This window comes from Antedon mediterranea, chromosome 10 (assembly GCF_964355755.1).
Source record: "Antedon mediterranea chromosome 10, ecAntMedi1.1, whole genome shotgun sequence".
In the NCBI taxonomy this organism is placed as follows: domain Eukaryota; kingdom Metazoa; phylum Echinodermata; class Crinoidea; order Comatulida; family Antedonidae; genus Antedon; species Antedon mediterranea.
In genome coordinates this window covers 23,677,118-23,821,296 of record NC_092679.1, presented here as the reverse complement: position 1 = coordinate 23,821,296, position 144,179 = coordinate 23,677,118, and the positions used below count along the sequence as shown (strand labels likewise).

The 144,179-nt window shown below is 33.7% G+C and overlaps 10 protein-coding genes across 18 annotated transcripts in view; 8 read left to right on the top strand and 2 right to left on the bottom strand.

The window, feature by feature from the left end:
- LOC140060016 (dimethyladenosine transferase 2, mitochondrial-like) overlaps positions 1-12,960 on the top strand; it is a 19,629-nt gene extending 6,669 nt beyond the window's left edge. For both annotated transcript variants that reach the window (XM_072106049.1, XM_072106048.1), the window contains exons 8-9: positions 1-67; positions 10,696-12,960. The exon at positions 1-67 is cut by the window's left edge and continues 156 nt beyond it. In XM_072106049.1, the coding sequence (XP_071962150.1) occupies positions 1-58 (58 nt within the window). In that variant the 3' untranslated portion in view covers positions 59-67; positions 10,696-12,960. The remainder of the gene's footprint in view (positions 68-10,695) is intronic.
- LOC140060015 (uncharacterized) lies at positions 587-12,116 on the bottom strand. Of its 3 annotated transcripts, XM_072106047.1 has the most exons (13): positions 12,039-12,116; positions 11,343-11,492; positions 9,821-10,089; positions 9,208-9,397; positions 8,634-8,861; positions 7,737-7,961; positions 7,304-7,488; positions 6,755-6,951; positions 6,322-6,502; positions 5,670-5,787; positions 3,977-5,059; positions 3,594-3,636; positions 2,155-2,306 (listed from the first exon to the last, which is right to left on the bottom strand). In XM_072106047.1, exons 2-13 carry the CDS (start codon positions 11,407-11,409, stop codon positions 2,246-2,248), a joined length of 2,847 nt encoding a protein of 948 aa, XP_071962148.1. In that variant the 5' UTR covers positions 11,410-11,492; positions 12,039-12,116; the 3' UTR covers positions 2,155-2,245. The 3 variants fall into 3 exon arrangements, with proteins under 3 accessions (XP_071962145.1, XP_071962148.1, XP_071962147.1); XM_072106044.1 differs by lacking the exon at positions 3,594-3,636 and having other exon boundaries at positions 587-2,306; positions 3,755-5,059; XM_072106046.1 differs by lacking the exon at positions 3,594-3,636 and having other exon boundaries at positions 2,163-2,306; positions 3,798-5,059.
- A 13,183-nt stretch (positions 12,961-26,143) lies between the features above and the next one.
- On the top strand, positions 26,144-42,965 carry LOC140059869 (mediator of RNA polymerase II transcription subunit 6-like). Its single transcript, XM_072105827.1, has 6 exons — positions 26,144-26,235; positions 33,146-33,305; positions 33,760-33,934; positions 39,173-39,287; positions 40,568-40,674; positions 42,600-42,965. The coding sequence occupies exons 1-6, from the start codon at positions 26,187-26,189 to the stop codon at positions 42,774-42,776; spliced, it is 783 nt and encodes a 260-aa protein (XP_071961928.1). The 5' UTR covers positions 26,144-26,186; the 3' UTR covers positions 42,777-42,965.
- A 5,287-nt stretch (positions 42,966-48,252) lies between these two features.
- LOC140060083 (ATP-binding cassette sub-family C member 10-like) lies at positions 48,253-60,013 on the bottom strand. Its single transcript, XM_072106151.1, has 17 exons — positions 59,963-60,013; positions 57,790-59,408; positions 56,972-57,199; positions 56,503-56,659; positions 56,184-56,359; positions 55,683-55,934; positions 55,413-55,514; positions 54,823-55,012; positions 54,360-54,626; positions 53,838-53,919; positions 53,109-53,571; positions 52,626-52,753; positions 52,210-52,379; positions 51,645-51,805; positions 50,658-50,911; positions 50,026-50,269; positions 48,253-49,252 (listed from the first exon to the last, which is right to left on the bottom strand). The coding sequence occupies exons 2-17, from the start codon at positions 59,380-59,382 to the stop codon at positions 49,010-49,012; spliced, it is 4,710 nt and encodes a 1,569-aa protein (XP_071962252.1). The 5' UTR covers positions 59,383-59,408; positions 59,963-60,013; the 3' UTR covers positions 48,253-49,009.
- A 2,291-nt stretch (positions 60,014-62,304) lies between these two features.
- LOC140061333 (calpain-1 catalytic subunit-like) lies at positions 62,305-73,970 on the top strand. The gene is made up of 18 exons (XM_072107843.1): positions 62,305-62,502; positions 63,414-63,498; positions 63,844-64,093; positions 64,337-64,571; positions 65,260-65,354; positions 65,639-65,716; positions 66,049-66,209; positions 67,011-67,147; positions 67,734-67,939; positions 68,191-68,233; positions 68,841-68,906; positions 69,193-69,250; positions 69,425-69,483; positions 69,865-69,933; positions 70,423-70,501; positions 70,794-70,910; positions 71,434-71,492; positions 72,004-73,970. Exons 1-18 carry the CDS (start codon positions 62,305-62,307, stop codon positions 72,028-72,030), a joined length of 2,022 nt encoding a protein of 673 aa, XP_071963944.1. The 3' UTR covers positions 72,031-73,970.
- A 1,372-nt stretch (positions 73,971-75,342) lies between these two features.
- LOC140060193 (calpain-1 catalytic subunit-like) lies at positions 75,343-88,545 on the top strand. Of its 4 annotated transcripts, XM_072106299.1 has the most exons (18): positions 75,343-75,604; positions 75,880-75,967; positions 76,095-76,344; positions 77,014-77,257; positions 77,922-78,016; positions 78,255-78,332; positions 78,641-78,801; positions 79,178-79,314; positions 79,948-80,153; positions 80,365-80,407; positions 81,034-81,099; positions 83,776-83,833; positions 84,008-84,066; positions 84,448-84,516; positions 85,023-85,101; positions 85,392-85,508; positions 86,025-86,083; positions 86,585-88,545. In XM_072106299.1, exons 1-18 carry the CDS (start codon positions 75,407-75,409, stop codon positions 86,609-86,611), a joined length of 2,034 nt encoding a protein of 677 aa, XP_071962400.1. In that variant the 5' UTR covers positions 75,343-75,406; the 3' UTR covers positions 86,612-88,545. The 4 variants fall into 4 exon arrangements, with proteins under 4 accessions (XP_071962400.1, XP_071962401.1, XP_071962403.1 ...); XM_072106302.1 differs by lacking the exon at positions 75,880-75,967 and having other exon boundaries at positions 75,525-75,604; XM_072106301.1 differs by lacking the exon at positions 75,880-75,967 and having other exon boundaries at positions 75,555-75,604; positions 76,027-76,344.
- Positions 88,546-89,923: 1,378 nt separating this feature from the next.
- LOC140061332 (calpain-5-like) lies at positions 89,924-90,929 on the top strand. Its single transcript, XM_072107842.1, has 3 exons — positions 89,924-90,185; positions 90,461-90,548; positions 90,676-90,929. The coding sequence occupies exons 1-3, from the start codon at positions 89,988-89,990 to the stop codon at positions 90,927-90,929; spliced, it is 540 nt and encodes a 179-aa protein (XP_071963943.1). The 5' UTR covers positions 89,924-89,987.
- Positions 90,930-91,519: 590 nt separating this feature from the next.
- LOC140060333 (calpain-1 catalytic subunit-like) lies at positions 91,520-103,040 on the top strand. Of its 2 annotated transcripts, XM_072106492.1 has the most exons (15): positions 91,520-91,838; positions 92,503-92,597; positions 92,836-92,913; positions 93,222-93,382; positions 93,759-93,895; positions 94,529-94,734; positions 94,946-94,988; positions 95,615-95,680; positions 98,357-98,414; positions 98,589-98,647; positions 99,029-99,097; positions 99,604-99,682; positions 99,973-100,089; positions 100,606-100,664; positions 101,166-103,040. In XM_072106492.1, the coding sequence occupies exons 1-15, from the start codon at positions 91,617-91,619 to the stop codon at positions 101,190-101,192; spliced, it is 1,476 nt and encodes a 491-aa protein (XP_071962593.1). In that variant the 5' UTR covers positions 91,520-91,616; the 3' UTR covers positions 101,193-103,040. The 2 variants fall into 2 exon arrangements, with proteins under 2 accessions (XP_071962593.1, XP_071962594.1); XM_072106493.1 differs by lacking the exons at positions 99,973-100,089; positions 100,606-100,664; positions 101,166-103,040 and having other exon boundaries at positions 99,272-99,653.
- A 1,464-nt stretch (positions 103,041-104,504) lies between these two features.
- LOC140061331 (calpain-5-like) lies at positions 104,505-105,510 on the top strand. The gene is made up of 3 exons (XM_072107841.1): positions 104,505-104,766; positions 105,042-105,129; positions 105,257-105,510. The coding sequence occupies exons 1-3, from the start codon at positions 104,569-104,571 to the stop codon at positions 105,508-105,510; spliced, it is 540 nt and encodes a 179-aa protein (XP_071963942.1). The 5' UTR covers positions 104,505-104,568.
- Positions 105,511-106,100: 590 nt separating this feature from the next.
- Positions 106,101-137,958, top strand: LOC140060630 (calpain-1 catalytic subunit-like). 2 transcript variants are annotated; one of them, XR_011847348.1, is made up of 16 exons: positions 106,101-106,419; positions 107,084-107,178; positions 107,417-107,494; positions 107,803-107,963; positions 108,340-108,476; positions 109,110-109,315; positions 109,527-109,569; positions 110,194-110,259; positions 110,580-110,637; positions 110,842-110,900; positions 111,271-111,339; positions 114,218-114,296; positions 114,575-114,691; positions 119,003-119,061; positions 119,562-120,102; positions 137,921-137,958. XR_011847348.1 is itself a non-coding variant. In XM_072106921.1 (15 exons), the coding sequence occupies exons 1-15, from the start codon at positions 106,198-106,200 to the stop codon at positions 119,586-119,588; spliced, it is 1,476 nt and encodes a 491-aa protein (XP_071963022.1). In that variant the 5' UTR covers positions 106,101-106,197; the 3' UTR covers positions 119,589-120,616. The 2 variants fall into 2 exon arrangements, 1 of the variants encoding a protein (XP_071963022.1); XM_072106921.1 differs by lacking the exon at positions 137,921-137,958 and having other exon boundaries at positions 119,562-120,616.
- Positions 137,959-144,179: the final 6,221 nt, after the last annotated feature.

Sequence of the window (144,179 nt, the reverse complement as noted above, 5' to 3'; positions counted from 1 at the left end):
GGACCACTGGGGGATGACCGATGACATTGAGAATAGTGTGCTGCAAGATATGTATTGATGTGTACAGGTCAGTCAATGCCTCTTATTCTAGATCGATCCGATATATTACATATGTGAACATGATTGGTCAAAAAGGCATCACATGACTACCGATCTGAGGATGCCCATTGGGCAATATAACTTGTTTTTGCATACAACACACATTTATATTTTATATAATTGCGCTGAAGGAGGGTTAGTGTTATTGGGGTTTTTCAGTAATTTGCCTTTTGATTTTTACATAATACTGTTTGATTTTACCAAATATGCAAATTAAATGGCCAGTTTTATAATACACTTGAGTGTATGCTTGCATTTTGATTGGTTAATTAAGTATCACATGCCATTCGCAGTTCTTGTATATATTTTCTGACGTAGTAGAGATAAATGCAATTGTGAAATCAGTCTATAAATTATTTTCTCGTTTGCAAGAAAATGTGATTTTCATCTTTGTTAACTATAATGGATAAAAATAAAAAGAAAATCCAAAAATGATGCTTAAATAATATATTTAAAATAACTTTAGACAAATATTTCAAGTAAAAAAGTATAAATAGATGTTTACTCTTTGTATATTAGTACACCTAAACATAATCCTTTATTAATCAATTTAACTATTATTTTAAAGACGTAAATCGGAAAAATGTTAGCAATAATGATAAATCTAAATTGCTTACTGCTATCAACTTTCAACAAGGACACAACCCAAAACAGTATCTCACAGTTCCAATTTCTGACCTTTAACCCTGACTATGTATATATTGATATAATGAATTCAAACATTTATTAAACCCATAAAACTTTAGAAAACTTAATTAAATCAGGGGCAGATTCAAAAATTAGAAAAGAGTGTCCAAAAACACAATTTACACACAAATTTTCAAAAAAAAAAATATTGAAACCCACCTAAAAATAGTGTGGGTGATGATCCTCTTTCATCCACACCCCCTTTCCCCTCTTGAATCTGCCCCTGTATACATATAGGCTTACATATATAGCAATATGCTTTTACTTTACAAACAAATATTAAAGATGCACGGTCACTTCTTAAAAAAATAAAATTATAAAGCTTAAAAAAAAACTTTTGGTGGATTTAAAATACATTTATAAACGTTTTCAGCTAGACATTTCAGTATGGGACTTCTTGATGGTTAGTTAATGTTTTTTAATTTTTTAATTTATCATTAATAACTTTTATTCAGTCAACTAAAGTAGTGACGGTGAACCTTTATATTTCTTTGGTTTTTCCAAACACAGTTTGTTTTTGTTGTTTTCTTTTTGTATATACCCTGGTCTTTTAAATCTATAATTTATTTTTTAAATACTGTACATAAACAGAAGATACAGAAGGAATGTACAAAGCATTGCACAGTTATTTAAAATCCGGTATCAGAGAATTGTTTGCTAGATGAACTACCGTATTGTCTCTAATAAACGCCCCGGGTCGTTGCATTTTTTTCAAAAAGGGGTGGGGGCATTTATTGGAGGTACATTTTAACACCCAAAAATACCTAAACAGGCTGCTTTAAAACAGTTAAAAAGTTTTTTATTTGTTGAAAAACAAGTTAATGTGCAAGCTATATCTAGGCCTTATCCCGTTTGCTAGTTATTTGACCAGCAATAAGTCCATCGCTAGTGGGTGAAATAAATATATTTTCCATTTAATACCAATCTAAGGATACACAGGCAATTCTATTTGAGCACTCATTACAATACGGAGAAATCTCAGAGGGGGCGTTTATTAGAAACAATAGGGTAATTTAATTGGATTCAAGTTGATCATTTGGCATTTTCTTTAATACTGTATATCAATCAGATGTTATATATTTTTATTTCAATATAATATATTATTTAAATAACCTATTCTACATAAATTTATCATCAATAAGTCCTTTGTATTCTGTTAGAATCTTTTCTTCTCATATATTTTTTTATACGTTCTTCAAGATTTATTTGTGTCTTCACAATTTTGTCTGTTCCACGAAGACGAAATTCGCTACCCTTAATTTCTGTATTAACCATTGCTATATAACGTATATTTGTTTCGAAATTACAACACATGCATTTAGAGGGCATTAAGATTGTGTCTAGTTTCTGGTGGTTAGTTACGTTGTTGGGTTGTATTTGTCGAACATCTGCGACTTTGATCATCAAATGTTTGTGCGATGTTTTCCACGATACGACTTCAAAGCTGAATAAAACGTTTTTACTGTTCATTGCTCGTTTCCACTTGCCATCTAGGGGACAATTGGAGCACTGTGTGCAGGCTACGGAAAAAAGAAAAAATAAGTTTATTAATTTTATCTACAGCATAGTTAATAGTATTGTGAAAATGTTGTGTTGTGTGCTGTTTTCTTGTGTACCACCAGAGGGTGTATTTATTTGCATAACATGCACAAGCCTGTCGTTGAGCAAGTTTGTATTGTTGTTGTTTGACCAGGGGTCATACTGGGGTTGGTGTTGATAACAGTAAAAGTACCCCTCTTTTTCGACATTCTATAAGGGGATACTTTCCCGTGGAAGAAATAAGTAGGAATACATCCTCTTTAAGGGGCCACTTTGTCTACTTATTAAAGGTGTTTTAATTTACTGTGGTTGTGGATGGTAGTATACTGTGGAATTTTTACTATATGGAAAATAAACCATATTACATACAAGAAAATTATAAAGTAAAAGTATGTTTAGGAAGAAGTAGAGAAAGAAAATAAAATGTTTAAAATAAATTTTCTGCATGCAAAGGGTAGGAAAGTAAGGGATCATGTATAAATTGCTCTACTGACTGCAGGTACTGTATTAACTAATATACATGATATATTTACTGTGTGATATACATAGTGAGGCAATCACAGCAATAAACAGTGATATTAACCCAAAAAAAACTTTCTATTGCATATCAACAGAGCAAACAATGTAGCACCTAGTAGTAGAATAATCTCGACATGGTCCCTTAAACTCAGTTCTCACTGGGCCTCAACGTAAGAACATACAGTAAGTACATTTGACCAATCACAAATGACGAATTAATTCGTCATTGGTCAACTCACTTGTGATGCGTTCATGTCCTTGCGTTGTGTTCTAGTGTAAGCCAAGCTTATTAGATGAGTTAAAACAGATAAAGGAAAATTATATTAAACAAAAAATCAAATTAAATAAGCAGAAATTAGTATGCAAAAGAAAACAAAAACAAGCTAATAATAAGTTTATGAAATATTGCATAGAGAATAAAAGTAGAATAGTTAGTGGTAAATAGTCACATACTATATGCAAAGTAAAATTAATTTGTTTGTAAAGTTGCAAAAAACGTGGGAAAGCTATACAAAGTGGCATATACCAGGAAAATTAGTAATTAATAGGTGTATTTTTTATGGTAAATATATAATTTAAAATCTTGTTTTAATTTTTATATTATTTTAAAGTATTATGTACAAAAATAATTATAGGAACGGTCGTTATAAATGTTTCCAATTAATGCCAAACATAGTAAGTAATTCCATGCATTTTATTTGTATTTTTTAATCTGTTACAGCATTTAGTTCCATGAGTGCTGACCTCACCTGATATTGTCACTACCTAAATTTGTTTCTGTAGTAAGATCATCTGTTAACATGGAAGAAATAATATTTCTTAGACCTAATTTTTGATTTTATATTATAAAATTGCAGAAAGGAATTTTAGGAGAGTCCCCAGAAGTATAGAAAGAATAAGAAAGCATTACATGGCAGGATGACATCCATTAAGACAGCATGATTACTGTTCACCTCTTTACATGTCCTTGTCAAATTACTGATAGCTTGACCCGCTGGACAGCAGTGTTCTGACCATTTTGGTGTCAGTTTGTTTAAAGGTATCGGTACACCTTTGCAACAGAATTGGCTTGTATAGTTGAACGTCCTGCTTCTACAGCATGCCGTATGTTTTTTGTTTTTTCGTAGCTTACCGAGGCAGCAGATCTGTTCATCCGGGTTGTAGTTTCTTTCTTCGCAGCATTCTGTTCCTTTGGACAGGTCGCAGACACTTGACCCGCAACAGGTTGACTCGGTTGTCAGATATATTGTTCCGTCACAGCATCCTCGCTCAGACTTGTTAAATGGCAATCCAGAACAGCATCCGTGAGTTTCGTTAGACGCACAAGGTTGTACAATAATTGCAATGTCATTTGAAAGTTCAGAAGTTTGGCTGGTTTCTGCGTTATTGATTTCTGGTACATCAGTTGTTTCGGTAGCGACAATAGTTGATGTTTCAACAACGCAAGTGGCATTGGATAGATTTATTATCGAGTTATCGCAACAGGCGTCCAATCTGGAGTTGTAAGGTCGATCATTACAGCATTGTTCATTTCCATGCGCTAAATTCTGTATAGTACCACCGCAGCACCTCTGTCGTTCTTTGATCATGAGTTCACCATTACAGCAGCTGGTCTGACTACTATCTATCACGTTGCCCTCGCAGCATATACTGTGATCACCATGCTGTGCGTATTTCATTACACCACTGCAGCATATCTGTGGAAAATTATAAAGAATGTCTCTTGTGTGAATTCGTCCCCCACAGCATGTTTCCTCAGAAGGATTTCTGATAATTCTCGGTCCACAACATTCACCAGCGAGTACATCTGTGTACCAGATACCTCCACAACAGGTACCCTTTGTGTTGTCATAGTTTTCAACATCACAACACATCGATGGCTGACTCTTTTTGTAGATGAATTCCGAGGATGTTTTACAACAGCTGTCTTCAGTCGAATTAAAGAGAATAGTACCACAGCACTCCATGTCTTTTTCTTTTGGGTATCGGTTATTCTCACAGCACACCTCTTGTTCTGTGTTCAGGATGTATTCGCCGCAACAGACACCATCATGCACAGGGTATCGTATACCTTCGCACACAGTTTCTGTGGAATTGTGGGATACTTGTCCAGTACAAAGTGTTCTGTTGTGCTCAGTAGATAGTAACTTTCCGTCACAGCAGACCGTCATGTCATCATTCATGTTCTTGAGATGCTCACCACAACATATCAGATCTATAAAACAAAATCAAATTATTTAAAACCTGGTTTCTAAGCATTTTATCTGTTAAGCTCTCATATATTGCTACCATATTTGGGCATATCATACTTTTTTTTACTAGTTTGATAGAGTGTAGACAGAGCTTTAGATGGATGATTGTGTTTTACAATACCTAATTTTAGGGCTACATTTTTTTTTCCATTTTTAGGTGGTTTATTTATTTTTTTTTTTTTGCAGTAATCAAATTTGTTAAAAAATTTTTCAATGATCAACTACCAATATGTTTATGGACTTTCTGTGAAATCTTTTTCAAATCATCAAAAACTCTGGACCTCATTTGAATGTAGCAGATTTCCCAGCTTAACCCGACTCCCAACCATACTACTGAGTAGTAGTAGAAGTATGCTTAAAACACAACTAGGGAATCAATTCAAACACACCAACACTAACAGCTCAAAAAGAGAGAGACATTTGAATATGGCTGTATAAAACTGTATGGTATTTTTTTTTAAAACATGGATTCTGATTTAGATGAGGGAGCCATTTTGTGGAGTCTCTGCCCTATTCCTATCATTTCGCTCTAACTTTCTAGTTGTATAGTACCTCTATGGTCTTTGATCGTACCTGTTGAGTTTTTAGCATACAGTTTTGAACCACCACAGCAGATTTCAGTTTCAGCATTATAGCCAACAGAATTGCAACAATCTTTGGAACCCAATGGAGTACCTGGTGTTTGGTATACCTACAAGTGACAACATAGCACAAATTGAGTATCAATACATGAATGGCGATGTAAAGCTCTGTCTACACTATCAAACAAAAACAAGTGTGATGTTCCCAAATATGGTAGTGATATGCTTAAATATGGTAGTAATATGACATCATTATGTCTATATATGGACACATATTTTTAATGTCACATAAAGTTTGATAGTGTAGACAGAGGTTAAATGCAAAACATATGAAGGCCTACATTTTTAGAGTGGGAAATGAGCTTCAGTAGGGGTGTCACAAAGTAGTTCTACTACCAGTGTATGCTGGTGTATTAAGATATGTTTTTTATAGTGTTGTATGTTTTCATAGATGTATTCTGTATATAAAGGGATATAAGTTCAAATTTGTTTAGGACCCTCAACACAGATAAGGTTTTCCTGCATTTGAAACTTGGTTTGAGGAGGGTCTTCCTGCTTTAATCTTTTCTATAACTTATTATTATTATTATTATTATTTATTAAAAAATTATAGTTTAAAGAACGTTATAGAATACTAGTCTTACCCCATTCTTACAACATGTTTGCCCAGGCCCAATGAGTTCTCCAAAACAACAAGATTGATGATTTGGATTGTAACAGTGTCCACCACAGGATTTTGGTATCGTCTGATTATCAATCTTATCGCACACTTGACTACCAGCACAGATTTGAGTGCGGTTATCGTAGGCAGTTGTACCACAGCATCTGTTGTTAGGGAGGTTACAAATGAATTATTGAATAAATATTACTACCGTATTTATTTGAATAAATGCCCCTCGCGACTAAATGACATGGGGACTTTATTTTCTGCCACATGCAGTATTCTATGTCTTTGCACATTTCTATTTGTAGTGGAATTTATTGACTTCCAAAATCTACAATTGACAGAGCATTTTGATTTTATTGTATTTTATCACTTCTTGATATTAATTGATTCTCCATTTTAAAAATACTAACTTGCTATATACAAGTGGTATTGGAAACACACTTCCTCCACAACACGATTGAATGTCTGGAAAGTATGCTTGAGTTGATCCACCCTCACAGCAATGACGTTCCTGATTATACTCGTTAAAGTGGTCATATATTTCTCCTGCACATACAAGGCGATTGTTGTCATGCCGAATTAAGGTAACTGCTCCATCAGTGCATTTCTATAAGAAACAGTTGAATATAAATATATTCTATTGATAGGGGAGAGAAAGAGTGGTATAGCATAATAGTAAAGGATATCAGACTGGAATATGAGAGGCATTGTTTCGAGACGCAATGCGGGTGAGTTAAAAAAGTTCAAATAGTGCATCAATTTTGCTCGACATAATTTGATCGATAAACAAGCGAAAATAACTTTAAAACAACACAGAGAAGAAGTCAACCTGCAATTAGAGGGATACAGACGATGTAAATATCCAAGGACAATGAAGGAATTGTTGATGTGAAAAACCTCTGAACAAAGTGTACTGTATGGGCACCCCAACGCAACACAACAAAAGCTCAATTCTTTACCTTTTCATTGGAGTCATAGGTCATCACTGTTCTTTCAACATTATACTGGTGGCAGACACTATCATCATTTGAATGATTCTTTTTATAAATGTTGTCATTGTCGCAGATAGACAGAGAATCATTATATATCTGATAGCCGCAACATTTTCCAATTTGATTCGGATAAATGTTTGTTTGAAAAATACCTGGAAAAAAAATGCCTTGTTTATAGGAAGCTAAAAACGCCTTTGGATAAGTGTTGGATATAAAAAGCGTTTACACAGAAATGTGAAACTGTAAATAGAGAAACTTTTTGAAATAATGAGGATGCAACTCAAATGAGTTGACCAATCACAAGCGACAGTTTGAATGACCTATCGCGGCCTGGTTGGTAAAATTGCTTCAGAAACCAAGCTTTAGACTACAGTACATCAGCTTCGCACTCTTTGCTCACCTTGATTTCCATAACCATAACCCATGCAGCAAGTGTCTGTTGCCAACCAGTATAGACTGTCACCACAGCACTGATCTCCATTCACGCGTGAGATAACCATATTGTTATCACAGCAGATATGGGTACTTGAGTTGTAAGTATTCTCACCACAGCACTCTGTGTCGTTTGCCCACTTCACATGGCGTTTACCACTACAGCAAAGATCAGTTACTGTATTGTATATTTCTGTGATAAAATAGATAGAATACCTAGTTGAAAAACTGGAATACAATATGTGTTAATAATTGAATTCTTTCCTAAACCTTTTGATTTAACCATATCGGATTTACATTAACACAATCGGCAAGTGTTCCAATATAAAAACTACACAGATGAGTGCCCTTTTTAGAACATGGTCTCATAATCAGCCATAACTCATTAACAAAAGCTTTTTAATTATGTTGTATGAATAAAAAAAATGTCTTCTGGATTCAAACTGCTCACATATCGGGCAAGTACCCTCTAAAACAAATGGGAAAACCCCCACAGTAAAATTATTCCGTAAAATTAATTTATTGTTTAGTTAGGTACAGTATTAGTGGTTAGTGGTACTGGGTGGTAATTGTTCTGGTCATAGCATCATATTAAAGTTGGTCATATTGTTGCTATTTATATCAAAACTGTGTATCCATTTTTTACTTAAAAATTTAATTTATTGTGAAGGGGACTGTGCAAATAATGGCAACATTTTTAGAGCAACAGCCAATAAAAAAGCAGAGAATAAATTGTGTGTTTTGGTCGGAACATGATGTTTTAGTAAGTCATCCAGGTTTTTGAATGGTACATACTATACAAGGTTTTGATACCAAACTGGTAAACCAGCAGCAGAATGTGAATCTTCTGATAACTACAATATACCTTCTCCATGATCACAGCACCTCACATCAGGTGAAGACCTCTCATAAAGGTGATCATTACAGCATATGTGTGTGTTATCCAAGTAGCTATCAAGTCCACAGCATTTTTTTACAGCATTCTTCTCTGGTATGCCTTGAGCAATTCTTCCATATCTTTTCTTTTCTATGTCTACGATGCAGCAACCGTCTTTGTACGAATTGTAAGCAGTATTATAACAAATTGCAACATCTGTAAGATTAAAGTACCTCAAATAAATAAATGAAATATGTAATTTTGATACAGCACTTCATGCACAAATCTTCTTAAAAGCACATTATTACCTGAGCCATTGTTTGATTGAAACATACACCGATAATGTCGGCGCTGTTTTCTTTTGACCTCTATATAGCCAGCAAGGTTATTGTAAATTTATCAGGTCACATAGTTTTTAAATTGTTGAAAAAGTAGTAGTACTAGTAGTGGTTTGGTAGAAAAACACTCTCTGTTGTCACAAGACTATCTAAAAACAATGTTATTCCTGGTCCTAGGAATGGTTTTTATTTAAAGGAAGGATGTATATTCAGGCAATACTTACGTTTATCATATACTCCTTGTGGTGTAGATGTAAAGCATTGATGTGTTTCACGATTGTAACTAATATTACGACAACAGTCTGTCATGCCATTTTCTTTGCTCAGTCGTTTGTTATCACAGCATAATTCAGTGTCTGGACTGTATGCGACAATACCACAACATTCTTGGCCAGCTTCATATGCTACTACCTCCTTCATAGAAATAAATGATCATAATTCTACTGCAGTTACTGCAGTAAAATACATTTTTCACTGCAATATTGTTTTTTTTTTTTCTCAATAAGTTATATGAAAGTAATGAAAAAGATTGTCTTCACCCTCATCTACCATCCAATATTTCTTAAACAGAGGAACGCTGACATAATGTTTAATAATTTAATATTTGTAAAATATAGATATAAAATGTAGTTAAATATCTGAGACCCCTTTTAGTGCAAACATCTCCTCTCCTTATCTTTAACCCCCTTCCCACCCTTATCCCCTTCCATCCTCCTCTTCCACATCCACCCCCCCCCCCTCAAATTTTTATTTCATTCCTATGTCAGTTTATTGTGCACTGTCATTTATTGTGTCCCCTTAGACTTTAGTTAAATTCATTTCAAAGCATGAGTATACCTTATTACAGCACATTTCATTGTCATTATTGTAAGTTTTCAAACCGCAGCATGTTTTCTCGTTTAATCCATCGTATCTGGACTGCACAACACCCTGATCACCATCGCCACAACATACTTGGGTGTCGGGGTCATATACGTCTGTTAGTTTACAGCATTCACCCCGCCCTGCCACTACCTTATGTTTCACAAAGGAGGGCAAGTAGCTGTAGTCTGCGCAGCATGTTTGAATACTTGGTTTGTAAACTTCTAATCCTTCACAGCAGCTTTCTGAATTATAGATTAATATAATATTTAAGATGTAAACATTTTGTATAATAAAGATCCACACCACAAAGAAAATCAAGAATAAGATTAATAAAATATCAAATAAAGCTATGTCTACACTGTCATTCAAACTTTATGTGACAAAAAATGTGATGTGCCAATATATGAAAATGATGATGTCATATCACTACCATATTTGGGCACATCACACTTTTCTCAAAATAGTTTGATAGTGTATACAGAGCTTTAGCCGTTTTGTAGTTTCAGATTTTCCGTAATTGACCCAAGCGGCTCAACTTGCCTCAGTTTGCGACACTGATGCATCTACGACACATGCTTATTTGTTGTCGGTTCCCGCTTTATATATGCAATGTCATTTTCCTATGGCACATTGCATCGATGTACATCGTTGTATTGTGCCACTAGGATGCAACGCAAGGGTATTGACCAATCAAAAGCAATGAATTATTCAAACTGTCGCTTGTGATTGGTCAATTGCACTGCGGCTTGCATCCTTGCGCTATGTGCTAGTGGGAACCAAGCTTAAGTGGGAGCCATGATTCAGCCTACATACTGTAGTGTAATTTGTTTTTATCTGATTTATTACAGGGGACATAATGGTTCATATTAAATCTATGCAGAGTTTGAATTACATGCTACTTTCTTTCTACTACTGCTTTTTGAATACCATGGTACAGACGATTGAAGAAACTGTCTTACTCTATTATTGTAGCATAGCTAGAACTGTTGCAGAATCAATTGGCTGAGGGAAACTGAGTGTAGCAAGTGGTTTAAGCTAATCCACTTCGGTCGTTCAGACAGTAAAACTCCTTTCACACCGGGGTCTCAACGTTGGTGCACTGGTACTGCCGTATTGAATGGTTTGCACCCCAGTGTGGGTAGATTGCTTAGGCAATGTGATAGAAACTTTATTAACCATAATGATGGCACCACCTGCTTGCAAACAGTCTGCCTAGTTGAGATCATAACACCTGTCTCATATACAGCAATACCAAGGTTAAACACTGGTTCTTATCAGATCACCATATTTAAGCAACTTGGGCCAAGTAGATAACTTGGAGAACGTCGAGGCATTGGTAGGTATCTTGGTAGTCGCTGTGGGAGGGTTCTAAAGGGCCTAATCTGATGATTTTTTCAGTTTCCTGTTAAGCTTGAGGACGATAATAATTACGTTACTTTTATTTTTGTCTAAAGATACACTTTACGAGAAAAAATAAAGATTAATTCTGACCCACCTGTTGCTTTATCATACGTTCTGTTAAAACAGCATTCACGTGTATGAGTGTCAATCCATTCGCCCATGCAGCATTCTTTGTGTGATGATTTCAGTATGGCATTGCCACCACAACACTTGTGTGTTTGTGTGTTAATTAGGTCATTACCGCCTAATTAAAAAAAATTTGAAATCTGTCACAAATTTTGTTTAAGAACCACAGTACTCAATAGACCCCTCAATGTTCTTTACATTTTTGTTTTTAATCATGAATGAAACACTTTTATCAAAACTATACTCTTTAATAATATATAATTAATTATAGTTTATGGTCCTCCATGATATAACACATAAGTATATTCTTGTCATTTGATTGGTTGATTTTGTATCACATGGTGTTGGTTATTCCATTTTAAACCAACACACCTAAGTATATTCTTGTTATTTGATTGGTTGATTTTGTGTCGCATGCTGTTGGTTAATCCATTTTAAACCAACACAACTATAAAGTATATTCTTGTTATTTGATTGGTTGATTTTGTGTCACATGCTGTTTGTTATTTCTTCTATTCAAATATTAATATTCAAAGTAATATTCAATGGTACTAATGAGGTTTTTTTGTGAACCAAAACCAGACATGTATATAATAGTATTAAGTTTATTATTTTAGTATGGATTTAAATTTGTTAATACAAAAGTACTGTATACTGTACTTACAGCATTTGCTTGATATCGTAAAGTCGATTTCGTATAAGTTACCGCCACAGCATCTTTGTAGCTGGTCATCGTAACTTGTGCCACCACATGGTAATTCAGCTACAATACATTTAAAAAATAAAATTACAAGTTAGTACCTGTACACGTATTTATAAATATCGGTTATACTTTCCTTGACACCTAGGGACACCTAGATTGATATATTTAATTGTTTTTGTTCTATCCCATATGCATCCAAATTGATACCTAGACACACAACACAGTGTATAAACTCTAACCTGATTTTAGCAATGGCATTTGAGAATAAAATGGATTGACGAGGTTCCTAAATCTAAAAATTTACTTGTTAGTAGACTTACTGTATTTTAATTAATTTCTATTCATGCAATAAGAATAAAATCTGTGAAATACAGATTAAATACTACTTTGCCGTTTGTCGTTTAACTTAATATTATTAAAACGATAAATATTTTGACACATGTGGCGTTTCATACGTATACTACTTGGGCTCGTAAACTCTAGTTTTCAGACAAAACTCAAAACGCCGACTAGTGGACTAACATAAAAAAAAATAACTACAGACTTGAAGCAAGTCTACTTTTGTCGTTGCGTAAATTTTGATATAACAATAAAAAAACACCTTTTTTTGTAGAAAGAAAATATAAGTACATTATCTATTTACATGGGGTAAAGCCAAGTACCGCAAGTGAAATCATATTATTAATATGATTTCAAAATCAGATGATCGGCAGATAAATAAATATTTTTTTGTAATGAAAAACCCCGGGTTATGATGCGATTACTGCGTTTGCGGGAAGCAGGTGGATAGCCTACATTTATAAACACTTAATACAAAATTACTATTTCTATTTAAATATTTTCGCGAATAATTTCTGCTGGAGTAAATTTCTACCATCAAAATCGCACTGAAATGATTACGAAATAAATAATTTAGGATTACGTTTATTATTTATGAAATAAATAAATAATATTTACGTCATCATCTGCAAACAATTTAAATATTAATTTTTGTTTTTCTAAATAAACATGTTTAAAGTCTGTGGACATTACAGCAATTATCTTTACTATGAGCACTTTCCTGTGCTGTAAGCCTATTAAATTATTACCTGCGGTATATTGTTCTCTGATAACGAAATAAAAACCCACAAATTGTGATCGTATCCTGTTCCAATCCGCGTACGTTACACGCGGCGTAGGCCTTGATTCACTTTTTTAATTTAGCGGTGTTAACGAAATAAAATCGCGTCTGTCTATCTAAAGCTCACACGACTACACAGCCATGTAATCCTTGGATGGAGAGCATCCAGTAAGCATACCCTTCTCCGAAAAGAGAAAAGTTTACGTTTAGACATAGAATTTGGATAAAGTAGGTTTAACGTTGAATAGCAGATGCATACTGGTCATAACGGACACGTACACAACATTCCCGGTCCGAAAATACAAATTGTTTATAAACTTTTCTGATTTCATATCCAAAATTATAAGAAAAGACAAAAATGAAATAAGCTTAAGCTTACCCGTAACGTTATCCCTGCCCGTAATATTATTCTAATCGCAGGCGTTAATAATATGCATATTCCCCTACATTTAAACAAAGTTAAATTAGGCTAAGCACCCACTCGTCGAACCCATAAGCCCGATTAGAAAATTATTCGCGTAATAAATTACTACTGTATAACTTACTTCTTGATTGTACTGATAAAATTAACTTCCCCACAAATAATATCCTATAAACTAACAATTGAAACATTGTTTAAAGTTCGTTTGTGTATCTCCTTTCTGTTTGAAATAATGAATATTGAGCTTTTTATTTATGTAGATTTACTAATTATTTTTACACCAGTTGGAAATTTGTAAATTAATCATTTATGGAAAAACCATCGAGGTTTGTATCGAAAGTAATAGATTTGTAACACTGTTACTAAAGGTGCATTTGAATGGGATATTTTAGCCGTCTTTATGACGACGTAAACCTATTGACATCATTTTATATTTATTGTATAATTATTATATTGGACATTCCCAGTGTGTTAGTTAATTATCTTATTGGAAATTCCAAACAGATACCGCTCTATACTACTCTATACACGCCAATAAGCAGGAAGTTTGACGTCATCGAAGACTCAACGCAAAGAACAACCAAGCGTATGACGTCATCCGAACTTTGAATTGAAAATAACGCGCGAAATAATAAATAATTTCTTTTACCGGTGGTCTATCTACAGGATTTCATTAATTTAGTAATTATAGGCCTTACAGCGTAGGCTATACTGTTGTTCCGCTGGCCTACTATTTTAACTGAATGAATTTTCAGAATTGGAAAAGAAGTTATCAAAATACATAGTTATAAAACAAAATAAAAATCGTATTATTTATGTTGTTATTGTTTAAAATGAAGTTTTACTACTACTCGGCCCTTGTTCTTTCGACCTAAAAACAGAAACATTGTGTAACCAGTTATCATATCTGAAAATAGATATGCATCTGTCGAAAAACAACACTAATTAATTGCTTCCGATGCAGTGACGTTTTAACTTGAGCATTTAAAGTTACAGGTCTGCGGTCTGCGGAAGGAAGTAGTGACGGCGGTGTCTCACCCCTCCCCCAGCCCCAGCCATATAATTAAGTCTTTATCACGTTTTCATATTTAATTTGATATCCCATACAACCGACATTCTCTTTCAAGTTTTGAAGTACATCAATGTAATATAATGAGGAGATATTGCACTTTTGTGGTCTAATGTCAGTTTCAAATTATTATATTTCCGTGAATTTTATGAGGCGAGAGGCATAAACAATACTGTCATATTTACTATGGTGTTAGCCTACCAATTACGTAGGCTAATCTTTTCAAACTCGAGTTCACATAAATATTTTAAAACATTAGCATAGTGTGGGAGTAATAATTACATTCATAAATAATAAAAACAGTTATATAAGAGTATACATAATTGTTCGCTTAAATTTACCAATATTTCTAAATAATCTAGAAAGAGTGAATTTCACTCTTCCCTGATTATATTATTACAATTCTCGTTAATAATTTAATTATCACCAATAGTGCTGGCGGAAGTGCACAAACAGTAACCACATTACGTCATAACTGCATTACGTCATTTCTAAACTTATTTTTGTAGATGCATCAGAAGCTTAATTATTAGTAGATCGAAAATGATGTTGTCTTTATTTGAAGTTATAGTGTCAAGTTTATACATGATCAAGTTTACAGTCCGTAAGGCCTATACTCGTCCAGAAAATGTCTAGGCCTACAAATATAATATGACTGCAGCATTTGTAATGAAAAAACACCCGTCTTCATTTTTTCAATATCAAAATCTTGTCTAGACATTTTTCTATCCCGGAAAAACAAAATAGCGTCCGGTATTGCGAAGCGCCAAATTGTATATCGATTGAATTAAAAAGCAATATCCACGTTTGTTGTCCGACTTCACCAAAGTATCATCGCCGTGTTAAACATAGGCTTAAACATTTGAAGACCCCCTCCCCCCCCCCCCGAAAATCGCCAAAGACCCCCTCCCCTCCCCACATGATCCCGCTGTTTAGCGCCGACAACAGGCGGATGGGATTGGTTTACCGCTGTGTAAACTAAAGTTGTGTTGTTTGCACATAATAGTCATGTAGTTTACACATAATATTAATCATAATGTGTTGTTTTTTATGTGCAGTACTGACAAAGTAAATATATTTTATTATTTGAACTTAACACCTAGAATTGTGTCCTTTTGACGGAGGCCTAGTACGTACGTTCAACGATAATAATATCACTCCGCATGGTTCGAACAGCCGTGACATCCATACAATACATTGGCTCTATTATAATTGTCATGACAACATAGGCCTCTAACTCAATAAGTCTCAGTAGCTTTTGCCCACAGGGCCTGTACGGATTTCTGTACACAATGTACCTTACCATTGTAAACGTCAGCCTATTGTTATATATATAATTGTTCTTAAAAGGTCAATTTTTACTGATGTTTTTTTAAATAAAAACATTGCTAAACGACATGCATTTAATTATTAATTATTCATTCATGTATTTTGTCAAAATCAATTTCAATAACAATATACAAAAAAGTACAGAACAAGATTACAAGCAAACACTTAAAAAAGGTGTTGAAAATGATTTAAAAATTCATTAAAAGCAGACAAACATGAGATGCAAGATTATGAGATTATATTTTTATTTATTATTAATTATTTTTGCGTTGCAATTTAATTTGTATGTCTAGAATTGATTTGTATAATTAGCTATTGTTTATGTGTTCTTTTATAACACAACAATCCCTGATCATAATCATAAACTTTTAAAACTTAAAACATTTTCTTAACATTAAACATCTCTTAGCCTAAAAATTATTTATTAATTTGCTTATTTCCATTGAGTCTTAAAATGTAACTTAAAGTAGGCCTACTCGCTGACGACACTAACTTTATTCCGGAATAGCCGCTCCATAGTCTCTTTGCTTTTTCTTCTTTATTTCTATACATTTTTTATAATTTTAGGCCTAATTATTATTTTTATACTAACATATCACTGTTTATTTTTTTATCTAATCTATGTACATGATGATCATCTCTCAATTAAAAAAAAATAGGTGGCGGCCGTGAATAATGGATGCACCGGCCGACCAGTCAGTATTTTATACTGTTATGGGTCCGGAGGCTAAACCACGGAAGACATCCATGGCTCAACTAGTTTCTTTTATCATTAAACAATAGTAACAACAAATCAAGATAAAGAATTTTTTTTATTTATCATGAATAAAAAACCACGGTTTATGGTTCTCGATATCGCGTTGAAAAACAATTTGTATACGTCTACTAAAGACCTAGCGTACACAAAAACAAAAGGCAAATGTAATAAATACAACTTACCCGCTGCTTCCGACGACCGAGAGTAATACACGAGCATGAACAGAGACAGCACTATAGATGTAGAACGAAGCAGCATCATTGGTTGTTGAGTTGAGTCTCAATCAGATATATTTAATGCCAACCTTTGTGTTCGAGTTAAATATCGTAAGTGAAGAAGGGCTACCCTCTCATCGGCTATTTATAATTTCCTCGTTGTGGGGAAATCCATGTTTCGCGCGCTGTACAGACTTACGTAATACGTTACGTTACCTGGTTTCGGTTACAGTATGTCAGTATATCCATAGGATCCGGTTAAGTAATGAACGGCTGATTGAACTAGACATTGTAATAGGCAGCGTTATAAAGGAGCTGGGAATCTAGAATTATTATATTGTTACTCAATGAACCATACAATATATCAATTGTATTGGCGATTGATTAACCCACCCTACCTGGAAAGCTACAGCCTACAATAACAGTGTTTTTAATTAACATTCTTCAGGATTTAGAAATAGGCGATGGGGAATGGGGTGTCATGTAGGGAGCTTGCGGGGGTAGGGCTTGAAATGTGTAAAATGAAGCAAGTTCTAAAGTTACAGCTCGTCTGTGTAAATTGGCCTTAATATCATGAACTTATATAGGTCCACTGTTAGTATATTTTGCTCTGAACCCCACACCCCTATCACCCCACCCCACAGTTATCCTGTATGATAGGGAAGGGGGGTGAAGGCAAAGTCAATGTCATCATTCAAATTGTTCTTTTACTAGATTGGTTTTTCAGATGGATGTCACGGGAGTATTATAGATTAATTAAGAATGGCAAATAAACATTGTTTTGACAACATTATCTGTCCATTACCACCCCACAACACAATTATCCTATCCTGTATGACATTATCTGTCCATTACCACCCCACAACACAATTATCCTATCCTGTATGACATTATCTGTCCATTACCACCCCACAACACAATTATCCTATCCTGTATGACATTATCTGTCCATTACCACCCCACAACACAATTATCCTATCCTGTATGACATTATCTGTCCATTACCACCCCACAACACAATTATCCTATCCTGTATGACATTATCTGTCCATTACCACCCCACAACACAATTATCCTATCCTGTGTAGGACATTATCTGTCCATTACCACCCTACAACACAATTATCCTATCCTGTATGACATTATCTGTCCATTACCACCCCACAACACAATGATCCTATCCTGTATGCCATTATCTGTCCATTACCACCCCACAACACAATTATCCTATCCTGTATGACATTATCTGTTCATTACCACCCCACAACACAATTATCCTATCCTGTGTAGGACATTATCTGTCCATTACCACCCCACAACACAATTATCCTATCCTGTATGACATTATCTGTCCATTACCACCCCACAACACAATGATCCTATCCTGTATGCCATTATCTGTCCATTACCACCCCACAACACAATTATCCTATCCTGTATGACATTATCTGTCCATTACCACCCCACAACACAATTATCCTATCCTGTGTAGGACATTATCTGTCCATTACCACCCCACAACACAATTATCCTATCCTGTATGACATTATCTGTCCATTACCACCCCACAACACAATGATCCTATCCTGTATGCCATTATCTGTCCATTACCACCCCACAACACAATTATCCTATCCTGTATGACATTATCTGTCCATTACCACCCCACAACACAATTATCCTATCCTGTATGACATTATCTGTCCATTACCACCCCACAACACAATTATCCTATCCTGTATGACATTATCTGTCCATTACCACCCCACAACACAATTATCCTATCCTGTATGACATTATCTGTCCATTACCACCCCACAACACAATTATCCTATCCTGTATGACATTATCTGTCCATTACCACCCTACAACACAATTATCCTATCCTGTATGACATTATCTGTCCATTACCACCCCACAACACAATTATCCTATCCTGTGTATGACATTATCTGTCCATTACCACCCCACAACACAATTATCCTATCCTGTGTAGGACATTATCTGTCCATTACCACCCCACAACACAATTATCCTATCCTGTATGACATTATCTGTCCATTACCACCCCACAACACAATTATCCTATCCTGTATGACATTATCTGTCCATTACCACCCCACAACACAATTATCCTATCCTGTATGACATTATCTGTCCATTGCCACCCCACAACACAATTATCCTATCCTGTATGACATTATCTGTCCATTGCCACCCCACAACACAATTATCCTATCCTGTATGACATTATCTGTCCATTACCACCCCACAACACAATTATCCTATCCTGTATGACATTATCTGTCCATTACCACCCCACAACACAATTATCCTATCCTGTATGACATTATCTGTCCATTACCACCCCACAACACAATTATCCTATCCTGTATGACATTATCTGTCCATTACCACCCCACAACACAATTATCCTATCCTGTATGCCATTATCTGTCCATTACCACCCCACAACACAATTATCCTATCCTGTATGACATTATCTGTCCATTACCACCCCACAACACAATTATCCTATCCTGTATGACATTATCTGTCCATTACCACCCCACAACACAATTATCCTATCCTGTATGACATTATCTGTCCATTACCACCCCACAACACAATTATCCTATCCTATGATGGGGGAGGGAGTAAGTCAATGCCATCATTCTAATTGGGTTTTTGTTTTACTATGGTAGTGTTTATGGTTGTTTATTGATACATTATCTGTTCATGGGGCCTATGAATACATTTCATAAAGTCAATATTGCGATTATATGATATCATTCCATTTATCTAGTTCTATTGATAGACTGTAATAGTAAATTATGTCAGGAAATTAAGTTAAGTTTGTGAATGCTGTAATAACATAGCCATTTTAGTGACAGCATAAGTCAGGACTGTGCGTTCGGCGGACCTGTGAAAACATTTCACAAAATCAACATTTTAGTTGGATGAGATCATTCCATTTATTGGTTTATTTTTGTGTTTGGATATTCTATAGACAATTGTATGTAGTTATCCATACATCGGTAAATATAAGATGATAATGTGGGTTACAGTACAGTATAATATGCATCTGCGGAAGTTATATTGTTAGATGTATTCATATTTTGTTTACATTCTTTCGCGTCGGACGTGCAGCTATTGTCATTTTGTTGTTGTTGTTTATTAGTAGGCCTAAGTCACGTTTAACAACAACAAAACAACAAAAAAGAGTCAAATAATTTCACATTAGACGCATACTTTTATTAATAACAAAAACAATATTGTTATCATATGAGAGCATTCCTGTTGTATATTTGAATTGTTTTTAGTTAGTAACACGCGATTGATTAATTATCACAAAACAATCAGAAATATGGCGTAAGTCTAAAGGAGAGGGAGGTGGTGCACACTTTTCAAATGAGAAACCACAAAACTCGGAGAAATAAAGGGACCGCTTTCTTGTGATGTGGTTCCAAGTTTCTTCCCCTTCCAGGATTTGCACCTTCCATGTCCAAACCTTATTACAAACTTTAAAGTTGTTGATAATATATTGTGGTTAAAAATAAATCACACTAATAACCTAGCATTATACTTTATAATAATTATTTATCATCATTATTAACATTACTATTATTTTGGATGTAAGTTAACAGACCTATGGTAAAACATGTAAAATATTTAAATATTCAATTAATTGTCACATTTACTTCACATGAAATTTATTTTCCGGAGAATAATACGATTATAAAACACTCAAAATACATTAAAGATAACGTATAAAAACAGTATGCTACTAACAGTATAGAACAGTATAGAACAGTATAGCTAACAGTATAGCTAACCACCATACATGGTTCCCAATAGAGATGCAGCGCAAGGAAGTTTGCGTAGACGCAACGCAAATAAGTTGGGATCATCCATCGCCTGTGATAGGTCATAAAGCTTTGTTCTCAATGGAGACAACGCAAGGCCGTAAACGCAACGCAAGCGTGTTGAAGCTTGGTTCCCACTAGAACGTAACGCAAGCTTTTTAACCAATAACAAGCGAAGTTATAGACAGTTAGCAATCACAAGCGAATAAGCCATCGCTTGTGATTGGTCAATTCACTTGCGTTGCGTTACGTCCTTGTGTTGCGTCGCTAGTGGGAACCACCACTGCAAGCGACAGTTCGAATAATTCATCTTTTGTGATTGGTCAATTTACATACGTTGCATTACGTCTTGTGTCGCAGCTTTAAGCGTGGTTCCTACTAGCCACGCAACGCAATGACGTAACGCAACGCAAGTTAATTGACCAATCACAAGCGATGGCTTATTCGCTTGTGATTGCTATATACTGTCTATAACTTCGCTTGTCATTGGTTAAAACGCTTGCGTTGCGTTACGTCCTTGCGTTGCGTCGCTAGTGGGAACCACGCTTAAGTGAAAACCAAGCATTAGACTTGCGTTGCGTTTACGTCCTTGCGTTGCGTCCTGTGGGAACCAATTTTTTCTTTTTTTTCTTTTAAGAAGTAAAAAGGTCGGGGCCTTTCTACCCCGTCCACTTCTTCTTTGAAATTGAATGTTGTATGTTTTTAGAATGTACTGCATAAAACATGAGGAAGAATTTCCCTATTTTGTCGAAATATTCTTCTTAGAACTCCTGCTGGAGACATGCGACTCGTTTGTACTGATACGTTCACTGGCGTTTAGTCTCTAAGGTACAAGTAGGCTTGGAATCAGTGAATTCCTCAATTCCTAAAAGTATTTCATGATTTCTTCGAAATTCAGGGGTTTCACCTTTTGCGTCCTAAAATACAACATTAATTATTGTATGATTAAATCAAGTAGGTAACTATTTTTATTCCTCCATGATTCAATTGATTATTATTAATTATAAATAGAAACGAGGTTTTATTGTATTGTTTGACGTCAAACAATTTTTTTGTGGCTTGGCCTATAATAAGTCCATTACTGCTGCATTAAGAATCGCTATTCTATTGTAGGCCTACTGATAGAATGCAGGGAGTGGTTAATTGTTAATTAACAACTCGTTGTAGGATGTAGGCGCAGTGCATTGATTTAAATGTGAGAGTATATGAAATTCTGTAATTTACTATTGCTGATTATATATAAATTATAATTATTATTATTTTATCTCGTGTGTAGTGATGTGTGCATGTATTATGTACTCGACACTCAATAGCGGATCCATGATTTTGAAATAGGAAACAATTGTAAAATGAATTGAACATAGCTATGATCTTGCATTTTATTTATCACAATTTAGGTGGGCCGGTTCCAACAAGTCCCCCCCCCCCCCCCCCCGCTTCGTTTGTTTCACGCTCATTCATCTCCAATAGGCCCCGAATTAAAAACAAACATTATATATGTTAATTACAATTTAAAAGCAAATAGCAAGACAATGGCGGTTATTTAAGAAGAAGGAAAAGATGAAAATAATAACAAGATTGACAGTAGTACATTCATTAGGGTCTCGTTCGTTGACTGACTGAATGCGTAACGATTTATGATTAAATGTGCAATTAATAGTGTATTGTAAACAATTCGTAATATTAAATACATTGTAAACAACCATTTAATCTCATCGATATTCACTAAATCTATATTTTCACGGAATTACGAGGTTCGACATTTCCATGAATTACGCAGTCTTATGAACAAACATCGATTGTTGCTTGATAGAGTCTTAATTGATTGGATAACCTGCTTGAATGATGAATAAATATTCTCTTTACGACTTCTTGCATTTGTGGAATTTCCGGTTAAGAAAATACGAATAATAAAATAATTAAATTGATTTCTTATTGCATGTAGCAATTAAATACCATTCAATCATTGCAATCACATAGCATTATAATATCCCGTGCTAAACATTGAGCAATGGGTGAAAGGGATGTTGTAATTACATCTAAATTAAGGCAGAGGTTTGGCGTTATTGACGACGGAGGGAGGGAGTTCCAAGATCCACATAATATAAAAATAGATCATAGGTTAGCAATTGATTTCACTTTTACAATGTTTAGACCCCTTGCCTCTATTTAACATTCTGGATCAGCTTACTGCAAAATCATGTTTGGGTGTTGGGGTTGCGGTATTCTTTTTATATCGGGATTGCGCATCTAGAACCTCACATGCTCGGTGATGTGGGAGCCATGTCTACCCTATGTTTTAAGGGGATTATACATCCGGGCCGCTCCCTATCCCGTTCGATGGCTCGGCCCGCTTGGAGAGGAAAGGATCAGGGTGTAGTAGTGGTGGTGCACTCAAATAGAGCCATGTTCCTTCGGGAACACCCCGCAGCTTTCAGAGTGCCTTCCATGACATCTACTAGATATTTGAACCTGAGCTGTTTCGTCTTTCCTTCGGGGTGGGTGATGATGCCATGACAAGGGAAGACATCTGTTAGTTGCCACAGTCATGTGACCCATTAAACGTATTGAATGTTTCAAGATATAAAAACGAGGCACATACATGTTCAGATTTGATAATTTAATATTAGTCGGTTTTTTCTTTTGTTTTGTGATTGTTTGATTGATTTTGACTAATTAGTATTATTATGACAGCAAGTCAAAGTTGATGAAACAACAACACGTTGATTGAATATCTTATGATTATGTGTAAATCGCTGAACGGCAGACGACAGATGAACTGTTTATCGTACTCTTATAGATTTTAAAAATAAAAATACAATAATATTTATTTTGCAATTAATAATACATTTAATTTAAATAATTTTATAATAATAAACATGATGCACATGAAAAGTCACAAAATCGTGATAAAAAAAAATACAAGAAAACAGAAATGTAAAGATAATGCTGTTGTAGTGTCTGACTTCCGTGTACGTGTTAGGCTATATTTTCCTGATCGTGTGGGTGGCGAATCGCCATTATCATTATTATTATTAGTTTTTATTTAGCGTATACGGAAACCCATCCTTCAGTAGGCCTAGTTGTTTTATTTATTGATAATCCTCTAATATCAGGAATTTTGTTTTTTAGAAATTGTGGTTTTATTCAATGATGTGTGTCATTTTGAAACAGAATTGTTCTGACCCATTAGTTCAGTGCTGCAATAGGTCTCAAGTTAGCTTTGGTCACCAATCCTTTATCGGACCACTATTGTTATAAATCCTTTATCGGACCACTATTGTTATAAATCCTTTATCGGACCACTATTGTTATAAATCCTTTATCGGACCACATTGTTATCAATCCTTTATCGGACCACTATTGTTATCAATCCTGTATCGGACCACTATTGTCATCAATCCTTAATCGGACCACTATTGTTATCAATCCTTTATCGGACCACTATTGTTATCAATCCTTTATCGGACCACATTGTTATCAATCCTTAATCGGACCACTATTGTTATCAATCCTTTATCGGACCACATTGTTATCAATCCTTTATCGGACCACTATTGTTATCAATCCTTTATCGGACCACTATTGTTTTATTTATTATTTATTGGTCATCATTTTTTTTATCAGTGGCACACACACTGTCGTTAGTGGTGCAACCAAAATAAAACAATTATTATAACAATTGAGCAAAATAATGAATGGAAACACAACAAAATCAACATCAATATTATAGTCATATAATCATCAACAACATCATCATCATTATAATTATCAGAAATGTCATGCATCGCAACAATCCCGTGCCCTAGTAATCCTAAAAAAGACAAAATGTAAAAAAAAAATAAATAAAAAAATCCTACCTAAATTCAGGTCAAGTGAAATGTCAAAGTATTTTAAAAGGTGTATATTGCTATTTGTGAATACAGCAGATTATGATGAGATCCATGGGGTTGCAGAGCTAGTGGCTTTTATGATGAGATCCATGGGGTTGCAGAGCTAGTGGCTTTTATGATGAGATCCATGGGGTTGCAGAGCTAGTGGCTTTTATGATGAGATCCATGGGGTTGCAGAGCTAGTGGCTTTTTATTAGTAGTCACGTGTCATTTCAAAATTAAAATTGTTATTATATTAGTGTGTGATTTCAATGCAATATGTTTGAAGCCTTTTGAGCACAAATACAGTGCTTTATAGTGCAATCATCACTCATCAATTATGTGTCTCTAGCCCCTTACATGCCAACACCGCTGTTTTATAGTGTATTGTTGTTAGTGTGTCATTTTGTGCAATTTTGAAGCCCTTTGAGCACAGTTACAGTGCTTTATAGTGCAATCACATAGACCTAGTTTTGAGCACAGTTACTGCTTTATAATTATATAGTGTAACTTGTCACAGTTACTAGGTTATATAGTATCGTCTATTATCTCTATACCCCTTACATACGAACACCGCTGTTTATTATCATTTAACCTGTGAAAATTATACATTTGCAGTAGTATTGTATTAATAGGCCAGATTACAAAAGTTCAAATCGCTGTCATTTGTAGGCCTGTGTTATATGCTACAAACATGACGTAAGAACTCCGAACCGAAACTCAAATAGTCCTTGACCATTTATTGTTTAAAATGAAATGCTTTATCGAATAATACCTCTTAAATTTACCCAATGCACGTTTGTTGCAATCCACCCCTCCCTTCCCCTTGTCCCTCCAATACTGGGTCCACCATGAACGTATATACAGTAACATATGCCTAAGTTCTACATAAGTTCTGAGCTTTGATCACTCTGCAGATACATCTCTCAATCGTTGAAGGCCTGGTTTTTCCAAGATCCCCAAATCCACGTTTGGAAAAAAAATTGATTTGGTTTGACAGAGTGGTCCAATTACTGATACTGATACTAATATGTAATGTTTCCACTGTATTCACACACTTCTCCGAAAAAAAAAAACATTCCAAGAAACACATATTTAAATATGAAGTTACCCATGGGATCATTTTAACATTAAATTCAATATCTTGAGAAGTTGGCTACGTTTCGTGTTAAATATCGGGATTTCCCATAAGAAGACTCCGAAATAAAGATTGTATGGACAGTTTGTGTAGACCTATGTCTTTTCATTTTAATTTTTTTCATGTAAAATTTGTGAGTGGGTGTATCTCCTATTTACTCTCCGTTACTGTACTTGAAATTCTGTGAATCGTGATTGCACGATGACGAAACTCACAAAATTTGCATTACGACATCGGGGAAATCCCAAATATCAAGCTCGCTCCTTTTCTGAGGATATAGAGGGCGGTATCAGGAGGGGAATTTTCTACAAAAATAGAAAGGATGAGTGGTAATAACCGAAATCAAAATCAGGGGAATGACCTTAATGAAGGTGATTTGAATCATATTTATTATTAGATTATGTAGATATACAATTATTGATTGTGAATGACTTAATAATTATTTTTAGATACAATTATTAAAATAATGGTCGGGTCTTTTAGCTAGGCCTCTACTATCTAGAGAGTGGGCAAGAGCTCGTTATGTTTCCTCCTCTCTCCCTGGTTTACGATGAAATCGGTCGCGTCTGAAATCGGTCGCGTTTGAAATCGGTCGCGATAAAATCAACTTCCGGTATGTTGTATGGCGCGCCGCTAGAGCTATACGTTTGAAATCGGTCGCGCTATTTTGTATGGAGCGAGATGCATGCTAGCGGGATTTACATTTTCTTCGTTTATATATAGTCTAGATTTAATTGATATTTTTTAGGAACCAGATTATTTATGTGGATATTTTTTATTTTGGTTAATAAACCCCGAAATAGGCCATATCGTGGATGTGCCTTCTATGATCGTGCAGACGACGTTACTACTGCACGTTATTTTGCTGACGGGGATTCCCTTTAAAAGAAACACGCACTTAGTGTGTCAAATCATGGACAAAACACTTACGATCATTGTCCATGGCCATGTAAAGATGACGTAGGCCTTTTACTAATAACCATACGTTTGAAACATCTATAGGCCTGCACGTGTTTTTGTGAAACATAGTTCCATGGTGAAACGATGTATATAATTTACGTATATATACGTCGGCGATACTATAGTTTTTAATTTGAATATTTCTTCATTTATAAGCACTAAATGTAAATAATTAAGTACCACTCAGTGTCTCACATTCGTACGCCGTTCGTACATCTAAATGTTTAAATATCAGTGCAAGATTACCTCTTTGAGAATCGTGCCCACCTTTTAATATCCATCCATTATTATTCTCACATCTAGGCCTATCATTGTACAGCATACTGCATAGTCCTACTGTATAGGCCCGGTAGATTGATTTATAACGGCCTATTATTTTATTAGTATTATCCTAAAACCATGCTCACGTAAGAGTGGCGGATATCGAACGTAAAAATCATCAACATACATCATCTTCCTTTATTGCATAAACCTCATTGAGCTGGTATCCACTTGCATGTATAGAACAAGTTTCGTAATTAACTGCGATTAAAAAATACGCAATAGGCGCGTCTACTTGTTTAATATTAAATTATTTCAACATTATTAAAACTTTAAACAGTGGCATGCTAATCTTTTCAAAAACTTAAACAATATTCAATAACACTTTGAAAACGATTTTCTAAACGAACACATTACAATTATTCATTGACACCTGTAAGATAAAATGAAAACACAAATTTATAAATAATGAGATAAATATTTATATTTACTAAAAAAATAATAACGATCGAGGTAAAAAAATTGTTAATAGTATTAGAAATTCTATATTCAAAATTAACTAAAAACATAATTAGCGTTTTCATTAAAAATGAATCTAGTGAATCCCATGCAAAATAGCGCGACCGATTTCAAACGCAACCGATATCATTAAACGTATAGCTCTAGCGGCGCGCCATACAAAATACCGGAAGTTGATTTTATCGCGACCGATTTCAAACGCGACCGATTTCAGACGCGACCGATTTCATCTGACACCCTCTCCCTACCTCCTGGCAGGCGATGCCTACTTTGTCCAGCGTGTAGTGATGCGGAGAATTAAGCCCTACCCCTCGACAATCTATTTTATATTTTCCTATTCAAACTAGGTTTCCTGCGTTACTACTAAGCTTAGTTTTCTAGATTATTAAATACTAGCTTCTGTCAATAATGTTTATTGTTTATTAAATTATTAATTATGAATATCATTTTCAATATAATATATGGCGATGGCTGCTTATTTTATGGTTTGTCTTAAAAAAAGGTTTAATTTTTTTTTATTATGTAGGCCTAGAGGCTCTAAATAAATAGGGTAGCCTACTGTAGATCGTAGAATTCACACAATTTACATCATTAATTTCAAAGCTCCCCTAATATCTTTAGTTTGCCATGCATGTAATCTTAATAAGAAGCCATCTCGAAAAGAAGCCAACTCGGAAGTGTTAAAAAAGAAGACCATTGATTGATATCGTTTTGTTTGCGATGCACTTGCTGTGATATTGTGATCGGAAAGCAATGGAAGAACCTTAACTTTTTAGCGAAAATACCAAGTATTCCCCAATATGTATAAACAGATTATGCCCAAAAAAGGGCAGATAATTAATTCAACAAGAAGACAACACCAGTCTACAGTAGGCCCATAGCTACAGTAGGCCCATAGCTACAGTAGGCCCATGTAGCTACTGTACAGTAGGCCCATGTAGCTACAGTAGGCCCATGTAGCTACAGTAGGCCCATAGCTACAGTAGGCCCATAGCTACAGTAGGCCCATAGCTACAGTAGGCCCATGTAGCTACAGTAGGCCCATGTAGCTACAGTAGGCCCATAGCTACTGTACAGTAGTGTATGATGTTCGTATGTTAGTTACCACTGTTTAAACCCAAAAAACTAAGCCTACTGTAGGTAGATAGACTAGGTCCTTGCGTACATTTGACATGAGCTACTAAGAAAGGTAGTACAGTACATTGATTTCCTCTTTTTCAGGCCTTGTCTTTTAAGGCGAGCGAGTGCGATCACTCACCTAACACACTCCTAAAATGCACTTGAGGAGTGCGATTTACAACACGATTACATTTGGTAAACTTCTACTCACCAAAATACAAACAATTTGTAGCACACCTATCATTTTATAATTATTATTTTTATTATTTTCAAAAGACAAGGCCTGCTTTTATCATATAAACCATAACATTTACATTTAAGACAAGGAATGACCTGGTTTAATGTCTTTTTTTAAGTACCTGTAAGTGTAATATGCATTATTTTACAAAACATCAAACGTTGTAGGGAAATTTCTTTGAAGTACAGTACATAAAGTCATGCAGCTGCAACATTTTTTTATTTGGCCAATAGGAAGAGCAAACAAGTTGTGAGTGTCAATTGGGAAGTTTCAACTATTGAAAATAAAATGTTTTTAAAGTCGATGATGGTACTACCATGTTATTGATTTTTAAAATGAAATTCAAATTCAAAGTGTATATCCTGTTGTGGAAATAAACTTAAAGATTGAATACAGTATCCTGTTTGAAAACAAGGTATTGTACGGCAAACCGCATTGTATTGTGCAAATTAAGATTTAAAATGGCAGAAGGGCTATGGGAAAGGAAGTGGGTGGACGAGGAAAAACATTTAGTTTTGAAAACAAACAAAGCCATTCTGGTTTACCCTTCATAGCAACCATGTTAATAATTTAATTGCTTTATTAGCATTGAAGTAAGGAAAGCAGGTCTTTTATTTATTTAAACTTGACATTTACCTAGTAATACTTAAAAAGATCAAAATAACCAGGTACTTTTTAACATTATTTAAAAAGTTATTACTCATCAAGCTTTGTTTACACAATTTTTTTTTTATATAATAAATAATATTTTGTAATATTTTAATTTTTTATAAACTTATGTCATAACATTTGGTGTGGTGAAAAAATTGTGAAAGCTTTCTCAAAGTAATTGGTATTAAAAACACAAATTTTATAGAAATTCATCATTCTCTAGCTTACTTTTCGCTTACAAAAACATTTTGGAGTTGACTATAGTTACACTTTGGAGTGAATATTTACACTTTTTGACTATTTACACTTTGGAATGACTATTAGTATTGTTGCAATATTTTAGGAGGAGACAGTTTAATAAAGTATTGGTTTTGTAGTAAGTCTGAATAAATGTACAGTAGGGCTTGAATCGAAGATGTGTCCATGTTTCTCTGTTACAATGTTAACTCCATACTACTGTACATCATAAACATGTTTAATTGTAGTTTAAATAAGTGTTTCCCTTATTATTGACTTTGATAGATTTTTAAATGTCTTTATATATTTAAACTACAACCAGGATAGACCAATTGCGATGTTATTAATAACTTCAATGACTTGCGTTTTATTTTTTTTTTATTGTTTGGAACTGAAACAAAATGAGTCTATTACATTTATTTTAGCAATAATATTTTTCCTTATTTTGATAGTTTAATAATTATAGCTTCCTTAATTGTCACTAAACTATAGAAGTAGTTTTCTTAGTGGTTGTGATACTTAGTAGTACTATTAGAAGTAAGTAGGCGTAAAGTGTTTCTCTTTTATTTTTAAATTTAAATAGAAAATATGGTTACACAGTATTGCAAATAGTGACAGGAAAACTAAATTTATACTGTCCTTTGATTTAGAAACAAAGTTTCTAAATCCAAAGAACAGTACCACCCAACCAGTTTTGGTAGTTTGTTTATAAAGGGATTTAATGTCAAAATTATTCTACTGCAGTTACTGCAGCAACTACATTTTTACTGCAATGATGTATGATTTTAGTTTGTTATAAAAGAGACATCATTCACACTCTAATACAATTTCCCGAAAGAAGCTTGCAAACTAATTATCAAACAGGTTAAATATTAATCGTTAAAATCAGTGGATAATTGTCTACGGGAAAAACATGACTCAAGGTCAAAATGGTCAATAGTTGGATTTTTTTGTGCTTAAAAGTTGCACAGTGATAACTTGTATGAAATATTACAATTTACATTCAATTCAATTGTTTACTCTTTTTTTTTAGAATGCTAATTTTATACAGTAATCAGACAAGACATTTGAACTTTTTTTTTTTTAAAGTGGTTAGTGAGGCATTATTTTCACAGCAGAAATAGACCTACAGAAATCTAAGCCATACATTTCTCATGTTTCTAGCAATGATTTAATACTATAACGAATAAAGGGAATTGGAATTTAAACTATACAGTTCATGAGCTAATTGGTTATTATAATCTTTGTTGTTTGGCCATTTGAACAATACACCAGGTTTTTTAGAATACTTGAATACCTTTTCATTATTAAACAATTATTGATCACCCACATTTTGTATTGTATTCATTGATTGAAATGATTCGGAATTTGGTAGATGAGTCATCTCAAAGTACCTTGCTTGGAACAACATGTTGTTTAGTATTGGGTGGCTGGTACTAAGTTTAACTATTTGCTCAATTATGAATTGTCTGTCGAAATTATTCAATCAACTGGAAAGTCCACTTTATTATTCATCAACTATTAAACTAAAGTTGTTGAGTAACACAGATTATATTGATTTTATTAAGGCTAAATAAATTAATATTGATTATAAAATTATAATAAGTGAATTAAAAACATGTTTACAAGAAATTAAACAACCAAAGTTTTATTTTTCAAAGCACTCAATCTTACTTATTGAAACATTTCTTAATTAAAATTAATCGATTTAAACAAAGACAATTATTTATTAAATTGTGTATGAGAACTCTTGATTAATGATATTAAAGTTTAAAAGGTAGATGAGAAAATAATTATAAGTAAGTACGAATAAAATATTTAATTATCATAAATAAATAGTGAAATTTGTTACCATAGTACATTCTGCTTTGAATAAACACAACATTCCACCCTACGTACATTTTACATTGTCATTGTACACCCAAAAACACCTGAATTGAAAAAACCATGCACCTATTAAAGGTCCTTGAATAATCACTTCCCTCGATTAAACTTATTAGTATTATTGTGTTTTTTTTCCAAAGGTGCATGAATTGAAAAGTAAGTAAATGGTACCAAAGAACTTATAACACAAGAATCTCCTGTTCGTCCGAAGCGCTTAACAATTTCGAAAGGCATTGTGGGATAGAATAGAGCTAATGGGTGGCGCCATTGTGAGCCATGGAGTAGGGCGCCCGCATCAAATTAGAAAGTCAAAATCATAGAGGGGATCTGCTCTAATACTCTAGGGGGGATAGAGTAATTGACTGAGGAGTAGGGCGCCCGCATCAAATTAGAAAGTCAAAATCATAGAGGGGATCTGCTAATGCTCTAGGACATATAATACTCTATAAGTTCTTTGATGGTACATGGTCATTTTTAGCAGTATCAGATTTTTATTTTTTTTTTTGTAGTTAAACAAATATTTCACCTTTAATACAGTAGTAGCGAGAGATGCAAGATCAATCGAACAATTGGGAATCTTCCATGATTATAAGGAAACTTAAATTTGCGTAGAACTGTATAGTATTACTTAGTACCAAACAATTAAAATCGTCTGTACTTCCAATATTATAACACTAACATAGGAAGTACTTAAGTGTCTAATTTTGGATAGTGTCTGTCCCAAGTCTAGTGCTCTATTTAGACTCTTCTTTCTCATGTGATGCAGTACATCCGCTATGCCATGAAACCTGTTTGTGTTCTGTACAGGCGGGAATAACCATATTTTTTTTGTTATTTCATTTGTTTTCATTTATTTTATTACATTAAATAATTTAATACAATGCTACAGTATTGAATCAACAATTTAGTTTGACAAAATATTTACCTGATTCAAACTAAAAAAAAATAAACATGTTAGGAGCCGCTGCATTATGCCACTGGTACCAAACTAGTGTGGAAAAGCATTGATAACATGCCAACACCCATTTTAACAAGAAGAAACGTTAAGATTTCCTACCAACATTCCTCCACCATAATTCTTGATTGGGGCCAACAAAAATAAGGATTTCACTAAATAAAAGGACAAAATAAATTGTGAAATTTTACCAAACCCTACTGTAGTGTCTGACAGACATTATGGCCTTCCGGTTGAAGACTATATTTTTTGTTTTAAATTACAGTTTTCTTTAATAGGTAAATATGTTGATTGTTTAGATCCTTTTTTGATCAAATAAAGTGATTATTATGATGGCATATTCAACAAAGATGGTTGTAAAAGATTATGTTTTCAGGCCCGCAGAGACAATACAGTATCTATAAAAATAATCCATAGATAATACTGTATTAATCAAACTTTCTTTTTTTTATCATAGATCATTCACTGCATATGACATGGCACGATAGTGCTTGGATACCCATGCTGGATCCATCAAACGTCATGAACTATTTCAGCGAACGCAGCAATCCATTTTACGATCGTACATGCAACAACGAAATTGTAAAGATGCAGCGTTTGAATCCTGAACAACTTGTGTAAGTAAAAAATACCATACTGATCCAGGTATAGGCCCATCTTCAGGTACTGAATAAGCCCACCCTTTTGATTTCTTGCTTGATAATGTATGCCCTCCATTCATTTTAATATCAGAAATTCCATTTCAAAACTAAATTTTTTGCTTGTAGGCCTAGGTTATTTTTTAATATGTGATGTAAATTATTGTTGATATTTATCATCTTATGTGGTTAGTAAAGATGTTTAAAATAACAAAATTTTAAATAGACAATTTTATAAGGGGAATCCAGTCAGTATAATCCAACTGGATGTGATTTTGTTCAAGTGGGTTGGGATTACCATACCATGACACAAATTCAGAATGATAACTTAAAAATTGTAGGTGCTATCCTGCTAACGACGGCAAGTACTTGGAAAAATTCTATTTAAAAAAAGAAAAAATGATTACATTAATTGCTTTTCATTTTTCTTCAGTAATATGACGGGTATTGAATATCATCTACTTCACGTTCATGACCCAATTCTTTATGTGATACGAAAACAATACAGAAACTCACCGATTAACGTGAAAGCACTAGCAAACTATTACATAATAAATGGTGTTATCTACCAAGCTCCGGATCTTTGTTCAGTCCTCAATGCTAGAATGGTGAGTATATATAAACATTATGACTAATGTAGATGATTTGGCATTTGGGGGTCTTTTTTTGTAATTCCTTAATTCTCAGTGTTGATACAAGATGACTATAAAATATGAACAGCATTTTTTTGATTATTTCCCAATGTAAAGCTCAGTCTACACTATCAAACTTTATATGACAAACAAATGTGGACACAAAATACAATGGTGGTTTTTAAAATGCATCACATATTTACTGTATATAATATAAAATCACCCTGTATTTCAAATAAATGTAACAAACATCGTAGGTCACCAAGCATATACAGGGTAAAACAAAACAATACACTGCACATTATAATAGAACCATTCAATAGAACTTTTACAATGCAATAAAACGTATATGAATGGCACATGATATGAGTTAACCAATCAAAAGGCAAGGATACATTTGGGTGTGTTATAAATAATCTTAATTAAGTATTCTAAGATTTGACTATATAGAATATTATCACTATTATTAGAATAGAAACAAACAATAAATAAGTTTTGTACTGCTTGATAAAATCTCGTCTGGCCGGATTTCAACCTGTAACAACTATTAGGGGAAGTCCCACTAGACCACAAGAGGGTCTTGATCATAGCAATATAAACATCTTAATAATTTCAAATAAACAGATTTTTTTTATTTCTCAAGAAAAGTTTGGTTTCTTTGAAACATGTTTTAATTAACTACATTTTTTTCTTGCGTGCTTGGCCTAAATTAAATATCACAAGTGCAAAACCTAGCAAAAAAATTTAAGAATTGAATATAGAATAATAATTACACTACTATAGTTTTTAGAAAAATTACTTAAATTACTATATTTTATATAAAAATTATTATATTATTTTAAAATGTAATAATAAAATTATTGTAAAATATTAAAAATTTAACAATTATTCAAAGTATAATTAAACCTTGTCATCTTGTGGTTATATTATTCCTTTAAACCTCCAAGAAATCAAAATTAAAACATTCTAAAAAAAAACCTTTCGGAAAATCTGGACAAGGGCGAGTTTCTCAATAATGTTTTAAAACTCATCAAAGTATTCAGAAATAGATTCTTACTATGATCTTATTCTTAGTAATTATTTGTTTCAATTTCTGTCTGACTTTATTTCATAGAAGCATATTATTATTAAGGAAGTTATAGGAATGGTATCTTGAAATAACTAACAGCAATTGCAACACCTTGTTCAAACTGACAGTTTAGATGACGTTTTGATTGAAGCTCTGTCTACACTATCAAACTAGTTTGACATAAAAAGTGTGATGTGCCCAAATATGGTAGTGATGCCCACATGGTAGTGATATGACATCATCATGTCCATATATGGACAAATCACATAAAGTTTGATAGTGTAGACAGAGCTTTAGCCTACTATCTTACCTGTATCTAACATAATGGTAGCCAAACATTTTTTTTTTGTTTTAGAAAAATCATGGAGGAAAAATAATATTATTTTTTCCTCTATGGAAAAATCTATAATAAGTAAGAGAGATACAGTAATTTGTATGTTTATACAATATCACTGTAGGGTAGTCTTGGCAAACACTCCCAAACATTGAGGGTGCTATTACTATTCAATTTCATACTCAACATACTGTACAGCACTAATAATAATTGATGTTTATGTGTTGTATGCAGACATTTGCTGTCAAAGCTATGGGATACAATACAATACAACATTACATTCAGTATCTTATGTGATTTTAATTTTTTTTAATTATATGAAGTGTTTAAATTCATTATTTTTATTACATATTTTGACATACAGTTATTGAAAATAAGTAAATCTATCTATCTTTTATTAACAATTAAAGGTTAAATTTTTGTTTTTAAAGAACCTGTTTCACTTTTGAGTATTGTACTGTTGTTATAATTTGTAATACAAATGTTTATATTTACTTAAAGGGGGATTCTGGGTTTAAAATTGCTTTTAAATATCGTTTATTTATTAAATAAAAAATATTATAACAATATAGACATGTCAGAATGAAGAAGTAATAACGAGAAATTAAAAAAATTAAATTTCATATACATTTTAGGGTAAATTCATGGAAAGTCTGTTTTTCAGCAGCTTAGGGAAGCTCATTAATATTCATGAGATATTCACAAAATCACGTCATCAGTGGATTCCAAACTGGCGACGTCAAGCTTGTGCGTTGTGTTCTCTCTCCTCTGTCAAACGACGACCACCCGATCATTGTGAAATACATTTTTTGTAGATTTGCTAAGCTAGGCCTAAAGTGTAATAATAACAGTAGTAGCATATATTTATTTGACATTTAATGAAATACAAAATTTAGTACAGATTACGGAGTCATAAATTATACTATTTTTATACCTCGAATTAATAGTACAGATCGTATATCGGCTTCACGTACTAGGCTAGGCCTAGCCTAAATCATTTTATTCATGCCGGGGTGAGAGCCATTTCTGACTAGGGATTCCATGCCACGATGGCCATCATTCATGGGCCTAGCTAGCCCATTACTAAACGATTGGCCCATAAATAACAAAACTCAGTGGATTCCAAACCCATCCTATCAACCAAACTCCTAAACAATCTAAACCTAAAACGTTCTACAAAAATCGGCTGTAAATATTGAGGCAAAACAAGGTCCGATCGCCGTCCGCACGTATGGTGTCCCGATCGTCTAATAAGTAGGCCTAGTTTACTCTCCAAAAAAGCGGATACTGCATCAAGCAAGTAGACCGGTAGTAGGAAGGAGACCTAGCCTAGCCTAGCCTAGCCGATCCGGCCCAGTTAAAAATTGAGCTAGCTAGTGTAGTAGACCCTATGCGAATTGATACTACCAGGCCTTTTACTATAGGCTACACTTGTTAAAATTAGCAATACTGTACTTATGTTTACAAATATTCCAACTCTCTCATTCGAGCTATATTATCTATACCATTCCGGTAGGTTGAGTCGACCTTCAATCAAATACTGTACATCGTTCATGTTGTGATATAGACGGGGTATACTCGACCCGACCAGTTTGGTATTGTATACTGTATCTGCTTATCACGTGACGATGCCAGGCATGGGCAGAGAGAGCACGTGTATCGTCGTCTCGCTCTCCTCGCTCAGCAGGAATGTATACGTTACGCTTCATTGATTTTGAAGGCTTTCCCTAAGTCAGTGCGAAAATCGGCAAACGTAAAGTGCAAACTTATCTAATTTTTCACTGTTTTGATGGATTTTCATAGAAAATTGATTTTATAAATGGGAAGACCGACTAAAATTACATCAGATAAGTATAATTTTACAAAAGTAATTGATATGGTTAATGATAACGAGTCGTCGGAAGATTGACCATTTCACGAATTTCGTATTCTGTAACCACAGTGTGATTTTGCCGTAGCTGCACTTGTAATCTGGCGTCATTTCACAGCCTTCGTTCTGCTTCACTGGGCGCTTATATAAATTGAAACTTTTACCGTTCAAGAGACAAACAAATATATTTTACATTTTTTACTATTCATTTTAAACCCGGAACCCCCCTTTAAACATGGAATTCCCAATCTTTATCTAATCTTTACAACTATTGTTTTGCTCTTCTTCATTCTTGGAAGAAGAAAGTTTATATTTATTAGGCAACGCCAATCGCAACACTTACGTTGAATTCCAAAATCCCAATACAATCAATTCCAAACTTTTTTCGTTCTTTTTTCTATTGTTTTTCTTTTCCAAATGGCTATGAAGTGCTAAAGTTCACGCCATGTTCTATCTTGTGCACTGGCTATGAAGTGCTAAAGTTCACGCCATGTTCTATCTTGTGCACTGGCTATGAAGTGCTAAAGTTCACCCCATGTTCTATCTTGTGCACTGGCTATGAAGTGCTAAAGTTCACGCCATGTTCTATCTTGTGCACTGGCTATGAAGTGCTAAAGTTCACGCCATGTTCTATCTTGTGCACTGGCTATGAAGTGCTAAAGTTCACGCCATGTTCTATCTTGTGCACTGGCTATGAAGTGCTAAAGTTCACGCCATGTTCTATCTTGTGCACTGGCTATGAAGTGCTAAAGTTCACGCCATGTTCTATCTTGTGCACTGGCTATGAAGTGCTAAAGTTCACCCCATGTTCTATCTTGTGCACTGGCTATGAAGTGCTAAAGTTCACCCCATGTTCTATCTTGTGCACTGGCTATGAAGTGCTAAAGTTCACGCCATGTTCTATCTTGTGCACTGGCTATGAAGTGCTAAAGTTCACCCCATGTTCTATCTTGTGCACTGGCTATGAAGTGCTAAAGTTCACGCCATGTTCTATCTTGTGCACTGGCTATGAAGTGCTAAAGTTCACGCCATGTTCTATCTTGTGCACTGGCTATGAAGTGCTAAAGTTCACGCCATGTTCTATCTTGTGCACTGGCTATGAAGTGCTAAAGTTCACGCCATGTTCTATCTTGTGCACTGGCTATGAAGTGCTAAAGTTCACGCCATGTTCTATCTTGTGCACTGGCTATGAAGTGCTAAAGTTCACGCCATGTTCTATCTTGTGCACTGGCTATGAAGTGCTAAAGTTCACGCCATGTTCTATCTTGTGCACTTTATGTATGTTCATCATGATGTAGTGTATCAAAAAAACAAAACCCCATTTTATTTAGGGGCCATGTAAAAATGATTCTACTGTAGAGTTTTTGTTCAACCTGTTTTTGCTTATGTTTTTTTATATTTTTTTTTGGAGGGGGAGTGGATGGGGTGAATAATACACATACACATTGTTTATTGCAGTGATATGTCTCAAACTTCTATATTGAAACAAAATAAAATGATGTTATATGCTATTGCAGTAAATATATATATTTACTGCAGTAACTGCAGTAAAAATATATATTTACTGCACTAACTGCAGTAGAATAATTTTGATCTGGTCCTTTACCTTTAGTTTTAATGTCATGTCAATAAAATGAATTTTTCACACCTAATCCCAATTTGATTTACTTTAATTTCTGTCTACACTATCAATTATCATGTGATAAAAACAATGTGATGTGCCCATATATGGACACAATCGCATCATATTACTACCATATTTGGGCATATCACTTTTTTTTGTCGTCAAACTAGTTTGATAGTGTAGACAGAGCAACACCATCATTTTGTATAGTGTGTGTCCCGGTGTCTGTATTGAAAGTAAATGTGAAAGGGGTATTAAAACAGAGCTTTAGTGGAAATATTAAACTCAAATGTATGTAACTTTTTGTTTGTTTCTAGTTGACAGCAACTTACAACATCCAGTCAGCTTTTGAGGAGACATTGTCATACTCTAGGTACCAATCATCCTGTGGATACTGGTGGGAATTTAAAGATAAAGAGAAAAAAGAAAAAGGTAACAATCTCATAGAAACAAAATCTACTGTATTGGGATAGGGATAGATGTTATATTGACTTTTGCATATTATTATTTATACAAATATAAATTTAAGGTTGAGTTCACACATACAGTAAGTATATACATAGAGTACTGTATCAGACTGTAATAAGGTTGAGTTCACACATACAGTAAGTATATACATAGAGTACTGTATCTGACTGTAATAAGGTTGAGTTCACACATACAGTAAGTATATACATAGAGTACTGTATCAGACTGTAATAAGGTTGAGTTCACACATACAGTAAGTATATACATAGAGTACTGTATCAGACTGTAATAAGGTTGAGTTCACACATACAGTAAGTATATACATAGAGTACTGTATCTGACTGTAATAAGGTTGAGTTCACACATACAGTAAGTATATACATAGAGTACTGTATCAGACTGTAATAAGGTTGAGTTCACACATACAGTAAGTATATACATAGAGTACTGTATCTGACTGTAATAAGGTTGAGTTCACACATACAGTAAGTAGATACATAGAGTACTGTATCTGACTGTAATAAGGTTGAGTTCACACATACAGTAAGTATATACATAGAGTACTGTATCAGACTGTAATAAGGTTGAGTTCACACATACAGTAAGTATATACATAGAGTACTGTATCTGACTGTAATAAGGTTGAGTTCACACATACAGTAAGTATATACATAGAGTACTGTATCAGACTGTAATAAGGTTGAGTTCACACATACAGTAAGTATATACATAGAGTACTGTATCAGACTGTAATAAGGTTGAGTTCACACATACAGTAAGTATATACATAGAGTACTGTATCTGACTGTAATAAGGTTGAGTTCACACATACAGTAAGTAGATACATAGAGTACTGTATCTGACTGTAATACACATACTATAAACAATACCTATATATATATATCATTTTAACTTATTTTGTTGAATCAGAAGCGACCTCTTGTGTTTTGAGTCAACGCCACTCTGTCATTTAGCAAACAAGATACAGAATGAAAATGTTTTTTTCAATTTTATCCTGTGATTCTGACATTGAAGGAATAATAAAAAAATAAAAATTAAATGCTACTGAAGCAGAGGTCAAATCAGAGGTCAAATCGCTAGTCGGTGCTGACACAGAAATTACATTTTTTAATTACTTACCTATATCACAGAACTTTGCTGATAAGATACTAAACAAAGCAGTATACACCACTGTGAATTAAATTGACTGACACAGTTACATAATATTTAATTATTTGTTTTAGATAAAAAGAAACCAAAGAAAGAAGAGCCAGCATCGTTGTTTCAACGTCAGAAAGTAGATGTGTTACTAAGCAAGCTAGCTGACAAATTCCCACCTAAAGTTGTACAGGTTTGTCCAATTTACTACCATTACAGTTGAACCCCTTCAGGACCCAACAAAGTGTCCCCTAAATACGGGCTGGATGCACCCAACAAAGTGTCCCTAAATACGGGCTGGATGCACCCAACAAAGTGTCCCTAAATACGGGCTGGATGCACCCAACAAAGTGTCCCTAAATACGGGCTGGATGCACCCAACAAAGTGTCCCTAAATACGGGCTGGATGCACCCAACAAAGTGCCCCTAAATACGGGCTGGATGCACCCAACAAAGTGTCCCCTAAATACGGGCTGGATGCACCCAACAAAGTGTCCCTAAATACGGGCTGGATGCACCCAACAAAGTGTCCCTAAATACGGGCTGGATGCACCCAACAAAGTGTCCCTAAATACGGGCTGGATGCACCCAACAAAGTGGCCCTAAATACGGGCTGGATGCATCCAACAAAGTGGCCCTAAATACGGGCTGGATGCACCCAACAAAGTGTCCCCTAAATACGGGCTGGATGCACCCAACAAAGTGGCCCTAAATACGGGCTGGATGCACCCAACAAAGTGTCCCCTAAATACGGGCTGGATGCACCCAACAAAGTGTCCCTAAATACGGGCTGGATGCACCCAACAAAGTGTCCCTAAATACAGGCTGGATGCACCCAACAAAGTGTCCCTAAATACGGGCTGGATGCACCCAACAAAGTGTCCCTAAATACGGGCTGGATGCACCCAACAAAGTGTCCCCTAAATACGGGCTGGATGCACCCAACAAAGTGTCCCCTAAATACGGGCTGGATGCACCCAACAAAGTGTCCCTAAATACGGGCTGGATGCACCCAACAAAGTGTCCCTAAATATAGGCTGGATGCACCCAACAAAGTGTCCCCTAAATACGGGCTGGATGCACCCAACAAAGTGTCCCCTAAATACGGGCTGGATGCACCCAACAAAGTGGCCCTAAATACGGGCCGGATGCACCCAACAAAGTGTCCCCTAAATACGGGCTGGATGCACCCAACAAAGTGTCCCCTAAATACGGGCTGGATGCACCCAACAAAGTGTCCCTAAATACGGGTGGATGCACCCAACAAAGTGTCCCTAAATACAGGTGGATGCACCCAACAAAGTGTGCCCTAAATACGGGCTGGATGCACCCAACAAAGTGTGCCCTAAATACGGGTGGATGCACCCAACAAAGTGTCCCTAAATACGGGCCGGATGCACCCAACAAAGTGTCCCCTAAATACGGGCTGGATGCACCCAACAAAGTGTCCCCTAAATACGGGCTAGATGCACCCAACAAAGTGTCCCCTAAATACGGGCTGGATGCACCCAATAAAGTGTGCCCTAAATACGGGTGGATGCACCCAACAAAGTGTGCCCTAAATACGGGTGGATGCACCCAACAAAGTGTGCCCTAAATACGGCTAGATGCACCCAACAAAGTGTCCCCTAAATACGGGTGGATGCACCCAACAAAGTGTCCCCTAAATACGGGTGGATGCACCCAACAAAGTGTCCCCTAAATACGGGTGGATGCAGTATAAAACATATACTTCTCCTTGTTGGTTTCACAGGAAAGTGTCAATAGGGGTGTTCAAATGAAGGTTCTACTGTATAATACTACAACACCAATTTAATACCCCTTCACATTGCCTAGCAAGACTTTGAAGTTTACAGACACCGAGGCACACACTACACAAAATGATGGTGTTGACACCCTGGTGTGTGTGAATACAGAGTTTGAACTACTGTATCCTTCTACAGTCAGCTCTTCTTTTACCAAGCCCTAAATGTCAGTTTCCATAAAGTTCTAGTTTTCGGAATTAAAATTTCTTAGTGAATTTGAATATTGAATGTGAATATTTAAATAAACAGTCACTATTTAAATTTTTAAATAAAATATAAATATTGTTTATTTGTTTTTTATTTTGTATTCTAGCATAAACCAGGTGATAAACCTATAGTAATGGACCATAAGAACAACCCTGACTTTATAGACCCTAGCAACATCAAAGAAGAGAAGGTAGACAATCACTCAGGCAGTGGGGATGGCTTTGTCTCCCCAGGCTCAAACATGAAGCCTCCACTAGCTAAGAAACGCAAGCTAAGTAAATGAAGAAACAATCACTCTGGCAGGGAGATGGCTTTTTTCTCCGGGCCGGACTCAAACATAAAGCCTCCACTTGCTAAGAAACTTAAGCTAAGTGAAGAAACAATCACTCTGGCAGGGCGATGGCTTTTTCTCTCCAACCTCAAACATGAAGCCTCCACTAGCTAAGAAACGCAAGCTAAGTAAATGAACCAAGAGAATCACTCTGGCAGGGAGATGGCTTTGTCTCCCCAGGCTCAAACATGAAGCCTCCACTAGCTAAGAAACGCAAGCTAAGTAAAGTGAACCAAGAGAATCACTCTGTCAGTGATATGGCTTTGTCTCTCCAGGCTCAAACATGAAGCCTCCACTAGCTAAGAAATGCAAGCTAAGTAACGTGAACCAAATCACTCTGGCAGTGAGATGGCTTTGTCTCCCCAGGCTCAAACATGAAGCCTCCACTAGCTAAGAAACGCAAGCTAAGTAAAGTGAACCAAGAGAATCACTCTGGCAGTGAGATGGCTTTGTCTCCCCAGGCTCAAACATGAAGCCTCCACTAGCTAAGAAATGCAAGCTAAGTAATGTGAACCAAGAGAATCACTCTGGCAGTGAGATGGCTTTGTCTCCCCAGGCTCAAACATGAAGCCTCCACTAGCTAAGAAACGCAAGCTAAGTAAAGTGAACCAAGAGAATCACTCTGGCAGTGAGATGGCTTTGTCTCCCCAGGCTCAAACATGAAGCCTCCACTAGCTAAGAAACGCAAGCTAAGTAATGTGAACCAAGAGAATCACTCTGGCAGTGAGATGGCTTTGTCTCCGGGCCAGACTCAAACATGAAGCCTATTGGGAATTTTATACAGTCTGTTGAACGATATTTATTGATCAGTTTCGGACCACCTTTATAAAATGGTGTTATAATGAATGAATAAATGACAAAATAGAAAATAATGTAAGGAAACTGAAACCATAATTGTTTCAATGACACCGAGAAGTACATAGGTATTTATTACAATCATACAAATTAAATATCTACCTCTGAAATCTGCTCAACAATGAATATTATATAACGAATATATAATATGTACATAGCAATATAAAAGTCCATATTTTTTGGGGGGAAAACTGTGTGGTTTGGCTCGGTTGCAAGAGTACAGAATGCAGAACAGAACAGTCAATATTAGGTAATTTTTCGAAAATTGTACTGTACTATTATTATATATAGTACAGTAATGTTTTTCACAAAACTGCCAAATATCAACTGTTTAAAATAATGTATTGAGTTAACGTACAAGAACACACTATGTGTGCGCAAGTCTTTATTTCAAAATACAAAATGGTCGAAATTTGGCAATTTTTCAAAGAATATTCAATATTTTAGACCCTTTTATTTTTCGACATAAATGGTTTCTATGGCACTATAAGATGTTGTATGATCATATACAGCAATATTATCGCATAAAAATTGAATTTTAAAAACTTGATAATTTGGTCATTTTTTGAAAAAATCCCTTACTATAGTACAGGGATTTTTTTCAAAAATGGGTACTTTTCAACCTTTTTATTTTTCGACATAAATGGTTTCTATGGCACTATAAGATGTTGTATGATCATATACAGCAATATTATCGCATAAAAATTGAATTTTAAAAACTTGATAATTTGCCAATTTTTCGAAAAAATCCCTTACTATAGTACAGGGATTTTTTACAAAATTGCCCAATTTTCGACCCTTTTATTTTTCGACATAAATGGTTTCTATGGAACTACAAGATGTTGTATGATCATATACAGCAATATTATCGCATAAAAATTGAATTTTAAAAACTTGATATTTTGAGTCATTTTAAAAAAAAATCCCTTACTATAGTACAGGGATTTTTTTTAAAACTGCCCAATTTTCGACCCTTTTATTTTTTGACATAAATGGTTTCTATGGCACTTTAAGATGTTGTATGATCATATACAGCAATATTATCACATAAAAATTGAATTTTAAAAACTTGATAATTTGCCTATTTTTCGAAAAAATCCCTTACTATATAGTACAGGGATTTTTTACAAAATTGCCCAATTTTCGACCCTTTTATTTTTCGACATAAATGGTTTCTATGGAACTACAAGATGTTGTATGATCATATACAGCAATATTATCGCATACAAATTGAATTTTAAAAACTTGATATTTTGAGTCATTTTAAAAAAAAATCCCTTACTATAGTACAGGGATTTTTTACAAAATTGCCCAATTTTCGACCCTTTTATTTTTCGACATAAATGGTTTCTATGGCACTATAAGATGTTGTATGATCATATACAGCAATATTATCGCATAAAAATTGAATTTTAAAAACTTGATATTTTGGCCATTTTTCGAAAAAGGGATTTTTTTCAAAAATGGGTACTTTTCAACCTTTTTATTTTTCGACATAAATGGTTTCTATGGCACTATAAGATGTTGTATGATCATATACAGCAATATTATCGCATAAAAATTGAATTTTAAAAACTTGATAATTTGCCTATTTTTCGAAAAAATCCCTTACTATAGTACAGGGATTTTTTACAAAATTGCCCAATTTTCGACCCTTTTATTTTTCGACATAAATGGTTTCTATGGAGCTACAAGATGTTGTATGATCATATACAGCAATATTATCGCATAAAAATTGAATTTTAAAAACTTGATATTTTGAGTCATTTTTAAAAAAAATCCCTTACTATAGTACAGGGATTTTTTTTAAAACTGCCCAATTTTCAACCCTTTTATTTTTTGACATAAATGGTTTCTATGGCACTTTAAGATGTTGTATGATCATATACAGCAATATTATCACATAAAAATTGAATTTTAAAAACTTGATAATTTGCCTATTTTTCGAAAAAATCCCTTACTATAGTACAGGGATTTTTTACAAAATTGCCCAATTTTCGACCCTTTTATTTTTCGACATAAATGGTTTCTATGGAACTACAAGATGTTGTATGATCATATACAGCAATATTATCGCATACAAATTGAATTTTAAAAACTTGATATTTTGAGTCATTTTAAAAAAAAATCCCTTACTATAGTACAGGGATTTTTTTCAAAATTGCCCAATTTTCGACCCTTTTATTTTTCGACATAAATGGTTTCTATGGAACTACAAGATGTTGTATGATCATATACAGCAATATTATCGCATAAAAATTGAATTTTAAAAACTTGATATTTTGTGTCATTTTTAAAAAAAATCCCTTACTATAGTACAGGGATTTTTTTTTAAATTGCCCAATTTTCGACCCTTTTATTTTTTGACATAAATGGTTTCTATGGCACTTTAAGATGTTGTATGATCATATACAGCAATATTATCACATAAAAATTGAATTTTAAAAACTTGATAATTTGCCTATTTTTCGAAAAAATCCCTTACTATAGTACAGGGATTTTTTACAAAATTGCCCAATTTTCGACCCTTTTATTTTTCGACATAAATGGTTTCTATGGAACTACAAGATGTTGTATGATCATATACAGCAATATTATCGCATAAAAATTGAATTTTAAAAACTTGATATTTTGAGTCATTTTAAAAAAAAATCCCTTACTATAGTACAGGGATTTTTTTCAAAAATGACCAATTTTCGACCTTTTTATTTTTTGACATAAATGGTTTCTATGGCACTATAAGATGTTGTATGATCTATATACAGCAATATTATCGCATAAAAATTGAATTTTAAAAACTTGATAATTTGCCTATTTTTCGAAAAAATCCCTTACTATAGTACAGGGATTTTTTCCAAAAATGGCCAATTTTCGACCCTTTTATTTTTCAACATAAATGGTTTCTATGGCACTACAAGATGTTGTATGATCATATACAGCAATATTATCGCATAAAAATTGAATTTTAAAAATTTGATATTTTGGCCATTTTTCGAAAAAATCCCTTACTATAGTACAGGGATTTTTTCCAAAAATGGCCAATTTTCGACCCTTTTATTTTTCGACATAAATGGTTTCTATGGCACTATAAGATGTTGTATGATCATATACAGCAATATTATCGCATAAAAATTGAATTTTAAAAACTTGATATTTTGGCCATTTTTCGAAAAAATCCCTTACTATAGTACAGGGATTTTTTTCAAAAATGGGTACTTTTCAACCTTTTTATTTTTCGACATAAATGGTTTCTATGGCACTATAAGATGTTGTATGATCATATACAGCAATATTATCGCATAAAAATTGAATTTTAAAAACTTGATATTTTGGCCATTTTTCGAAAAAATCCCTTACTATAGTACAGGGATTTTTTTCAAAAATGGGTACTTTTCAACCTTTTTATTTTTCGACATAAATGGTTTCTATGGCACTATAAGATGTTGTATGATTATATACAGCAATATTATCGCATAAAAATTGAATTTTAAAAACTTGATAATTTGCCTATTTTTTGAAAAAATCCCTTACTATAGTACAGGGATTTTTGCCAAAAATGGCCAATTTTCGACCCTTTTATTTTTCAACATAAATGGTTTCTATGGCACTATAAGATGTTGTATGATCATATACAGCAATATTATCGCATAAAAATTGAATTTTAAAAACTTGATATTTTGGCCATTTTTCGAAAAAATCCCTTACTATAATACAGGGATTTTTTCCAAAAATGGCCAATTTTCGACCCTTTTATTTTTCGACATAAATGGTTTCTATGGCACTATAAGATGTTGTATGCTCATATACAGCAATATTATCGCATAAAAATTGAATTTTAAAAACTTGATAATTTGCCTATTTTTTGAAAAAATCCCTTACTATAGTACAGGGATTTTTGCCAAAAATGGCCAATTTTCGACCCTTTTATTTTTCAACATAAATGGTTTCTATGGCACTATAAGATGTTGTATGATCATATACAGCAATATTATCGCATAAAAATTGAATTTTAAAAACTTGATATTTTGGCCATTTTTCGAAAAAATCCCTTACTATAGTACAGGGATTTTTTCCAAAAATGGCCAATTTTCGACCCTTTTATTTTTCAACATAAATAGTTTCTATGGCACTATAAGATGTTGTATGATCATATACAGCAATATTATCGCATAAAAATTGAATTTTAAAAACTTGATAATTTGGCCATTTTTCAAAAAAATCCCTTACTATAGTACAGGGATTTTTTACAAAATTGCCCAATTTTCGACCCTTTTATTTTTCGACATAAATGGTTTCTATGGCTCTATAAGATGCTGTATGATCATATACAGCAATATTATCGCATAAAAATTGAATTTTAAAAACTTGATATTTTGAGTCATTTTTTAAAAAAATCCCTTACTATAGTACAGGGATTTTTTTCAAAAATGACCAATTTTCGACCTTTTTATTTTTCGACATAAATGGTTTCTATGGCACTATAAGATGTTGTATGATCATATACAGCCATATTATCGCATAACAATTTAATTTTAAAAACTTGATATTTTGGCCATTTTTCGAAAAAATCCCTTACTATATAATAGTACAGGGATTTTTTCCAAAAATGGCCAATTTTCGACCCTTTTATTTTTCGACATAAATGGTTTCTATGGCACTATAAGATGCTGTATGATCATATACAGCAATATTATCGCATACAAATTGAATTTTAAAAACTTGACATTTTGGCCATTTTTCGAAAAAATCCCTTACTATAGCACAGGAATTTTTTTTCAAAAATGGGTACTTTTCGACCTTTTTATTTTTCGACATAAATGGTTTCTATGGCACTATAAGATGTTGTATGATCATATACAGCAATATTATCGCATAAAAATTGAATTTTAAAAACTTGATAATTTGACTATTTTTTTTTATAGTATAGTAAGGGTACAGCTCAATCTTCTCACTCGGAAAGGTAAAGAACGCAAAAAGAAATGGACAAGAAATGGACAGAGCCATGTGGGGTCATTAAAACTGAATTGGACTGGGTCATTAGATAATGAGGAAACTGTACAATTGGCCAATGGGGCCCAAGAATCTAGGAGGTTGTTTTGAATACCATTTTCGACCATTTTATTGTTCGACTTAACTGCTTTCTATGGTACTATAATATAAATTTACTACAATGTTTCCAAAAATGTTTTTTTTCTAATATAGCATTATTTTATTTTACATATAAAAACTTTAACCATAAACAAACCGATTACATAATTCTAATTTACCTTCAGCTGCATAAACTTTCACTGGTTTTCTACATTTCTTAATACATTTTATAACCGAAGGGTTTAATTTGAATGAACAAGTCCATAAAATAAAGAGTTGGTGTCAGATAGTAGGTCATCCGGGGCGTCAAACTCGGCAATCATTCCCGATTCCATTACAATAACACGGTCGCTATCCACAATTGTATTGATACGGTGGGCAATAGTTAACACCGTGTTTTCCCGGAATTCTGTACGAATGGTTTCCTGTAGAAGTTTGTCAGTGTCGTAGTCGATGCTTGCCGTCGCTTCATCTATACATAAAACCTTTTGGTAGAAAGAGAGAATAATGAGTTTAAAATTACATTAAAACCTCTATTAAGAGGACACCTTTGGGACAGAACAAGTTGTTCCCTTAATAGGAGTGTCTCCTGAAGGGGACACCTTTGGGACAGAACAAGTTGTCCCCGTAATAGGAGTGTCTCCTGAAGGGGACACCTTTGGGACAGAACAAGTTGTCCCCTTAATAGGAGTGTCTCCTGAAGGGACACCTTTGGGACAGAACAAGTTGTCCCCTTAATAGGAGTGTCTCCTGAAGGGACACCTTTGGGACCTAACAAGTTGTCCCCTTAATAGGAGTGTCTCCTGAAGGGACACCTTTGGGACAGAACAAGTTGTCCCCTTAATAGGAGTGTCTCCTGAAGGGACACCTTTGGGACAGAACAAGTTGTCCCCTTAATAGGAGTGTCTCCTGAATAGTGGTTGTCCATAGTGTTCGCCTTATTTATATAATGGAAAGTGTCCCCTTAATGGGATGTGGAGCATCTCTAGCTAGAATAGGGTTGTGAAAAAGGCGGAGTTCTACTAAAGGCTTAAATAATAAAATATGCTCCAAGCAAAACATACATAACCATTCTGCTGTTAATGTTGATATGTTAATAAATACAGGATAACACCTATTAAGGGACCCAAAAAGTGTCCCCTTAATAGCAGTGTTAAAACATGTATTATTGATCGTAAATTTCATGGGAAAGTGTTTCTGTACAGGGGTGTCAAAAGGAGGGGGTTCTACTGTAATGCAAAAACAAACAATATCTGACCTTTGCCCTTGTCAGCATAGCTCTTGCTAAGCAGACAAGCTGTCGTTGCCCGGATGAAAAGTGACGACCTTTCTCTGCTGCTTCGCCTTCAAGTCCTCCTAAAGCTTGAACCACTTCTTTTAGATGGCACTTTTCCAGAATGCACCATAACTCATCATCTGAGTGCTCTCCTTTTGGGTCAAGATTTTCTCTGATGGAGCCACTGAATAAGAATGGATCCTGAGGAATGACAGCCAATCTTGACCTATGGAGATTTGGTAGATATTGGTATTTGAAAGGATCCGATTCAATATTTTTAAATTATTAAAGTCCAAATGCCACATACACATTATAAAATAAGTACAGTGATAAAATATTAAGATTTATTGTTTTTAATATGCCATTTTAATGTCACATAGTTATTCACTTTAAATAAAAATTAATTAATAACAACAAAAAAACCAGAAGCCAATTTCCAGACAACATGCTTTTGTTTAAATTAAACCCACCATCATTTTTATAAGCGACATTCATTTTTTTATAGGTTTTAATTCTATTAAAACTAAAATAACCTCTATTCTAGTTTGATTATACTAATCCTTATTTTTCCTTGTTTTTGGAAGAAATCTTTAAAAACAACATTGTGTATATACCTTAGATCTTGCACTTGGACATGTGAAATATTTGTACCATCAATGGTAATAGAGCCATCTTGAAGTTCAACCATGCGGAACAATGCTAAAAACAGGCTGGATTTTCCAGACCCTGTTCTACCCACAATACCAATCTTTTCACCGGGTGCTGTTGTAAACGTAACAGAATTCAGCGCATTTGGTAAATGTCTATGATAAGAGAAACTAACCCTGGTGAAACAAACACGTCCAAGAGACGGCCACTGAGCAGGTGTCTGAAAGCACAAGACGCAAAATTGAATGCATTTATTGTTGTTTTTATTTTTCAATTACAACATTTTAAGATTTTCTATTCATCTTCCATAACTGGACAAAATGTAATGGATTGTTTAACAAAAGAAAGTTATTTAAAACTTTTATGTAATAGTTTCACATGGAACTTATACCCAAGGTACATGCTTCTCAAAATATTGTGCTCTACAGTAAGTGATGAATTGAAATATATAAAATGATAAAAATGATCACCTATAATTCGTCAAAGTGACGAATTAAATTCTAGTTTGCTTTGTTTTTTTATTATTTTTCATCACCCACTTTATTCTTTTTTGTGCCCAAAAAAAAAAAAAAAAGCAAATTGAAATGATAATTAAAATAATTGTTTATTGTTCTGGTTTTTTTAATTATTTTCTTTAATAATGGATGTAGGCGTTTTTACTTTTTCACATTATTAAGCTAGTGTTCACAAAATGCAAAAGTCTACAATGGAATATAAGGCAACCTTGGTGTAAACAACTCTTAATTTAGTAATAAATAATATTAGTATTGCTGGTTGAAGCTCACCTTTGACTAGGGTAGCTAAAGCTCTGTCTACACTATCAAACTTTGTGACAAAAAAATGTGATGTGCTCATATATGGACATGATAATGTCATATCACTTCCATATCAGAGCTGAACAGTAAAGAAAGATTCATAAATAACAGTTACAGTAAAATACAATCCCATCTTACATATAACAAAGATTGTTGGCTTTCTTGCGGCACCTCTTTGACATAATGCATGATGCGTTCCACACTGACCATCTGCTTTTCAGTCTCGGTGAAGGATGTGATGACTCCCATTAGTTGGCCAGTGATGCCAAGGATGTAAGAGATAGCTAGACCAACAAGACCTACAGAAAAGGAATTTCAGAGAAAGAGGTGGTTATAACAAAGCAAGGTCCAGTACACATCTGACTTTTGTATCTTTTGAAAGGAGTACTCTTGTGTTCTCAACAATAACACAAGACTACTAAATTTAGTCCCAAGATAATCACAAGAGCTTTCCAATATTTGTTCTTCAGTGACAGTGACATATGCCACACTTCTCATACAGATATAGTATATGGATGCCAGAGATTTTTTAATAGCACCCTCTATGTTTGGATGTATTCTAAAAAAATGTAGCACCCTCTATGATTTGGCCATGCTTTTATAAAGTCTCCCAATATTTAGTTTTTCAAAGTTGGGACGTCTGAAAGTCAATGTATTTTCCAGAAGCAGAAAGACAATTATACACAATGTCTCAAAAGCTTACCAGGGTTTATACCACCATTGTGATGCTCCCAAACAGACAACAAGGCAACCGCTCCCACCATGACCACACCTAGTAACTGGAGCCAAAGACCAAGCCACATTGTTACAGCCAAACTGCAGAAGTTAGCACGTTGGTTTTGCTCTAGTCGGGTCAGATTTTCTTCTTCAAATCTATGAATAACAAAACTCTACTTTAGTAAATTTTCTTATGTCTTAATGCAGTATTTTATATACTTTAGCCCTAAAAAAATAACTTGGCAAGCAGCCTGTCTGCGTCTAAATTTGACACCATTATCTTTCATCTTACAGATATTAATGATGAAAAATGTAACTCTCTTCTGTTATTATATTTGCTAAAGATTAAACACAGTAAATTTGGTTAAATATATTTTAAATAATAAAGGTAAAAAACCATACCGTTCCGTTGCTCTTAATGCACGTATTGTCATCACACCAGAAAGGGTTTCGGAAAAATGAGCATAAATCGGTGAGCGTGTCACACTCGTTATTCGTTTTAATTCTCTCGATGTTTTGCGATAATATTTCTGAGAAAGTAATAGAAAATATGTTTTATTTTTACAATAATCTTATACAGTAGAATACCTCCTTTGGAACACAAATTCAGGAGACATACACCTCTATTAAGGGGATACTTTCCTATGAACTGAACGAAGGGCAATATATGGTTTAACACTATGGCCAATCCCTATTCAGGAACACCTATTATGGTGACATTTTGTTGCATCCTAAAAGTGCCCCTTTAATATAGGTTCTACTGTAAGAATCAATGGCATGCATTGCCACGCATTAAATGCAGAGCAGCGCATACCAAAAGGCATACAGGTGACAACGGTGCTTACCAGAGTACAAGAATATTTTAAGCTCTTAAAAGCTACAAACCTGAATAAGATAATAGACAATCAAAATAGGAACCAGTACGAGAATGAACCAAGGCAACGTGTAACATGTGATGACCACCGTACCAAGAACGCCATAAAGTTGCGCCAAGAAAATATTCAGCATAAACGGTAAATCTTTATCAACGCTATACACATCGGACGAAAACCGATTGATAAGCCGACCAATCGGCGTTTCCTCAAAAAAGACGATGGGTGCATGCAAGATGCGGTCAAGAAGGCGATTGTGAACAAGCTTTGTTGCACATAGACCACCGTACGCAAATAAAAATGCACGAAGAAGCGTGAAGATCGAGTTTCCAGCAGCTAAACCACTGTAAATTCCAAGGTAGAATTTTAAATTGTCCGAGGCGGTTGTTAGGTTTGCTGGAAGCATCGTGGCCTGTGTAAGATTGCTGGGAATGTTTGAAGAATTTGAAGCGGACGGTAGTAGCACAGCATTAAACCTAAAATATGAAAAGAAAATGTTACATTTGTGGTTCTTAAAAAAATATTCTTTATATACACATTTCAGAATTATTACAACCATGCTGCCAAAAACATACTACTTTTTTCTTATACAAGGATAACAATAAAAACAAAGTTACATCAACAACATTTGTAGCAGAAACAGAAAAATAAAAACGATTTCAGTATACTAATTCTTGTCTTAATAAGTGTTACGCTAAATCAGTAACAATTCTTATAACTATTAACTCTTGTTTAAGAGTACCTTTGGTAGGCCCCCAACACCTCCTCATCAGTTGAATGGGTCACCCAGTATGCCAACCACCAGTCATTAATATTTCTTGAAGCTGAAACAAACAAAAAAATAGTAGAATCATTTCTGGAATATATTATTTTTACATCTGTCTTAGGATATTTGCAAAATTGGCCAATAATAATTTATTTTTCAAAACAAATACAATCCTTTGTGCCAACATTTATAATAATTCCGATTCCAATATTATTTTAAGTTTTTTCCTGAAATCATTAATGATGGAAGTCCATTCAATTAAATAAAAAGACAACAGACAACAGATATTTACTTTATTATGTATCTTCATATTTTTTTATACCGAATCTGATTCAATTAATAATTTGTCATGTTTTTTTTTAGGGTGGGGGAGGTGCCATTGCATCATACAGATTAAATGGCCTTACTGTAGTATGAGCAACTAAACGTGAACTAAAGACACCTGTTAGAACGTTTTTTTTGCATAAAACAAAATTAAAAATAAATCTGTATGTTTACCTTGCATAAGTGTCAACGCTATGAAAGTAGAAATTGCTAATAAATGCCCCACAGCTCTCCAGTAAGACTTGTATACATCTAACTTCACTACTCCTTTGTCTTGGTCTTCTTCCTTTATCAGTTTATCCTCCACTTTCTTATCCTTTCCTTCATCGCAATTAGCCTCCTTGTTCTCCACGTCATTCAACGCATCTCCCTTTTCACTCGCCGATGTTGTAAGACCATTTTCAGTTGTCTCCAGTTTGTTTAGAATAACAGATGGATGTCCTAAATTGAAAAATAAAAATGATTCTGAGAGATCGACTACTGAGTCAAATTCATATGGCAGTAACACATTCAGCCAAATCAAATATATGTAGTAGAGGCAGATTGTTATAAATGGGTAAAATTAAATCCTTGATCAGTCAGTAATCAGTTCCATGCCCCTTAACCTTATTTTGATTTGTAAACACTCTTCACTTACCATATGAAGCTATAGTACCATTTTCCATTACTATGACAACGTCAGCCTGCCACAAATATTTGGTGTGGTGGGTGCAAAGGATTCTGGTCTTTTCTTTCAAAATACCCATAATGCATTTGTTAAACAGGTGTTCCCCAACATGAGCATCAACAGCTGATAATGGATCATCTAATAGGTAGACATTTTTATCCTATTTAAAGAACAATTTTGACATCTGTATAATATACAAATAATGAATGTTTACGAGTGCAATGGTACAAATAATGTTTTTTATTCGAAAAGGCAGTACTCAAATTTTGGAAGTAGAGTAGAACAATTATAGACGGTGCACACTACAGGTTGATCACACATGATCAGTCAACAACAGCTTTGCCTCATGTTGTGCGGGTGTAAGATTGCTCACTGTGTAATAAACAAAATTGCTGTACTCACATATGACATTGCACTCTTGATGATGTAATTAAGAGTTCAATATAATATTTATTGAACATTATGTGACTGACAATCAATCCAATCAAATGACAAGAATCTACTCAGGTATGACTAAGACTATAGAGAATGTTGTATATTTCTATGTACTTGACATTCACCTTTTGATAAACAGCTCTAGCTAGTGCAACCCTAGCCTTCTGACCTCCACTTAGATTCACTCCATTCTCGCCAATCTCTGTGTTATCTCCTGCAGGAAGAATCTGCAAAAAACAATAATAATTTCAGACAATCCGTAAAATATCGTAAATGCACTGGCATGGCATTATCCATAGTACCCAGTAAATTAACATCCCCATTTCAAATTATTGAATTATGATTGATAAGGTATGGAATTTTCTCACAAAATAAACTGTTAACAAAATACGTACCTTTAAATCCTCAGTCAAAGCACAGGCCTGGAGAACAGCCTGGTACCTGGAATTATAAAATGGCTCAGAAAATAGTATGTTTTCTTTGAGTGTTGCATGTTGTATCCAAGGCTCTTGGCAAGCTAGGCCGAATCCTTCATCAAGGCAGGACACCCATGTCATTCCCTCGTCCTGATGCATTTCAGCCATAAATGCTGCCATCAAAGAACTCTTACCACAACCTACAGTTCCAATCACTCCTACAAGTTGACCCTGTAATAGGGAGTAGAAGAAACACAAGGATTTACAGAAAATCTAAAAAGTATCCAAAATTAGAATCCTAATAATTAAAAACCAAACAGAGATTTGTTTAATTATAGAATAACACTACTAAAAACACATTTGATTTTTAAATAGCACCCTCTATGAGTGAATGTAAATATAGCGCCCTCTATGATTTTTCCCCTCTTTTTTAAGTTGGGACTACCCAACAAAATGTTGACAAATATTTGGAAACCAAACCTTAAACACTGATAGATTGAGGTCCTTCAAAGCTAGTGTCCCTGGTGGTTTTGCCAACACATCATTCTCATCAGAACCTTCTGCTTTACTTGCTTCATTGTTAATTATTTTTCCCCAATTATAGCAGCCATTTTTTATCTGGATATCAAGTATAGATTGGTCTCCATCCACTGGGACTAAATAAATAATAATGTTGATAATATGTACCTTTATTTATGTAGCTTATATCTCAATCTGAATTTATATCTCAGTACGAACAAACAAGATCGTTGAAGAATAAATATCATAGAAAGTAACAACTTTAAAAGAATGATCTCACCTTGCGTGTAATATTTTTCTAAATCGTTATCTTCCAACTCCAGAAAAGACTGTACTCGGTGTACTGACACCCATGCCTCAATGACCCCATTGATGACCCATGGAAATGCGTTCAATGGACCAATCAGCATGTTGAACAGGGCTACGCTTGTGAATACCTTTATTAAGTAATTAATGAATTAATAGGATTCACAACATACAGTATTTTGATTCACATTTTATACCTTATAGCTTAAACATTTTTACTTGCACTAAAGTCATGGTATACCACCGCCACTCTGCTGGTAGTGATAATTTTCAATCTTGTATATTTTGTTGTTTTTAAAATTGTTACATTATAAAATATTGCTGGTCACTTTAAATTGTCTTTCCTTGCCTTTTAAAAAAAATGTATTTTTTTCATATGAATCAAATATTTATATGCAACAAACTGAACAACTGTATTATTACCAGTAAGAAAGTTTGTTTACCTTTGCAGCTGTTAAGTTGTAACCCATGCTAGCATATGTAGTGAAGGTTAAGATGGAGATAAGTACAGGGGTAGTGGCCCAGAAATACACACACCAAGCATCCAAGTACTTGATTCCCTTCAAGCTTCTTAGCTCCAACAATCGCAGTCGGTTTATCTTTTCCTGGAAACTTAATTCCCACGCATAAAACTTGATGACACGTATGCCATTTAGGATTTCACTCATCAGCTAAAAAAAATATAGAAAATTAAATGAGTACCTAATCTAATAAAATTAATATTTTTAGAAGCCAAAAATTAATGAACTTATTTGCTGATCTGATATTATAAAACGAAATTAAGTGACAAATTAACAGCGATTAAAGTGTAGAAAATACACATACATGTACTTCTATGGATGAAGGAAACTTTTACTTTTTAAACACTTCAATTAAATAGGAGAAATAATGCTTTACTTCTATGAACAAACTAAAATTACACTTCTATAGAACGGAGGAAGTAAACCCTTTACTCCTGAAGTGGATGGAAGTTAACAATTTATTTCCATGGAGATTTAACATTCTGATCTGGTTCCCATAAACATATTACTTGAGGAAAAGACTACTACAGTAGTTCACAATTCTGGATACTGTTTGTGTACAGTTATAATTCAGATTCAGATTTACTTGGTTCTTGCGGAAATTCATGACAGGCACAATCGCTTACATAACATTACAATAACATACAATATATATAAAGTAAAATAAATATAAACAAGTAAAGAGTTGTAAAAAAAGATACACTATACAAAATAAACTACAAGTTTAAATGATTACCCACCTTTACTCGGTCATCTTTGCGTTTCATCATATCTTCATTGTAGCCTTGAATTTTGACCGTCAACCACTTGTTAACTGGAATGAGTAGAAGTACAAAGGCAAGCCCTGTGAGGAATGCAAGTCCAACTTGTTGATGCAATAAATACAGCGACACAGCAATTTGAAACGGAAGACTCCAAAACTGATGAAAACTTGAACAGAAATTAACCACTCTGTCCGCGTCTGTACTCATAAAATTCACGATCTCACCTGTCGTAAATTTTGATATGGTTGCCAAGTTAACACGGACAGACTTGCGGTAAATTGTACTGACCAATGCACCACGTACTTGCACTTTGACTTTGTTAACTTGATAGTTAAAATGCAGGCCTAAGAACGATCCAAGCAAAGATGAAACAAATAGGCCTAAGGCATAATAATATCCGTGGGATGTAGGTTCATTGCTGTTTTCTATGTACGAGACTAGTTCGTGTAGAAATATGGGTCCTGCAAATCCAATACAATCCTGAATAAATTTAATGATACCCAAGGGGTAGAATCTGAGTCCAAATCCTTTGTTTAAACAATTAATTAATCTATGTTTCCTCTGCTTTTGATATGAGGTAGAGTATACAACATGTGGATCATTAGGTAAGCCGTTTGGTTGTTGAGAGTGATTGTTACAAGTACGTGTATCATCTTTGAAAATATTAGAACTAATTCTTTGGAACTTTCTGGCAACAGTTTGAGGTCTCAATTCAGGTGGCAATTCAAAAACATCATCAGGTTTATGGATTTTTCCTTTAGACCCCTTTACCATTAATGGTTGAATCCAAAAGAAAATTAACTTTGATAAAATATTAGCCCCATCTTCTGCGATGCCTAGTTCTTGTTGATCGTTAAAAGGTAGGTTAGTACCATATCCTTGCGCTCTTGAGTTAGTAATTAGGCCAGCTGATTCATCTTCCTCATCACTTTCACCTTCATTAATACAAGGCACTCGATTGATTGCCTCGGGTGGTTTATGAAACGCCCTTACATGCCTGGACCCTGGAATAAGCGTACTTAAGTACAAAATCTGAAGCAAAACTGTTGTTGAAAGACAAACTAAAGGTATTAAATTATCTTCATCATAAATATATTGCAAGACAGTTGTTGTTAATTGAACACAGTCCGATACAACGGTAAGGGCCCATGCAACAATAATAGGAATGAAGCCCCGAACATGTTTAACGTTCATACTACGTATACGCCATACAAGGCCACTGTGAATCAACCAGGAAACGGTTCTAAACCCAACGCCGCATGTATGAGCGATGCTAACAGTCGTCTCAAGGTACACGTAAGTTAAAATCACATTTAAAACTGGAGGTACAACACTTGCTATTGATATAAAAAATCGAACAAATAAAACACGACATTTCTGGAGGATTGGATTTGTTTGCAGAGTGTGTAGTTCCTTGTCAATGTACAAACAGTTTACTAGTCCAAATATTATGTAAATTGGTAAGACGCCTATAAGTTGTTCGTAGCAAGCACCATAAGCAGTGCCTTCCCAGAACGTGTAATTCTTTGCTGAGTTGCCATCGTGGCATAAGTCATCTAGTATTGCCATAGCAACAAATGCATCAAATTTAGCAACTGAAATGAAACAAAACTGGCAATTTATATGTGTTGTTAAAAATGATTGATATTGACTAAAAAAATGTTTAGACTGGCATGTCTGTATATAAATAATAGGCCTACTGTAGGACAATTAATATTCTTTACAAATTTAAATATGCTTAGCCTTTGTTGAAACTTCTTTCTACTTGCAGTTAACATATGTACATCATAGGCATGCCCTGAGACAATTTAATACATTCATAGTATAGACCATAGACCACCTAGTCCTAGTAGGGCTAGGCCTCTAGCCGTACGGTGTACGTAAAGTGACTCAACTGGACCTACTGTACTGTATGCCTAGCTAAGCTAGTAGCCATTCTAACTAGGCCTACTAGGGCCTAGCTGTAAATCATGAAATGGGGAAAACCCCCACCAGACCACTCTTGTTCAGTTCGGTGCTGCTTGGCCGGCTAAACAGTGTTACGTAACGGGTGCCTAGGCCTACCTAAATGCCTAAACCTAGGCCTGGTTTTGGTTCTTAATTTTAAAGTATGCAAGTACGGAAAAATGACAAAGTAATAAAGATTTACCTTAAGTACCTAGCTACTTAAGGCATTTTTCTACTTCCTCTTTCCCTAATAATCAAACAACAACAATTAACAATGCTTTCAAAACATATCCCTCTCGAAACTTACATGCGCAGTTGTTGTTGTGTACGTCACGGTGTAAATAAGCCGAGTTACGTTTACGGAAGCTTATAATGCCCACCTGAAATATGCAATATTATAATAATACTCTGTTTCTGTTACAAATAAAGTGTAATGTTTTATAATTTTGTCCATATCAATCAAAATTTTTATTTATTCACGAAAATATAAATACAATAGTACAAAATATAAAGCTCGTTCACCATAAAATAAAGATGTTCTTCCACAAGTTCGTGATAGGTAAGGTAATGCAATATATAATATATACAAATAATACAGTGTATATACACATTTAAAGAAAAACATAAAAAAAAAAGAATTTATGAAATAATCGCATTAGGCTTCCTGTTTTAAAATAGAGAGTTAATTGTTCAAAATGGTAGGCATACCAAATAGATATTAATATTCTATAGATTAATATAATTTTTAATTCTCGGATACATCCTGCTGTCTCCGTAGTCAAATAAAAGAAATGATGACGGTACGTAGTTTTGTTGTAAAAGTCAATTGCAGAGGAGTGCTCAAAGAGAACTTTGACCTTTTCGTATCAGCTTACCCTCTCGAGAGCGCATGCTCCGTCTGTTCATGATTTGGAACACAATAACCTGCATTATATATTTAACAATAACAAGATAATAACAATAGGTAAATAAACAAACCAAGATTTTATAATATTTAAAAACGCCTCACTTAAATATTCATTTTTCTTACTAGAATTAGTTCAATATTTTGTTAATATTTAAATCGATGTTACCATAGAGATATTATATATTTCTATGATATTACTACGGCAGTCCTTTGTGGTAACTAAGGTGGTAAAAGGGATGAGCGTTCTTCAATTAAATCAATAGCAATTTCGACCAAACCATTCGTATAGATAATTCGATAATTCAAGCGAAAAATTACATTTATCTTCATGCATCACATACGGGTACGGAACAGAATTTTTATTTCAGTTGATAAAACAAAACATAAGAAAGCATTTAAAAAATGGTATCACGACCATTTTAATGTATGATATGGCAATCTGGAATTAGTCTTGTCCAAATTCACCTTTCGTACCCCGTCAGTATACTCATCCTTCTTTGGCCGTGTTTCCGCGCGCAACAAAACCAAAATTATCATTTAATTTTTTTAACCAATAAAGTGCACATGATAAGTTATTACAGTTATTACCAAAACAACCTGATGCCCAATCACAACGCAACAATTTGTCCTCCAGGTCAAAGGTTAAAAATTATCGCATTTATCAGATAATTATCCGATTTGAATGAGATATTAATCATCGGTAAATTGTTCTCGAGACAGGCAATTTATCGGTTAATTATCGGTTAATTTTTACCGGTTAATTATCGGATAATTTTTGGCTGCGGAAACACGGCTATAAACATCCTATCTTGGGATGGATTCGTTACCTTGCGCGCCTCGATGTACAACATACATTTTCAAACATACATGACTAACATATACTTTTAGAGTAATAACTCTATCTTATTATCTCACTTTATAAAGATAAAACATCTTTGCATGTTTCACTAAGCATGGAGTTCACGTTTATAAATACAAATTAAGCATAGAATTATTCAAAAGCGGTTTTATATTAAATTGTCCAATTGGGATAAATATATTTTAGATTGTACTATGACGTAATGTTACACAATATTTTAGAACATTTTTTTTCAATAATGTATGTAAAGAAATTTCGCAAGTTGGTTTCCTATTATTCCAGTTATTATCAGTACATTTTTTTACCGAACGAAGGTAATAAAAAAATAAATATTATTGCCATAAAAGCGTATTCAGGGAGCATAAATACATAAAAATTAAAGGCATGTGGTAAATTGAAAACCTTTCTATTTTGTAATAAAAATAAATATAAATTTACAGTACACACAAGCGTTAGGCCTATAGAAAATTACTATCCTTAGAATAATCTCCTTAAACTGCCCCTAATGATCATTTTTCAGTACTATTGTTATACCATAATTATATTCCGATATGTCTTTTCTTACGGTATATTGGTTACATATATAAGTTACTGCTTATGATATGGATCGATAAATATATGTACCATTAAAATTGAACTTATTGTTTGACGTCACACAATCATAATAACCCAATGAAAATACAATAGCTTTTGTTGTAATGATGTGGTGGTTTGTTCAGTATTAAAGCTGCTCTCATCTGATATTACGATTCATTTTGGATTATAAGTCTATTGAGACATGGCTAAGTCCATCAAATTAAACACAATTTGTGGCCAAAACTACGCCGATCTGATAGAAGATAGTCAGTACAATAGGGACAACCTATTCAAAGATCCATGTTTTAAGGCATGTAACGAGTCTATATTCATTAAAGAAGATTCAACTTTGTTGAAATTCTACGAGAGGCGAAATGACATCAGGTGGTTACGCCCACATGTAAGTTAATTGTTTAAAGCTCTGTCTACACTATCAAACTTTAACAATAAAAGTGTGATGTGCCCAATTATGGTAGTAATATGCTTAAATATGGTAGTGATATGACATCATCATGTCCATATATGTTTTTGTCACATAGAGTTTGATAGTGTAGACAGGGCCTTACTGTTACTATTTTGACAATTTCTCTCGAGACCTTCAAATTAAAAAATAATCGGCAAAATATTTGTATGGTTACCATAAATAAATGTATGAAAATAACCTAACTAATTATATACAATTTATATATAAATACAAAAAGGGGCTCATCTTCTTGTTACAGCAATTATTCGCTCCACTTCCAAGTAAGTAAAGTCAACTGAATTATCTAATTTAAATATCGGTATAATAAATTCGTACATAAGGTAACTTCTTGCAGCACAAAAAATAAAAGCACGTCAAAATACGAACGGATTATTCAAAGTAACTTCTTGTAGCACAAAAAATAAAAGCACGTCAAAATACGAACGGATTATTCAAAGTAACTTCTTGTAGCACAAAAAATAAAAGCACGTCAAAATACGAACGGATTATTCAAAGTAACTTTTTGTAGCACAAAAAATAAAAGCACGTCAAAATACGAACGGATTATTCAAAGTAACTTCTTGTAGCACAAAAAATAAAAGCACGTCAAAATACGAACGGATTATTCAAAGTAACTTCTTGAAGCACAAGAAATAAAAGCACGTCATAATACTAACGGATTATTCAAAGTAACTTCTTGTAGCACAAAAAGTTACTTTGAATAATCCGTTCGTATTTTGACAAAAACATTTCCATTCCTTTTATTTGATTTTGTAGATAAAGTCTCTCTTCTGAGATGGGGCATACATTTAGAACCAAATACACATTGATAAATTATTGTTTAATAGGAAATCTTAAGAGGCAAGCAACCTTTCTTTTTCAAAGATGGGGCATCGTTTAATGAAGTCATTGTAAAAGAAGTTGGAAGTCTTGGTGAGTTTATAAAAAAGATTATTCAAAGTTAAAGAAAATATATTTACCAAACATTATTCGCATCTTCTTCTGCTATCTTCTTTCCCACAAAAATCGCTGTCATTATGCCCTGGTTCATTCTAAGAGCGCCATTATTAAATGTCTAATGTAATGTAATTATGTCATTATGTTAAATTATTTCCTACAGTAAACGCGTCATTTATGAACGCATTTAGCATGGTTGACGCATATTTTGTTCATACTAAACTTTGTCTGTCAAGAACACTCGGTTATCATAAAGACATCTTTAAGTACTGTATCATCTTCCATCATTTAAACCATTCTCTGTTAAATTGTTTCCTACAGTAAATTCAGCATTTATGAACGCATTGGCAGGGATGACGCTTATTCCGTCCGTACTCAACTACGTCTGTCCAGAACAGTCGTTCAAACACAACTACAAAGGCATCTTTAGATTCAGATTCTGGAGATTTGGAAAGTGGTATGAAGTTGTCATTGACGATCGACTGCCAACACTGAACGGTAAATTGATGTTCAGTCGCTGCCAATCAAAAGATGAATTCTGGGCTCCTCTCATGGAAAAGGCATTGGCAAAGTAAGTGTTCTTTTACACTTTTACTGCAAGTCACCATCAGGAGGTTCAGACCTAAAGCCAAATTGGCTTAATGCAATCTCCACACACATTTTTTATCATTTATATCTAAAAAAAGAAAAATGTGTGTATTGTATTATATTTATGTGTGAAAGAAAAATCTGAAACTGAAACAGTAGCTCGAGTGAAAACACTCTCTGACTATCCATCCTATTAAAAAAATATTTTTTTTTTTGTATAATGAAGGCTTTTATTACGTTACGAAGCGATGGATTGTACATTTGAAATCCCTGAAGCATTGATTGATCTATCTGGTGGTACTGTTGAGAGAGTAGATATTTCTGACTTCACAGAGGCTATACTTCGTTCCAAGTTGATGATGTGGAGAAAAACTGGATCACTTGTGACCGGCTTTTTAAATTATGAAAATCTTGATTTGTGTGGTCTTCAACTACAGAGCCTGTACATTCTATCTGGAAGTGTAAAACACGTGGGTTTATAATCTACATAAGATTAACTTTTTATTAACCAGTAGACATCGTTTTAATACGATATATCCTAATTCTTCATTTAACTCAACTTTCTATTACCAGATTGGTAACTTAATGATTTCAAATAACGTTTTATTTAAACCTACCTAGATGTTTGTTTGATGTGTCCCTGTTGTGTGTTTTCAATCATACAACGCAGCAATAAATATCATAATGATGCAATAAGAACGTATAGAACATTTTCATTTGATTGAAAGATAAATAATAATATTCTGTTTAACTCCTAATTTCGTCATTTCGTTATATTATTATGCGGATACTGCATTTCGTTTTGCGCGTTCATTTTTGTTCCACAGTGCACCCACAGGCTGTTGTTGACTGATCACGTTCGATCAATTATTATTATATGGCTGTGTGCGCCGCCTAATTGTTCTATTTCAATGTTAAAAATGTGAACGTTGTCTTATTTTGAATGGTCTGTTATAAACAAATAATGTTCGTTCAATGTATCAAAATAATTTCATTCGCCTTCTGAAAATATATGCTTTCATCTTTCACCTCATGAAATTGTTTTTTGTAGTCACAATGTATTTATTAGTTAGTTAGTTAGTTATTAATATATTACAACACTGATAAGCCAAAAATCCTTTCATTTCTTATCTTATTGTGAACCTTTAGGTAACGTATGACAACAATGGTAAAATGAACTCTGCAAGTATCATCAGAATTCTAAGCACAGAACGCTCTGAATGGACTGGACCATGGGGTGACAAGTAAGAAATATATTGCTCACAAGAGAGGCCTACTTATACTAACCTCTGAATGTTTGCATAATTTGAAAATCTCTTTTTTAGTTCCTTTTGGAATAGTGTTAGGCCTACTACTGTACCGTACTGTACCTTGTTCCGCTAAGATATATACTGCATATTTGAAAACTAGTTTTCGTTACGAGTTATCGTCATACAGTTACGTCAGGTACAATTAATTTTATTATTTTTTTTTGTTTAAGAACGAAAAAAATCATATTACAACGTAACAATTTACATTAACATCTTAGGTCAGAAGAAATGAAATCTTTGGATGAAGATACCAAGAAAAAGTTTGGTATAAAAAGTGAGGTTGATGGTGATTTCTGGTAAGTGAGCCACTGTACTCAACCGAAGCTAAACTAGGAATAGACTATCGGCCGTGCTATATCATTATCCATCGGCACGGTTGACCGTGCGTCTATGCAATGCTTTGTATTGAAAAACGACTAGAAAACAAGATAGTAAATTTGTCGCACGAACCAAGCACACGCAATAGCATTGAATTCAATTATTATCTATGGGTATGGCACAGCCAACCATGCCAATTGAGAATTATTTAGACGCATGCGGCCATGTCTATTGAACTTGCACGCCGTTGACCTCATCCCCAATATTTTAACAGCGCATTAACAAAATTCATTTGCTTCATTCATTTAAGGATGGATCTCAAAGACATCATGCACAGATTCAACGAGCTGAGAATTCTTCACATCCCGCCAGAGCTGTCTGACAGAGATGTGAAATGGCACGTGACTGAACATTTGAATAAATGGCAAAAAGGTTCAACTGCTATGGGACGTTATGAAAATAATAAAGAAAGTATGCAACAAATAAAGAGATACAATATCAAAAAATTGGAGAGACTCACCTCTCTGCAATGACATCTCCCTCCAGCAGTAGATTAAAATTACCCATGGATTCACCTTTCTGCAATGACATCTTCCTCCAGCAGTAGACTAAAATTACCCATGGATTCACCTTTCTGCAATGACATCTCCCTCCAGCAGTAGACTAAAATTACCCATGGATTCACCTTTCTGCAATGACATCTTCCTCCAGCAGTAGACTAAAATTACCCATGGATTCATCTTTTTGCAATCACATCTCCCTCCAGCAGTAGACTAAAATTACCCATGGATTCACCTTTTTGCAATCACATCTTCCTCCAGCAGTAGACTAAAATTACCCATGGATTCACCTCTTTGCAATCACATCTTCCTCCAGCAGTAGACTAAAACTACCCAGGGATTCACCTCTCTGAAATCACTAGGCCTACAATTAGCAGTGACTCACTCTCTAGCCGGAAATCACATCTCAAATTCGTCTCAATTTACAATCTAAATAAACCATTAAAAATAGAAACTAAAAAAAAATTCTACGATTGTTATTCTAGAAACAGGCGAGTTCTTCAAACTGCCACTGAAGTGCCCTGCATGTGTTTTGTGTGCACCAAGTGTGTAACAAGCAACCGTTAAATGATACCACTGCACTCTCTTTCCTTATCTTCTAGAAACAGGCGAGTTCTTCAAACTGCCACTGAAGTGCCCTGCATGTGTTTCGTGTACACCAAGTGTGTAACAAGCAACCGTTAAATGATACCACTGCACTCTCTTTCCTTAGATTTCCACAAGAACCCCCAGTACAACATAAAAGTTGACAATAATGGTGATTTGGTGGTTGTCTCTCTGATGGCAGTTGGCAAAGACAGAGAAGAATCCTGGTGGGAAGACTCTAATCTCGGGTTTGATGTGTATAAAGTAATTTTTTCTAAAATTTAGTTTTAATGATTCCCGAATTAATTTGACCATGACACACTATTTTGATTAAGATTCATTCATTGTTTTGATATTACCGACATGATTTGATTTGTATTTATTAGGAAATCATCATCATACATTTCCAGGATATCCCAAAAAGCGTATTATCTTATTTCCATTGAGATCCTTTAACTACGTACATAAATACCTTTAGGTTTAGTTATTGGAAATCGAAAATTTGAGAAACTCAGTAGATCAATGGAATTGGTTTGCCTTTACTAGCGCCGGAATTGTACTGTTTCAGCTGGAGCATATTTCAGATGAACATTAAATACTTGTGGTCACTTTTCCACCAAATGTGGTCAAAGCGCTACAGAAATGCGCAGTGAAATTGTAAATGAGAAGCATTTATGGCTAGCCCAGCCAAAAATACAAATATTTACAATTACATTTTTTTTTAATCTTTCGTGGTTAACACCTTTATTCATTCTTTCAATTCAATTTTTTATACCTCTTGTAATATCTTTCCTTCGAAATATTCTGTTGTTGTACCCTCTTAGTTACAATAATAGTTTTTAACTCACAGACAGAAGATGGATGTCCAGTGGATATGGAGTTCATTCAAACAAGCAAACCACTACATTCATTTGAACACAAACTAGGAATACGAGAAGCTGCTCTGTTCATGGATCTTGGTCCGGGTAATTACGTCATCATTCCTTCAACGTTTGAAAAAGACAAAGCATTTCCGTTCCTTTTGCGTTTCTTTTGCAGAGCTTTTTCAAAGACCAAGTAAGTATACGGTATTGTACTCATTGTTAACTAAAACATCAATGTAATTTGTAATACTCTACAAATGGTCTGCAGATTAAATGCATTATCTTTCGCAGATTTTTATTTTTTTGCATATCTACTAGAAATATTTCACAATTATGTACAGTTTTTGGTAGTTTCTATATCCGTAAATGCATTTATAACGGAAACCTCGAAAAAATCTAGCTTGATTTGAGCATTTATACCTTTGAGTATTAATATAATTTTAGATCGGCAAACAGCACATCGTTTTACACTTCAACGTTATCAGAGGTAGGTGTATTCTAAAAAAAGTATTTGTGTCTTTTGTGTCAATCTTTTTCTGCACTATCAAACTTTATGTGGCAAAAACAAATGTGAAGTGCACCGGATGTAAAAATGTCATATCACTACCATATTTGGTCACATCACACTTTGTTGTCAAACTAGTTTGATAGTGTAGACTGAGCATTAGGAAAGTTTCGTGATACCGTATCACAATCATGTTCGTTACATTTATTATTTTTTAATTCACTAAAGATCAGAGTAAAAACAATATCATGTGTCTATAATCTATTATACAAATTACGGTATTTGCCTATTGCCTATATACAATTGAAGAATACAGGTCAGGTTTACAAAACGGCCAAATGCATTGGTCATAATACTATTCAAAACAGTAACATCCCTGATTATCTGTCTTTATTTTTCTTTTATGTATTTCTTATTTTTACTGGGGACCTCTTTAGTTAAAGACTGTTCTCCCAGAGAACCCTGTATTCAGACAAATAAACAGAAACAAAAATAAAACACAAGAAGAGCAACCCACCAATCACAGCAGCAGCATTGTTGCTATACTAGATCGTAATTATAATATATACAATGTTTTACTTTATTTTAGAATAAAACGCTTGACCCAATGATGGTTGAAATCATTCAATCAGTCTTTGAAGAATATGCTGGAGAGGTAAGTCAGTAGTGGCATAAGGAATATTAATTTGCCTTAGATCCATTAACTCTGGCTTTAAATTGATTTATTGTTATATAAAATATAAACATTTACAAAGCATTACATCTTGAAAGCAGAGAAAGGGTTCCACAAATCAAGTATGATTTAATAAAGTTGTAAGATAGACATTATAAAAAAATGATACGTAAATGTTAGCAAATTTGATAAATGGTATGAAGATGCTGTGTTCATGCAGTATAATGCATTCCAGCCGTAAACAGTTAAACCCAATTACATCTTACAGGACGGGTTGATGGACAACTCAGAACTGGATAACTTCTTTGTACGTTGGAAACAAGAAAGTATGTTATATGTCTCAGTACGCCACCACAATAAATTCTTTATTATGTATTATGTAACATTTAAAGTGAAGTCATATTTGGCATAATTATATTCGACAGTTTCTAATGATCATCTGTCTATGTCTAGATAATAATAATAAATTGTAATGTAATAAAAAATATTATTTCTTATAGATATCATTCCTTCTGACATATCACATGAGACGTCGGCAGCTATTGCCTCACTGTTTGACGTATCCTTTTGTTAACAAAGTTTTGCAAAAATATTTGAAATGTAAAATAGGAAACTGGGATGATTCGGATCAGGCTTCCCTGTAACCAATGTGGGCACCATCATCGTCTACCATCATCAAATGGAAAGAAATTCATGCTCTGATCAAAATGGTTAACATATTTCACGATTTAACATATTGTCTCTAGAAATAAATAACATTGAGAGCGCCAAAAAGTGTATGCTACCCTTCCTGTATGTTTCTGGTCATGTCAATAATGAATTATTTTATCTTGAACTGAACATGGATGGAGACTTAGGCCTACATCTATAAGATCTATTGATGGTATACGGTAAAGAAGTGCAAGTTTTTTGTCTAAATTCCTTAAGCTTAAAACTATAGGAAGACGATTCTCGGAAACTTTCTGTCAATGAAGGCATTGCTATTGGAGCATGGTCATTTTACTGTGATGTAAGTACCAATAATTAATATAATAATAGATACAGCGAAATACAACACTTGGCAAAATGTAGAGCGACAGAGGGCAGGCTATTAAATATTTCGGCTAAGATACGGGTAACTGGAGATATCAATATAATAATTTACCAATATATCAATTTTCCTGATAGGTATGATATCTATTAACGTCAACAATTATACAGGACAATAACTTAAACAATATCGTACAACTAAACAGGCAAACAAAGCAAGTAGATGCCTACTATAATTGACAACATTTTATTTCGCCAAGTAAAAAATCATATTCATTTAATATTACTCAGTGGCATATGAGACGGATTTGACTGAGTCAACTCCATTTTGTTGTAAAACATTACCAATACAAAGTTGGCAAGTTTAAATGGATACATCCATTCGAACTTAGCTTCGCTTTAGACCTTAGGCCTACGTGATTATGGCTAGCGCATCGTCTAAATGTTTAGACTTTGTTTCTGATTTCAGATGATGTTTCTTCGAGCTGATAAGGACGAAAGCAAAACTCTTGATGTGAGCGAGTTACGAGATGCATTGTCACGAGCAGGTATCTACGGTAGTGACCAGTGGGTAGGAGCGCGGGTTTTTTTAAACTCCCGTCCCGTCACTTCATCACCGAGTCCTCAACCTCTAATTGGATACAACCATTCATTAAGACTTTGATATGCCTTTCGTACGACATGACTAATAATTGTATATACATTTATTTGAACACACGCCTTTTTTTAAAAGCGGCAGTCTTGAACGTACATATATATTTAAATACTATGCAATATTTACAGTTTATTAAATGCAAACGAAGAACCATTTTTTAAACTATTCAACGGATTCTGTTTCAGGTCTTAAAACCAGTGACGCTGTACTGCAGCACCTAGTGAGCCGGTACGTTGGCAGTGATAATAAGATTACATACGACGAATTTTTCCTAATGGTTTCAAAGATTCGCTACGTTATCAGTAAGTAGCCTATTCAAACTCTTACTCTTTTTACACAAATTCACATTTTATACACATCTTACAAATGTGTTTACATTCCGTGTAAAAGCGTTGTAACACTGTAAGATCCAGAGTGCCCGTGTGAATCAGATATCTTGCTTACCTGGGTTCGACTCTAAGCCATAGCCATCAAGCACGAACTCTGCCAGTGGCCTACATTATATCTCGTCATCATCATCATCATCATCAATCATCGTCCACCAACATCCATCATCCTGATCCATCATCCTCATCAATTGTCACCTATCATCCTCATCATTCATCATCCTAAGCACCAAATTCTCTAATCATCTTCCTCTTCGTCGTCATCATCTTTCATCATCATTAACCATCCATAAATCATCCACCCATCATCATTCATCCATCACCCATTAATTATCATCATCATCCTCATCATCATTCCATCCATCATCCTCCTCATCGTCATCATCATCCATCCATCCTCATTCATCCATCAAAATTCTACCATCTTTTTACTATGCAGGAAAATTTGAAAAGCTCGGTGGAACAAATGAGAAATCTCTGGAATTTACACTTGAAGACGTAAGTAATATTAGACTAATAATGAATAATATAATGGTTCTAAAGTTCTTTATAATAACTAATACTTTACGCATTGCTCTCAAACAGGCATAGTTGTTTTGGGGTTTTTTTAAGCAATAACGTGTACACTTTTAATAAAATATTAGAAATAAATATACACATGTATTCTTATAGATAGTCGTTTCAAAGGTAGTCAATAACTGGTGTTAAAGTATATGCATTGCAATCTAAATTAATTATATAAAACTTGAAATGAACTGTACAGTAGGTTTACCCTGTAAAAAACTGTTAAATTTTAAAGTTTTTTTTGTTAATGTACTTCTTACATTTTCCAAATTAATAACCGTAAATTTTACAGTAATACAGTTCGTATGGCCTATACAAACGATTAAAAATTCAAAATTTAATGAAATGAATGAAAACAATCTTATTCGAATATTTGTCGAATCAAACTAACTTGTAGCTTTCGGAAGATCTGGAAGTACAGTAAAATGTTTATTCTTTTTTTCAGTTGCTCGAAATATGTGCCAAGCTTTAATCTCGGAAAGAAGTAACAGCAAGTTTAAGACACCAGAATATATAAATAAATATAGCATAGTTTTTATTTTAATTCTACATCTTATGTACTGAACTACTGGCGTAACCAAGTGCAGCGAGTATTACAACAACTACTATTAAAACTATAACACTACTAATCTGATCGATATACGGTATAGTGCACGTCTACAAATAAACACTTAATAACCGGTAAGGGTAGACCTAATGCTCATTCACACACTAGAACGACAACGATCGACGATAAATTGATAAATATGCATTTTTCATACCTGAAACAAATGAGAATTTTATAAATTTTCATCCTATAACTATAGGATAAGCATCTATGTTGTCTTTGATGAAAATGATATTTTCACACGTCCAATCAAATGACGTCATGATTAGTAAGAGTAATAATATCTTGACTACAACGATTTTATTGTTTTTATTTATCATGAAGTCATTGGATTGGATTAAAAAAAAAATCATTTTTATCAAAGACAGCATAAATGATTATTCTATGGAACAAAAACTTGTCTAATTTCTATTGTTTTATGCATTCAGGGTGTGGATTGACTTAACTAAGAGCAACAACTTTATAGTCTAATGTAATAACTCGTTAAAGTAACACAATTTATAACTCACTGTCAGATCACCACTTGGCCATACCATTTGCAATGGAGTGGTATGCCTGTTGTTTTTTTTTTTTGCCTTCTTGGTACACTTCAGGACACGTCAATCGTCACTAATAATAACAATGGTATAATAGTTTTGTATTGGAAATCGGTAAAAAAGCTTTGCGTGACTCAAGTTAACCAATCACAAGCGACAATTTAATTTAGGATGGTTTTTCAATTAATTTTATCATAGAGGTATATGACATCCATCAACTTTCTAAGTTCTATATCACAATGCTTGAAATATAAAACAAATATCATTTATATGTGATTTATCTAAATAACTAAAATTCACGCAATGGTAAAAATATCTGTAAGTAAAATGCGTTCATAAATTGATCTAGGTCTCTGAGGATAAGCTGAATTTGACAATTCATTTAGCATTACGGCATGAAGTTTTTCCAATCGCATAACTTCTTTCTCAGATGATGTCTTGAAAATAATTGTTATTCTGACATTCAATCATATTCATAAAGTACTCTTGTACAAAAAAAAAGGTTGAACACGTTGAGTTATAACTCAATAATTGGGAATGTTTTGTAAAAGTGATGCAGATAAAGCAGAATAAAGCAGATGTGGCAATCATAGGAGAGCTTGTTTATGAGTTTGATGGTGAAAATAATTCATGAGTTGAAAAACTGACGACTCAAATTTTATCTAGGCGAAATTGACCAGATCCGCCGTTGACCAAATAAAAAAATGCACTATTTATTTTATAACACACCTACTTAGGCCTATATTCAATGTAAATCATTGACGAATGCTAGTTCGGGAAGCTAGGCCATTCAACTTTGGACGCTGAGTTGAGCCGTTATAGACGGCGTGCACAACAAGTTGATGTTCGAATTCGATCAGAGTCAAAAACGTCGACGGGCAAAATGCTCAAAATACTTACAAAAAGCTAAATAACACATGATGCGTAATTGACCAATCACACTGCAAGAATACAATCAGGTATGTTATAAAGCCAACAAAACATGCTATATTAACGTTAACCAGACACAGTACGAACTGTCGGAGGTAAAGTTTAGCGTTTATACAGAATTGTGTAAAAAGATGTTCATCTTTCAAATCCTTGTGATATTGGCCGTTTTGCCGCTTTCTAGCTGTTCAGGTGACTCTCATTTAAAAAATGTTTGTCTTTTGTAGTCTCTCGACTATATATATTATATGCCAACCATTGTTATGATATAATATTGTTGGTCAATAAATGTTTCTTGAATTGAATTGAATTGAACTTTGACCTTTTTTTCAGCAAACCCTCGAGAGAGCGCATGCTCCGTCTGTTTATGATTTGGAACACAATAACCTGCATTATATATTTAACAATAACAAGACGAAAAAATAATAACAATAGGTAAATAAACAAACCAAGATTTTATAATATTTAAAAATATTTCACTTACTAGATTACTACTACTTACTAGAATTAGTTCAATATTTTGTTAATATTTAAATCGATATTACCATAGAGATATTATATATTTTCCTATGATATTATTCAGGCAGTCCTTTGTGGTAACTAAGGTGGTAAAAATGATGAGCGTTCTTTCAATTTATTCAATAGCAATTTCGATCAAACCATTCGTATATATAATTCCATAAGTCAACCGAAAAATTACATTTATCTTCATGCATCACATACGGTTATGACGGAACAGAATTCTTATTTCAGTTGATCAAACAAAACACGAAGACATCATTTAAAACAATGGTAGGACGACTACTTAAATCTGGAATTAGTCTTGTCCAAAATAATAAGGAGAGATCATAATAAGATTAGATATCGCGGGTATCAAACATCTTGTTTCTTCTTTTGTAGATACCGCCAATAGACTCATCCTTCTTTGACAGTTACATTGCCTCGTTGTTACAAGTCCTACACTATATGCCTACATCTTCAAACATACACGACACACAATATACTATTAGAGTATATCTACCTCATTATCTCCCTTAGAAAGATAATTATACATTTTTGCGTGTTTCACTAGGCTGGAGTTCAAGTTTACAAAATGTATAAATACAAGTTATGCATATAGAATTATTCAAAAGCGGCATTATATTAAAATGTCGAATTGGATAAACCTAATTGTAGATTGTTAAGCAAGATAAGACATTTGCCCAACTATGACGTAGTTTTACAGAATATTTTTGAACATTAATTTTTTTCAATAATGTATGTATTGAAATCGCAAGCTGGTTTCCGATGGGACTAACTGCAATTACTATCAGTACATTTTTTAAAGAACGAAGATAAACAATTAAATATTATTGCCATAAAAGCGTATTCAGGGAGCATAAATACATAACAATTAAATGCATATGTTAAATTGAAAACCTTTTTATTTTGTAATAAAAATAAATCTAAATTTACAGTACACACACAAATGGTAGCGTTATAGAAAATTGCTATCCTTAGAATAATCTCTTTAAACTGCCCCTAATGATAATATGCAGTACTATTGTTATTCCATAATTAAATTCCAATATGTCTTTTCTTACGGTATATTGGTTACATATATAAGTTACTGCTTATGATGTACCATTAAAATTGAACTTATTGTTTGACGTCACACAATCATAATAACCCAATGAAAATACAATAGCTTTTATTGTAATGATGTGGTGGTTTGTTCAGTATTAAAGCTGCTCTCATCTGATATTACGATTCATTTTGGATTATAAGTCTATTGAGACATGGCTAAGTCCATCAAATTAAACACAATTTGTGGCCAAAACTACGCCGATCTGATAGAAGATAGTCAGTACAATAGGGACAACCTATTCAAAGATCCATGTTTTAAGGCATGTAACGAGTCTATATTCATTAAAGAAGATACATATTTGTTTGACTTATACGAGAGGCGAAATGACATCAGGTGGCTACGTCCAAAAGTAAGCGTTTCTATTCAATATAAATAGTACTACTTACAATAACTAACATTATCAATTGTACTAGGCATATTCATGGGTATGCAATATTATTCGCCATAATTTATTAAGGCGGTAACTATATGGAAGTAACTACTCCATGGAACCCACACAATGTTTATTTGCAACGGCCTAGGGCATAGAAGCTAGCTAGAAAATTTCAATCTGCTGCCTTTTAACTAGGCCTAACATTTGGATTCCATCCAAAAATAAACTGACAAAACCGTGTTTTCTCTTAGGAAATCTTAGAAGGCAAGCAGGAACCCTTCTTTTTTAAAGATGGAGCATCCTTTAATGAGGTTATTTTAGCCAGAGACGAGGGCCTTGGTAAGACTTTGGCGTCTTTAATTTATAAATTCAGTATAAAGTTCTTTTACAATTAATAGGCAATGGAGGCGAAACGCTTTGCAACAAACTACACTGTAACGTTTGAGTTCACTCAATTTTCCTACAGCAAACGCGTCATTCATGAATGCATTGGCAGGGATGACGCTTGTTCCGTCCGTACTCAACTACGTCTGTCCAGAACAGTCGTTCAAAGACGACTATAAAGGCATCTTTAGATTCAGATTTTGGAGATTTGGATCCTGGTATGAAATTGTCATTGACGATCAACTGCCAACACTGGATGGTAAACTGATGTTCAGTCGCTGCCAATCAAAAGATGAATTCTGGGCTCCTCTCATGGAAAAGGCATTGGCAAAGTAAGTGTTCTTTTACACTTTTACTGCAAGTCACCATCACAACAATACCCGAGATAAAATAATAAAGTCCTAAATGTTTAAACACTTTGAAAAGAATCGTATCTGTTTATGATCATTTTTATCATGATTACCTCCCTCTACCAAAGACAATGCATATTCCAACTTCTGCAGTATCAAAACGTGTAACTACTTTAGATTTTAGAAACAACGTTGTGAAGCCTAAGGGTACAGTTATAATCACAATTACCGTATATTCTTCAAAACTTCAATTCCATCTCAACTTACACTCCTTAAATCAAAATTAAGCTTTTGGGAAACTAGGTCTACCATGAATAATTGTATCCATGCTCATACATGTTGACATGGATCGTGCTTTTTAAGGGGAACAGAATAGTAGTTTGCTAATTTGATAATGATAGTCTTATAGCACCTAATACAAATAGTTTACACCAACAAAGAGAAACATTCTTAAAATAACAAAATTCAATCTGAAGATAGCGCAGGAAAACCCTTGTCACTGCTCCATTCTCCAGCACTTTGAAAAGCTCTCATATTATGAGAACTGAGTAGTTTTCACAGTAGCTCGAGTGAAAAGGACACTGCTGACTATCCATCCTATTAACAAACTAACAAACAAACAACATATTTTGTTTTTGTTTTATAATGAAGGCTTTTATTACGTTACGAGGCGATGGATTGTACATTTGATATCCCTGAAGCTTTGATTGATCTATCTGGTGGTACTGTTGAGAGAGTAGATATGTCTGACTTCACAGAGGCTATACTTCGTTCCAAGTTGATGATGTGGAGAAAAACTGGATCACTTGTGACCGGCCTTTTAAATGACGAGAATCTTGATTTGTGCGGTCTTCAACTACAGAGCATGTACATTCTATCTGGAAGTGTAAAACACGTGGGTTTATAATTTACATTAACTTTTGTATTAACCTTTACACGTCTTTTTAATACGATATATGTTAATTCTACATTTAACTCAACTTTCAATTACAAGATTTGGTAACTTCAATGATTTCAAATAACGTTTTATTTAAAGCTACCTAGGTATTTTGATGTGTTCCTGTTTTCAATCATACAACGCAGCAATAGATATCATAATGATGCAATAAGAACGTATCGACCATTTTAATTTGATTGAAAGATAAATAATAATATTCTATTTAACTTCTAATTTCGTAATCGAGAGTGCGATTTCGTTATATTATTATGCGGCTACTGCATTTCGTTTTGCGCGTTCATTTTAGTTCCACAGTGCACCCACAGGCTGTTGTTGACTGATCACGTTCGATCAATTATTATTATATGGCTGTGTGCGCCGCCTAATTGTTCTATTTCAATGTTAAAAATGTGAACGCTGTCTCATTTTGAATGGTCTGTTATAAACAAATAATGTTCGTTCAATATATCAAAATAATTTCATTCGCCTTCTGAAAATATATGCTTTCATCTTTCACCTCATGAAATTGTTTTTTTGTTGTCATAATTTATTTATTAGTTGTATATTACAACACCGATAAGTCAAAAATCCTTTCATTTCTTATCTTATTGTGAACTTTTAGGTAACGTATGACAACAATGGTAAAATGAACTCTGCAAGTATCATCAGAATTCTAAGCACAGAACGCTGTGAATGGACTGGACCATGGGGTGACAAGTAAGAAATATATTGCTCACAAGAGAGGCCTACATACAAACCTTTGGTTGTTTGCATAATTAAAAAATCTCTTTTTTAGTCCCTTTTGGAATAGTTTAGGCCTACTATTGTACCGTCTAGTTTTCGTTACGAGTTATCGTCATAAAGTTACGTCAGGTACAATTAATTTTATTAATTTTTTTGTTTATGAACGAAAACAATTCATATTACAACGTAACAATTTACATTAACATCTTAGGTCAGAAGAAATGAAATCTTTGGATAAAGATACCATGAAAAAGTTTGGTATAAAAAGTGAGCTCGATGGTGATTTCTGGTAAGTGAGCCACTGTACTCAACCGAAGCTAAACTAGGAATAGACTATCGGTCGTGCTATATCATTATATCCATCGGCTCGGTTGACCGTGCGTCTATGTAATGCTTTGTATTGGCAAACGAATAGAAAACAAGATAGTGGATTTGTCGCACGGACCGAGCACACGCAATAGAAACCAATTATTGTCTATGGCACTAACCGTGCCGACTGAGAATTAAAATTTAGACGCATGCGACCATGATTATATTGACCTCATCCCCAATATTTTAACAGCGCATTAAAAAATTCATTTGCTTCATTTATTTAAGGATGGTTCTCAAAGACATCCTGCACAGATTCAACGAGCTGAGAATTCTTCACATCCCACCAGAGCTGTCTGACAAAGATGTGAAATGGCACGTGACTGAACATTTGAATAAATGGCAAAAAGGTTCAACTGCTATGGGACGTTATGAAAATAATAAAGAAAGTATGCAACAAATAAAAAGATACAATATCAAAAAATTGGTAGTAAAATTACAAAGAAACTCACCTCTATGTAATTTCATCTCCTCCAATAGTTGGGCATTACCCAAGGATCTCTGGTGTGCAATTACATTTTCAAAAAATTACATCTTCATCAAACCGTAGGCCTACAATTAGCGGTTGACTCACTCTCTAGCGCGAAATCACATCTTCTTAAATTCGTTTCAATTTACAATCTAACTAAACCATTAAAAATGGAAATTAAAAAAAATCTTCTACGATTGTTATCTTCTAAAAACAGATGAGTTCTTCAAAGTGCCCTGCATGATTGTGTTTCGTGTGTAACAAGCAAATTATACTACTGCACTCTCTTTCCTTAGATTTCCACAAGAACCCCCAGTACAACATACAAGTTGACAATAATGGTGATTTAGTGGTTGTCTCTCTGATGGCAGTTGGCAAAGACAGAGAAGAATCCGGGTGGGAAGACTCTGATCTCGGGTTTGATATGTACAAAGTAATTTTTTTCTAAATTGTCTTAAAAATAGTTACTGAATTTAGTTTTAATGATTCACGAATTAATTTGATCGTGACACACCATTTTGATTAATATTCATTCATTGTTTTGACATTACCAACATGATTTGATTTGTATTTATCAGGAAATTATAATCATACATACAAAGTGATAACATAAGTTACAAATAAACACATTTATGACATACTTTCCAGGATATCCCAAAAGGCGTATTATCTTATTTCCATTGAGATCCTTTAACTACATAAATACCTTTAGGTTAATTACTGGAAATCCAAAATGTGAGAAACTAGGTAGATCAATGAAATTGGTTGGCCTTTACTAGTGCCGGAATTGTACTGTTTCAGCTGGAGCATGTTTCAGATGAACATTAAATACTTGTGGTCACTTTTCCACCAAATATGGTCAAAGCGCTACAGAAAGCAATATTCAGATTAAATAGCAAAAAATTAAAATAGTTACAATTACAATTTTTTTTAAATCTTTCGTGGTTAACACCTTTATTCATTCATTCTTTTCCATTTTTTATACATCTTCTAATTTTTTTCTTCGTAATATTCTGTTGTTGTACCCTCTTTATTATTAGTTACACTAATAGTTTTTAACTCACAGACAGAAAATGGATGTCCAGTGGATATGGAGTTCATACAAGCAAGCAAACCACTACACTCATTTGAACACAAACGAGGAATACGAGAAGCTGCTCTGTTCATGGATCTTGGTCCGGGTAATTACGTCATCATTCCTTCAACGTTTGAAAAGGACAAAGAATATCCGTTCCTTTTGCGTTTCTTTTGCAGAGCTTTTTCAAAGACCAAGTAAGTATACGGTATTGTACTCATTATTAACTAAAACATCAATGTAATTTGTAATAATCTACAAAATTAATGGTCTACAGATTTTTTGCATATCTACAAGAAATAGTTCACAATTATGTACAGTATTTTGGTAGTTTCTATATCCGTAAATGCATTTATAACGGAAACCTAAAAAAAATCTAGCTTGATTTGAGTATTCATATTTTTTTAGATCGGCAAACAGCACATCGTTTTACACTTCAACGTTATCAGAGGTAGGTGTATTCTAAAAAGTATTTGTGTCTTTTGTGTTAAGCTTTATCTGCACTATCAAGCTTTATTTGACAAAAACAAATGTGATGTGCACATAAATGGATATAATGATATCATATTTGGTCACATCACACTTTGTTGTCAAACTAGTTTGATAGTGTAGACTGAGCATTAGGAAAGTTTCGTGATACCGTATCACAATCATGTTCGTTACATTTATTATTTTCAATTCAGTAAAAATTAGAGTAAAACATTAGCATGTTTTTAAGAATTTGTCTATGATCTATTATACAAATTATGGTATTTGCCTATATACAATTGAAGAATACACATCAGGTTTACAAAACGGCCAAATGCATTGGTGGTCATAATACTATACAAAACAGTAACATCCGTGAATACTTGTAGTTGTATAATTCAACATGTCTTTATTTTTCTTTTATTTATTTCTTCTTTTTACTGGGGACCTCTTTAGTTAAAGACTGTTCTCCCAGAGAACCCTGTATTCAGACAAATAAACAGAAACAAAAATAAAACACAAGAAGAGGAACCCACCAATCACAGCAGCAGCATTGTTGCTATACTAGATCGTAATTATATAGATATACAATGTTTTACTTTATTTTAGAATAAAACGCTTGACCCAATGATGGTTGAAATCATTCAATCAGTCTTTGAAGAATATGCTGGAGAGGTAAGTCAGTAGTGGCATAAGGAATGCCAAATAAAAACTATACTTTTAGAAAATTTAACCTTACTTCACTGGCAAACTTTCGTCTTGAAATTTCCACCCAACATTGGACTGATGTTATTAACACTGATGACCCAAATAAGGCTTATTCACACTTTGAACTTATATTAAAATCAATATATGATAAACACTTTCCTCTCCTCAAAAACGAAAAAAAAAATAATAAATTAAAGTCATGGATGTCTAATGGCCTACTTAATTCAATTAAACACAAACATAAACTGTACTCTAAATTTATCCATTGTCCCACCCAAAAAAATGAAACAGCCTTTAAACAATTCCGTAATAAATTAAATACTACAATTAAAGCTGCAAAAAAAAATCATTTTCACAAAACGTTTCTCAAACACAAAAATGATATTAAGGCAACTTGGAAATCAATTAATTCCCTGCTCAATAAATCAAATAATACACATACAAATACTTTCAATTTTCAAGGTGAGTTGACTAATGATTCCAATATAATTTCAAATGCCTTTAACAAATATTTTTCTGAAATCGGCCCTTCACTTGCTAATAAAATTCCCAATAGTAACAGATCATTTAAAGACTTTTTACCCAACCCTACCCCTAACTCAATATTCTTTACTCCAGTCAATGAGGCCGAAGTTTTTAAAATCATTTCTACCTTTAAAAACAACAAATCACCCGGTATTGATGATTTCCAAACCAAGCCCATCAAACATATTGCCGATCTCATTTCTTTTCCACTTACCCATATTTTTAATCTTGCTTTATTAAAGGGTGTTTTCCCAGACAGGATGAAGTTTGCGCGCGTTACCCCTATCTACAAATCTGGAAACAAATCTGATTTCTCTAACTATCGCCCCATCTCTGTCCTCTCTATTTTCTCTAAAGCTTTAGAAAGGGTAATCTACGATCGTACATTTTCATTTATCTCAAAACATTCTTCACAAAAATCAATATGGCTTTAGAAAAGGTCACAACACACCCATGGCTCTCATTGACTTAACAAACAAAATTGTTGACGCATTTGAAAGTGGCCATCTAGCCATCGGCGTTTTTATAGATTTGTCAAAGGCATTCGATACAATAGACCACAACATAGTTTTATTTAAACTATCCCACTATGGAATTAGAGGGCCCGCATATGATCTTTTCAAAAGTTACCTTACCAATCGTTTCCAATGTACCAAGTATTCTAATTCTGTCTCCAACTTCAACCCTGTTACTTGTGGTGTTCCCCAGGGCTCTCTTCTTGGCCCCCTCCTATTTATTCTATATATTAATGATATATATCTTTCTTCTGCAATTCTTAATTTTTTTCTATATGCTGACGACACCACTGTTTATTACTCTGACCCTGATATTCAAACCTTATTTAATACTGTTAATACCAATCTGACCCTCATGTCTCAATACTTTTCAGCTAACAAACTTTCTCTTAACCACAAAAAAATGTAACTTCATCCTGTTTGGAACCCCTCAGAAAATTAAAAACATTGATACTGCAAACTATAACATTTCTATTAACAATCATGATATTCCCTCAGTCCAATCTGCTACATTTTAAGGAGTTCATCTTGACAGTCGACTTTCATGGAAAAAATCACATCAATTTTGTTGAGAATAAAATTTCAAAAAGTCTTGGCATCATCACTAGACTTTCTTCTTTTTCACCCCCTAACATTCTTCGTATCCTGTACTGCTCCCTCATCCTGCCTTATCTTAACTATTGCAATATTGTCTGGTGCAACTCTTATCCTTCCAGTATTAAAAAACTTCAAACTCTTCAAAAAAAGGCCATCAGGGTTATATCTGGCGCCCCACCCCTGTCTCATTCATCTCATCTTTTTTCAAAGCTTAATCTTCTCAAAGTCTCCGATATCAATCTAACCCAACAAGGCTCGTTCATCTTTTCTTCTATTAATTCCAACCTTCCCAAACATCTGTGCTCCATGTTCACTCCAAATTCTTCAATTCATTATCATAATACCCGTATTTGTTCAAAATTACATATTCCAACCCATAAAACCAACCACTTTCAACACAACATTAGGTATTCCGGACCCACTTTTTGGAACGATCTGCCACTCCCCATCTTAAACTCTCTTTCTAGTAAATCATTTTTATCTAAACTTAAAAGTCACCTTATTGCCAAATATTAACTTTTCCTCGGTCAATTTTTTATTTATTTTTTTTTTTATTTTTATATTTTTTTTATTTTATAAATTTTCATTGTCTGTGTCTGTAATAGGTACGTCCTCCACAAGATGTGTTTTTCATCTTTCTGGGCGTGTACCTTCTTCTTTCGAATTTTGTTTACATATTTATTGATCACTGAAATCTATTTTGTATATGAAAGGAGAAAATAAATGTTGCTTTGAATTGAATTGAATTGAATATTAATTTGCCTTAGATCCATTAACTCTGGCTTTAAATTGATTTATTGTTATATAAAATATAAACATTTACAAAGCATTACATCTTGAAAGCAGAGAAAGGGTTCCACAAATCAAGTATGATTTAATAAAGTTGTAAGATAGACATTATAAAAAAATGATACGTAAATGTTAGCAAATTTTATAAATGGTATGAAGATGCTGTGTTCATGCAGTATTCCAGCCGTAAACAGTTAAACCCAATTACATCTTACAGGACGGGTTGATGGACAACTCAGAACTGGATAACTTCTTTGTACGTTGGAAACAAGAAAGTATGTTATATGTCTCAGTACGCCACCACAATAAATTCTTTATTATGTATTATGTAACATTTAAAGTGAAGTCATATTTGGCATAATTATATTCGACAGTTTCTAATGATCATCTGTCTATGTCTAGATAATAATAATAAATTGTAATGTAATAAAAAATATTATTTCTTATAGATATCATTCCTTCTGATATATCACATGAGACGTCGGCAGCTATTGCCTCACTGTTTGACGTATCCTTTTGTTAAAAAAGTTTTCCAAAAATATTTGAAATGTAAAATAAGAAACTGGGATGATTCGGATCAGGCTTCCCTGTAACCAATGTGGGCACCATCATCGTCTACCATCATCAAATGGGAAGAAATTCATGCTCTGATCAAAATGGTTAACATATTTCACGATTTAACATATTGTCTCTAGAAATAAATAACATTGAGAGCGCCAAAAAGTGTATGCTACCCTTCCTGTATGTTTCTGGTCATGTCAATAATGAATTATTTTATCTTGAACTGAACATGGATGGAGACTTAGGCCTAGATCTATAAGATCTATTGATGGTATACGGTAAAGAAGTGCAAGTTTTTTGTCTAAATTCCTTAAGCTTAAAACTATAGGAAGACGATTCTCGGAAACTTTCTGTCAATGAAGGCATTGCTATTGGAGCATGGTCATTTTACTGTGATGTAAGTACCAATAACTAATATAATAATAGATACAGCGAAATACAACACTTGGCAAAATGTAGAGCGACAGAGGGCAGGCTATTAAATATTTCGGCTAAGATACGGGTAACTGGAGATATCAATATAATGATTTATCAATATAATAATTTACCAATATATCAATTTTCCTAATAGGTATGATATCTATTAACGTCAACAATTATACAGGACAATAACTTAAACAATATCGTACAAATAAACAGGCAAACAAAGCAAGTAGATGCCTACTATAATTGACAACATTTTATTTCGCCAAGTAAAAAATCATATTCATTTTAATATTACTCAGTGGCATATGAGACGGATTTGACTGAGTCAACTCCATTTTGTTGTAAAACATTACCAATACAAAGTTGGCAAGTTTAAATGGCTACATCCATTCGAACTTAGCTTCGCTTTAGACCTTAGGCCTACGTGATTATGGCTAGCGCATCGTCTAAATGTTTAGACTTAGTTTCTGATTTCAGATGATGTTTCTTCGAGCTGATAAGGACGAAAGCAAAACTCTTGATGTGAGCGAGTTACGAGATGCATTGTCACGAGCAGGTATCTACGGTAGTGACCAGTGGGTAGGAGCGCCGCGGGTTTTTTAAACTCCCGTCCCGTCACTTCATCACCGAGTCCTCAACCTCTAATTGGATACAACCATTCATTAAGACTTTGATATGCCTTTCGTACGACATGACTATTGTATATACATTTATTTGAACACACGCCTTTTTTTAAAAGCGGCAGTCTTGAACGTACATATATATTTAAATACTATGCAATATTTACAGTTTATTAAATGCAAACGAAGAACCATTTTTTAAACTATTCAACGGATTCTGTTTCAGGTCTTAAAACCAGTGACGCTGTACTGCAGCACCTAGTGAGCCGGTACGTTGGCAGTGATAATAAGATTACATACGACAAATTTTTCCTAATGGTTTCAAAGATTCGCTACGTTATCAGTAAGTAGCCTATTCAAACTCTTATTCTTTGTACACAAATTCACATTTTATACACATCTTACAATGTGTTTACATTCCGTGTAAAAGCGTTGTAACACTGTAAGATCCAGAGTGCCCGTGTGAATCAGATATCTTGCTTACCTGGGTTCGACTCTAAGCCATAGCCATCAAGCACGAACTCTGCCAGTGGCCTACATTATATCTCGTCATCATCATCATCATCATCAATCATCGTCCACCAACATCCATCATCCTGATCCATCATCCTCATCAATTTTTACCTATCATCCTCATCATTCATCATCCTAAGCACCAAATTCTCTAATCATCTTCCTCTTCGTCGTCATCATCTTTCATCAATTATCCATCCATAAATCATCCACCCATCATCATTCATCCATCACCCATTAATTATCATCATCATCCTCATCATCATTCCATCCATCATCCTCCTCATCGTCATCATCATCCATCCTCATTCATCCATCAAAATTCTACCATATTTTTACTATGCAGGAAAATTTGAAAAGCTCGGTGGAACAAATGAGAAATCTCTGGAATTTACACTTGAAGACGTAAGTAATATTAGACTAATAATGAATAATATAATGGTTCTAAAGTTCTTTATAATTACTAATACTTTACGCATTGCTCTCAAACAGGCATAGTTGTTTGGGGGTTTTTTAAGCAATAACGTGTACACTTTTAATAAAATATTAGAAATAAATTTACACATGTATTCTTATAGATAGTCGTTTCAAAGGTAGTCAATATCTGGTGTTAAAGTATATGCATTGCAAAATCTAAATTAATTATATAAAACTTGGAATGAACTGTACAGTAGGTTTACCCTGTAAAAAACTGTTAAATTTTAAAGTTTTTTTTGTTAATGTACTTACATTTTCCAAATTAATAACCGTAAATTTTACAGTAATACAGTTCGATGGCCTATACAAACGATTAAAAATTTAATGAAATGAATGAAAACAATCTTATTCGAATATTTGTCGAATCAAACTAACCTGTAGCTTTCGGAAGATCTGGAAGTACAGTTAAATGTTTATTTTTTTTTTCAGTTGCTCGAAATATGTGCCAAGCTTTAATCTCGGAAAGAAGTAACAGCAAGTTTAAGACACCAGAATATATAAATAAATATAGCATAGTTTTTATTTTAATTCTACATCTTATGTACTGAACTACTGGCGTAACCAAGTGCAGCGAGTATTACAACAACTACTATTAAAACTATAACACTACTAATCTGATCGATATACGGTATAGTGCACGTCTACAAATAAACACTTAATAACCGGTAAGGGTAGACCTAATGCTCATTCACACACTAGAACGACAACGATCGACGATAAATTGATAAATATGCATTTTTCATACCTGAAACAAATGAGAATTTTATAAATTTTCATCCTATAACTATAGGATAAGCATCTATGTTGTCTTTGATGAAAATGATATTTTCACACGTCCAATCAAATGACGTCATGATTAGTAAGAGTAATAATATCTTGACTACAACGATTTTATTGTTTTTATTTATCATGAAGTCATTGGATTGGATTAAAAAAAAATCATTTTTATCAAAGACAGCATAAATGATTATTCTATGGAACAAAAACTTGTCAAATTTCTATTGTTTTATGCATTCAGGGTGTGGATTGACTTAACTAAGAGCAACAACTTTATAGTCTAATGTAATAACTCGTTAAAGTAACACAATTTATAACTCACCGTCAGATCACCACTTGGCCATACCATTTGCAATGGAGTGGTATGCCTGTTGTTTTTTTTTTTTGCCTTCTTGGTACACTTCAGGACACGTCAATCGTCACTAATAATAACAATGGTATAATAGTTTTGTATTGGAAATCGGTAAAAAAGCTTTGCGTGACTCAAGTTAACCAATCACAAGCGACAATTTAATTTAGGATGGTTTTTCAATTAATTTTATCATAGAGGTATATGACATCCATCAACTTTCTAAGTTCTATATCATAATGCTTGAAATATAAAACAAATATCATTTATATGTGATTTATCTAAATAACTAAAATTCACGCAATGGTAAAAATATCTGTAAGTAAAATGCGTTCATAAATTGATCTAGGTCTCTGAGGATAAGCTGAATTTGACAATTCATTTAGCAATTACGGCATGAAGTTTTTCCAATCGCATAACTTCTTTCTCAGATGATGTCTTGAAAATAATTGTTATTCTGACATTCAATCATATTCATAAAGTACTCTTGTACAAAAAAAAAGGTTGAACACGTTGAGTTATAACTCAATAATTGGGAATGTTTTGTAAAAGTGATGCAGATAAAGCAGAATAAAGCAGATGTGGCAATCATAGGAGAGCTTGTTTATGAGTTTGATGGTGAAAATAATTCATGAGTTGAAAAACTGACGACTCAAATTTTATCTAGGCGAAATTGACCAGATCCGCCGTTGACCAAATAAAAAAATGCACTATTTATTTTATAACACACCTACTTAGGCCTATATTCAATGTAAATCATTGACGAATGCTAGTTCGGGAAGCTAGGCCATTCAACTTTGGACGCTGAGTTGAGCCGTTATAGACGGCGTGCACAACAAGTTGATGTTCGAATTCGATCAGAGTCAAAAACGTCGACGGGCAAAATGCTCAAAATACTTACAAAAAGCTAAATAACACATGATGCGTAATTGACCAATCACACTGCAAGAATACAATCAGGTATGTTATAAAGCCAACAAAACATGCTATATTAACGTTAACCAGACACAGTACGAACTGTCGGAGGTAAAGTTTAGCGTTTATACAGAATTGTGTAAAAAGATGTTCATCTTTCAAATCCTTGTGATATTGGCCGTTTTGCCGCTTTCTAGCTGTTCAGGTGACTCTCATTTAAAAAATGTTTGTCTTTTGTAGTCTCTCGACTATATATATTATATGCCAACCATTGTTATGATATAATATTGTTGGTCAATAAATGTTTCTTGAATTGAATTGAATTGAACTTTGACCTTTTTTTCAGCAAACCCTCGAGAGAGCGCATGCTCCGTCTGTTTATGATTTGGAACACAATAACCTGCATTATATATTTAACAATAACAAGACGAAAAAATAATAACAATAGGTAAATAAACAAACCAAGATTTTATAATATTTAAAAATATTTCACTTACTAGATTACTACTACTTACTAGAATTAGTTCAATATTTTGTTAATATTTAAATCGATATTACCATAGAGATATTATATATTTTCCTATGATATTATTCAGGCAGTCCTTTGTGGTAACTAAGGTGGTAAAAATGATGAGCGTTCTTTCAATTTATTCAATAGCAATTTCGATCAAACCATTCGTATATATAATTCCATAAGTCAACCGAAAAATTACATTTATCTTCATGCATCACATACGGTTATGACGGAACAGAATTCTTATTTCAGTTGATCAAACAAAACACGAAGACATCATTTAAAACAATGGTAGGACGACTACTTAAATCTGGAATTAGTCTTGTCCAAAATAATAAGGAGAGATCATAATAAGATTAGATATCGCGGGTATCAAACATCTTGTTTCTTCTTTTGTAGATACCGCCAATAGACTCATCCTTCTTTGACAGTTACATTGCCTCGTTGTTACAAGTCCTACACTATATGCCTACATCTTCAAACATACACGACACACAATATACTATTAGAGTATATCTACCTCATTATCTCCCTTAGAAAGATAATTATACATTTTTGCGTGTTTCACTAGGCTGGAGTTCAAGTTTACAAAATGTATAAATACAAGTTATGCATATAGAATTATTCAAAAGCGGCATTATATTAAAATGTCGAATTGGATAAACCTAATTGTAGATTGTTAAGCAAGATAAGACATTTGCCCAACTATGACGTAATTTTACAGAATATTTTTGAACATTAATTTTTTTCAATAATGTATGTATTGAAATCGCAAGCTGGTTTCCGATGGGACTAACTGCAATTACTATCAGTACATTTTTTAAAGAACGAAGATAAACAATTAAATATTATTGCCATAAAAGCGTATTCAGGGAGCATAAATACATAACAATTAAATGCATATGTTAAATTGAAAACCTTTTTATTTTGTAATAAAAATAAATCTAAATTTACAGTACACACACAAATGGTAGCGTTATAGAAAATTGCTATCCTTAGAATAATCTCTTTAAACTGCCCCTAATGATAATATGCAGTACTATTGTTATTCCATAATTAAATTCCAATATGTCTTTTCTTACGGTATATTGGTTACATATATAAGTTACTGCTTATGATGTACCATTAAAATTGAACTTATTGTTTGACGTCACACAATCATAATAACCCAATGAAAATACAATAGCTTTTATTGTAATGATGTGGTGGTTTGTTCAGTATTAAAGCTGCTCTCATCTGATATTACGATTCATTTTGGATTATAAGTCTATTGAGACATGGCTAAGTCCATCAAATTAAACACAATTTGTGGCCAAAACTACGCCGATCTGATAGAAGATAGTCAGTACAATAGGGACAACCTATTCAAAGATCCATGTTTTAAGGCATGTAACGAGTCTATATTCATTAAAGAAGATACATATTTGTTTGACTTATACGAGAGGCGAAATGACATCAGGTGGCTACGTCCAAAAGTAAGCGTTTCTATTCAATATAAATAGTACTACTTACAATAACTAACATTATCAATTGTACTAGGCATATTCATGGGTATGCAATATTATTCGCCATAATTTATTAAGGCGGTAACTATATGGAAGTAACTACTCCATGGAACCCACACAATGTTTATTTGCAACGGCCTAGGGCATAGAAGCTAGCTAGAAAATTTCAATCTGCTGCCTTTTAACTAGGCCTAACATTTGGATTCCATCCAAAAATAAACTGACAAAACCGTGTTTTCTCTTAGGAAATCTTAGAAGGCAAGCAGGAACCCTTCTTTTTTAAAGATGGAGCATCCTTTAATGAGGTTATTTTAGCCAGAGACGAGGGCCTTGGTAAGACTTTGGCGTCTTTAATTTATAAATTCAGTATAAAGTTCTTTTACAATTAATAGGCAATGGAGGCGAAACGCTTTGCAACAAACTACACTGTAACGTTTGAGTTCACTCAATTTTCCTACAGCAAACGCGTCATTCATGAATGCATTGGCAGGGATGACGCTTGTTCCGTCCGTACTCAACTACGTCTGTCCAGAACAGTCGTTCAAAGACGACTATAAAGGCATCTTTAGATTCAGATTTTGGAGATTTGGATCCTGGTATGAAATTGTCATTGACGATCAACTGCCAACACTGGATGGTAAACTGATGTTCAGTCACTGCCAATCAAAAGATGAATTCTGGGCTCCTCTCATGGAAAAGGCATTGGCAAAGTAAGTGTTCTTTTACACTTTTACTGCAAGTCACCATCACAACAATACCCGAGATAAAATAATAAAGTCCTAAATGCTTAAACACTTTGAAAAGAATCGTATCTGTTTATGATCATTTTTATCATGATTACCTCCCTCTACCAAAGACAATGCATATTCCAACTTCTGCAGTATCAAAACGTGTAACTACTTTAGATTTTAGAAACAACGTTGTGAAGCCTAAGGGTACAGTTATAATCAAAATTACCGTATATTCTTCAAAACTTCAATTCCATCTCAACTTACACTCCTTAAATCAAAATTAAGCTTTTGGGAAACTAGGTCTACCATGAATAATTGTATCCATGCTCATACATGTTGACATGGATCGTGCTTTTTAAGGGGAACAGAATAGTAGTTTGCTAATTTGATAATGATAGTCTTATAGCACCTAATACAAATAGTTTACACCAACAAAGAGAAACATTCTTAAAATAACAAAATTCAATCTGAAGATAGCGCAGGAAAACCCTTGTCACTGCTCCATTCTCCAGCACTTTGAAAAGCTCTCATATTATGAGAACTGAGTAGTTTTCACAGTAGCTCGAGTGAAAAGGACACTGCTGACTATCCATCCTATTAACAAACTAACAAACAAACAACATATTTTGTTTTTGTTTTATAATGAAGGCTTTTATTACGTTACGAGGCGATGGATTGTACATTTGATATCCCTGAAGCTTTGATTGATCTATCTGGTGGTACTGTTGAGAGAGTAGATATGTCTGACTTCACAGAGGCTATACTTCGTTCCAAGTTGATGATGTGGAGAAAAACTGGATCTCTTGTGACCGGCCTTTTAAATGACGAGAATCTTGATTTGTGCGGTCTTCAACTACAGAGCATGTACATTCTATCTGGAAGTGTAAAACACGTGGGTTTATAATTTACATTAACTTTTGTATTAACCTTTACACGTCTTTTTAATACGATATATGTTAATTCTACATTTAACTCAACTTTCAATTACAAGATTTGGTAACTTCAATGATTTCAAATAACGTTTTATTTAAAGCTACCTAGGTATTTTGATGTGTTCCTGTTTTCAATCATACAACGCAGCAATAGATATCATAATGATGCAATAAGAACGTATCGACCATTTTAATTTGATTGAAAGATAAATAATAATATTCTATTTAACTTCTAATTTCGTAATCGAGAGTGCGATTTCGTTATATTATTATGCGGCTACTGCATTTCGTTTTGCGCGTTCATTTTAGTTCCACAGTGCACCCACAGGCTGTTGTTGACTGATCACGTTCGATCAATTATTATTATATGGCTGTGTGCGCCGCCTAATTGTTCTATTTCAATGTTAAAAATGTGAACGCTGTCTCATTTTGAATGGTCTGTTATAAACAAATAATGTTCGTTCAATATATCAAAATAATTTCATTCGCCTTCTGAAAATATATGCTTTCATCTTTCACCTCATGAAATTGTTTTTTTGTTGTCATAATTTATTTATTAGTTGTATATTACAACACCGATAAGTCAAAAATCCTTTCATTTCTTATCTTATTGTGAACTTTTAGGTAACGTATGACAACAATGGTAAAATGAACTCTGCAAGTATCATCAGAATTCTAAGCACAGAACGCTGTGAATGGACTGGACCATGGGGTGACAAGTAAGAAATATATTGCTCACAAGAGAGGCCTACATACAAACCTTTGGTTGTTTGCATAATTAAAAAATCTCTTTTTTAGTCCCTTTTGGAATAGTTTAGGCCTACTATTGTACCGTCTAGTTTTCGTTACGAGTTATCGTCATAAAGTTACGTCAGGTACAATTAATTTTATTAATTTTTTTGTTTATGAACGAAAACAATTCATATTACAACGTAACAATTTACATTAACATCTTAGGTCAGAAGAAATGAAATCTTTGGATAAAGATACCATGAAAAAGTTTGGTATAAAAAGTGAGCTCGATGGTGATTTCTGGTAAGTGAGCCACTGTACTCAACCGAAGCTAAACTAGGAATAGACTATCGGTCGTGCTATATCATTATATCCATCGGCTCGGTTGACCGTGCGTCTATGTAATGCTTTGTATTGGCAAACGAATAGAAAACAAGATAGTGGATTTGTCGCACGGACCGAGCACACGCAATAGAAACCAATTATTGTCTATGGCACTAACCGTGCCGACTGAGAATTAAAATTTAGACGCATGCGACCATGATTATATTGACCTCATCCCCAATATTTTAACAGCGCATTAAAAAATTCATTTGCTTCATTTATTTAAGGATGGTTCTCAAAGACATCCTGCACAGATTCAACGAGCTGAGAATTCTTCACATCCCACCAGAGCTGTCTGACAAAGATGTGAAATGGCACGTGACTGAACATTTGAATAAATGGCAAAAAGGTTCAACTGCTATGGGACGTTATGAAAATAATAAAGAAAGTATGCAACAAATAAAAAGATACAATATCAAAAAATTGGTAGTAAAATTACAAAGAAACTCACCTCTATGTAATTTCATCTCCTCCAATAGTTGGGCATTACCCAAGGATCTCTGGTGTGCAATTACATTTTCAAAAAATTACATCTTCATCAAACCGTAGGCCTACAATTAGCGGTTGACTCACTCTCTAGCGCGAAATCACATCTTCTTAAATTCGTTTCAATTTACAATCTAACTAAACCATTAAAAATGGAAATTAAAAAAAATCTTCTACGATTGTTATCTTCTAAAAACAGATGAGTTCTTCAAAGTGCCCTGCATGATTGTGTTTCGTGTGTAACAAGCAAATTATACTACTGCACTCTCTTTCCTTAGATTTCCACAAGAACCCCCAGTACAACATACAAGTTGACAATAATGGTGATTTAGTGGTTGTCTCTCTGATGGCAGTTGGCAAAGACAGAGAAGAATCCGGGTGGGAAGACTCTGATCTCGGGTTTGATATGTACAAAGTAATTTTTTTCTAAATTGTCTTAAAAATAGTTACTGAATTTAGTTTTAATGATTCACGAATTAATTTGATCGTGACACACCATTTTGATTAATATTCATTCATTGTTTTGACATTACCAACATGATTTGATTTGTATTTATCAGGAAATTATAATCATACATACAAAGTGATAACATAAGTTACAAATAAACACATTTATGACATACTTTCCAGGATATCCCAAAAGGCGTATTATCTTATTTCCATTGAGATCCTTTAACTACATAAATACCTTTAGGTTAATTACTGGAAATCCAAAATGTGAGAAACTAGGTAGATCAATGAAATTGGTTGGCCTTTACTAGTGCCGGAATTGTACTGTTTCAGCTGGAGCATGTTTCAGATGAACATTAAATACTTGTGGTCACTTTTCCACCAAATATGGTCAAAGCGCTACAGAAAGCAATATTCAGATTAAATAGCAAAAAATTAAAATAGTTACAATTACAATTTTTTTTAAATCTTTCGTGGTTAACACCTTTATTCATTCATTCTTTTCCATTTTTTATACATCTTCTAATTTTTTTCTTCGTAATATTCTGTTGTTGTACCCTCTTTATTATTAGTTACACTAATAGTTTTTAACTCACAGACAGAAAATGGATGTCCAGTGGATATGGAGTTCATACAAGCAAGCAAACCACTACACTCATTTGAACACAAACGAGGAATACGAGAAGCTGCTCTGTTCATGGATCTTGGTCCGGGTAATTACGTCATCATTCCTTCAACGTTTGAAAAGGACAAAGAATATCCGTTCCTTTTGCGTTTCTTTTGCAGAGCTTTTTCAAAGACCAAGTAAGTATACGGTATTGTACTCATTATTAACTAAAACATCAATGTAATTTGTAATAATCTACAAAATTAATGGTCTACAGATTTTTTGCATATCTACAAGAAATAGTTCACAATTATGTACAGTATTTTGGTAGTTTCTATATCCGTAAATGCATTTATAACGGAAACCTAAAAAAAATCTAGCTTGATTTGAGTATTCATATTTTTTTAGATCGGCAAACAGCACATCGTTTTACACTTCAACGTTATCAGAGGTAGGTGTATTCTAAAAAGTATTTGTGTCTTTTGTGTTAAGCTTTATCTGCACTATCAAGCTTTATTTGACAAAAACAAATGTGATGTGCACATAAATGGATATAATGATATCATATTTGGTCACATCACACTTTGTTGTCAAACTAGTTTGATAGTGTAGACTGAGCATTAGGAAAGTTTCGTGATACCGTATCACAATCATGTTCGTTACATTTATTATTTTCAATTCAGTAAAAATTAGAGTAAAACATTAGCATGTTTTTAAGAATTTGTCTATGATCTATTATACAAATTATGGTATTTGCCTATATACAATTGAAGAATACACATCAGGTTTACAAAACGGCCAAATGCATTGGTGGTCATAATACTATACAAAACAGTAACATCCGTGAATACTTGTAGTTGTATAATTCAACATGTCTTTATTTTTCTTTTATTTATTTCTTCTTTTTACTGGGGACCTCTTTAGTTAAAGACTGTTCTCCCAGAGAACCCTGTATTCAGACAAATAAACAGAAACAAAAATAAAACACAAGAAGAGGAACCCACCAATCACAGCAGCAGCATTGTTGCTATACTAGATCGTAATTATATAGATATACAATGTTTTACTTTATTTTAGAATAAAACGCTTGACCCAATGATGGTTGAAATCATTCAATCAGTCTTTGAAGAATATGCTGGAGAGGTAAGTCAGTAGTGGCATAAGGAATGCCAAATAAAAACTATACTTTTAGAAAATTTAACCTTACTTCACTGGCAAACTTTCGTCTTGAAATTTCCACCCAACATTGGACTGATGTTATTAACACTGATGACCCAAATAAGGCTTATTCACACTTTGAACTTATATTAAAATCAATATATGATAAACACTTTCCTCTCCTCAAAAACGAAAAAAAAAATAATAAATTAAAGTCATGGATGTCTAATGGCCTACTTAATTCAATTAAACACAAACATAAACTGTACTCTAAATTTATCCATTGTCCCACCCAAAAAAATGAAACAGCCTTTAAACAATTCCGTAATAAATTAAATACTACAATTAAAGCTGCAAAAAAAAATCATTTTCACAAAACGTTTCTCAAACACAAAAATGATATTAAGGCAACTTGGAAATCAATTAATTCCCTGCTCAATAAATCAAATAATACACATACAAATACTTTCAATTTTCAAGGTGAGTTGACTAATGATTCCAATATAATTTCAAATGCCTTTAACAAATATTTTTCTGAAATCGGCCCTTCACTTGCTAATAAAATTCCCAATAGTAACAGATCATTTAAAGACTTTTTACCCAACCCTACCCCTAACTCAATATTCTTTACTCCAGTCAATGAGGCCGAAGTTTTTAAAATCATTTCTACCTTTAAAAACAACAAATCACCCGGTATTGATGATTTCCAAACCAAGCCCATCAAACATATTGCCGATCTCATTTCTTTTCCACTTACCCATATTTTTAATCTTGCTTTATTAAAGGGTGTTTTCCCAGACAGGATGAAGTTTGCGCGCGTTACCCCTATCTACAAATCTGGAAACAAATCTGATTTCTCTAACTATCGCCCCATCTCTGTCCTCTCTATTTTCTCTAAAGCTTTAGAAAGGGTAATCTACGATCGTACATTTTCATTTATCTCAAAACATTCTTCACAAAAATCAATATGGCTTTAGAAAAGGTCACAACACACCCATGGCTCTCATTGACTTAACAAACAAAATTGTTGACGCATTTGAAAGTGGCCATCTAGCCATCGGCGTTTTTATAGATTTGTCAAAGGCATTCGATACAATAGACCACAACATAGTTTTATTTAAACTATCCCACTATGGAATTAGAGGGCCCGCATATGATCTTTTCAAAAGTTACCTTACCAATCGTTTCCAATGTACCAAGTATTCTAATTCTGTCTCCAACTTCAACCCTGTTACTTGTGGTGTTCCCCAGGGCTCTCTTCTTGGCCCCCTCCTATTTATTCTATATATTAATGATATATATCTTTCTTCTGCAATTCTTAATTTTTTTCTATATGCTGACGACACCACTGTTTATTACTCTGACCCTGATATTCAAACCTTATTTAATACTGTTAATACCAATCTGACCCTCATGTCTCAATACTTTTCAGCTAACAAACTTTCTCTTAACCACAAAAAAATGTAACTTCATCCTGTTTGGAACCCCTCAGAAAATTAAAAACATTGATACTGCAAACTATAACATTTCTATTAACAATCATGATATTCCCTCAGTCCAATCTGCTACATTTTAAGGAGTTCATCTTGACAGTCGACTTTCATGGAAAAAATCACATCAATTTTGTTGAGAATAAAATTTCAAAAAGTCTTGGCATCATCACTAGACTTTCTTCTTTTTCACCCCCTAACATTCTTCGTATCCTGTACTGCTCCCTCATCCTGCCTTATCTTAACTATTGCAATATTGTCTGGTGCAACTCTTATCCTTCCAGTATTAAAAAACTTCAAACTCTTCAAAAAAAGGCCATCAGGGTTATATCTGGCGCCCCACCCCTGTCTCATTCATCTCATCTTTTTTCAAAGCTTAATCTTCTCAAAGTCTCCGATATCAATCTAACCCAACAAGGCTCGTTCATCTTTTCTTCTATTAATTCCAACCTTCCCAAACATCTGTGCTCCATGTTCACTCCAAATTCTTCAATTCATTATCATAATACCCGTATTTGTTCAAAATTACATATTCCAACCCATAAAACCAACCACTTTCAACACAACATTAGGTATTCCGGACCCACTTTTTGGAACGATCTGCCACTCCCCATCTTAAACTCTCTTTCTAGTAAATCATTTTTATCTAAACTTAAAAGTCACCTTATTGCCAAATATTAACTTTTCCTCGGTCAATTTTTTATTTATTTTTTTTTTTATTTTTATATTTTTTTTATTTTATAAATTTTCATTGTCTGTGTCTGTAATAGGTACGTCCTCCACAAGATGTGTTTTTCATCTTTCTGGGCGTGTACCTTCTTCTTTCGAATTTTGTTTACATATTTATTGATCACTGAAATCTATTTTGTATATGAAAGGAGAAAATAAATGTTGCTTTGAATTGAATTGAATTGAATATTAATTTGCCTTAGATCCATTAACTCTGGCTTTAAATTGATTTATTGTTATATAAAATATAAACATTTACAAAGCATTACATCTTGAAAGCAGAGAAAGGGTTCCACAAATCAAGTATGATTTAATAAAGTTGTAAGATAGACATTATAAAAAAATGATACGTAAATGTTAGCAAATTTTATAAATGGTATGAAGATGCTGTGTTCATGCAGTATTCCAGCCGTAAACAGTTAAACCCAATTACATCTTACAGGACGGGTTGATGGACAACTCAGAACTGGATAACTTCTTTGTACGTTGGAAACAAGAAAGTATGTTATATGTCTCAGTACGCCACCACAATAAATTCTTTATTATGTATTATGTAACATTTAAAGTGAAGTCATATTTGGCATAATTATATTCGACAGTTTCTAATGATCATCTGTCTATGTCTAGATAATAATAATAAATTGTAATGTAATAAAAAATATTATTTCTTATAGATATCATTCCTTCTGATATATCACATGAGACGTCGGCAGCTATTGCCTCACTGTTTGACGTATCCTTTTGTTAAAAAAGTTTTCCAAAAATATTTGAAATGTAAAATAAGAAACTGGGATGATTCGGATCAGGCTTCCCTGTAACCAATGTGGGCACCATCATCGTCTACCATCATCAAATGGGAAGAAATTCATGCTCTGATCAAAATGGTTAACATATTTCACGATTTAACATATTGTCTCTAGAAATAAATAACATTGAGAGCGCCAAAAAGTGTATGCTACCCTTCCTGTATGTTTCTGGTCATGTCAATAATGAATTATTTTATCTTGAACTGAACATGGATGGAGACTTAGGCCTAGATCTATAAGATCTATTGATGGTATACGGTAAAGAAGTGCAAGTTTTTTGTCTAAATTCCTTAAGCTTAAAACTATAGGAAGACGATTCTCGGAAACTTTCTGTCAATGAAGGCATTGCTATTGGAGCATGGTCATTTTACTGTGATGTAAGTACCAATAACTAATATAATAATAGATACAGCGAAATACAACACTTGGCAAAATGTAGAGCGACAGAGGGCAGGCTATTAAATATTTCGGCTAAGATACGGGTAACTGGAGATATCAATATAATGATTTATCAATATAATAATTTACCAATATATCAATTTTCCTAATAGGTATGATATCTATTAACGTCAACAATTATACAGGACAATAACTTAAACAATATCGTACAAATAAACAGGCAAACAAAGCAAGTAGATGCCTACTATAATTGACAACATTTTATTTCGCCAAGTAAAAAATCATATTCATTTTAATATTACTCAGTGGCATATGAGACGGATTTGACTGAGTCAACTCCATTTTGTTGTAAAACATTACCAATACAAAGTTGGCAAGTTTAAATGGCTACATCCATTCGAACTTAGCTTCGCTTTAGACCTTAGGCCTACGTGATTATGGCTAGCGCATCGTCTAAATGTTTAGACTTAGTTTCTGATTTCAGATGATGTTTCTTCGAGCTGATAAGGACGAAAGCAAAACTCTTGATGTGAGCGAGTTACGAGATGCATTGTCACGAGCAGGTATCTACGGTAGTGACCAGTGGGTAGGAGCGCCGCGGGTTTTTTAAACTCCCGTCCCGTCACTTCATCACCGAGTCCTCAACCTCTAATTGGATACAACCATTCATTAAGACTTTGATATGCCTTTCGTACGACATGACTATTGTATATACATTTATTTGAACACACGCCTTTTTTTAAAAGCGGCAGTCTTGAACGTACATATATATTTAAATACTATGCAATATTTACAGTTTATTAAATGCAAACGAAGAACCATTTTTTAAACTATTCAACGGATTCTGTTTCAGGTCTTAAAACCAGTGACGCTGTACTGCAGCACCTAGTGAGCCGGTACGTTGGCAGTGATAATAAGATTACATACGACAAATTTTTCCTAATGGTTTCAAAGATTCGCTACGTTATCAGTAAGTAGCCTATTCAAACTCTTATTCTTTGTACACAAATTCACATTTTATACACATCTTACAATGTGTTTACATTCCGTGTAAAAGCGTTGTAACACTGTAAGATCCAGAGTGCCCGTGTGAATCAGATATCTTGCTTACCTGGGTTCGACTCTAAGCCATAGCCATCAAGCACGAACTCTGCCAGTGGCCTACATTATATCTCGTCATCATCATCATCATCATCAATCATCGTCCACCAACATCCATCATCCTGATCCATCATCCTCATCAATTTTTACCTATCATCCTCATCATTCATCATCCTAAGCACCAAATTCTCTAATCATCTTCCTCTTCGTCGTCATCATCTTTCATCAATTATCCATCCATAAATCATCCACCCATCATCATTCATCCATCACCCATTAATTATCATCATCATCCTCATCATCATTCCATCCATCATCCTCCTCATCGTCATCATCATCCATCCTCATTCATCCATCAAAATTCTACCATATTTTTACTATGCAGGAAAATTTGAAAAGCTTGGTGGAACAAATGAGAAATCTCTGGAATTTACACTTGAAGACGTAAGTAATATTAGACTAATAATGAATAATATAATGGTTCTAAAGTTCTTTATAATTACTAATACTTTACGCATTGCTCTCAAACAGGCATAGTTGTTTGGGGGTTTTTTAAGCAATAACGTGTACACTTTTAATAAAATATTAGAAATAAATTTACACATGTATTCTTATAGATAGTCGTTTCAAAGGTAGTCAATATCTGGTGTTAAAGTATATGCATTGCAAAATCTAAATTAATTATATAAAACTTGGAATGAACTGTACAGTAGGTTTACCCTGTAAAAAACTGTTAAATTTTAAAGTTTTTTTTGTTAATGTACTTACATTTTCCAAATTAATAACCGTAAATTTTACAGTAATACAGTTCGATGGCCTATACAAACGATTAAAAATTTAATGAAATGAATGAAAACAATCTTATTCGAATATTTGTCGAATCAAACTAACCTGTAGCTTTCGGAAGATCTGGAAGTACAGTTAAATGTTTATTTTTTTTTTCAGTTGCTCGAAATATGTGCCAAGCTTTAATCTCGGAAAGAAGTAACAGCAAGTTTAAGACACCAGAATATATAAATAAATATAGCATAGTTTTTATTTTAATTCTACATCTTATGTACTGAACTACTGGCGTAACCAAGTGCAGCGAGTATTACAACAACTACTATTAAAACTATAACACTACTAATCTGATCGATATACGGTATAGTGCACGTCTACAAATAAACACTTAATAACCGGTAAGGGTAGACCTAATGCTCATTCACACACTAGAACGACAACGATCGACGATAAATTGATAAATATGCATTTTTCATACCTGAAACAAATGAGAATTTTATAAATTTTCATCCTATAACTATAGGATAAGCATCTATGTTGTCTTTGATGAAAATGATATTTTCACACGTCCAATCAAATGACGTCATGATTAGTAAGAGTAATAATATCTTGACTACAACGATTTTATTGTTTTTATTTATCATGAAGTCATTGGATTGGATTAAAAAAAAATCATTTTTATCAAAGACAGCATAAATGATTATTCTATGGAACAAAAACTTGTCAAATTTCTATTGTTTTATGCATTCAGGGTGTGGATTGACTTAACTAAGAGCAACAACTTTATAGTCTAATGTAATAACTCGTTAAAGTAACACAATTTATAACTCACCGTCAGATCACCACTTGGCCATACCATTTGCAATGGAGTGGTATGCCTGTTGTTTTTTTTTTTTGCCTTCTTGGTACACTTCAGGACACGTCAATCGTCACTAATAATAACAATGGTATAATAGTTTTGTATTGGAAATCGGTAAAAAAGCTTTGCGTGACTCAAGTTAACCAATCACAAGCGACAATTTAATTTAGGATGGTTTTTCAATTAATTTTATCATAGAGGTATATGACATCCATCAACTTTCTAAGTTCTATATCATAATGCTTGAAATATAAAACAAATATCATTTATATGTGATTTATCTAAATAACTAAAATTCACGCAATGGTAAAAATATCTGTAAGTAAAATGCGTTCATAAATTGATCTAGGTCTCTGAGGATAAGCTGAATTTGACAATTCATTTAGCAATTACGGCATGAAGTTTTTCCAATCGCATAACTTCTTTCTCAGATGATGTCTTGAAAATAATTGTTATTCTGACATTCAATCATATTCATAAAGTACTCTTGTACAAAAAAAAAGGTTGAACACGTTGAGTTATAACTCAATAATTGGGAATGTTTTGTAAAAGTGATGCAGATAAAGCAGAATAAAGCAGATGTGGCAATCATAGGAGAGCTTGTTTATGAGTTTGATGGTGAAAATAATTCATGAGTTGAAAAACTGACGACTCAAATTTTATCTAGGCGAAATTGACCAGATCCGCCGTTGACCAAATAAAAAAATGCACTATTTATTTTATAACACACCTACTTAGGCCTATATTCAATGTAAATCATTGACGAATGCTAGTTCGGGAAGCTAGGCCATTCAACTTTGGACGCTGAGTTGAGCCGTTATAGACGGCGTGCACAACAAGTTGATGTTCGAATTCGATCAGAGTCAAAAACGTCGACGGGCAAAATGCTCAAAATACTTACAAAAAGCTAAATAACACATGATGCGTAATTGACCTATCACACTGCAAGAATACAATCAGGTATGTTATAAAGCCAACAAAACATGCTATATTAACGTTAACCAGACACAGTACGAACTGTCGGAGGTAAAGTTTAGCGTTTATACAGAATTGTGTAAAAAGATGTTCATCTTTCAAATCCTTGTGATATTGGCCGTTTTGCCGCTTTCTAGCTGTTCAGGTGACTCTCATTTAAAAAATGTTTGTCTTTTGTAGTCTCTCGACTATATATATTATATGCCAACCATTGTTATGATATAATATTGTTGGTCAATAAATGTTTCTTGAATTGAATTGAATTGAACTTTGACCTTTTTTTCAGCAAACCCTCGAGAGAGCGCATGCTCCGTCTGTTTATGATTTGGAACACAATAACCTGCATTATATATTTAACAATAACAAGACGAAAAAATAATAACAATAGGTAAATAAACAAACCAAGATTTTATAATATTTAAAAATATTTCACTTACTAGATTACTACTACTTACTAGAATTAGTTCAATATTTTGTTAATATTTAAATCGATATTACCATAGAGATATTATATATTTTCCTATGATATTATTCAGGCAGTCCTTTGTGGTAACTAAGGTGGTAAAAATGATGAGCGTTCTTTCAATTTATTCAATAGCAATTTCGATCAAACCATTCGTATATATAATTCCATAAGTCAACCGAAAAATTACATTTATCTTCATGCATCACATACGGTTATGACGGAACAGAATTCTTATTTCAGTTGATCAAACAAAACACGAAGACATCATTTAAAACAATGGTAGGACGACTACTTAAATCTGGAATTAGTCTTGTCCAAAATAATAAGGAGAGATCATAATAAGATTAGATATCGCGGGTATCAAACATCTTGTTTCTTCTTTTGTAGATACCGCCAATAGACTCATCCTTCTTTGACAGTTACATTGCCTCGTTGTTACAAGTCCTACACTATATGCCTACATCTTCAAACATACACGACACACAATATACTATTAGAGTATATCTACCTCATTATCTCCCTTAGAAAGATAATTATACATTTTTGCGTGTTTCACTAGGCTGGAGTTCAAGTTTACAAAATGTATAAATACAAGTTATGCATATAGAATTATTCAAAAGCGGCATTATATTAAAATGTCGAATTGGATAAACCTAATTGTAGATTGTTAAGCAAGATAAGACATTTGCCCAACTATGACGTAATTTTACAGAATATTTTTGAACATTAATTTTTTTCAATAATGTATGTATTGAAATCGCAAGCTGGTTTCCGATGGGACTAACTGCAATTACTATCAGTACATTTTTTAAAGAACGAAGATAAACAATTAAATATTATTGCCATAAAAGCGTATTCAGGGAGCATAAATACATAACAATTAAATGCATATGTTAAATTGAAAACCTTTTTATTTTGTAATAAAAATAAATCTAAATTTACAGTACACACACAAATGGTAGCGTTATAGAAAATTGCTATCCTTAGAATAATCTCTTTAAACTGCCCCTAATGATAATATGCAGTACTATTGTTATTCCATAATTAAATTCCAATATGTCTTTTCTTACGGTATATTGGTTACATATATAAGTTACTGCTTATGATGTACCATTAAAATTGAACTTATTGTTTGACGTCACACAATCATAATAACCCAATGAAAATACAATAGCTTTTATTGTAATGATGTGGTGGTTTGTTCAGTATTAAAGCTGCTCTCATCTGATATTACGATTCATTTTGGATTATAAGTCTATTGAGACATGGCTAAGTCCATCAAATTAAACACAATTTGTGGCCAAAACTACGCCGATCTGATAGAAGATAGTCAGTACAATAGGGACAACCTATTCAAAGATCCATGTTTTAAGGCATGTAACGAGTCTATATTCATTAAAGAAGATACATATTTGTTTGACTTATACGAGAGGCGAAATGACATCAGGTGGCTACGTCCAAAAGTAAGCGTTTCTATTCAATATAAATAGTACTACTTACAATAACTAACATTATCAATTGTACTAGGCATATTCATGGGTATGCAATATTATTCGCCATAATTTATTAAGGCGGTAACTATATGGAAGTAACTACTCCATGGAACCCACACAATGTTTATTTGCAACGGCCTAGGGCATAGAAGCTAGCTAGAAAATTTCAATCTGCTGCCTTTTAACTAGGCCTAACATTTGGATTCCATCCAAAAATAAACTGACAAAACCGTGTTTTCTCTTAGGAAATCTTAGAAGGCAAGCAGGAACCCTTCTTTTTTAAAGATGGAGCATCCTTTAATGAGGTTATTTTAGCCAGAGACGAGGGCCTTGGTAAGACTTTGGCGTCTTTAATTTATAAATTCAGTATAAAGTTCTTTTACAATTAATAGGCAATGGAGGCGAAACGCTTTGCAACAAACTACACTGTAACGTTTGAGTTCACTCAATTTTCCTACAGCAAACGCGTCATTCATGAATGCATTGGCAGGGATGACGCTTGTTCCGTCCGTACTCAACTACGTCTGTCCAGAACAGTCGTTCAAAGACGACTATAAAGGCATCTTTAGATTCAGATTTTGGAGATTTGGATCCTGGTATGAAATTGTCATTGACGATCAACTGCCAACACTGGATGGTAAACTGATGTTCAGTCACTGCCAATCAAAAGATGAATTCTGGGCTCCTCTCATGGAAAAGGCATTGGCAAAGTAAGTGTTCTTTTACACTTTTACTGCAAGTCACCATCACAACAATACCCGAGATAAAATAATAAAGTCCTAAATGCTTAAACACTTTGAAAAGAATCGTATCTGTTTATGATCATTTTTATCATGATTACCTCCCTCTACCAAAGACAATGCATATTCCAACTTCTGCAGTATCAAAACGTGTAACTACTTTAGATTTTAGAAACAACGTTGTGAAGCCTAAGGGTACAGTTATAATCAAAATTACCGTATATTCTTCAAAACTTCAATTCCATCTCAACTTACACTCCTTAAATCAAAATTAAGCTTTTGGGAAACTAGGTCTACCATGAATAATTGTATCCATGCTCATACATGTTGACATGGATCGTGCTTTTTAAGGGGAACAGAATAGTAGTTTGCTAATTTGATAATGATAGTCTTATAGCACCTAATACAAATAGTTTACACCAACAAAGAGAAACATTCTTAAAATAACAAAATTCAATCTGAAGATAGCGCAGGAAAACCCTTGTCACTGCTCCATTCTCCAGCACTTTGAAAAGCTCTCATATTATGAGAACTGAGTAGTTTTCACAGTAGCTCGAGTGAAAAGGACACTGCTGACTATCCATCCTATTAACAAACTAACAAACAAACAACATATTTTGTTTTTGTTTTATAATGAAGGCTTTTATTACGTTACGAGGCGATGGATTGTACATTTGATATCCCTGAAGCTTTGATTGATCTATCTGGTGGTACTGTTGAGAGAGTAGATATGTCTGACTTCACAGAGGCTATACTTCGTTCCAAGTTGATGATGTGGAGAAAAACTGGATCTCTTGTGACCGGCCTTTTAAATGACGAGAATCTTGATTTGTGCGGTCTTCAACTACAGAGCATGTACATTCTATCTGGAAGTGTAAAACACGTGGGTTTATAATTTACATTAACTTTTGTATTAACCTTTACACGTCTTTTTAATACGATATATGTTAATTCTACATTTAACTCAACTTTCAATTACAAGATTTGGTAACTTCAATGATTTCAAATAACGTTTTATTTAAAGCTACCTAGGTATTTTGATGTGTTCCTGTTTTCAATCATACAACGCAGCAATAGATATCATAATGATGCAATAAGAACGTATCGACCATTTTAATTTGATTGAAAGATAAATAATAATATTCTATTTAACTTCTAATTTCGTAATCGAGAGTGCGATTTCGTTATATTATTATGCGGCTACTGCATTTCGTTTTGCGCGTTCATTTTAGTTCCACAGTGCACCCACAGGCTGTTGTTGACTGATCACGTTCGATCAATTATTATTATATGGCTGTGTGCGCCGCCTAATTGTTCTATTTCAATGTTAAAAATGTGAACGTTGTCTCATTTTGAATGGTCTGTTATAAACAAATAATGTTCGTTCAATATATCAAAATAATTTCATTCGCCTTCTGAAAATATATGCTTTCATCTTTCACCTCATGAAATTGTTTTTTTGTTGTCATAATTTATTTATTAGTTGTATATTACAACACCGATAAGTCAAAAATCCTTTCATTTCTTATCTTATTGTGAACTTTTAGGTAACGTATGACAACAATGGTAAAATGAACTCTGCAAGTATCATCAGAATTCTAAGCACAGAACGCTGTGAATGGACTGGACCATGGGGTGACAAGTAAGAAATATATTGCTCACAAGAGAGGCCTACATACAAACCTTTGGTTGTTTGCATAATTAAAAAATCTCTTTTTTAGTCCCTTTTGGAATAGTTTAGGCCTACTATTGTACCGTCTAGTTTTCGTTACGAGTTATCGTCATAAAGTTACGTCAGGTACAATTAATTTTATTAATTTTTTTGTTTATGAACGAAAACAATTCATATTACAACGTAACAATTTACATTAACATCTTAGGTCAGAAGAAATGAAATCTTTGGATAAAGATACCATGAAAAAGTTTGGTATAAAAAGTGAGCTCGATGGTGATTTCTGGTAAGTGAGCCACTGTACTCAACCGAAGCTAAACTAGGAATAGACTATCGGTCGTGCTATATCATTATATCCATCGGCTCGGTTGACCGTGCGTCTATGTAATGCTTTGTATTGGCAAACGAATAGAAAACAAGATAGTGGATTTGTCGCACGGACCGAGCACACGCAATAGAAACCAATTATTGTCTATGGCACTAACCGTGCCGACTGAGAATTAAAATTTAGACGCATGCGACCATGATTATATTGACCTCATCCCCAATATTTTAACAGCGCATTAAAAAATTCATTTGCTTCATTTATTTAAGGATGGTTCTCAAAGACATCCTGCACAGATTCAACGAGCTGAGAATTCTTCACATCCCACCAGAGCTGTCTGACAAAGATGTGAAATGGCACGTGACTGAACATTTGAATAAATGGCAAAAAGGTTCAACTGCTATGGGACGTTATGAAAATAATAAAGAAAGTATGCAACAAATAAAAAGATACAATATCAAAAAATTGGTAGTAAAATTACAAAGAAACTCACCTCTATGTAATTTCATCTCCTCCAATAGTTGGGCATTACCCAAGGATCTCTGGTGTGCAATTACATTTTCAAAAAATTACATCTTCATCAAACCGTAGGCCTACAATTAGCGGTTGACTCACTCTCTAGCGCGAAATCACATCTTCTTAAATTCGTTTCAATTTACAATCTAACTAAACCATTAAAAATGGAAATTAAAAAAAATCTTCTACGATTGTTATCTTCTAAAAACAGATGAGTTCTTCAAAGTGCCCTGCATGATTGTGTTTCGTGTGTAACAAGCAAATTATACTACTGCACTCTCTTTCCTTAGATTTCCACAAGAACCCCCAGTACAACATACAAGTTGACAATAATGGTGATTTAGTGGTTGTCTCTCTGATGGCAGTTGGCAAAGACAGAGAAGAATCCGGGTGGGAAGACTCTGATCTCGGGTTTGATATGTACAAAGTAATTTTTTTCTAAATTGTCTTAAAAATAGTTACTGAATTTAGTTTTAATGATTCACGAATTAATTTGATCGTGACACACCATTTTGATTAATATTCATTCATTGTTTTGACATTACCAACATGATTTGATTTGTATTTATCAGGAAATTATAATCATACATACAAAGTGATAACATAAGTTACAAATAAACACATTTATGACATACTTTCCAGGATATCCCAAAAGGCGTATTATCTTATTTCCATTGAGATCCTTTAACTACATAAATACCTTTAGGTTAATTACTGGAAATCCAAAATGTGAGAAACTAGGTAGATCAATGAAATTGGTTGGCCTTTACTAGTGCCGGAATTGTACTGTTTCAGCTGGAGCATGTTTCAGATGAACATTAAATACTTGTGGTCACTTTTCCACCAAATATGGTCAAAGCGCTACAGAAAGCAATATTCAGATTAAATAGCAAAAAATTAAAATAGTTACAATTACAATTTTTTTTAAATCTTTCGTGGTTAACACCTTTATTCATTCATTCTTTTCCATTTTTTATACATCTTCTAATTTTTTTCTTCGTAATATTCTGTTGTTGTACCCTCTTTATTATTAGTTACACTAATAGTTTTTAACTCACAGACAGAAAATGGATGTCCAGTGGATATGGAGTTCATACAAGCAAGCAAACCACTACACTCATTTGAACACAAACGAGGAATACGAGAAGCTGCTCTGTTCATGGATCTTGGTCCGGGTAATTACGTCATCATTCCTTCAACGTTTGAAAAGGACAAAGAATATCCGTTCCTTTTGCGTTTCTTTTGCAGAGCTTTTTCAAAGACCAAGTAAGTATACGGTATTGTACTCATTATTAACTAAAACATCAATGTAATTTGTAATAATCTACAAAATTAATGGTCTACAGATTTTTTGCATATCTACAAGAAATAGTTCACAATTATGTACAGTATTTTGGTAGTTTCTATATCCGTAAATGCATTTATAACGGAAACCTAAAAAAAATCTAGCTTGATTTGAGTATTCATATTTTTTTAGATCGGCAAACAGCACATCGTTTTACACTTCAACGTTATCAGAGGTAGGTGTATTCTAAAAAGTATTTGTGTCTTTTGTGTTAAGCTTTATCTGCACTATCAAGCTTTATTTGACAAAAACAAATGTGATGTGCACATAAATGGATATAATGATATCATATTTGGTCACATCACACTTTGTTGTCAAACTAGTTTGATAGTGTAGACTGAGCATTAGGAAAGTTTCGTGATACCGTATCACAATCATGTTCGTTACATTTATTATTTTCAATTCAGTAAAAATTAGAGTAAAACATTAGCATGTTTTTAAGAATTTGTCTATGATCTATTATACAAATTATGGTATTTGCCTATATACAATTGAAGAATACACATCAGGTTTACAAAACGGCCAAATGCATTGGTGGTCATAATACTATACAAAACAGTAACATCCGTGAATACTTGTAGTTGTATAATTCAACATGTCTTTATTTTTCTTTTATTTATTTCTTCTTTTTACTGGGGAGCTCTTTAGTTAAAGACTGTTTTCCCAGAGAACCCAGTATTCTGACAAACAAACAGAAACAAAGGCAAAACACAAGAAGAGGAACCCACCAATCACAGCAGCAGCATTGTTGCTATATTAGATTGTAATTATAGACATACATTTTTTTACTTTATTTTAGAATAAAACGCTTGACCCAATGATGGTTGAAATCATTCAATCAGTCTTTGAAGAATATGCTGGAGAGGTAAGTCAGTAGTGGCATAATCCACTTAATCATGTCACTAACTAACTGTTTTATTGTTATATAAAATATAATCATTTACAAAGCACTACATCCTTGAAGCAGAGAACACAACAAATATGCTTTAATGCTGTTGATATGCAAATGTTAGGCAATTTGATAAATGGTATGAAGAGAAAACATTGTGAGAGTGAAAGAACATTCTAAATTCTTCGGAATTTTTTCTCTTTTAAACTGTAAGTGCTGTAGCCTCCCTTACTGCTGTATTCATGCGGTATAATGCATTCCAGTCGTAAACAGTTAAACCCAATTACATCTTACAGGACGGGTTGGTGGACAACTCAGGACTGGATAACTTCTTTGTACGTTGGAAACAAGAAAGTATGTTATATGTCTCAGTACGCCGCCACAATAAATTCTTTATTATGTATACTATTATACACAATAAATTCTTTATTGTGTATTTTGCAACATTTAAAGTAAAGTCATATTTGGCATAATTATATTCAACAGTTTCTAAAGATCATCTATGTCTAGATAATAATAATGTAATAATAATGTAATAAAAAATATTATTTTTTATAGATATCATTCCTTCTGACATATCACATGAGACGTCGGCAGCTATTGCCTCACTGTTTGACGTATCCTTTTGTTAAAAAAGTTTTCCAAAAATATTTGAAATGTAAAATAGGAAACTGGGATGATTCGGATCAGGCTTCCCTGTAACCAAAGGAGGCACTATCATCGTCTACCATCATCATATCGGAAGAAATTCATGCTCTATCAAAATGGTTAACAGATTTTACGAGTTAACATATCATCCAAAGATGAGAGTATACAGGTATATTGTCTCTAGAAATAAATAAAATTGAGAGCGCCAAAAAGTGTATGCTACCCTTCCTGTTTGTCAATAAAGCGGATGATGGAGACTTAGATCTATAAGATCTATTAATGGTATACGGTAAGAAGTGCAAGTTTTTTTGTCTAAATTCCTTAAGCTTAAAACTATAGGAAGACGATTCTCGGAAACTTTCTGTCAATGAAGGCATTGCTATTGGAGCATGGTCATTTTACTGTGACGTAAGTACCAATAATTAATATAACAAGGCCATATACATGGCTGCAGTCGCGTGCTCAAGTGTTTACCGACCGACCGACCAACCGACCAACATAGTGAGCTGTAGAGTCGCGTTGCACGCGACTAATAATAGATACAGATACATGTAGAGCGACAGGGCGGACTATTTAAAAATTCGGGTAACTGGAGATTTCAATATAATAAGCTTTTGTGAAATTGTGAAGTCACCAATATATCAATTTTCTTGATATGCATGATACCTATTAACGTCCACAATTGTACAGGACGATAACTTAAAAAAAACAAGCAAACAAAGGAAGTAGGAGCCTACTATATTGACAACATTTGATTTTGTACAAAAAATCATATTCATTTTTGTTCTGACCTCGTGAAGCGTATCTCTGCCTCGCTATTCAAATAGATAACCGTAAGAATACTCGTGTCACACAATCTCAGTTATTGAACAGCATTTATTCACGCCGATACTTTACGACGATCGATACACAAACGCCGATATTGTAAAACTGCATCCGATGTACGATACGGAATAATACGGTAAACTGTAATAAATGACAAAACAACAATTACAATTAAGCGCAAAGAGCGCCCTCAAGACAGCCTCAAACTCACTCAAGATACAGAGCTAACTTATCAACAATAAATTATTAAAATGACAGCGCCCTCAACTCCGGCTGTCCGCAACACGATGCGGTCGAACGCATCCACACATAAAACAAGGCCTAGCCAATGGGCTGGCGAAATGACGTACGCCTAGGGCAACGTCGCAACACGGGAGAGAACACCTAACCCTCGAACCCCTTAAAGGGGGATTCTGGGTTTAAAATTGCTTTTAAATATCGTTTATTTATTTAAAAAATTAAATAAAAAATATCATAACAATATAGACATGTCAGAATGAAGAAGTAATAACGAGAAATAAAAAAAAATTAATTTCATATACATTTTAGGGTAAATTCATGGAAAGTCTGTTTTTCAGCAGCTTAGGGAAGCTCATTAACATTCATGAGATATTCACAAAATCACGTCATCAGTGGATTCCAAACTCGCGACGTCATGTACGTTGTGTTTGTTAACTTCAAATCTCTCTCCCCTGTCAAACGACAACCACCCGATCATTGTGAAATACATTTTTTGTAGATTTTCTAAGCTAGGCCTAAAGTGTAATAATAACAGTAGTAGCATATATTTATTTGACATAAATACAACAATTAGTAAAGATTACGGAGTCTTAAATTATATACTATTTTTATACCTCGAATCGTACAGATCGTTTTATCGGCTTCACGTACTAGGCTAGGCCTAGCCTAAATCATTTGTTTTCATGGGTGAGAGCCATTCTGACTAGGGATTCCATGCCACGATGGCTACGTTAAAACATTGGGGCCCATCATGGGCCTAGCTAGCCTACTAAACGATTGGCCCATAATAATAAAACTCGGTGGATTCCAAACCTATCCTATCAACCAAACTCCTAAACAATCTAAACCTAAAACATTCTACAAAATCGGCTGTAAATATTGAGGCAAAAAAGGTACGATCGCCGTCCGCACGTATGGTGTCTCGATCGTCTAAAAGTAGGCCTAAAATAGGCCTAGTTTACTCTCCAAAAAAGCAGATACTGCATCAAGCAAGTAGACCAGGTAGTAGGAAGGAGACCTAGCCGATTCGGCCCAGTTAAAAATTGAGCTAGCTAGTGTAGTAGACCCTATATGCGAATTGATACTACCAGGCCTTTTAATAAAGTATTATAGGCTTGTTAAAATTAGCAATATACTTATGTTTACAAATATTCCAACTCTCTCATTCGAGCTATATTATCTATACCATTCCGGTAGGTCGAGTCGACCTTCAACCAAATACTGTACATCGTTCATGTTGTGATTATAGACGGGGTATACTCGACCCGACCAGTTTGGTATTGTATACTGTATCTGCTTATCACGTGACATGCCAGGCATGGGCAGGTAGAGCACGTGTATCGTCGTCTCGCTCTCCTCGCTCAGCAGGAATGCATACGTTACGCTTCATTGATTTTGAAGGCTTTCCCTAAGTCAGTGCGAAAATCGGCAAACGTAAAGTGCAAACATATCTAATTTTTCACTGTTTTGATGAATTTTCATAGAAAATTGACTTTATAAATGGGAAGACCGACTAAAATTACATTAGATAAGTATAATTTCACAAAAGTAATTAATATGGTTAATGATAACGAGTCGTCGGAACATTGACCATTTCACGAATTTCCTATTCTGTAAACACAGTGTCATATCGCCGTAGCTGCACTTGCAATCTGGCCTCATTTCACAGCCTTCGTTCTGCTTCACTGGGCGCTTATATAAATTGAAACTTTTACCGTTCAAGAGACAAACAAATATATTTTACATTTTTTACTATTCATTTTAAATCCGGAACACGCGCCTGAACACAGGCTGCGACGTACTATGTACGTTTATGGGCTAACTAATCCCAATATAATTTATAAATATCAACAATCCGGAGAGTACGGTATAATTATGGAAATGATGATCTTACTTACAAGAGCTGTACTCTACAAACAGTCTACATAAAAATAAGTCAATCATAAGTTTTCTCGAACTAATGCTAATAATGTTATATTCTCTGATCTCGCGAATGGGTTGCCACGAAAGTAATAAACTTTGCCCAAATTCAATAAGAAATATAAGCATCACAATTTTAATATTACTCAGTGGCACATGAGACGGATTTGACTCCATTTTGTTGTAAAACATTACCAATACAAAGTTAGTTGGCAAGTTTAAATGGCTACATCCATTAAAACTTAGCTTCGCGTTAGACCTTGGCCTACGTGCTTATGGCTAGCTTTGTTTCTGATTTCAGATGATGTTTCTTCGAGCTGATAAGGACAAAAGCAAAACTCTTGATGTGAGCGAGTTACGAGATGCATTGTCACGAGCAGGTATGTAAGATAGTAGAAGTGTGATAATTTTAAACTCCCGTCACTTCACCGAGTCCTCTCCCTCCAATTGGATACATCCATTCATTAAGACTTTGATATTATGCCCTTTCGTACGACATGACTAATGATTGTATATACATTTATTTGAGCACACGCCTATTCTTTTTTAAAACGGCACTCTTGAACGTACATATATTTAAATAGTATGCAATATTTACAGTTTATTAAATGCAAACGAAGAACCATTTTTTTTTACTATTCAACGGATCCTGTTTCAGGTCTTAAAACCAGTGACACCATATTGCAGCACCTAGTGAGTCGATACGTTGGCAGCGACAATAAGATTACATACGACGAATTTTTCCTAATGGTTTCAAAGATTCGCTACGTTATCAGTAAGTAGCCTATTTAAACTCTTACTCTTTGTACACAAATTCACATTTACACACATCTTACAACAAATGGATACCTTGTAGAAACATCGATATCTGTATCTTTGTTTGTGTTTACATTCCGTGTGAAAGCGTTGTAACACTGTAAGATCCAGAGTGCCCGTGTGAATCAGATATCTTGCTTACTTGGATTCGATTCTGAGCCTAGCCATCCATACAGATATCTCACTATCGTCATCGTCGTCATCAATCATCAATATCCATCATTATCTATCCTTTTCCATCATCCACATTCATAATCCTCCTCATCGTCACCCATCATACTCATCAATCCTCACCATCGTCATCTTCATCATCCTCCACCTCAACCTCATCGACATCATCCATCATTCCTCCATTATTATCAACATCCATTATCCATCCATTCATCAATCCATCATTTACACATCATATCCATCCATTCATCATCATACATCATCATACATCCATCAATCATCCAACCATCATCATTCATCCATCATCCTCATAATCATGATCATCCTCATCATCCATCATTGTCCACATTATCATCCATCAATATTCATTATCATTCGTCATTTCACTTAAATCAATACAAAATAATGCAACCTTCAAAATAAAACTTAAAGAATATTTTAATAATGAACAACTTGGAATCTCAGTTTAATTAAGTTATTTTATAATATTGTTTTTTTATGTTATCTTGTTTTATATGTTTTTTCTTGTTTTTCCATATTAACTGATGTATTTTGGAACTCAGCCTTAAAGCCTTTTTTGGCTTACTTGAGTCTCCTCACATAAACAAATAACTACCCAGGTTTTTTAAATTCTGTTTTTTCTTTGTCTTGTCATATTTTAGGTGGAACAGTAAAATGAAAATGAAAATGAAATGAACTGCGTCCAACTTAATCATATATATTGTACTAGGCCCTATCACTCACTTTTTCAGTTTATACGGATTGGACCCCATTGGAAATAAGTTTACTTTTTTTTGTCGACTTAATGGGTTATCCTGATATTCTTTTTTAATATGTACATTGTATATTTTAACTATTTATGAATATCGAATAAAATCAATCATTGTCAAAATAATCCATTATCATCCATTCATCATCCATCCATCATCATCTATCCATCCATCTATCCATCCATCCATCCATCCATCCATCCATCTATCCATCCATCCATCTATCTATCTATCTATCTATCCATCCATCCATCCATCAAAATTGGTCAAATATGAACTTTATTAACATTCTGGGCTTCTGACTGCGGGTCAAAAGAGGCAAATTAACCCATGTAATATATACCCACACACAATAAGTTTTAAGTTTTAAGCAAACTTTGCTCTGTTACTGGTATAACACGGTTATTTCAAAGTTTGGCCTAATATTTACGGACGTACGAAAATGAAGATAAATAGGGTACTACACGGAAATACAAAACTATACGTACAATTATGAGTTGGCCTAGAAATTGGCCTTAGATTATGGAAAAACCCCGGCAAAACGCAATAATTATGGACTTGAAATCGATTATTAGCTTTGGCAACATGCATAAAGAAAAGGATTGAATATATTTAATTTCGTTCGTCGATGAATTTTATTTTTACGCAAAGTTCATGTGTGAATGCATGATTAGTTACAGATTTGCAGGGCATCATTCATTGTTGAATGTTTTTTAGTTAGCTTAATTGTTAAAATTCGTAAAAGAAGTAATGTTGGCGTCAACGATTTTAAAGACTTTCACAACCAAAATATTTCTTTGTAAACAAATTTATTTTAAATGGAACGCTACAAAAATAACCTTCCTCGTCATCATTGCATGGATACCTAATAACCAGACTAGAACGTATATTTGTTACGTTTTATTATCAATCCATTTCCGTATGACGCATTCCATTTTATAGTATAATAATATAATAATTGAATAGTGAGGGATTAGTTACAGTGTTGAATTTAAATCAACTATTGGTAAGCTTAACAACTTTGCCGTCAGATTTTTCAATTTACTGAAAATCCAAAATGAACTTGCTGTTATAATACAAACAAAATTATTCAATCAAAGAAACACTCTACTACACATGAGAAATATATATGTTATGTCGGTCATTACTTTTCTGACGACGACTAACACAACGCCAATCAGCTAAATGTATTCGTGATTTTATTTCATCTCTGGCTTGTTACATTGTCATTCCACATTACCGGACTTCCTCCTCCTCTCGCAATGAACGGCAGTACATATCTTCTCTATCTAGGCCCGTGTATGTACTACGTCATTCACAAATTACCCACGCATAACAGTGTTACTAGTTACATGATCTTCCCTATCTAGGCCCGTGTATGTACTAAGTCATTCACAAATTACCCACGCATAACAGTGTTACTAGTTACATGATCTTCCCTATCTAGGCCCGTGTATGTACTAAGTCATTCACAAATTACCCACGCATAACAGTGTTACTAGCTCCATCGATGATTACGATTGGTGGGATGATATGTATGAAATGGATGGAATTGATCTGATGGATGGATTTAAGCAAACTTTGCTCTGTTAACGCTATAACACGGTTATTTCAAAGTTCGGCCTAATATTTACGGACGTACAAAAATGAAGATAAATAGGGTACTACACGGAATACAAAACTATACGTACCATTATGATTTGGTCTTAAATTATGGAAAACCCCCGGCAAACGCAATCATTATGGACAAATCAATTATTAGCTTTGGCAATATGCATAAGGAAAAGGATTGAATATTTATTTCGTCTTTTAATTTCTTTTTACGCAAAGTTCATGTGTGAAGGCATGATTAGTTACAGAGTTTCGATGCATCATTCATTGTTGAATTTTTTGTAGTTTAATTGTTCAAATTCGTAAAAGAAGTAATGCTGACGTCAACGAATTTAACGACTTTTACAACCAAAATATTTCTTTGTAAACAAATTTATTTTAAATAGAACACTACAAAAATAACCCTCCGCATCATCACTGCATGGATACCTAATAACCAGACTAGAACGTATCTTTGTTACGTTTTACTGTCAATCAATGTTCGTATGACGCAATCCATTTTATAGTATAATAATATAATAATTGAATAGTGAGGGATTAGTTACAGTGTTGAATTTGGTAAGCTTAACTTTGCCGTTAGATAATTTACTGAAAATCCAAAATGAGCTGTTATAATACAAACAAAATTATTCAATCAAAGAAACACTACTACACATGAGAAATATATATGTTATGTCGGTCATTACTTTTCTGACAACGACTAACACAACGGCAATCAGCTAAATTTATTCGTGATTTTATTTCATCTCTGGCTTGTTACATTGTCATTCCACATTACCGGACTTCCCTCTCCTCTCGCAATAAACGACAGTACAGATCTTCCTATCTAGGCTCGTGTAGGTACTACGTCATTCACAAATTACCCACGCATAACAGTGTTACTAGCTCCATCCTAGATGATTACGATTGGTTTGCAATAGATTTTAATTGAAATTAATTATCAACTTCCATTATTCATCCATTCATCAATCCATCACCCATACATCATCATTCATCCATCATCATTATCATCCTCATCATCCATCATTGTCTATTACCATCAATCAATATCCATTATCATCCATCATTTTATTCATCATCATCCATCATTCCTTATTATCATCATCCATTCATCATCCATCCATCATCATACATCTATCATTATCCATCATCCATCATTGTCCATAATATCATCCATCATAATTCATTATAATCCATAATCCATCATCCATTTATCATCCATCCATCATCATCCATCTATCATCATACATCCATCATCATCATCCATCCATCATCATCATCCATCCATCATCCATAATCCATTCACCATCCATCCATCCATCATCATCCATCCATCCATCCATCCATTCATCATCCATCCATCCATCATCCATCCTCATCCCTTCCATTCATCCATCCATCATCATCCATCCATCATCATCCATCAATCATCATCCATCCATCATCATCCATACATCATTATCCATCTATCATCGTGCATACATCATCATCCATCCAGCATCATATATACATCATCATCCATCCATCATCATACATCATCCATCCATCCATCCTTATCATCATCATCATCCATCCATCCATTCATTTATTCATCATCCATCCTCATCCCTTCAATCCATCCATCCTCATCCATCCTTCAATCGTCCATCCATCCTTCAATCATCCATCCATCCATCCACATTCATCCATCAAAATTCTACCATCTTTTTATTATGCAGGAAAATTTGAGAAGCTCGGTGGAACAAATGAGAAATCTCTGACATTTACACTTGAAGACGTAAGTAATAGTAAACTAATAATGAATAATATAATGTATAGCATTAAAGGTACAATGTAGTGAAGGGCTATGACTCCTTTAGAATGTGTTAGAATAACTAATGATTTACGCATCAAACAACCTAGGCATTGTACAATTCCAATAGAATGTATTAGAAATATACATAATATCTGTAGACTGTTCAAAAGTAGTCAATAACTGGTGCTAAAGTATGCATTGCAAAATCTAAATTATATAAAACTTGGAATGAACTGTACACAGTAGGTTTACTGCTCTCTTAGGTTGGTTGGTTGTTTTGTATTTCACTGAATTTAATTTATATTATTTTTTGTATAATACAGTTCGTATACAAACGATTTAAAAGTCAAAATTCAATTAAATGAATGAAAAAAAAGTATTCAAATTTACATAATCTGATTCGAATCTTTGTCGAATCAAACCAACTTGTAGCTTTCGGAAGATCTGGAATTACAGTCAAATGGTTATTCTTTTTTTTTCAGTTGCTCGAAATATGTGCCAAGCTTTAATCTCGGAAAGAAGTAACAGCAAGTTTAAAACACCAGAATATATAAATAAATATAGCATAGTTTTTATTTTAATTCTACATCTTATGTACTGAACTACTGGCGTAACCAAGTGCAGCGAGTATTACAAAAACTATTATTAAAACTATAACAATACCAATCTGATCGATATAGATACGATAGTGCACAGTAGGTCTACAAATAAACACTTTAAATAATAGCCGTTAATAGACGGCGAGCAATAATGCGATCAGTCAAAAAAGTCGCGGGTCAAAAATTCTCAAAATGTTTACAAAAAGCTAAATGACCCGTGATGCGTAATTGACACATCCCACTGTAAGAATACAATTATGTGTGATATAAAGGTAAAAAAAAAACTACAGTATTTTATTATTAACCGGACACAGTCACGAACTGTCGTAGGTAAAGTTTAGCGTTTATACAGAATTGTGTAAAAAGATGTTCATCTTTCAAATCCTTGTGATATTGGCCGTTTTGCCGTTTTCTATCTGTTCAGGTATGACTGTTATTTTTAAAATTTAATCATAGGCCTAATATAAGTTGATAGCTGATTTAGATGAGTCCTACTAAACGTCACAAGATACCACCAGATACCAAGGCTACCAGACAAATCCTACCACCAGAGAGTAGCCACATGCCTTGATTATTATGGTATATTATAAATTCCAAAGCTTAATTCTTTCAAAAACTGATAAAATTGAAGTTAAAAGTTGAATTTCTTGCCGTCGCAATGCCATTATCGAATGCGTTTGATCATCATAACAGTAACAAAACTAACGCGTTCATCCGTGTCTATTGTGTAATGTATTCAGTGGTAAACTCTGAGACACTACCAATGCATTTACAAATAAATTATTTTCTGTACACAATAACATTTCAAAATAAATAACCCTTTTGTTACTCAGTCAAGTTAGATTGTCTATTAAAATGAGTTAGTCCGATCGATATCATTGAATACTGTAGTTTTAATTTTATTCACATCACAACGTGTACCGGTATTGATAGAATTCACTCAAAATGTGTTGATAAATATGGTGTATTTATGATTTAAGATGAATTAGGCCTATGTTATTTAAAAAAATAGCGCGTAGATCACGTATCTATTGATATCTGGTGAATATTCGGTCAAAAACCGTTTAGTAGTTGTTTTTTTGTTTATTTTTTTATAACTTCTGATTTTAATCACTAAATGGTCTTATATAAATTGTTGATTATTGTAAATAAATGTTGAAATAAATAACCCCACGATCTATAGTATACGGACAGAGATAATCATAATAGGCGAATACCGTATACAAGCGTTTGTTTTAATTTATCGTTTATTCGAATTGAAAATATTATTCCATATATGTATTATTTTATTTTTTTTATTATTATTTATTTCATACTTCATGGTACCAAAAACAGGACCGACGGAGCGGTAAAACACACACAATATAAATATAAATATCAAATTCTGCAATTAACAATGCATTGTTCTAAGTAATTTAACAATGGCAAAATTTATGGTCAATAAAGATAATAAAGAAATATTAAATTGTCCCCCTGAACATTTTGGTGATTAACCTACATTTAAAATACCAGAAGGCTATAAATTGCATACATCTTAATTGTTCATGTTTTTTGGGGGGTAAACACATCTTTAAGTTTTTTTTTTCAGTTTAAAAAAAAAATCATATATACACAGCTTACATAATACCCAAATTCGATGCTATAATTATTACTTCATTTTTTTGTTTTAACAATCATAGGTCTTAGATTGCATGGCCTCTCTCCGTATTTTAGGAATAGCTACAATTATACTATGGTATGTCAAAAAATCCACACGTGTATCATATTTAATATGAAACTGTTCATAAGACAGCATACTTCCGTTATCATAGCAAATCATATATTTAACTACTGTTATACCACTATCATTATAGCATTTTATAAAAAAACTGTTCACCTTGTATTGTAATATGACTGTTAAACCGTAATGTTTCATTGTGGAACATTACAACATCATTTATTTGCTTATAATTAACAGAGTGCCAACATTTAATTACTTGATATACAAACAAAGTCACTTATTTTATTGAGAATTGAGTCATTATGTGATATATTACAATATCAAATCAAATTACCCCCAGCCGGGTTTAAAAACTCCTGCCATATGCCTTTCCAACGACCACGGTTATCTTCATCTAGAAATCGTTTTACCCATGATACTTTCTGTTTCCTTTTCTATTGTATTTATAATTAGTTTTCTCTTTATTTTATCCGGTTTGCGATTCCAAATGAATGTTATCTAATGTTTTAAAAAATGATATAGGTGGATTGGTTATCACAGTAAACAAAAAAGTAAGCACATGGGCACTATTAAAGTCTTAATTATCGTTATCTTGCCAATTGGGGTGAGATTGCGGAACACATATTAGTAAGCGTTTTAATTTTGTCAAGCTGAGGTAATAGGTTCAGAATAAACAGATCCGAAGGATCAAGTTTAGTAGTTTTGACTTAATCTTGCTAACACATAGACAAACAAACACAGAAACTCATGAAGGCAAACTGGGGTGATCTCATACCTATTTTGCTTAAGCTACACTTTTAGCAACACGTGCAGTTTAAGTTATATCGATAATAAACAATAGTTTTTGTGAGTTTTAGGCTTGTGCACGTGAAATCTGCAGAAACTCTACTCAGTTCTCTACTTTGATTTAAATGTTGGTCGTTTTTCTACATGTATACTTTGATAACAACAATTAATAAAGGTTGAATGTAATGAAAACTAAAGAAATATTGATTTTAGAAATTTATTCAGTTGACTGTTATGAATAAAGTAGAAATTGTCAAACATTATAAATTGTAAAACTATCGATGATAAACTAAATTGGAAAGAAAACTCAATGTATGTTACAAACAGTTAAAGGATAGATCTGCTTTAAAACTAAAAGTAATGGAACTACAATAATTCAGTTTATTTCGTTTTCAGTACAGAAATGTTTACCTTTAACATTGTCGAAACAATCATGTTTTCGGTCTGTTCTTATAACAGTTGCTATGGCAACGATTTTTGTGTCCATCCTTTGTTTTCTGTATTCAAATGGAAGCCCTGTAAATTATACAAAGTCCCGTAAATTATAATAATTGTTTATGTAAATGTAATTATGTAATAAATGTAAATACAAATGTATGTAAATAGGCCCTTAATCTCTCTTGCGGAGGTTATGAATACTTATGAATTTAATTCGGACATATCAAGGAAGAGTGAAATTACAATTAATTTAAATCTTCCATGGGTATATTAACCCCAAAACCGATTTTCGTGTCCATCCTTTGTTTTCTGTATTCAAATAGAATAGAGATATTAAAACTATTAAGTATCTAATTAAGGTCAACTCAATCATGTATTATTTAAACACCAATTAAAAACTGTAACTGTATAAAACTTTAACCTGTATCTTAAATGACATTTTCGTTATACAGCATGGGACGCCTGTATCATAAACCCTATAACCTAACCCTTAACCTAACCGATACAGGCACCCCATGTAAAACAGGATATGCTGTAGTATTTTCCTATGATACATAATAGTCATTCTGTGAGTCTGCTTTGAATTGATTTTTAATTATTTGTTTTTTAATTATTTGTTTCCAAATATCTAGAAGCCGAAGGCTTAATTTTACCTCTATAGTTTTACCACCGTAGGCCTATATATCGTTGCACAATACAATGTATGCACAATCAACTAGCGTTTGTAGAGGGCGCTGTGAAGTATTTTCGCGCCGCGCCTTTAGGAGTTATATTCAAGAGGACGGAGGCATTATGCAACTGCGCGGAAGCTTATAATTTACGGAAGCTGACAAAATGGGAATTTTAAACTCAGGCTGGGCACGCTCAAATCACAAAGCACGTCTGGGAGAAGAGAGACTTCGTTCGTTCGTTTTTATTTCACAATGCATCAAACTTAATATTTTTACATAATAAGTATTAAATAAAAAAATGTAAAGCCTGGAAAAGACCAAATAAGCTCAATATAGAGCTTTAAGCCTGGTTTCACCAGTACAAAATACACTAATAATTGTATCAATTACAATAGACAATAACTAAATATTAATTAAAGTAGTAGAAATAATATTATATATATATATATATATTTATTTTTATTTTTTTATACACAATTACGCTACAGGACAATACAAACACAACAAGAGGACAAACGTAAAGGGTATAGTATATGTACTATCATATATACTTGCAGGAGGTGAGACAAAAAAAAAAGTTTGATGAAAACATTTTATTAATACGATCTGTATTGTGATAAAAGGAATTGTTTATATTTGGATTTGAATGTATTTAAGTTATTAGTATTTAGTAAGGATTGACTTAAATTATTCCATACTAGAGGACCATGGTATTTGATAGAATTCCGGATTGTGTTATGGGTTAAATTTATTGTGGCGTAATTGTTGGCGTTTCTTGTATTGTAGTTGTGAAATTCATTATTTTTGATGAAGAAATGTTTGAAAATATTTGGAAGTTGATTGTTTGAGTATCTGTGCATGAATGTGGCGATTTGTAATTTGTTAATATCGAAGATGTTTAGGGTATTAAGTTTAAAGAAAAGGGACTTTGTGTGGGCCGGCTATATAGTGAGAATTGGTACAAATGCGAATAGCCCGTTTTTGGAGTTTAAAGAGTTTGTCTAATTTAGAAATATGTGTGGAAGCCCATGGACAGAGAGTTTTATTTTTAGTATCTGTAATTCCCCAAGCAATGTTACAATAAGATAGATAAGGTAAAATTAATGTGTTATATAAAGAAAAGAGGATATTAGAGGGTAGAATATATTTAAGTTTTTTTAAGACACCGATGTTTTTTGAAATTTTATTAGCTATATTTGTTATATGGGTTTTCCAGTTTAAGTTATCATCTATAGTTACACCAAGGAACTGAGAATAAGTAACCCTTTTGATAGGAGTGTTTTCTATATGGATTGTGTTTTGATTGTCATTGCATGTTCTATTTGGAGAAAAGTGTATATATTCAGTTTTGTTTATATTTAGTGAGAGTCTATTAAGTTTAAGCCAGTGAGATATATGTTTTATTTCCTTATTAAAAATTCTAGTTAAGGTGTTGTAGTCAGGATGGGAGGAAAAAATGTTCGTGTCGTCGGCAAACAGGACGTATTCAAAAGAGTTGGAAGCGTTGATGATGTCGTTGACATAGATGAGAAAAAGTAGAGGACCAAGAATTGATCCTTGGGGCACACCGCATGTTATGGGAAGAACTTCTGAGGAGTAGGAGCCGAAAGAGGTGATTTGTTGTCTGTTTTGGAGATAGTTAGAGAGTAGAGATAGAGGAGTTCCACGGATACCATAGTGACTAAGTTTAGTTAAAAGAATTGTGTGGTTAATAGTGTCAAATGCTTTAGACAAGTCCAAAAATAAGCCAATAGTATGGTGATTTTTAGATAAGGCGTTAGGGATTTTACTTTGAATGTCAAGGATTGCAAGATCGGTAGAATGTTTTGGTCTGAAGCCATATTGGTTATCATGAAAAGATTTATGTGAAGAAAGAAAGTTGTAAAGTCTATTGTATATAAGGCGTTCGAGTATTTTAGAAAAGCAAGGCAAAATTGAGATTGGACGGTAGTTTTCAAAGGAATGGGAATCATTTTTTTTATGAATAGGAATTACTTTGGCGATTTTTAAGGATGATGGAAATACACCATTAGTTAGTGATAGATTAAAAATGTGGGTAAGGGGTCTGGTAATAAAAGGTCCAATTTCTTTAATAATCGTGGGTTCAATATCATCAAGGCCAGCACTTTTACTGTTTTTTAGATTAGAAATTATTTCAAGAATCTCTTTACCAGATGTAGGTTGGAAGAAAATTGAATTTTGAGTGGGATTCCTTAGATAATCAGTAAAGTTGCCATGAGTAGCCGAAATTTTAGAAGAAGGTTTAGGTCCAATATCAGTAAAATAGCGATTGAATTTATTGGCAATTTGAGATGGGTCAGTAATTTTTGTACCATTATCTGTAAAATAACTAGGTAGCGTCTTTGTGGTGTTTTTACAGAGAATGTTATTAATTATATTCCAGGTTTTTTTAATGTTATTTTTATAGTCGTTATTTGTATAGTGTTGCTTACATGATGTTCTTATTAGTCGTGTGAGTTTATTTCTGTAAGTAATGTAATTGGTTTTATTAATCATATTTGGTGTTTTTATATATTTTTTATATAATTTATTTCTAGTGTTTATAGATTTGATTATACCTTTTGTTATCCATGGTTTACAAAGTTTACGTTTGTTAATTTTAGTTCTTGTCTTTGGGAGGTGAGTATCGTATAGTGAAGAAAATCTGTCGAGAAAAATATTGTAGGATTCATTTGCAGAGTTATTTTGGTAGACACGTCCCAGTTCGTGTTCATTAAGTTAATCCCTAGAGATGCTATATTTTCTTGGTTTATCTTTCTTGAGTAATGTTTTTTGTTACATTTTAAATTTTTTATTTGATTTGAATGGGAATTGTTTAGGATTTGGAATACTGGAAAGTGATCAGTAATGTCGTTAAAAAGAATACCAGGAGTTATTTTTTGGTCAAGTACATTTGTAAAAATATTATCACTAAGTGTAGATGTTTTAGTGGTTATTCTAGTTGGTTTGTCAATTAGAGGATATAAAGATGCTGAGTACATGGTGTTTAAGAATTCATTCGTGTAGTTATGGGTTGAGTGTTTTATAAGGTCTAGGTTAAAGTCATCACAGACAAATAATTGTTTTTTTTTCCTTTGTTATTGAATCAATGCAGTTAGAAATGTTGTTTATGAATGGTTAAAAAGAGCTATTGGGAGGCCTATAGATAATACCAACAATGCTATTTTTGGTAATAGATTCTATTTCAATAAATAACGAATCATAATTTTAGTTTGTTGGTAAATTTATATCACTTCTGATTTTGAAATTTAGTTCATCTGAAATTTAAAGGGCAACTCCCCCGCCTCTTTTACCTGCACGGTTAGATTGTATCATTTGAGATGTATGTATTCAATAAGCAATGTTTCCGTTTTGGCTGTCAACGTAGGCATTTATCATTGAATATGATTTAAGCCGTAAGCCGGCTTTATCGGCCGCGGATAGATGGTTTTACTAAAGCCACCCCTGTTAGTCCATTGCTATAAAACAATCTTAGCTAAAACCACGTACAGTAACAAATTGAGGGCGCACTTTACGCGTAGAATACCAAATAAGGTAATGTTTGTCACGCTTGCTCAACTCACAATAATAACCGTACGTATATTTATGCGCGAGAAAATCTATTCTATATAAGATAAGATTGAAATCACTGTTATTATTTGATTTAACCATGGATTTAAGGAATAGAAGGATATGCATCAGTATGAGATCAAAGTTTCCATGACTCTAGTCGACAGAGCGTGGACCGACCACAATGTTACAAAATAAACACAGTTTAATTAACAATTAAAACGGAATGATATGTGTGTGTGTATGTATGTGTATATAATTTACAGTATAATTTATATATGTTATATATATATACATCTATTATTATTATTACTATTATACTATTATTTATTAGTAATTAAATTCTATCATAATATGATTTGTTTGATTTGAATAAAACTAGATGGTACGCTCGCTTCGCTCGCGTACCATCTAGGTCGTGCCCACAGATGGTTCTCGAATACATAATAATTTCAGCGTTAAAAAACTGGCGATTTCAAATGTACGTACCGCAGGACAATAATACATGTCGTTTACAGGAACGAATAAATAGACACTGTAATTTATGTACTCAACTAAAATTAGCACCATGGGAATTACTTCCGAAAGAGAAACTTGTCACAAAATGAGACCAATTGTTTAAGTCAATTTTAAACAAACTTGATTTGTGTTTTGTATGTAACATTAGGGTTGAGGGATGGGGAAGAGGATGGGTGCAAAGAGGAAAAATTTTTAAATATTATTCTTTATCCATTTAGTAACGAAATATTAATTGAACTTATTCAACCTTATGTTCCTAAGCGGTCTCTGAGATCTAGATCTGAGTCTCTTCTTGCCCATATATTTCATCCTTCCACTAAGTTTCATGGAAATCGTTCATTTTCTTCGGCATCCGTTTCTCTATGGAATGCGTTGCCTATTGAAATCCGTCAGGCTACTTCCACCAGTGTCTTCAAATCTCTCCTCAAGAACCCACTTTTTAATTTGTAAATTTCTAAATTGTTCTGTCTTTGTAAAGCGCATTGAGGCTTTCAGCATAATGCGCTATATCAAGTACCAGTTATTATTATTATTATTATTATTATTATTGTTTTCATGTTTTACAAATAATATACCACTAAACACAGTAAAACATTGCGATGTAATACTTTGTTGAAACTATCACCGTCCTAGTCGATTGAAATAGTACAGTAGCCCCTACATGTAACGATACATCACTACGACGTGTATATGTTTATATAATGTAAAACAATTTGTGAAAACCACCTCTATTCGGGGAAAATCATAAATTCGATTTAATCGTCAATAAATATTAAATTATCTAACTCAACTTAATTAGTAGGCCTAATGGTTTTCAATTGTTTCCTAGAGCCAATTCATACTTAAGTTGGTTCCTACCCTACCCACCAAAGTTGTTCTGCGTTTAGGGCATGTGATGTACCGTAGGCCTTTCCTCTACTGGTTTTACAACGCTACTCATGCCAGTGAGGGAAGGGTGATGATGTGGGTGGTTTATCTGCAATACTAAAGATTTATACATAATATACGGCGAGTGAAAACGCTAGCTCTTTATCCGTTAAAAAAAAAATTATATCCAACCTCTGCAGCACAGATTGAAAAAAAAATGGATCGAATTTCTGTTATGAGTATACAGTACTTGCCTTTACGACGCCTGAGGGAATAGACACTTGTGGAACAGAGATTGGAATGTTCCATTCAACGCAAATCAATACATTTGTATAAACCTATATTAAATCTATCAAAATAGTATTTTTTAAAGAAAATCGGCCTGTCTTCAACATTATGATGCTGTACTCGAGCTGTTCAACCGGTTTTCAGCCATTAAAAACAATTATCGTAGGAGGAGATAGGAAAATGCGAAGCATCCTCGTATTATCGTCTGCGGGTATTTTTCAAGACGGACATCCATTAGACAGTGTATACCACGATCGAAAAACACCCCTATTTGGGGCAAATCGTTGAACTTAAATTCCTTTTAATCGTCAATAACTAATTATCTAACTTAATTTAATTAGTAAACAGGGTTACATCAGGTGGTTAAAATCAGTACCGAAAGTACGAACCAACTTTACATACCATCGAGTAAAAATTCTAAAAGTAAGGCGCGATTTACCGAATTTTGCCCTTACGTAAATTTATATATAGATTGAAATCTTTTAGTTATACAGGGAGTAGAGCTTGATAGGCATGAAGTTGCCTTTTCTCTTCTTCCTTTTTATCCAATTATTTTAATATTTTATATTATAATGTTATGTTTATGTGTTGTTTTTTTTTTTGGATGAATAAAGAAAGAAATCACTCTCAATCACTTTCAACCGTCGTTAACAACGAAACGGTCGCGTGCCTAATATATTGTTTACTGCACACGCTCAACAACCTTTAACCTTGTTGGCTACGCTTTCGCGCGCTCTTCTTGGTGGCATGATTAATATTTTACTAGCAGTAACCCGTGCTTCGCACGGCCTTTTTCTGCCCTATCTGGTTATATACTTTGCATGGGCAAGTATAATAAAAGCGCACTCTGATAAATGTACTTTGACAAATTATTAAAATAAAATAAAATTGTATCAAGAATAAAATTCAGAACTGCTGTATTTACGGCGGCCATTGATTTTGTTATACACTATCACTTCACTTTGGAATATATATACACTAAAAAATATAAGCAATACTGGATATGGAACTTTATACTTTGCTAGCTTTTGACTGAAAAATTGTGCTGTGTGAATTAGATGATGCACGTACGCAAACACTAATGAAAGTATAAAATACCAAACTATATTATTTTAGGGTTTTTTCGTGGTGTATTAATTATTATACATACAGATAAAATAAAAAAAGTTTAACAAATCGTTGAAAAATACATTGCTGCGGAAACACGAATTGTTAAGTGTTGTTTTCAATATATAAAACCATTTGGAATCGTTTTGTTAGTGTGTGTTAAACTTTATTCTTTTACATTTTATTTTTATTTCAATGGTTTTGATATTTACAACTTTTTTGTGTGGGAGATTTGTTAGCTTTTTGCTACTTATGTAATTAAATTGTGGTCTAGCAGTAACCCGTGCTCCGCACGGTCTTGTCTGCCTTAATAATAATTTGCATGGGATGATAAAAGTATAAAAGTGCAATACTCGATATGGGATATAAAGTGACAACGAGCATGAGAGGTGCACGTTCAAGTCAATCGGCAGATTAAAACATTTTCATGATAAAATATGAATATGAAATAAGTTATAGAATAATACAATTACAGCTGCTTACGGACACAAAAAGTGTCCAAAATTAAATGTTGCGCTCGGACTTTTTTTTGGGTGTTGATATTTTGTGAAAACACGACACCCATTTGGATTCGTTTATTTTGTGAGTTTTTTTTTATTTCATTTACATTTGTTTTATATTTTTTTTTTTTTCTTTTAAATTGTCCTACCTGGTGATTGGCTAGTGATTTTGTCATTCACATCTCAGCCAATGACCGGACCTAATCGAATCAAAACTGCGATTCCTGATCCGGCTGGCTATGTATAGTTGCGATACGTCACCACTGACTACTCTCCAGCGCTCGTTTTTAAAACGAAAGACAAACTTAAGCTTGGTCCCCACAGAACGTAACGCAAGGACGTAAACGCAACGCAAGCGTTTTAACCAATGACAAGCGAAGTTATAGACAGTTAGCAATCACAAGCGAATAAGCCATCGCTTGTGATTTGTCATTTCACTTGCGTTGCGTTACGTCCTTGTGTTGCGTCGCTAGTGGGAACACGCTTTAACAATCACCAACTACTTAAAATTACTTTTCGTACTCCGATTGTGATGAGATTAAAAGAGAATTGTTCAGCAATATATTGTTGTTGTCAATTAATCATCGACGCACGCATGTTAATAGAACAATCAGACTGCGCATACGATTTCTACATGGCTACTTTTTATTCTTAAAAAATGTAACAGTTGATTCGCAGCGTTCTGTAGAGGGCCGCGGTTAGAGACACGGAGTAAGCGCGTTGGAAAATCGTTAAGCCCGGCGCACACTAGAGCTTTCGGCTGAGCCAACTGCCACGAGTAACACTTGCCTCACAGTGTGCGCCGGGGATTTCGTGAGGAATTGGCCACGCGTGCCGCTGAGGAAAATATCTATCGTGTTTAATATTTTTTGGCACGCGTGCCATTTTCCTCAAGTGTGCGCCGAACGTGAGCTTCCTGCTCACTAAAAAATTCCACTGCGCATGACATTTTCTGATTTATTATGATATTTCAGCGCGTGCCGTATAGCGTAGTAAGTAATTATCCAATCAGAAAATCGCGTACTGGAGGCGTTTAGTGTGCGTCCAATAGAACGCGATCACAGTTTGCGGCAAATTTTTTAGTGAGCCAAGTGTTACTCGTGCCAAAGATTGTATAGCGCCGCTACGCGGCGCAAGATAGGTAACTGGGTGAGACCTTTGTAATCCATGGACGCCATTCCGGCGGACAAGTTTGAACCGGAATAAAGTCGTTGTCAAGGCAATATCCACGATGTTTCGGTTAAAGAACGAATTTGTCTAACCAAACATATCAATGTAAACACACAGAATTAATCGGAAAGTGTCCATCCCAAAGAAACTTTTATTTTTTATTTGTTTACATAATTCCTTCCCTTTTCCATGAAGCAATCATAGAGATGGTTAACCACAGATACTTCGAGGCGGACCGCAAAATTTAAACCATTTACATTTAAATCACAATAATAACCTGTCCCAGGTATATAAAATATACCAAATTGGCTAGTTGAGAATTCTCAACTATTACCGCAGTACGCCTGTAACGACGAAGCCTACCGGTATAATGGGATAGGCTGATTTCCTTGTTAACTTAAGGGGTCATTTAATTACTGAATTATGATTGGTAGTAAAGGAAATTTACTGGAATCCTATTGGATGGTAAGGTGGTAGTAGGACCATGTCCATCCCATTGCAGTAATAAAGTTGAGCCACCTGCGACCATTACAATGTCCTACCATGCTAATGTAGGAGTGGGGAAATGTTATGCTTACTACTGTTTCTTTTAATAATTTAGTACAATTAATAAGAATAAAGAATACACTTAACAATATACAACAAATAACATTAATGTACGATGTAGTTTAACACTGTTCTCAACTATAGTCATTTTGGTATACTTGAGCACATTGATAAAGAATAGGATAAACTTAACAATATACAACAAATAACATTAATGTACGATCCCGTTTAACACTGTTCTCAACTATAGTCATTTTGGTATACTTGAGCACAGTGATAAAGAATAGGATAAACTTAACAATATACAACAACAATGTACGATCCCGTTTAACACTGTTCTCAACTATAGTCATTTTGGTATACTTGAGCACAGTGATAAAGAATAGGATAAACTTAACAATATACAACAAAAAACATTAATGTACGATCCAGTTTAACACTGTTCTCAACTATAGTCATTTTGGTATACTTGAGAACAGTTATAAAGAATAGGATAAACTTAACAATATACAACAAAAAACATTAATGTACGATCCAGTTTAACACTGTTCTCAACTATAGTCATTTTGGTATACTTGAGAACAGTGATAAAGAATAGGATAAACTTAACAATATACAACAAAAAACATTAATGTACGATCCCGTTTAACACTGTTCTCAACTATAGTCATTTTGGTATACTTGAGCACAGTGATAAAGAATAGGATAAACTTAATAATATACAACAAATAACATTAATGTACGATCCAGTTTACCACTGTTCTCAACTATAGTCATTTTGGTATACTTGAGCACAGTGATAAAGAATAGGATAAACTTAAAAATATACAACAAAAAACATTAATGTCCGATCCAGTTTAACACTGTTCTCAACTATAGTCATTTTGGTATACTTGAGCACAGTGATAAAGAATAGGATAAACTTAAAAATATACAACAAAAACATTAATGTACGATCCAGTTTAACACTGTTCTCAACTATAGTTATTTTGGTATACTTGAGAACAGTGATAAAGAATAGGATAAACTTAACAATATACAACAAAAAAACATTAATGTACGATCCAGTTTAACACTGTTCTCAACTATAGTCATTTTGGTATACTTGAGCACAGTGATAAAGAATAGGATAAACTTAAAAATATACAACAAAAAACATTAATGTACGATCCAGTTTAATACTGTTCTCAACTATAGTTATTTTGGTATACTTGAGAACAGTGATAAAGAATAGGATAAACTTAACAATATACAACAAAAAACGTACATTAATGTACGATCCCGTTTAACACTGTTCTCGACTATAGTCATTTTGGTATACTTGAGCACAGTGATAAAGAATAGGATAAACTTAACAATATACAACAAAAAACATTAATGTACGATCCCGTTTAACACTGTTCTCAACTATAGTCATTTTGGTATACTTGAGCACAGTGATAAAGAATAGGATAAACTTAATAATATACAACAAATAACATTAATGTACGATCCAGTTTACCACTGTTCTCAACTATAGTCATTTTGGTATACTTGAGCACAGTGATAAAGAATAGGATAAACTTAACAATATACAACAAAAAACATTAATGTACGATCCCGTTTACCACTGTTCTCAACTATAGTCATTTTGGTATACTTGAGCACAATATACAACAAATAACATTAATGTACACGATTCTGTTTAACACTGTTCTCAACTATAGTCATTTTCATATACTTGAGCACAGTGATAATATGAAAAACATAATAACACTATAATATTTGTAGATGAATGACGCGGACACATACATATGTTCATAAGTAATTGATATAAATTGACTTTTAAAAGTGGAATTAACACAAATGATTGTAGATAAATATGACGTGAATTGCACGTACATAATGTTGATGAGTAGTATATTTATATAAATCGACTTTGAAAAGTGAAATAACATTAATATTTGTAGATGAATATGACGTGGACACGTACATATATTGATTAGTATATTGATATAAATCGACTTTTAAAAGTCAAATTAACACTAATATTTGTAGATGAATATGACTTGGACACGATTTACATATGTTGATGAGTATATTGATATAAATCGACTTTTAAAAGTGAAATAACACTAATATTTGTAGATGAATATGACGTGGACACGTACGGTACATAATGTTGATGAGTATATTGATATAAATCGACTTTTAAAAGTGAAATAACACTATTGATTGTAGATGAATATGACGTGGACAAGTACATTTATTGATGAGTATATTGATATAAATCGACTTTTAAAAGTGAAATAATCCTATTAGTTGTACACTATTGATCATATATGAATATGACGTGAATTGCACGTACATATGTTGATGAGTAGGCCTATATTGATATAATTGACTTCGAAAAGTGAAATAACACTGATTTGTAAATGAATATGACGTGGACAAGTACATTTATTGATGAGTATATTGATAAATCGACTTTTAAAAGTGAAATAACACTAATATTTATAGATGAATATGACGTGGACACGTACATATGTTGATGAGTATATTGATATAAATCGACTTTTAAAAGAGGAATTAACACTATTGATTGTAGACGTGAATTGCACGTACATATGTTGATGAGTGTATTGATATAAATCGACTAAACGTTAAATAACACTATCTTGTACAAGTACCCTCACTTGCACTGATGAAGGGCTAGTGTTGCCCGAAAACTCTGCTAACTTTTCTGGCTGTTTTACTTTATCGTTTTGATTTAGCTTTTCGCTTCTTTTTTTGTATCTCCATTGAGACCACAGCATTGTTATTATTTCAGTATTTTGCCTTTGGATTTACTAATATTAAAAGTGAAATAACACTAATGACTGTAGATGATATGACATTTATGTTGATGTATATATTTTTGTATATATAATATGCACACGTACATACGTTGATAGGTATTGATATAAATAGATTTATAAAAGTACGGTAATAGACACTTTATTTGTAGATGAATACGACATGGACAAGTTCCAATAAATTCTATCGTTATATCGTATGTTGATGAGTATTGATATAAATCGACTTTTTTAAAGTGGAATAACACTAAAATGTATAGATGGATAGGCCTCAACAAGTATTGTATTAAGCGGTACTGTATATTGATAGACTTCATACCTGTAATGTCAATGAAATCTGGCAACAAGAATTGTGTTTGATCCTCCTAATAGTATTCTAATAATCTTGGTTTGTAAAGGAGGCATGAAAAATCTAAACGCATAGCCAGGGGAGGGGTTGGAGTCTCGAACAAACTTCCCTGTGCCCGTCCTACGGTTTTTGTGAACTTTTTAGTAGCGTGCAAACGCGACTCTACAGCTCACTATGTCGATCGGTCGGTCGGTAAACACCAACTCAAATTTGAGCACGCGACTGCAGCCATGTATAGGCCTATGGCCTGTTTATACTAGAAATCAGCAGTGAAAGTATATGTAAATAATATGTGTTAATATAGAATTAGTTTTTTTTATTTAATAAATAGTATTAAAGTTGATCTTATTCTTTATCTGTGATTAATTATACTCAAATGACTATAGTTTAAAACAGTATTAAACGGCATCTTACATTAATGTTATTTGCTGTTTATTCGAAGTTTATCCTATTCTTTATCACTGTGCTCAAATATACCAAAATGACTATAGTTGAGAACAGTGTTAAACTGGATCGTACATTAATGTTATTTGTTGTATATTGTTAAGTTTATCCTATTCTTTATCACTGTGCTCAAGTATACCAAAATGACTATAGTTTAGAACAGGGTTAAACTGGATCGTACACATTAATGTTATTTGTTGTATATTGTTAAGTTTATCCTATTCTTTATCACTGTGCTCAAGTATACCAAAATGACTATAGTCGAGAACAGTGTTAAACGGGATCATACATTAATGTTATTTGTTGTATAATGTTAAGTTTATCATATTCTTTATCACTGTTCTCAAGTATCCAAAATGACTATAGTTGAGAACAGTGTTAAACTGGATCGTACATTAATGCTATTTGTTGTATATTGTTAAGTTTATCCTATTCTTTATCACTGTGCTCAAGTATACCAAAATGACTATAGTTGAGAACAGTGTTAAACTGGATCGTACATTAATGTTTTTTGTTGTATATTGTTAAGTTTATCCTATTCTTTATCACTGTTCTCAAGTATACCAAAATGACTATAGTTGAGAACAGTGTTAAACTGGATCGTACATTAATGTTTTTTGTTGTATATTTTTAAGTTTATCCTATTCTTTATCACTGTGCTCAAGTATACCAAAATGACTATAGTTGAGAACAGTGTTAAACTGGATCGTACATTAATGTTTTTTGTTGTATATTGTTAAGTTTATCCTATTCTTTATCACTGTTCTCAAGTATACCAAAATGACTATAGTTGAGAACAGTGTTAAACTGGATCGTACATTAATGCTATTTGTTGTATATTATTAAGTTTATCCTATTCTTTATCACTGTGCTTAAGTATACCAAAATGACTATAGTTGAGAACAGTGTTAAACTGGATCGTACATTAATGTTATTTGTTGTATATTATTAAGTTTATCCTATTCTTTATCACTGTGCTCAAGTATTTCAAAATGACTATAGTTGAGAACAGTGTTAAACTGGATCGTACATTAATGCTATTTGTTGTATATTATTAAGTTTATCCTATTCTTTATCACTGTGCTCAAGTATACCAAAATGACTATAGTTGAGAACAGTGTTAAACGGAATCGTACATTAATGTTATATGTTGTATATTGTTAAGTTTATCCTATTCTTTATCACTGTGCTCAAGTATACCAAAATGACTATAGTTGAGAACAGTGTTTAACTACATCGTACATTAATGTTATGTGTTGTATATTGTTAAGTTTATCCTATTCTTTATCACTGTGCTCAAGTATACCAAAATGACTATAGTTGAGAACAGTGTTAAACGGGATCATACATTAATTTTATTTGTTGTATAATGTTAAGTTTATCCTATTCTTTATCACTGTTCTCAAGTATCCAAAATGACTATAGTTGAGAACAGTGTTAAACTGGATCGTACATTAATGCTATTTGTTGTATATTGTTAAGTTTATCCTATTCTTTATCACTGTGCTCAAGTATACCAAAATGACTATAGTCGAGAACAGTGGTAAACTGGATCGTACATTAATTTTATCCTTTGCTTTACTGTGCTTTGATTTGATAAGCAAGTTTGGTTGCCCCGCCCCCATATGTTGCCTACTAAATTAGGATTCCCTAGCTTTTCTATAAAAATTGAAGTACCCACAATGCACGTTATACGGAATTCATAGTCTTGTAAAATACAGACACAATAGTTTTTATCGTATTGTTTTCATTTAAATATCACTAAGATTGTCTTAAACTACAAACAACTAAAATTAGTGAAGGTATGCAAGTGTTTCTAAATATTTATTACTGGTAGTATTAATACAATTTGGATTATATCATTTTCCAGAAAGGTAGAAAAAAACATAAAATAGTTGAGAATTCTCAACTAGCCAGGATGGTATAGGAAATATAGCTCCCTGTCCGCCCGAATGGCGTCCATGGATTTACTGGGCGCGTAGTGTTATAAGATAGGAGCTTGGCAACAGTTACCTATCTTGCGCCGCTACGCGGCGCTATATAATCTTTGCTCGTGCCAGTTGGCTCAGCCGAAAGCTCTAGTGTGCGCCGGGCTTTAGATGTCACCGTCGATACATATCCTTCCATTCCTTGATCCATGATTTAACACCGAGTTCTGAGAAATTATAAGTTTTGTTTATAAATATTACTAGAATGTTGGTTGTGAGCTAAAGTAGTTTACGTATGAAACGCCATATGTGCCAAAATATATATCTTTTTGCTAATATTAAATCGAAACACAGTCTTAAACCTAGACTAGGGGCGGGGTAATTCCTGAGTACTTTCTGTGCATTTGTCTGTTATCTAAAATATTTAAAAAAAACAGAAATATTATTATAGCGTTTTCTTATAATGGTTAATGTAACAAATTCTATTTGTCTTTATTAAACGTAGGTGTATGTCCAACACATTGCAGTTGCACTAATCATACCTATCGGTTGTGGTACAGTGGTTGGAGTATATCATGTTCTAGATGGAATACAATTGTACACGCACAGCTCGTTGAGTTCAATACAAAGAATACGGTAACACGATTGTAAGTAGGCCTATCACTGTTGATATTATAAGGCTTACCTTAAAATATATATCAACAGATTTTGTTAGACAAACCACAATTTGTTTGTAATTTAAGTTTTATTATCAGCGTTTATATAAGTTTTATTATCTATCGATATAAGTATTTCAAAATTTGCTGTGAATATGGTATGCAGAGCAATTTTTTCAACATTACAAACCTATTATTATTGGTATCAACAATAATGACGAATTGTTAAAAATGGCTATCAATAGTAAAACATGGAAAAACAATAGCAATAATTGTAACAACGACAAAAATGTTAAAAACGATAAAAATGGTGAATATATGCAAGGGTTCGAGACTCACACGCTCCACCATGGTTATGGTGGATAATATGGCGCTCAGATATAGGACTATAAACCGTAGGTCCATTGAACCTAGGACTGTGCTGATACCATCGCTAACGATATTTGTACGATAAATAAATTGTTACATTGTCAGCGAATGCGTTTGCTGATCTGACAGCATTGGAAAATCTGCGAGTTTATTACAGTACTTATGTTAACTTTTAACAATCAACGATGATAGCGTCGTCGAATAACGTTGGCTGGAAAACAGGCTTAAGACAGTGGTGCTTAGTTAACCATGCAGGGCCGTACCACTTTACTGGATAAAAAATAGCCAAACGGGTGAAATTGCTCCCTATAGTATAATAGACGAGCCTATCAAAACGCCTCAAACAAGCGGATAGATTTGAACAAATTGGGTTTTTAAAAATACTCGTGTATCGAAATACCTGAACAATAAGTCAAATTATGTTTTCAGATTACAAATTATAACTTTTCCACTCGTCGTACACAAATTGTCTCCTATCCTTTAACACTAGGTCATTAGAAAGCCTGATTGGTCAGTTGTAGCATGGTGTACCAGGTCAGGTTTTTGTTTTCAGGATAATAACATGTTCCGAACTAAAAATACCCTGAACATCATTCTTCCGCTGGATCATCCCCAAACTGTGGCCCTAGCACCAACCAAGTGATGGTGCTCGCTTCGCTTGTTGCATATCCCCCTTGTCGGGACGATCCTGGTACCACCGCTCATGTTTACGTTTGCATTCTTTTTTTAAAGAGATTTGAGCCATAACCAAATAAATACATTGCCAGCCAGTGCATTTGCTGATTTGTCAGCATTGACATATCTGTGAGTATATTAGGTTAACTTATTTTATTCATTAAAATTGCCTCAAATTAAATACGCTGAAGGTCATTCTATCCCGGGCCTTAGTACCAACAAAGTGATGATGTTCGCTTCGCTTGTTGCATATCCCCCTTGTCGGGAAGAACCTGGTACCACTGCTAATTGTTAGTTTTGCATTCTTTTTTAACGATATTAGTACGATAACCAAATTGTTACATTGTCAGCAATGCATTTTGTTGATTTAACAGCATTGAAAATACGGTGAGTATTTTAAATAACCCTTTTTTAATTATTAAAACGGCCCTTTAATCCCACCTACTCGTGTATCGAAACACCTGAGATTAAGTCAAATTATGTTTTCAGATTACAAATTATAACTTTCTCACTTGTACACAAATACATTTTTTGGATAAGTAGTTCCAGTTTACTTGAGACTCAGTACCAGACCACAAATTGTCTCCTATCCTTTAACACTAGGTAATTAGAAAGCCTGATTGGTCAGTTATAGCATGGTGTACTAGGCCAAATGTTATAGACGTTTTTGTTTTCAAGATAAGAAAATGTTACGAACATGTCTACTTTAATATAGTGTTATGCTTAGCCATCACGTATAGACGTCACAACAATAGTCTGTGTTTTTGTTTGTTTGTATCTGGTTTTTGGCAATAAATAATAATAATAATAATAATAATAGGACGATTTTGGGATCATCTTACTTTAAAACGTCAATGCAGACGATGTTTCAACACTAAACAAATAAAAATAACAAAACATTGTAGGTAATTAATTAGGCATAACAATAACAAAACAGTCATAAACATTGGTCAAATAATAACACACAGATACATTAAAAAAAACATAAAATAAACAGTTTTTTTTGTGATTTCGTGTCGTTCAGCGGAAATAATATAATGAAATAAGTAAGTTGTTGTAGTAATTTGTATTTTTTAGTAAATATTTATCACATTAATATAATGTACAGTTGTATTCTACGTTTGCATTCTTTTTTTAAAGGGATTTGGGCCATAACCAAATAGTTACATTGCCAGCCAATGCATTTGCTGATTTGACAGCCTTGGAAGAACTGTGAGTATATTACAATGGCCTCAAATTAAATACTCTGAACGTCATTCTTCCCCAGGACCCTCAACTGTGGCCCTAGTATCAACTAAGTGACCATGCTCGCTTCGCTTGTTACATATCCCCCTTGTCGGGATGATCTTGGTTCCACTCGTTTCCATTCTTTTTTTAACGGTATTAGTACAATAACCAAATAGGTACTTTGCCAGCCAATGCATTTGCTGATTTGACATTGAAAGTTTGTGAGTTTATTACTGTACTTATTTTAACTTTTAACGATCAACGATGATAGCGTCGTCGAACAACGTTGGATGGAAAACAGGCTTAAGACAGTGGTGCTTAGTTAACCATGCAGGGCCTTACCACTTTACTGGGATAAAAAATAGCCTAACGGGTGAGATTGCTCCCTATAGTATAATAGAATAGCCTATCAAAACGCTTCAAACAAGCGGATTGATTTGAACAAATTGGGTTTTAAAACTACTCGTGTATCGAAACACCTGACAATAAGTCAAATTATGTTTTCAGATTACAAATTATAACTTCCCCACTCGTACACAAATAAAGTTTTTGGAAAAGTAGTTTCAGTTCACTTGAGACTTTTTCAGTTGTGGCATGCATGGTGGACCAAGTCAAAGGTTATAGACGTTTTTGTCTACTTTAAGATAGCACGATTTTGGGATCATCTAAATAGAAATTGAAATCGAAAAATTGATTGATTTTTTGATCATCTTACTTTAAAATTTAAATGCCGACGATGTTTCAAACACTAAAAAATATAAATAACATGACATTGTAGGTAATTACTTAGGCATAACAATAACAAAACGGTCATAACATTAAATAATAACAGAGATATATTAGATAAAACTCTACAAAATAACTGTTTTTCTTTGATTTCGTGTCGTTCAGCGAAAATATAATTAGGTAAATTTTTGTAGTAATTTTTATTTTGTAGTAAATATATATCACATTATAATGATGTATAATTAATTGTAATTGCATTCTATCTATAAAGGAATTTGAGCTTTAACCAAATAGTTACATTGCCAGCCAATGCATTTGCTGATTTGACAGCATTGAAAGAACTGTGAGTATATTACTTAAGTTAACTTTTAACGATCAACGATGATAGCGTCGTCGAATAACGTTGGCTGAAAAACAGGCTTAAGACAGTGGTGCTTAGTTAATCATGCAGGGCCGTACCACTTTACTGGGATAAAAAATAGCCAAACGGATGATATTGCTCCCTATAGTATAATAGACTAGCCTATCAAAACGCCTCAAACAAGCGGATTGATTTGAACAAATTGAGTTTTTAAAACATCTGACATTAAGTCAAATTATGTTTTCAGATTACAAATTATAACTTTCCCACTCGTACACATATAAAGTTTTTACTTTTTTACCAGGCCTACCTGTCCCCGAGTTGCTAATGGAAATGCTATTGTTACATGTGGATCATGTTTCAAGAACATTTTTCGAAACCGTCAGAAAATCGTATGTTGTGAATGCTCTTTAATCTTTCACGCTAGCTGTGTCCAGATTTCCCCAAATCATTTTCGCAAATCTTTTAAGGATAGAAATCATAACTGGATCTGTTACCATTGTGCTCTCCCTAAACTAAATGACTCGTACTTCTCCACCGATGAGTCTTTAATTGAATCTGAGACAAGTAACAGTGATATTTCTAAAGATTCCCTTAATACAACTGCAACATCAGAAAGCATTTGTAGTGTACTAATTAACGCCAGGAGCCTAAAAAACAAACTAAGATGTCTACAAACTTACCTGGGACAGAATACTCACCTATCAATCATCGGTATAACTGAAACCTGGCTCACCGATACAGTTCTCAGTGATGGTGTTATATCAAACCAACATGTCATTTTTCGCAAGGACAGAGGTGCTCATAAAGACGGTGGTGGTGTGCTTCTGGCCATTACATCCTATCCAAGTTACCCATCCTTCAATGGAAAATGTTGAATGTGTCTGGGCAGAATTCAGTGTCAATGATGGTAGATGGCTTTGCGGTGTATTTTATAGACCACCATCTAAACCTAACTCTGCTTTGGAACTTGAGGAAATTCTCCGTAATAAAATAAGATATGTCACAAATCGTTCCCACAGTAAATATATTGATGAATTAATGGGAAAAGCTGATAATATGAAGCAATTCTGGCAGTAGGCCTATGTCCAGTCTAAACGGAAGTCTGCAAATTGTTCTTCATTTGTGATTAATGATACAATGTGCTCCGATCCAAGGACAATTGCGAACGCGTTTAATTCACTATTCGAATCTTATTTTACCCAGAGTGACCCATTAACAGATGAATCTACATCACCCAGACTAGAGGTTACTGCTCTAGCAAACATTATTGTCCATCCCATTGTTGTTTTCAGGAAGATCATGAAACTCTCTGTGGGCAAAGCTGCCGGGCCCGATGGCATTACATCTCAAATGTTAAAACTCTGTTCCAAAGGTTTATCGCCATTACTTGCCGATGTTTTTAACTTCAGTTTGGAAAGTGGTGAACTTCCTTCGGCATGGAAATGTGCAAACATCGCACCAGTCCATAAGAAGCTCAGCAAGACGAACCTATGCAACTATAGACCAATTGCACTGACATCTTTGTTCTCAAAGGTGCTCGAGAGTATTGTCACCGATGAACTCCGTCTTCATCTGAACGAATTTGGACTCATGTTTGATGGCCAATATGGTTTTACTCCAAGAAAATCTTGTTCCTCAGTCTTGGCTGAGGCTACAACATCCTGGGTTAAGGCTTTAGATAATGGGGCACCACGGATTGATGTCGTGGCTCTTGATTACAGTAGGGCATTTGATTCCATCTCGCATGACATTCTGGTGAATAAGCTTTCAAAAACGTATGGTGTTGGCGGTGTATTATTAAAATGGATTAACTCTTTCTTATCTGGTCGTAAGCAAAGAGTAATTTTTAATGGTGTCCAATCTGAATGGTGTTTATTCAAGTCAGGTGTCCCCCAGGGGTCAGTCTTGGGGCCATTATTGTTCAACATTTACGTGAATGACTTAAATCTTCACTTGGAAAATAAACCGTACCAATATGCTGACGATACATTTATTAGTAAAGCAGGTTATTCTTATTGTGATTTTATTTCCTTACAGAGAGACATTAACAAAATCTCTGAATGGTCAATTTTAAACAAACTTATTTTAAACCCTACTAAATGTAACATCTTGTATATCGATAGAAGGAGAGCTCCATCTTCTAATGACTATATACTTAACGATCAGGTTATTGCACATGTTAAACATCTGAAAATTCTTGGTGTGTACATATCCGATGATTTGTCATGGTCTAAACAAGTCCATGCGGTTGTAAATAAGTGTAATAGAACACTGGGTCTTGTTAGAGCAATTGCTGGTGGTTGTTCTACACCCGTTCTTTTAAAATTATACCAGTGTCTAGTCCTCCCTCATATACAGTACTGTTGCGAGGTGTGGTACCCTTATCGCATATGTCAAATTCAAATGATTGAGCAAATCCAGAGACGGGCCACCCGGTTGATTTTACATCAACGTCGTCAGGAACAGTCATATGAGGGGAGACTAGACACTCTTGATATCCCATCCACAATCGCTATTAGAGATTGTTATACTGTTCTATTTGTTTGCAATGTTTTACTTTATCATCAAAGATCTATTATTTATAATTTACTCATAGTTAATAATCGTCATGATACTCTCACTTTCAAGCATCTTCGCTCCAGTAATGATATGTCAAAATTTTGCATCCCGACCAGATTCACTAGAACTTCAAATTCCATACCCAATGAGATTCGCGATATTTTTGTTAATGGTTCTTTTATTAATTT

Bases quoted from the DNA above. Each gene is read 5' to 3' on its own strand.
- LOC140060083 (XM_072106151.1), bottom strand. From the start codon at position 59,382: ATGGCAATACTAGATGACTTATGCCACGATGGCAACTCAGCAAAGAAT. The intron at 55,935-56,183 runs GTTTGGTTTCCA...TCCCTATTACAG, and splicing joins TCAATCTATCAGTGTTTAAG to GGTCAACTTGTAGGAGTGAT. The intron at 50,270-50,657 runs GTATATACACAA...AAATCTCCATAG, and splicing joins GTCCAAGTGCAAGATCTAAG to GTCAAGATTGGCTGTCATTC.
- LOC140061332 (XM_072107842.1), top strand. From the start codon at position 89,988: ATGGCTAAGTCCATCAAATTAAACACAATTTGTGGCCAAAACTACGCC. The intron at 90,186-90,460 runs GTAAGCGTTTCT...GTTTTCTCTTAG, and splicing joins TCAGGTGGCTACGTCCAAAA to GAAATCTTAGAAGGCAAGCA. The intron at 90,549-90,675 runs GTAAGACTTTGG...ATTTTCCTACAG, and splicing joins AGCCAGAGACGAGGGCCTTG to CAAACGCGTCATTCATGAAT.
- LOC140061331 (XM_072107841.1), top strand. From the start codon at position 104,569: ATGGCTAAGTCCATCAAATTAAACACAATTTGTGGCCAAAACTACGCC. The intron at 104,767-105,041 runs GTAAGCGTTTCT...GTTTTCTCTTAG, and splicing joins TCAGGTGGCTACGTCCAAAA to GAAATCTTAGAAGGCAAGCA. The intron at 105,130-105,256 runs GTAAGACTTTGG...ATTTTCCTACAG, and splicing joins AGCCAGAGACGAGGGCCTTG to CAAACGCGTCATTCATGAAT.
- LOC140060015 (XM_072106044.1), bottom strand. From the start codon at position 11,409: ATGGGCGAATGGATTGACACTCATACACGTGAATGCTGTTTTAACAGA. The intron at 10,090-11,342 runs GTGGGTCAGAAT...TCTATAATTCAG, and splicing joins AACGTATGATAAAGCAACAG to AAAGCTGCTGTGAAGGATTA. The intron at 9,398-9,820 runs GTATACTCATGC...ATTTCTATGAAG, and splicing joins ATGAAATGTGCTGTAATAAG to GAGGTAGTAGCATATGAAGC.
- LOC140059869 (XM_072105827.1), top strand. From the start codon at position 26,187: ATGAGTGGTAATAACCGAAATCAAAATCAGGGGAATGACCTTAATGAA. The intron at 33,306-33,759 runs GTAAGTAAAAAA...ATTTTTCTTCAG, and splicing joins TTGAATCCTGAACAACTTGT to TAATATGACGGGTATTGAAT. The intron at 33,935-39,172 runs GTGAGTATATAT...GTTTGTTTCTAG, and splicing joins CAGTCCTCAATGCTAGAATG to TTGACAGCAACTTACAACAT.
- LOC140060193 (XM_072106299.1), top strand. From the start codon at position 75,407: ATGGCTAAGTCCATCAAATTAAACACAATTTGTGGCCAAAACTACGCC. The intron at 78,333-78,640 runs GTAAGTGAGCCA...CATTTATTTAAG, and splicing joins GAGCTCGATGGTGATTTCTG to GATGGTTCTCAAAGACATCC. The intron at 85,509-86,024 runs GTAAGTAGCCTA...TTTACTATGCAG, and splicing joins AAAGATTCGCTACGTTATCA to GAAAATTTGAAAAGCTCGGT.
- LOC140061333 (XM_072107843.1), top strand. From the start codon at position 62,305: ATGGCTAAGTCCATCAAATTAAACACAATTTGTGGCCAAAACTACGCC. The intron at 70,502-70,793 runs GTATCTACGGTA...ATTCTGTTTCAG, and splicing joins AGATGCATTGTCACGAGCAG to GTCTTAAAACCAGTGACGCT. The intron at 70,911-71,433 runs GTAAGTAGCCTA...TTTACTATGCAG, and splicing joins AAAGATTCGCTACGTTATCA to GAAAATTTGAAAAGCTCGGT.
- LOC140060630 (XM_072106921.1), top strand. From the start codon at position 106,198: ATGGATTGTACATTTGATATCCCTGAAGCTTTGATTGATCTATCTGGT. The intron at 106,420-107,083 runs GTGGGTTTATAA...GTGAACTTTTAG, and splicing joins TATCTGGAAGTGTAAAACAC to GTAACGTATGACAACAATGG. The intron at 110,638-110,841 runs GTATGTTATATG...TATTTTTTATAG, and splicing joins TGTACGTTGGAAACAAGAAA to ATATCATTCCTTCTGACATA.
- LOC140060333 (XM_072106492.1), top strand. From the start codon at position 91,617: ATGGATTGTACATTTGATATCCCTGAAGCTTTGATTGATCTATCTGGT. The intron at 91,839-92,502 runs GTGGGTTTATAA...GTGAACTTTTAG, and splicing joins TATCTGGAAGTGTAAAACAC to GTAACGTATGACAACAATGG. The intron at 98,648-99,028 runs GTATCCTTTTGT...TTAAAACTATAG, and splicing joins CTATTGCCTCACTGTTTGAC to GAAGACGATTCTCGGAAACT.